Source organism: Strix aluco, chromosome 10, assembly GCF_031877795.1.
Source record: "Strix aluco isolate bStrAlu1 chromosome 10, bStrAlu1.hap1, whole genome shotgun sequence".
NCBI lineage: Eukaryota > Metazoa > Chordata > Aves > Strigiformes > Strigidae > Strix > Strix aluco.
The window spans coordinates 16,035,128-16,176,283 of record NC_133940.1 but is presented as its reverse complement, the minus strand read 5'-3'; the positions used below and the strand labels follow the sequence as shown (position 1 = coordinate 16,176,283).

Here is a 141,156-nt window from a genome sequence, read left to right as displayed (position 1 = left end):
AAATTCAATGCATTTAAGGAGTCAGTGTAAAGTCTAAGGAACGGTTAATTATTAATACCATCATTAAATTCTTGGCCTAAACAATTAGATCCAGCAAGCAATTCCTTCAGAGGATGCATCAGCAAGCAAACTATGAAAGGCCAATTTGCATTTGTCCCCCCCGCTCCCCCCCCAGTTGTTTTGCAATTCTCAGCTGGAAGTGTGATTTTGGAATAAAAACGGCTGAGGGCTTTTTAGGGAAAACCTATTGCAAGCTGCCGGAGAACAAAAGCACTGCAGTCTTTGGTAATTTTCACATTGCATCTCACTGAATAACATTGAATGTCTGTCCATGTGGGTGCCAGGTGCTCCAGTCCAGCTTTGATCCTCTCTACGTCCCCAGGGATGGACCAAGGTATTCACAAATTAATGGGAAGACACCTTAACACACGGGCTGCCCTGAGCTGTGGTCAGGAGCCGTATCACTCCATTGGTTACATGCTGGAAAGGCGGAAACTTGAGCCCCAAATCAACATCAGAAATGCTCCAATGTGGACTTCTGAGATAAGACTCAGTGATAAATAAAGAAGTTAGGTGCCTACAGCAGCATCATCTTAAATATTATGTATTGTAATTTATCCATGCTTCTTTCCTAGGCTGCAATAACTCCTTCTCTTTAGTCTGGTGGGATTAGGAAAGAAAAGAGTATGCTAATGCAGGCCACACAAATGTCCTCGCTGAGATGTACTTTATGCGGTGTATGGCAGGGGGGAGCGGAGCCTCCTGCATCATTAATGCCGGCTGCTCGGCTGCTGGCAGAGCCGCCCAGGGAAAGCACGGCTGGGTTTGCTGTGGTGCAGGAGCAAACCAGGAGCTTTGAAGCACATCTGCTCTAAAGGGCTCGTGTTGAGTTGTTTGTCTTCACTGCAGCTCTGAAGAGGAACCCAAGAGGGCTCCAGTGCCCAGGGACCATTCTCCCATTCTGCCTAGAAATAACCTCATTCCCAAAGGCTGAGATCAGCACTGAGTGTCATGCATACCAAAGGATGGCTGGGGAAGCCAGGAAGACCAGGAGTCATAGGGGCAGATGTGGTTATCACCCTTCTTGGATGGTCCTCTACTCTCCAGTAGCAGCAGGAGATCCTGCCTCGGGCTGGCCCCTCGCACAGGGTGCTGTGCTAACAGGGACCAGAGGAGTTCAAACCCTCTGAGTCCTGACAGAGATGGCTGAAATATTTATACCCATCACACACAGGGCTCATTCAACATCACAGAGCATTTCTAGCCAGCCAGGAACAGCTGGCAAAATGACTCACTCCTGTTTATCCTTCAATATTTGTCCTTCTTTATTCAAAATGCTGCTCTGTTCTGTTTGATTCAGGGAATTTATTTTCATTTATCTTCACGTCCCAGGAAATTCATATTTTTTGTGCATTCTCCTCCAAAGTCGATAGGTCATAAGGCCCATTTTCTCCCAGGTACGTCGGTCCTTGACATCAGTGAGAGCACTTTCAAGTTTACACATGCCGGGGCAGAGCCTGACTCACCCTGAGCAAAGCCCTGGGCACAGGGTGTGGAAATCAGGTCTTGTTTCTGCCCTTGACCTGCTGTGTGATGCTGGAAACATCAGGTGCTCACTGTTTGTGCAGTTATCCTCCGCGCCAGTGACCGCACATCGTGTTTGCTGCCAGCTGAAAGCATGTGAGTGGGTGCCTGACCGCTGCGAGGTCACCCAACACTTCTTGTCTGCAGCCGTGAGCGGTGTCGCCATCTTGGTGACAGTGTGGGAGAATCAGAGATCACTGGGACACAACGCTGTCTTCTGCCGAGGGAATAAACATCTCAGCTTCTCCTCTTTATTTATTTTCCACAAATGCCTTGGCTTTGCTTGAGCAGCAGGAAGCCATTAATTACGCAGTGACAGTGTTCCACAAGCATCCCTTAATTGAATGCCATTATCCCTTAATTAATTAAATACCAATTAATTACCAGGAACATTGCATGACATGTAACAAATGCCATCAGCTAGTTGAGACAGAATAATTTAAAACCTGGTGAGCATGGTCCAAATAATAATAATGATCAGGAATTGTCCAGCAAAAGAAGCAATAACAATCTTGGTGTCATTTCCCTCGAGGCAGGTTTGGACGTGCTTGTGGGGAAAGCCCTGCCTCAGACTCACGTCCCTCCAAGAAAGCTGGAAAAGCTTTTGCTTTTCAAGCAGGCAGAAGCCCGGGCAGACATGGCCTCAGCTGGTTTACTCTGCCACTGGATTCAAAGCCAGTCCAAAATGTCCCAGTAGCTCGGGTCTCCTGTCACTGATGCTGAGTTGAAGGAATTGAAACATTTCATGGGCACACAGTGGTGAAATAAGTGGATACCTCACTTGGTTGTGCAGTATTAGAGGAATTTTCATATGCAGGAAAATGCAAAATTTTGACTTTTCTTCCCAATCTGGAGCAAACAGAAATGTTAATTTTTTCCCTGTGGAGAAGAAACATTAACTATTCAGTTGTAACCTTGCGGCAGGTGTTTCTGCACACAGCAGCACTGGGGATAGCCCTGCCCCAGAGCATGCCCTGAGCATGGGGACACAGGACACAGGGTGTGAGGCACAGGTTATGGCAATTTCCAGGGTGAAGCCATCAAGGTTATGCTCCTTTCCCCAAGCCACACAGGGCAGGATCAGATCTGAGCCTCGAGCTCTGCCACCCAGTTTGTTGTCTTTGGGCAAGACATCCCCAGGCACCGTGGACTTGGGCCTCTGCTCCTTTTGGCAGCCCCAGTTTTATGGCTGGAGACATGCCCTGTGCAATGAAACCCACTTCTTTGCTTCTTTCTTGGCCATGTAGGGACAAAACCTCCCCAGTGCCGGAAGGCAAGCAGCCCTCATGGCATTCTCTGTGGGGGCACTGCAGATTTGCAGCCTCTCCGCTCATGGCAGCAATGGAACAAAGCCTGAAGAGGGGACAGAAGAAGTCCCCGAGGTCTTGCAGCTCTTGGCCACATAGAAAAGCAGCAAAGCTAGGCACGTGCCAGCTTCCCCCATCCCCAACAGCCTGGCAAGTGGGACACTCCTGCCCGCACAGCCACGCAGGAGTTAAAGCCTTACGCAGCTCTGAATCCTCTGCCAGCCGAGTGGAGATAATAGCCTTTCTCAGGCGAGCACTTAATGGCCATAAGGGAAGATTGTAAATGGATTATATTTTTATTTTAAACTAGCAGTAAAGCGAGGAGCAGATCCAGAGAAGGGAAACAAAGGCACATACATGGATGCAAAAGGCAGAAAATGGGATAACTAGCCTTCCAGAAGCACACACACACCCTCCCCCCTGTACAAGTATCTCTGTTTCTAAAGGTTACCATCAGACACCTTCCACTTGACCCAAGTGCCTGCGCTCTCTCCTGCACTCTTATCTTGCAAGGAGATCTTCGTTGTAGGACTGCTTATGAACTCACTCTGTCTCTTTCTTCAGGCATCAGAAAGCTCCTGCTGCCAGCAAGAAAATCAACCCATTTCAGTAAAAAGTTGGGGATGGGACTCAGGGAGAACTATTTCTAGTTTGCAGCATTTTATCCACCTCAGACACCTCCTCAAGGATGATTTTCTTGGGCAGGCTGGCATTAGCCCAAAGCAGCAGTTCCCTCCCAGGTTTGGGAAGGGAATTTAGCTGCACGAGCAACTTGCTTGCAGGTGACAGAGAGATTCACAAGTAAGAATTAGGTTCATTTTAGCACAGCAGTCTTGGGAATGCCCTTCAGAAAACATTGCAGTGAACCACTTGGCTTTGCAAAAGCGATGCAGAGGTTTTCCAGGCTGTCTCAGAAATGTAGGTATATCTTTCACTATTTTTCACAGCAGTCAGCCATGGGAGTCTTCCTAGGCTTCCCAATAAGCCTCATACACACCGAGGATGTAATAAATTATATGCATTGGCCACAGAGATGGGTATAACGAAACAAGCTGCCGAGCGCAGCCAGGGAACAGTGATGGGCAAACATGGTTGCAAACACTTGTATGACTGTACCATGAGTAAGTTCATGACAGCAACTTCCCAGATCTTTTTCCCACCCCAAAGGTACCAAAAAGGCGTGATCGATGCTCTCTCCAGCAGTGTTACCTGAGCCACCACCACAGCAGGCATGTTTTAAGGGGGAGTGGCTGAAATGTTTAGGACTTGGGAAACTTAAAACTGCTTATTTTCATTTCAAAAAACAGAGTATCTGATCAAAATAGTTCATTGTGCAGCCAGCAAGGAGAAAAGAAGCCTGCTCTGGTTTAACGCATACAGTGATTTAATTGACATAATGATTCTAATGTTCTACTAAAGGAACGTTGCAGCCTCAGCTACATCAGATAAACTTGGTTTTTCCTCTTCTGCAATTAATATGATTTATGTCTATTTTCCAAGCACTGGGAGATTAAAATTGGGATCAATGAACTTTCCAGAAACTATAAATCAGTCAGAGAAGAATCTGGTATTAAAAGGAAAAGCACAGATTTGACCCACTGGTGGGTGACATGGGCAGGCAGGGAGGCTGCTGAAGCTGTAACAGAGGGCCTTCAAGAAAACTCCTGCAAAACTGAAGAGTTCGGTGGAGGTCCTGGGCTTGGCCAAAGAGCACCAAGGAGGTGAAAGGGGAACAGAAGTTTCCTCCTCTTCCCATGCATAAAGTTTCCTTTGTTTTTGATGGCAGCTGTGGGCACCTTGCAGGCAGGAGGGGGAAGATCGTGCAGGAATGGGGGCCCGTGTCGCTGTGGGAAGCCTGCCTTCAGGAGTGATGGATGGGTCTCATAAGCAGAGAGGAAAGAGAGATATCATCTTCTGCTTGGAAGAGACTAAATCACTTAGTTCCTATTCTATTAACACCCAGAAAACCCAATGGGACTTTGCCTACATAAGGAAAACTTATTATAGCCTATAACTAACCACCATTAGTTACAGACAGCGCCAGTCTAAACACTGCAGGGAAATTAAGCTGTTTGTTTAATGCTTTTTCCACGCTCTCTTATTAGAGATAAACAGCTTTGATCTCCTGGGACTTGCCTCACCAGGCCAAGGCCAATGTTTTTATCTATTTCTACGGAGGGTTTTATTCTCACCACTTATTCTTGCTATTCTCCACTCTCACTATTCCCCCACTGAACAAGCATCACCAGAGAATGATACAGTGGTGCAACATGGAGGCACTGCTGGTTTTCAGCCTTGGAGGCTCAGCCTAAAGTTTTCCCTGAGGACATTGCTTGTGCCAGGTCCTTGGGAGTCCCCTTCCTACCTCTGCAAAGCAAAGTAGGCTTGGCCACAAACCTCATGGGTAGTGGCCACATTGCTGAGGACCGACGAAGATCCTGGCTCCTAGTTAATCTCATTATTTTACTAGCTAGCTATGTAATTTCATAGCAATTATATATTACCCACAGAAAAAAAAAAAAAAAAAAAAAAGAGGCAAATTACAATGAGGAGGTGCAGTGGGACCCACTTGCCGTTTAAAATGCAGGAACAGCTACACACTGTAGCTGCTGTGTAATTAAATAAAACTTGCTCAGTAGATGAGAAAGCATTTATTGAGCAGCTACTTGGTCCTCAGAAAAACTTGCCAAGAAGTTTTCAGCAGAACAGTTTTCCACTGGAGATGCAGGAAGGCACAAAAAATTAAAACATCTTGCAGAAATCCACTGAGAGAGATAAAAATCAAAACAAGTCTTCTAACACCCCCATTCTGGATGGCTGGTGCCAAATACAGCTTCCAACATGTAAAATTAAATAATTTTGTTTTGACCTTATTGTTTCATTTAATTTACTTGGAGTTTTATGTTGCAGTGAAACATGAAGTTTAATATTTATTGGCTAGGTATTAACATACATATAGCTTAATGCACCATTAACATATAGATACAGTAATATATAACACAGCTGGTTTGCAACTTTTATCATGCTTCCCCCTTCCTTGAGTGAAGCATCTTTACCTTACTGAAATTAAATCATTTGTGTTATCAAAAGGAAACCACTTGGGTCCTTTGAGCTGACCAGTACCCTGCCTATCCTCTTTTTCTCTGGCAAGTTCTGCCTGTATCCCTCTCTTGACTTGGGTGTCTTTATTGATGTTTACAGTGTTTCATGCCTTGGCATTGGAGAGATACTTTAGAAATGGCAGCATGTGGGTGGTGCTGATCACTTGTGTTTAATACTTTCCACCAAGGGGACTTCAAACACTTTCCAGACACTCCCGATTTCACCTTGGACCATGAGAAAGAGGAGCCAGGCTGAGGACCAGTGGGAAAAAGTGGTCTGGGAGCTGCCAGCCCTGTCCCCAACTTTAATCCCCAGCAGGTGTTGCGGCAGAAACAAACATAAAATTAGAGGCAGTAAAGCTGGGGTCTGCGTCTGGACTGTCACAGCCAGCAGCAAGGGGGGATAATGCAACAGCACGAAACCCCTTGCACAAAGTCAAGGCTGGCGGCAGTGCAAGGGCTCTCCAAGCATCCCAGAGAAAGATTTATAGCTAAAATTTACTGCATATTTCTCACACGCTGATGATGGTTCCTATAAAAGCCAGGCACAGTCTTCCTGGCAGGTATTATGGGCACAGAGTTTACTGCACATAAAAAGCAGATGTGTGTAGGTGGGGCCACAGTGGAGAAGGACTCTCAGCAATATTTGGTACTTTTCCTCTAGTGACAAGAGCTCTTCCAAAACATATAAGAGTATTTTTGGTGGTTTTCTGGCCAACCTGCAAGGTTATAAGGGGGAACTGCTTTAAGCTGAGAAAACCACAGACAAGTTGTGAAGTCATGAATAATTTTGTTTGGGGCCAACACAAAAGAGATTTAAAATGAAATGCTCTTTTAGGGCTGGGTGTCTGCTTGAGTGCTTCAGTCCCTCTCCAGACAACAGGCTTCTTCCAGATGCCTCCTGCCAAGGGAGGGAAGATGATCCCACGAGTGTTGCAATGAGGTTCCCAAAAACCGGGGGGTGGCTGTCCTTCAGGGACACCCTCCTCATGCACACCGTAACAGCACCTACCCATCACACAGAGTTTCCTAAGTAATCATCCACTGTAGGATTTATGGGAGCAAAATCCCTTTTCTATTAGGGGTCTGTCTATAGTATCCCAGTAAAAATACCTTCCCTCCTCTGCAGAGCAGACAAATGGGGACCTGCTAAGGTAGCTCTACACAACTTAGAGAGACACATCTCCTCCTCCCAGCACTGTTCTCGTCTAACCTCTGGCTGGGGCTTTATACTCCCCTCTTATGGTCATTGCATTACCCTGGCTATGGCCCATGGGCTTTCTCCCAGGTACTTAGAAGAAAGATGAGTGAAAAGCAGCAAAGCCTTTGGGTTTGTCTCCATGCAGCCCTAGCAATGGTCATTAGAGCCTGAAAAGGGGGGAGGGAGGTGGGGGGTGTTAAAAATTTATTGTGCAGGCGTTTTCTTCACTGAGCAGCCAGGAGAAAAGCAGGATCTTGTAAATCTCGGCAGACCAGCCTGCCTGTAAAATCAGATTAAAAAGGCAGAGCCCAGTGAGGGAGGGAGGAGGTAGTAGGTATGTGCAGAGGAGCTGGTAGGGGTTGTATGGCAGCTCAAACCCTTTTGCCTGACTTGTTTCATGATCCATCAAATACTGTGAAATCAAACAGTCCCCCTTGAAAGCAAGTTAAAAAAAAATGGGATCCCATCAATCCAAAGAGCATTGTCCCTTTAACATTTTAACAACTGGCCCAGAGAAGCACAGTGCGTGAGAGACATTAAATGTCTCCCCTGTTAATAAAGAGTATTTACGGGAATAATTTTATTGCCAGCTGACATTTTGGTTTTGAGCACAATGGGGTGCTTGCCACTGAACAGCATTTTTTCCTCCTTTTTTTACATAAGAAATGTTAACTTGATTTTCTCAAGTAAGCGACTGGGATTAAGGGACAATTCAAGGTCTGTAGGGAAAACCCATCTCAGGAGGTGGGGAGCTGGCCTAGTTTCTTTTCTTCTGTGAGAGAAGTGGGACTGGCAGGGCGTTTCTGCAGCAGGACTTGGTGTGGAGCAAGAGGTGTAGAGCAGGACACAAGGTCTCATGGAGCACCCAACACCCCCCATCCTCACGTTACCCAGCTTGTACACCTTCAGCTTGATGCTAGGTACTCTTCCAGAACCCCTAAAAAAAAATTAAAGACCAAAAGATATTTAACTCCTTATGGTCAGCAAGATTTCCAGGCTTTGGACGGGTCAGACATGGGCAGGTTAAACATCCTCCAGCCCAGACCACAGTCAGGTGTCCTTCCAAGCTTTGAGCCTGGTCAACAGGCTGAGAAACACCCAGTGCAAGAACAAAACAGTGGTGAACCAAGGGCTCTGAGTGTTTCCATGTGCCCTTGAGTGTGCTTGTCAGCCCACCACAGTGATGTGTCTGTCACTGCCAGCATGGAGAGCTGGTTGCCCCTTTGGCCTTTCTCCTGGGGAAGAAGCCCAACCCAAGACCAATGAACCAGAGCGCTCAGTCCCTCCTCTTCCAGACGTTAGCAGCAGAAGCCCTGGCCCTGGAGTTGGAGTGACACGATCCACTTCAAAACCTTATTATGGACAGAAGCTGCACTGAAATGAGTGTCCTGGGCATGACAGCTTGATCCTTGCAGGAAACAAGGGTATGATGAGAAACAACAGTATCTCCTGTGCCAAGTGTACATTTGGAGGCAAATATCTCTGGGGTCACTGAGTAGATTTTCCAGGCAGAGGATTACTGCAGTCAGATGGATTTGGGGTTTTACCTTCTCTGCACATTTTCTGCACTTTGGCACTGTTCTTTGAAAGTGCTACCAAGTAAGAGATGCAGAAAGAAAAGAGTCTAAGATGTACAGACTGACCATCAATCTGGTGAGTGAGGAGAGCATCTGTGCACCCCAGGGCTCTGTGCATCCTGACACGAGCTGGTGTCAGCCCTTGATTTACTGAAGCAGATGTGGCCAGCTGAAGCACTGGAGATGTGAACAGACCCACAAAATCAGCTCTGCTGGCCACCAGTGCCTCAGATTCAAGAGATGGTTTATGGACTCACCTCCCAGCAGCCAGCTATGGTGCAACCGTCCAGAAGAGGAATGCACAAATAAATTAAGCAGATGGTGGGAAAAGCTCTGCAGAATTCAAGTCTGCATCAACAGAGATAGAAAGGCTCTTCCACATCTGCCTGCTGGCCCTCATGCCAGCTCTCAAGCCAGGACAGGATGTGCTGGTAGGGAAGCAGGTCACAAACCACATGTATATTAGCTTCTTGTCTGCTGAAAGCAAATTTGTTTTTCTTACAAGTAAATATTGGCCATGGCTTCACCTCAATTAATATTTACTTCATGGGTCAGTAGATCATGATAATCACTTCAAGTGAAGACAGTGTCATTCAGCGTCTATTTATATTTCCTCCATTTTTCTTGGAGGAAAAGTTCCTAGTTACAGTGAGTTGTATGGTGATGAGTTAACAGACCCTCAAAATCTTCCTGAAATGCCTTAAAAGGACACTCTCAAATACTAATATCCAAATTTTATAAAAATGCAGGATCCGTGCATATATTCTCTTGAATATTTTTTTTTCAAGACAGATGAAAACTTCTTTTGAAATTTCGTGACCAGAGTATTTTGCTTCTAGCCCAGTGTTTGCTGGAGAGTGAGGGATGATGTTAGTTTCCAGAGATGAATGACTTGCAAAAAGTACTAAAGAGATCACACTGAGAATTTAGACCTATACAAAGTGTTTTCTTTTAGTCATTTAAAATGCCTCTAGACTTTGTTATAGCTCTATTTATTTATTAAGAATAGTAGGATTTATTCTTGTTTGTACCTCTGATTTCTGTTTTCAATCACTTGGGCACAAGCCTGGAGTTACTTCTTTGGCTTCGGTCTCCAGTTGTACACAGATGCTAATGGGAGAAGAACCCATAAAGGAACTCAAGCCTCCATTGCAACTTCTCAAGACAACAGCTCACCCCATTATCCAGAGAAACCAAAACACAGACAAAAGCGATCAAGAACTGTGTGCTTGACAGGAAAACTGAGACCAGGAGTCAAGTGTTTCCTGAAACAAATCCACAAAGTTCTGTATTATCCCTGAAACCACTGGACTCAAAGATGGGCAGAAAGATGGAATTTCTGTCTCCTGGGAAATCATGATATTTTTATTTGGTTTTTTTAAGATAAAAGACAAATTATCAAAACTTTTTGCAAAACAAACTGAACCTCTTTGGAAAATGTTGAAACAGAAAATTTCTGACCTCCAGTCCTGAACAAAGACTGTACTAAGAGAAACCCTGAGTGTGCCAGGGAGGTAGTCAGGAGCCAAAAGCCCTGGGTCTGCTTTCAGCTTTCTAGTGGGAAGATGCAATGGCAAAGGGACAGAGCAGATGGTGGAAGCAGGAAGAAAAGAGGACTCCCACAGAGAAACTTTTGGGCAGACAGGAAAAAGACACAGAGGGGTTTTTGTAGGAGAAGAGAGGTGGTTTTTCTGCAGGAGTGACCCAGACAGAAAAAAAGCTGATCAGGGTGGGGGCAAACTTGAGCTTCAGGAGGACTGATGTGGACAATTTCAGCAGATGCAATTGCAGAATCCCACCAACAGCAAACAGGCACCTGGGGGAGCAGAGCTGGCCAGGAGGGATACCCAGAGAGGATGGGTTGCTGCTGCAGTGGATCTAGGGGAATGAGGCAGCAATGGGGCAGTCTGGACCATACTACCACCCAGAGCAGCAGAGCCAGTGCACAGCAAGGATTGGGCTGAAAGAGCCAATGCTCCCACCACCAAGAGGTCCTGGGCATGGGAATGACCCAATGCACTTCCAGGAAAGGGGGACATTCAGCCCAGCTGGAAACTTCATCAGGAGAGATATAATTCCATTAAATTTCCATAGGTGCCCTTCAGCAACGGTCACACAGAGCAGACAAACAGCAGTGTTGTTAATCTTCACAAACCACACGTGGGAAATCACTCATGCAAATATTACTGATCTCTTTAGTGTGTGTTGGAAACTGCTCAGGTCTGCAATGTTGAGAATGGTGGAAGGACCTGCACAAGACACTGGGGAATATTGGGAGTCCAACAGATGGGAGAAGCCTCCCCACAGGGGAAGTATCAAATGATGTGAGTGTCTTATTTATGAGAGGATTGGTAGGAACACAGGTAGCAAATAGACCTGGCTGAGGAGAGAGATCAGACTATTTCCTGTATGGAAAAGGCTATGGGGGTATGGACTGGAGTGAATGAAGCCATTCAACTCAGGAAAACATCAAGCAAATGGCATCAGGAGCCCACATCCAGCACGGTGCCTTCTCCTGCCTGCCCCTGTCACATACACAGCTTCTTGTGGGCAGTGGGCTGAGATTGTGGGCCAGAAACATCTCTCCTCTCCTCTCCTCTCCTCTCCTCTCCTCTCCTCTCCTCTCCTCTCCTCTCCATTAGACCAGTATCTGCAAAGAGAAGGGCAAGTGGGGATGAAGGAATGATGTGGAAGACAATTTCAAGCTAGCACTCTGCACAGGCACAGCAGCTTTTTTCGAGTTAGGACACTAGACACCACCTGATCTACCCCTTGTTGGAGCCCCAGGGTGCTACAGCAGCAGCAGGACACACAGCCGTGGTGACAGCACTTCTGAGGTGGGCATGATGGACCAGTGGGTGAGACGTCTGGGAGCAAGGGACGTGCTGCTTATCACGTAGGCAACTGGAGGTAAGGCTTGTACGCTCCCCTGGGACTCTTTCAGCTGAGTATTTTAGACAGAATTTAACTCTTACTGCATGTGAGCAAGCAAGCAAGCAACTCCCAAGCAATGCTCAGCACAGCATTGCAGCACAAAATAATACAAACAGCTAGAAGCCCCATGCTACGCTAGCAAAACTGATGAGGAGAAGCATTAAAAAAAAATGCTGAAAAAGCAACACCATTGTTGGGGCTATGTCTGTCAGAGGCGCTTGCTGCTCTCTTTTCATGTTTCCACCGACTCCCTGGAGACCTCACGACGAAGGAGGCACAGAGAAATGCTAGCAAACGAGATGCAAGCATTCACAAACCAGAAGCATCTCATGTTTTTATAGTACTTCTGACCGCAGAGGAATGCCTTTGAAACCGAAACCTCCGGAAAAAGCAGCACTTGGGAAATTGTGTTGATATTATGTTTTTGAACTTGAGCATTCATGCTAATTGATGCCCTGCTGAGCAGTTGCAGCACAGAGTGGTGGAAGGTCTCTCCTTTCTGGCCGTTTAGACACTGACCACAACCCATGGGTAAAAGGAAAGTGAGGCATAGATGGCTTTGAGCAAATGATTGCTTAAATCATGATCTCAGCCCCAAATAAAGAGGATACATATAATCAAAGGAGACAGCTCTTTACTTTAGCTATGAACAGGAGCAGCAGGGAGAAACATGAAAAGGAAAAGAGCAGTGCAATTCATCACCAGATTAATATATGCAAACAGAAATGAGCAGTTTCCCACCTTGCAGCAAGGCAATAGGATCCATAAGACACCATGCTCAGGCAGACTCTCTCACCCCACCCTCAAGCCAAGCTCCACAGGGGAAATACAGGGCTTGGTGCTGGTGGAGATCTAAGCAGGGCCTGGCCCAAAGACCTAAGTAGGGCACAGTACAGGACCATGATTTTCAAGATGGACTGGGTTTTTCCAGAGCTGCGTTTTTAGGGACTCAACTTGGGATACTTGTTGGTGCTTCATTTTCCAGAAATGTGGAGACCCTGCTTTCCAGTGAACAAAAACAAGCCTTGTGTGAGAAGTCTTTATAAAAGCCATTGTGCATCACCCAGATGCTGCTGTGTCCAGGCTCAGGACAACATCTGGACCCCCAAGAAACCAGTGCACTCATTAAGACACAAACCCTTCCAACTTTTACCATGGGGGCTCCATGGGAGCAGCAAAGGGTCCTGGCACCCCCAAAAAATAGGGGCTGTGCTAAGCCAGGACGGTGTGCTGGCGCTTGGGCACCCTCACCATGGACCTTCTGCTCCCCATGCATTTTCTCCCAGAAACAAAGCCACCAGCAGCCAGGGAAAAAAACTCAAATGGCTGATGCTTTGCAGCCCTAGCTTCCTAAATAGTGTATGAAGAAGAGAGAAGCTTTCACGGCACATTTCTTCTGTCGGTTTAATCCAGCCGCTCCTGAAGATATAAATAGCACTTGTGTGCTGCTCCACTCCCTCCCACCCAGCAGGGAAAGGAGCTGATCCCACAGGCAGAGGCATTGTGCACAGTCAGAATAAAACCATTCTGAGTCTTTTGATTGCTGGTCTCTGCAAGTCTGATCTGAGCAGCAGCTGAGGTGGGCAATGTCACACTGCTCCAGAGACCCTCAAGAAGCTGGTCTAGGATCTCTTCTGCCACTGATCACACCTACAGCATGATCAGCTCCTGTGTGGTGTCACCTCTGGCCATGATATCGCTGTTGTGCCCTGTGCCAGAGATGTGTGAATTTCAGTGACGTTTCTTGGAAAAATCCATTTCTGGACAGAACAAGCAATTACTGCCAAATAACAGCAAGACCTCGGGACTCTTTGAGGCAAACAACATCTTGGGAAATCAAGCACTGATTGTATTTTGAAAGAGCTCCAGCCACAGATGACCAGTCTCTTTGGACTGGACACAGGTCAGGCCTTTGACACCCCATGGCAAGGGCTACAGTGTGAGGTGCAGACGTCCTGAAAGCTAATATTTGGGTTTGGGCCAGTTGAAGTCACCTACTGAGCAGAAGGACTACAGGCATGTCTGCAATGGCTCTTCAGGCCTCCTGGAAGAGAGGATATGTAGAGGGAGGGAGGGAGGGAGGGAGGGAAGTTGTTCCCTCCTGCTGCTGCATGTCAAGCTGCCACCTTGGATTTCACGCTTGCAAAAGCATGAGACAAACAGCTCCCCAGCAGGAGCTCCCCAGGACAGGCACTGCATGTCCCCACGCTGCTGCAGAGGAGTATCCTCCACTCTGCAGTGGCTGGAGAGGACAGAATGGTGGACGTCACACAAGCATCCCTCGCTCTCTGCTCCATCTTGGTCCGAAAACTGGCCCAAGTGCTGCAGCAGCAGCCAAAGTATGGGGAGGCACAGGGAGAAGATCAGTGTGTGAACACCTCTGCCATCTCAGGGAAGGATCTCTGAGCACATGTGAATGAATAACATTTGCAGAAGCAGCCTGTAAACTCTACCTTTTATTAATAAACATTAGTTAGTAATGAAGCGTCAATATGATCCCACATCCTGTAGCAATCTGTATCTGCTTCTCAGCCTGTGAACAAACCCTGACAGTCCTGCCGTAGGCAAAATTCCCATTCAAGTCAGCAGGACTGAGGCTTTGGGCTTTGCTCATGAATAACTCAGCTATCCCCAGCCCGCGCCAGAAACCTCTTATTCCAGTCCCCGCCTCCACAGGTATTTCTGTGCCAGCCACAGAGGGAAATGCCAGGAGCAGAAACAGGAGTCATTCGGGCTCTGCTGGAGATCTTTGCTGAGATGAACTGGGGCAACGTGTCTGGCTCTGACCTCTGGGTCCCTTCAGATTCTGCCCATATGGGTAGCTCTGCACGGCTGACCCCATCCGTGCCAGAAGGTGCTCCCCAGCAGGGGTTTCCTAAGAGGCAGGGTTGGGGTTACCATCGGTCTACAAGCTCTGTTGTCCTGTTTTAGCTGCTTTGGGGACTAAGCCTCTAAACAGGAGCCAGAAGCTGCTGGGACCACCCAAAATGGTCATTGCCTGGACTGTGGTGGGGCTGGAGACCAGCCCCAGCCACCAAGGTTTGAGCACAGGTCCTCTCCGTTCAGCTGGGTCACACGATTTCTCTAGGGTGCGTGAAGACTGGTGGTCCTGAAGCCATCCTTGATAACAATGGCAAAGGCACTCACCCATTAACATCCTAGTACCTAGGACAGGCCCTGATGCAAACTGCATCTGGGTTGCTCTGAGGTGGGGAGACACAAAATCACCAGCACATCCATCCCATGGGGCCCCATTCTCACCCCATCTGGTTGGGATCTTCTTGCTCCCTAGGGCATAAAGCAGAAATTAGGTAAATAATCATTATTTCCTCATGAGTGAGGAGCCTGCAGTCAAGCAGCAGCCCTGACACACGAGCTGCAGGAGGCACCCCCAAAGGTGACTCTTTCCCAGGCAGGCAGCTCCCCAGATGTCAGGAGGCTTGACCGTTCACAGCCTCGTGTCTTCCTGATTGCTTAACAGATTTGGATTTTTTTCTCATGCTTCCACTATATCAAGGACTTGCCAAGTCAGAAGGAAGATGGGGTTTGGGTTTTCCTGACACACACACACAAACAAGGAGATGTTGGGAGATGATTCCAGTTGTTCACCTTGGCTGGTTTTTTTGTGCTTTGCTAACTGAAACAACCAGCGAAGCCAAACTGAAAACACTGCTGTCAAACATAACAGCCCTGAGGACACCAACAACCCTTGATGGCCCTGAGCAGCCTCACCTGGAGCCTCCAGCCACACCCATGGGCCCAGGAAAGGTATTTAAGCTCCGCCCCAGGCCTTAACTCCCTTCCTAAACTGTGTTGGAGGAGTGCTGATCTCTAGCTCAGCCCCAGCTTGTGCTTGGCTATAGAGCCCCTGGATCTGGACCTCAGGCTGACCTCCTGGATTAATCTTGTCTCTGCTGTGTCACTATAGACTTGCCTGATACTCCTGACCTATGGGCTGACTTCCCAGCTTGACCTTGGACCTGCCTCATCAACCTGGTATTGCCTTCTGATTTAGATTCTTGGTTGGACCTGGCCACCATCTCTGTGTCTGTCCTGCTTGCCTTGCTTGGGTAATGTGGGACTAGGTCCTAGCTGGCCCATGCCCTGATGGTTGTGTGATCCACACTGGCTCTTGGCTCACCTTCCTGAAGGGAGCAGCCCTGCTTTTGCTGTTCCATTATGACTGGGAGCAAGTGGGAAGTTGCAAAGCTTCAGCTGCACACGAGTCCTCTGCCTAGAGCATAAAACAAGAAGAAAAATCCTCCAAAAAATAAGGTAGGCTTATGGATGAAGCATGTTCTTTCTTGAAAGTGCTTCACGTCTTTTGCAAAGACAAAAAATGTTTTGTTGAGTGAAATGAGGTTTTTGTCCAGAGTAAGGCAGGGAAAAAAAAGCAACCAGCCACACCTCCTACTTTCTCATTAACTTTCCAGCTACATCACAGCTCTCCCTCCTTGGCTAGATGCTTACCCATTAGTATGATTAGCTGGGTGGAAGGTAGCAGCTTGCAACCACTACCCAAGGAAATCTATTTGGGGATATTATAAACACTGTTGTTTTTCAGCTACGTGCTAAAATGCTTTGGTTTCTGGACAGCTGAAGTCCTCTTTTTTGTTGCAGAATAAGATATGACTTACTAAATTCATCAATGCTACTATGGCAGGGGCCTCTTCTCTCCTAAGAGGTAAGGCCTGGCCTCTTATGGACCATCTAGACTCTTACCTCTCACATGAAGGATATATTTTATGAACAGGTAATAACAGACAAAGCATTCAGTGTTATCCACTGCTCTCCTTTACCAATCATTTCTGACCTAGGGGAGGAACCAAAGACTTCAGAGTCCTTGCCAAATCCCTTGAGCTCTCTTCAGCAACTAGGGCGTATCAACCAATTAATGAATATAGATAGATTTTATGAAAAATGCATGGTGAATGTACATCTCAGAGAAGGAAACATACATCTCTCTCAAGCCTGGAAATGCACCAGAACCTTGAGGAAGGTATCTGAAGTTCACCTGAATGACCTTGTACATATGGAGAAATTATTCTGCCCCTACAGCTAAGGGTTTGAGTGCTCTTTGTTGCATCTGGCGCTCACAGTCAAGAAATAAAAAGGCATAGAGTTGTCTTGCTAACATCTCTAACGTCAGGGGCACATCTGAGCCCATCTATAATAAATATGGTAATGGGAAAGGCAGAAGTCACTTCCATTCAAGGGTGGAGCCACACTCTTGGTGTCTTACTGTCTATTCTGGAGACAGAGCCTCTGCACTTATGGGGAGGGACTCCTGGACATGAGCTTGAGAAACAGACTCTAGCTGGAGACCAACAGCAAGTGGAGTACTTCAAAGGTCTATCCTGGGACCTGTGCTGTTTAATGTTTTTAATGACCTGGAGGAGATGGAGTACTTGCTCAAGGTTTGCAGATGACATCAAATAGGGGGAAGCAGTCAATATGCTTGAGGGCAGCATTATAGTGACTGAATACCTCAATCTATTCCTTTCATGGAAGTTCCTGACCCCTGTAAATTAAAATAGTCAGGAAAGCCTAGCCTGCAGTCACAGACTGTGGAATAAAAACCTGTGTACATCCTGAGATGTGCACAAGTAGGTATTTCTCTCCTCTTTTCTGACTGATCAGAAAGTGTCGGGATCCTGTGTTTCTGGGAGAGAAGTGACACAGCCAGCTAGCACTGCTGGATGAGGAGAGCAGGATGGGGTTTTGTCATGAACCTGCTGAACAAAGCCAGCAGCACAAGCTGGGGAGATGGCACATCCAGGGCTGCAAACACCACGCTGAGTTCCTCTATTATATGCTTGTCAATGGCTTATTGCTTCATCGACCAAGCTGGTGACTGGGTGTGAATCACAAAGTCAAGCAGGCAGGGACAAATCAATGCACTGTAATTCCTCCCTTCCTGTCTCTCTGGAGAGCACATACCGAATTGTGCATTGGTACTGATGTTGACAGTGAGGGAAGTAAGCTAAAGGGACACTTGCTCGCCAGGAGGTCTCTGACTGCAGGTCTGTGGTGCCTCCACATCACAGCTACTGCATTGCTTACCTGACTGTGCTAAGAGCTATATATTGCCTCAACCCCTAAAGAATTTCATGCAACTGAACCTGGGCTTGATGACTTATGATTTTAAGGCAATGTTTTTTCCCCTTCAGATTTGATGGGGGGGGCGGGGGTGGTGGTGTAGTTTTCCTATAGCCAAAAATGTCATAAGTTGGGTTTGTTTTTCTGCAAAAGTTTAAGAAAAATTTTCCATTTCTGCACCAGCTCTAATAAATAACAAAGACTTAAAGCCTCAGACTTAGCTAGAAGTGTTTTTATAACTGGGAAATCTCAGGGTTTTTCCTGCTCACTTTTGCTGAGAGAAATGAATCTCGATCTCCAATGGAAAAGCAGCAAAGCTAATGCATATCCATTGCCAGCCCAAGCTAGAAAGGTAATTCTTTTTGGCTGTGAGACTTTGGGTGAAGCTGCCTCTGTGGTTCATGTCTCTGTGGAGATAAGTTTCATTCAGACCCTTCTGCAGGGGTCTGTTCCATTTCTTGGTTCTGTTTACCCTGAAAGTTGGAGTGGGTCTATAGTGCAAGAGATAAGGCAGGATGTTTTAATCATTTCTAACAGTTTGTGCAGTCTGGGATCCCAGAACAGGGGATTTATTGCTTTACTGTCACAAACTCAATACTACTGCCACAAAAACAGCAATACTACTGCTTACATCCTGAGAGGTAGGTGGACAGTGGGGGTGTCTTCATGACATCCACTTCGGGCTGTCAGACGCATAACACAGGATGCTGTGACACAATCTTGGCAGAGAACACCATCTTTCTACATGACCTTCATGGTGGCTTTGGCTGCCTGATTTGTGGAATGATGTGGATTTTGGTAATTCACTTCTCTCTGGTGATGGCAGGGCTCTTGCTGGCAGCCCCACTGCTGCTGGTCTTGTCTTAGGACAGCGGGTACCATCTCAGAAGTGCTACTGCCCTATGATGGCACACATACCCTCTGCAGCTTCAGCTGTATTTCCAAATTGTTCTGAAAGGGGAGTTTTCCAAGGAGTTTTTGTGCCAGGTCACCATTTTCCACTTTCATGGCTGTAAGAGGAGATGGGGTTTTTCATCCCTGATCTGGAGCTGAATAGAGAGGGATCCCTCTCGAGAAACTGGCTGCTGAGGAAATACAGCTCTCCGGTGACATTTTCATTCCTTGCAGTTTTCAAAGTGGATTAAGTTAAATTCCAGACTGATGTGGATTACTTCAGCCAAGAGAAGTGTGGAACAAGCTCCTTGTACATAGTGCATGGGATTGTTGTGCACAATGACTGCACCAATTATTTTGGGCTGGGGGAGGAAGCAGTTTCCTGCAGCTAACCTGCCTCTTGTTTTTTTCTGTTGGAGTGTAGGGAGAGAGAGGAAGGACATACAGAGAACTCTGGACAGGAAATCTTTTAATGTCATGCAACCAAGCAATATTTTGAAGGCTGACTGTACTAACCCAGCAGAAGGGGAAACTGGCTGAGGTTTAAGGACTCTTCCCTTGCTGATGCAGCCAAAACAGCCTTCACCTTTCTGCAGCCCTGTATGTAGTCCTGAGAAGCAGGGACCCTGCCTTGGAACCTGCCAGAATAACCTTTGTCTTTGGACAAAGTGCAAGCCAGCTGAGAAGGGCCAAACTGAAAGCTGGAGGTCACAAGTCAGCTTCAGTGGGATGGTTTTCCTGTTGGGCAGAAAAATAGAGTAAAACTATAGTAAAACACTAAGGAAAACAAAAAGCTCCATCAGGCTTCAAAGGTCTGGTTGCTTCCACCTATTTGTAAAATAGCATCACTAAAGTCAGCAGCCACCTCTGGCAGAGAAACGGGAAGATGACTTTATGAAATCAGGCTTTTGAGAGCCCCTCATTTGGGTGAAGTCTGTTCCCTGCCTGCTGCATGCATTAGCATTGAAAAGGCCCTCGCTGAAGTGGAGAGCAAACTTTGTGGCTGCTGATTGTGTTTATAGTTCACCAGGGCTGCAGAAACCCAGCAGTTTTCATCTCTGGCAGGGAAGCACAGCTCAGGCAAGGGAGCGCCCTGCCTGTACAGAGCTTCCACCTTGCTGCTGGCATCCCTGTTTGTGTTTTCAGGCCATGTGTCCTGGGAGTCAAAGGCTACACTCACATGAGCCATTTCCTCAGCTGCAGGACCAATGTACAAAACCAAAAGGCCTTTTTTAAAATATATGTAATTTTAATATGTCTGTCTTGCCATGTCTGCAAAAGCAGATGCTCTGTGACATAACTCTCTTGGTACTCCAGGGACATGCAGGTTAAAAATGTGCATGTCTGGGGTTTGGATTCTAAATTTCACTCATTTTGAGTGGAAGCTGGTGAATGTATATGCTGAGTGAACATGATTATTGGTGATCCGACTGGCTCAGGGCCCAGAGTTGAAGATGCTCTGGAAAATCACTATTAGGATGAGGGTTAATGAGGGAGGGAAAGGCAGGCTGGAGCAGACTCCTGTGCATATGATCCTCTGCAAGAGAGTTCTTGAGTGCTAATTTGTTTCACAGTCCATTGAAGGACCTTGTGCCAAGCAGCTATAACCCAGGACCAGATCTGCAGGAGCTTTAATTTGTTTTCTTCTGCTCTGGAGGAAGAGTTGGGTGATAAATTGCTGCTCATCACTGCATTAAATGATTGTCCCTCCTGCAGAATGTAGTTACAAATCAAGATAGTCTATGGAATGAAATTGTCAAGAACACTGGAAGTCCCCACCCAATTCCTGACCACCCAGGGAGGCTGGAGAAGAATCTGAGCTGGGATGACAACAGCTGGGATGTGCCTGGTGGACCTGGATATGTCAAAGAAACAGGAGATACAGTTTGTTGGGCCTAAAGAAGATTTAAAGAGAAACCAGAAAGCTCTACAAATGTGGAGGAAAAAAGTGAATGAGTGGAGACCCTTGGGATGAGGTGTTGGCTTCTCTTGCTTCAAAGAAACCCCACATCCAGTCACCTAGAGCCTCCAATCACAATTGTTTAATGTCAGGGAAGAGCAATCCATCCCTTCCAAAAGCCCTTAGACGATGAAGACAGAGGGCACTTGGGAGACTGCAGAAGAGGCATCTGCTCCCACCAACAGCTCTAGGTGTGGGTGAGACTGTGGTGTCCCCACTAGTACCTTTCACCATAAAAAATGGAGCTGAAAAAATCATTGAACTTTTGTAACCAATAGCCAGTGACTTGGTCTTCCAGAACATGAGCGTATGTGGCAAAGATTTAACTTGGTATTTGCAAAAGCACCACTAGAAGTGCCAGTAGCCCAGCCTGGGCCAGCAGATTGGGTACAGCAGCCTGGAGAACATGGGAACTGATCTGAAGACTCAGCATTGCCATCAACAACCCTTGAGGGTCTAGGGTCTCTTCTACTGACCACCATTTTCAGCAGGTTACAGCTCTTGGAGGAAAGGCTGTTGGTGAGACTCAGTAACACTTAATAAAAATTCTTGGTGATATAAGCCTACAGGACAGCCCCAGAACTTGTGGCATTTGAGGCCCGCCCCAACAGACAAGGAAGCCAAAGCAGGGAGAGCCCGGCTTGCTGGTGCCCACCATATCTTGCTCAATACTGCTTGCTGCAGCAGTAGAAGTTGCGGTCTCCAGTGTTAGCTTTGAGAGACAGGCTGCTACCCCTGCCATGAAAGCTTGGCAAATACCCAGATGGGGTTAATAGGAACCACAAACTGGGAAGAGAGGAGCTGCCAGTGCAGACTGCTCTGAGTGCTGAAATAAAACTGAAATTTTTTTTCAGTTTTATTTGTGATAGCCTGACCCAGGAGATGTGACAGAGCAGTGGCAGGCTGTGCCTGACATGACTGAAAGACAGGGGCACGAGTTGTGATTGACAACCCAAGTCTGATGAATCCATCTGGAGAAGTGCCTTGTACAGCTCTACCTTGACCCCCTTGTGTCTCATCTCATGCAGTGGGTTACGAGGGGAGTGAATCTTTTGAATTCTCCAAAAGCCTGCGTGCCAGTGGAAGAGCTGGTCTCTGCTCAGCAGAGCCACAGGGCAGGCCTAGTCACCTCAATGACTCAGAGGAACAATTGTGCTGGTGACTTTATTAATTCATGACTTTAGTGAATGAATGGAGACAATCTGGCAACAATCAACTGATAACTGTCCGGGGAATGAATAAAGGCACTTTGGCAATGGGGCTATTTTCCTAATAACTGGTCAATGATCAATTTGTGCAAAACTTCTATAACATGAATATATGTAAGAAAGAGAGCGGAAAGAGAAAAGAGAGGAGGAATAGGGGAATCACCACCCGTGGATCCTGCGTTGTCGCAGAGTAGCCAACTTGGTCTGTAGGTGGTGGGTCAACAAAGACACATGTGGGATGTTCCCTTTATATAGTCTTTCTTATGCATGTGCAATAGGTTGGTCCAGAAGGCTCTCATTTTCTCTGGCTTGTACCTGCACAGTTAGGCAAGTTCTGTCTCTGGGCAACAACAGGGGAAAGAAACAGCCCACCACCCCACCTCTGCAGAGCTTGCTCTGCTTCTCCCTCACAGGGCATCCCACTCGAGTTGTCTGACACATCTTCTTTATGAACAGTTTGTGACACCTTGCTGGAGATTGCCCGAGTAAGAGTTGCTGAGGAGCAGCTCTCCTATGGTCAGATGTTCAGGCAGCTTGCTCAGCCCAGTCCAAGCTTTTTCTTAGCTGCTGGAGGGGCAGATGACCACAGCACTGGGGTGAGCTGGAAAGAGTCACTGAGTGACCTCAGCTTATACAACATACTGAAATGTCTTCTTTCTTCCAAAGACTTCACTCACGTATAAAACAAAAAGCTGACCAAGATGTTTTTATGCTTATGAGGCTTTCAGGAGGGATGACTGGGAACCTGAGGTTGGGGATGAGAGAGGAAGGATGCAACCCAGGCTGGTAGCAGAGGTGGAAGAGTGGTGACAAGTCACAGCTCCGCAAGATGGGTTTCTGCCAGGGGTAAGAGTAACAGGGAATAATGTCTACGAGTTTTTCTTGGAGGGTCACTCAATAGCTTGTGTTAGTCTCTTCTATTTCTGCTTCAGTCAGTTTTGATTTTCTTTTCACTTAGAAAAGTGACTCTCCCCACCCTCGACTGCCCTGCTCAGGCAGTTGTCCCCTAGGAAGCTGAGGAAAATGGGTAAAAATAAGCATCAAAATTTCACCTCTGCTTCTGTAATCAAGCAATGCAGGCACCACTGTGACTGGGGGCAGCAGTGCTGGCTTGGAAAATTACAGCTGAGTCTCAGAGCAGTTAAAAACACCCTCCAGTAAACTCTGCTTCCTTCTTCCTTTCTGGCAGCAGAAAGGGTCCTCCCCTTCTCCTCCCAGTTTACTTGGACTCAGATTTAAGTCTGTGTTCTCATTTGTACCTCCTTGCTGCTTGCTAAGAGTTTTACTCCCCATCCTATCTAAAAAAGTTGAGGAATAAATTCAAGGAGTTTCTTTCCTGCTTTTTTTATCTCTGTGAAACTCCCCAGCTTGGTTGGTCTTGAGCTTCATTATGTCATTTTTGGCTTATGGAAAGATGAAAATAATGAAGTGATCAATCCCCCTGAGGAGACTAGAAGCCACTGTGCTCCCACCTTCGTAATGCCACGTGCAGTCTAGGCTCATAGGGATAACACTAAGATGAAGATTTTCCTTAGGGCTTCCCAGGAACATCTCTTTCATGTTATCTTTCTGGTCAAAGTTGTCAGACACCAGGAATAATGTGTGTTTGTGTGTGAGCAGGTAGAGGTACCTCTTGCAAGGCTTTCCTGCCCATCGATGCCTCTGAGACCACTCTGTGCATGCCATTAGGCCAAGCCTTGAAAGCAACTCTGTCTTCCTCAGGCTTTGCCCAAGAGGATGGGGAGTGTTAATGCGGTGCTGGAAACCTCATGTTCTTGTCAAACCCCCAGTGATTAGTGTTCCCAGATTAATAGATACAGCTCTACTTAAAACCAGATCAATAGTTTTCACTCGCTTTTTTGGTCCTGTTCCCTGGAGCTGAGGCATTAAGTGATCGCTCCTGGAGATATATTGCACAAGGTGCAGTTCTGTATGGAAATGAGCTTCCCGAGGAGAGCAAATGTTCGGATAATAGCTCATGCCTTTGACCATGCCTTTATGGATGGTGACTGCTTGATCAGGGATATGTATTTCAGGGCTGTGAATAATTACTAACCTTATTTGGCAACTGATGTAACTAGAAAAGTTTCTTTCTGGGGACTCAAACAAATGTTAGTGAATAAAGGAACTGTGTATCACTTGCCGTTCATAAATATGGGGAGTTTAATCATCCTGCCCAGAGATAAGCCTGGTGAATGTCAGGTGCCATCAGGGGTGTTCTGCTGTTGTCCATCCCCTCACATCCGTTATAGACTTAGATTTGTCTCCCTGTGATCCGCTTTGTCCAGACACCAGCTCCCTCTTTGTGAGCAAACTCGGAGCACTAGACATTTGGCTTTTCCTGCAGTTTGGTCATAAGCTGTTGGGCCACATGGCATCCTGTACATCTCAGAATCAAAGATTAAATATCTATTGCACAAGTGCATCTGGGTAGCAAAGAGGGTTCTTGTGTTTCTGGTTTTCTCTAGGCAGGAATGGTGCCAGTTAGAGACCATTGTCACAGGATAATGGGTCCCCCGCTGATGCATCAGCACCAAGGCAAGGCTGAGACACTTATTTTCCAAGCAGGAGATGCTCATCTTGTGACAGAGCTTCTTGTCTAATGACACTAAATGATTGATGCTGCAGATGCAATCATTTGCTTCGTTGGACATTGCGGGAGCTGTGGTGATACACACTAAAACCCATTACTGCACTGCTCTGTCCTCATTGTCTCCCTCACACTACAGGACTCTTGTCTTGAACAGACATCAGCCCATCTATAAAACAACTCCTCATCCAAAATGCATCTTAACTCAGTATCAAGAGGATCCCTGACTGACTAAGCTTTATCTTTTAAAATGTTTTCCTGTCTGCTTCCCTTCTTTTTGCAGGGTGACAGTGTGTCCCTTGGAAGATAATGCACTCAAAGCAAGATGGTGGGAACTCTGAAACAACAGGTTTGTGTGTGGGGACTGTTCCTTGTGCAGAGGCAATGCACAAAGTAGTAAAACCTTCCTGCCCCAGGGGAGGAAAAGCCCCCCAAACAATTTCTGTTATGTAAATGTTGACAGTTTTTTGTTTTTATCCTCTGGCTGTGAGGATCTCTTTTTGGAGGATGTAAACTTTGAATCTGAGTAGATTTGCATACGTTAAAGGGCTGAGTTTCTATAGGAAATGGCTTGGTCCTGACTGGACACCAGACCTGCCCCATCCCCACAGAGGAGCCTGATGTCATTGGCTGGGGGCTACCTACCCTGGAGAGAGTTAACAGGGTGTAATAATACTTGAGAAGCAAGCAGGGGACTGGTTATAAATCTGGTATGACAACATTGCAGCAGGGCAAGCTGATTTTAGACTTGCTTAAGCACTGTGTGTCAGGGAGCAGGGAGGAGTTTGGCAAATGATGGTTTTTTGAGTCCTTTCTCCCCATGGGTGCTGCTGTGATGGGAGACCTCAAGGGTTGAGTCTGCTGATTTGGACAAAGACCCTACAGGAGTCAGTGCTGGGTGTAGTGGAGTGCAAGGTGCTCCCTGGGTGCAGTTATGGGGATGCTGGCCTCAGTCCTATAAGATCTCTTCAGGTGTTCTTCCTTCCCCATGAACCTCTCTGCAGGGGATACATCAGCAGTGGAAAGGAGGAAGGGAAGCCAGGACAACTTCCATCCAAACCCATGTGCCCAGTCCTTGCCAAGAGGCTGTGCAGCCCTTCCCCTTGTCCTGAGGAGGTCTCTGTGCCCATAGAAAGAGACACAGACCCATGGCCAAAGCCTGGGACCCCTTTCTCTGGGTGCACCCTTCTCCTGGAGGTGACAGATCATAGTCTGTAACATAGGTATGAGCAAACAGCTGAGGCAACCCCTGGTCAAGGCTCAAAGCTCTGAGTTTCTGGAGAGCAGTAGGCAACAGGGTGACAGACCATCCAGCCCTCTGTTTCCCCTGTCCTTCTCCCTTCTCAGCACCCAGAGACATTTTCAGCTCTAATCCCCCAGCAGCTGACTGTCCTGACATCAGGAGCTGTACAACCTTGTGCCTTGCTTCCTTGATCCCTAATTTGGTAGCCCCAACCATGAGGTGACACTGGGTATGCTGAGCCCGCAGGAAGGAAAGGGCTATTGGGGGATGTCTGAGCACACAAAAAATGAAAGAAAACAATACTGTCCCCCTGAGCTAGCAAACCTTTGCATTAAGGCACATTGGGCTATTTGGTGTTTGCCCAAGGTCACAGGCTGAACGGGTCTGAGAGCTGACCATGGACCTCAGAGGCTTTGGCTTGGTCTCCAGCCCACAGCTGCTGAGGATGAGCTACAGTCTGTCCATGCAAACCCCACCAAGCACCTCTGACATGATTGCAGAGCTAGAGCAGAAGCAGGCAATAAATAAGATGTTTCACACAAGCCTGGCCCTGCTCTGAGATCCAGAAAGCCTCCATTCAGTTGCATTCCTCCTCCCATTTTCACTGCCAAGTCTGGAGAAGCATCAAACCATCACAAGGAAAGCTGCGAGTGTGTTACTGCTAGTCTGTGGCTTCATTTAGATGAGCATCACCTGCCATACAAAGCACAGAAACTGGATGATGGATTTGCTGATGGCAGAAGAGCTCCTGGTACTTTGTCTGACAGAGGGAGCACTGGGAAGAAGGGCATAGAGGGCTGTGACATCCTTGTTTCACATCCTCCCTTAGCCAGAGTCACTGGAAGTGCTGGGGTCTGGCTGGTGCAGACATCCCATTTACTGTGAAAAACCCTTGGAATCTAGTGCATTTCCACCAAGTATTTCTGGAATTGCCTTTTGTTATTTCCAGTAAGCACAAATTATATTTTTAATATAACACAAGCTATGTACTGTCATCAGCATAGCACCGCACTCCCATCAATATGAACTAATTGGGGAAGCAACTTCCCCTGATAAAACAGTGCAGAGTGGAGACACACTGCAGTTCTTATGCAATGGGCCAAACTTTTTGCATTGCCATTTAAAGTGATCAATGAGCCCGACACATCCTTGTAATTAGATTTTGTTGCTGATATCTAAGCTCATACTAAATTAGACTAATCTCCGGCTTTCAGAAGCAGATGCAAGTTATCTGCCATTGAGATGCTCCAAGCGCAGAATCAGCTAACGGTTCCCAAAATGTTGATTTTGCGGTGCTTGTTTTGATTCCCTGCAAGGAGACACCTCTCTGGGGTGTAGCAGTGTTTCTTCTCCCCTGAAAACTCACAGATTTACAATTCAATGTGGTTCAGGGGGAAGTGCCAAGTACTCTGGGGAAGTTGCTGGTGGACCTGGCCAGAGGTGGCACGACATGATGTTCTTCCCCTCCAACTTTCTCAGATGCGATCAAGTCCCTGGGTGTTCAGGGCTCAGGAAATTGCATTTTTGCTGTGGGCACAGGTGCAGCATCCTGGAGGCGCAGGTTAATAGCAGGTCAATGTTAGGGAGGGTTAACGGATTGCTGAGTGATCTTGGCATTGAGTTATTCTGAGAGTTTTACCCTACTTTGGGGCTTGGCCCTGCACCAGTGTGTGGGTGTTTTTCACCCACCAGCTCTCATCCATGTGCCTTCTGCTCTGTAGGAGATGTAATGATCTATTCTGTGAGGTTATTTCTGTCTGACTGCTCTTTTTGGTCTCTCTCTGCTCTAGCCACCTCTTTACAGCAGGCTCTGATAAACTGGGAACTCCAGGGAACATGAAACTCTGCCAGAAGCAGGAGGACCTGTGACCAGAGATGGGAAAGGTACAAGAGAAATAGTCTTCCAGGATGGAGTTCAGGGTGGCAGGTGGGAAGGACCCACCATGGAGGGTGGGCTCATAGCCTGCACCTCTGCTTCTAAGTAAAATCAGCCAAGGTTTGTCCCGGAGCCCTGGGGTCCTTGGTTGTGACAGCACTAATATCTTCTCTCCTGGCTTCCCCCCAGACAGGGCATCCTCAGCCACGCTGACGTTTGGGAACATACCCTGTTGGGATATGGGCTATCCTTTGGGAATGTATCCTGTTGGGATATCCTTTCAGGAAACAGTCCCCAGAAAGGCAGCACAGCTCTGCTCTGCCCTAGAGTGAACAAAACCAGCTCAGCCTCAAGGGGCAGTCAGGAAGGGATGGCCATCAGCAGCAACACTCATTGCTATGTTTCAAGGTGTGTTAAGTGATTTTCACAGACAAAAGCAGAACCAGAAATGGTTTAGAGAACAAAATAACATCTTCCTAGAGCAATCTGAATTTCCCCTGCTGTGTTGTGAAGCAAACAGTGTTTGGGTTGCAGCATTGATTCTCCACTTGCTTCATCTGTCAAAGGAAGGATCTTTTCTGAGCTGGAGGCAACAACATAAGGAAAAAGGCCTGGGGAGAGTTGACAAAATGTTTTGGAGTAGCAGGAGGAAGGGCTGAGCTGGAAGTCTTCCCCAAGCCCTGCCAGGCCCATCTGGAGATGGGAGCCTGGTGAAGGTGGCCAGAAGCTGGGTTGTGTTCCTACCCCAGGACCAGGAGGCGGGAACACAGCTGACTCCCCAGCTGGCTTTGCTGGTCCTCAGGAGTGGCTGACATCGCTGGCTGCTGGGAATTTTACCCAGAAAGAAAGGGAGGGGAGAAAGACCTCAGTAACTGCAAACTGAGGTCAAACCTGACAAATAGCTTTAGTCCAAAACATGAGGGGAACCTTTTTGAAAGCATCAGGACGTCTTTCATTGACATTTCTTTAAGTGTTTTCATTTGATCTTCTCTTACGATACTTCAGGATTTCCTGGCTTCAGGGCAACATTTTCTTCCTTTAAAATGACATCTGCTCTTTTTTTCATTTTAAAGGGCCCCATAAAGTGCAGAATTCCAGTAACCTCAACACAATGCTTTGCTGCAGGCCATGTGAAGGGCTCTGGGATGATGTAGTGGTTTCCTTCTGCTGTTTCCAAACAACCCCAGCCCCTAAATTCTGCTTGATCAGCCCAAACCTTCTGTCTTCTTGTGCCTTGGATGAGGGGTCATGCTGCTGCAACCTGAGGCTTCCCAGGGCAGTGGTGTGAGAAGCCAGACCACCCTCTCTCTGAAGTGATGCACTGCCTCCCATCACCGTGCAGCCAGGGCCTTTTCAGGCAGCTTTCTCTTCCCCTGATTTGCCAAGCCTGGGAATTTAATTATGAACTCGATGCTGCCTCCAAGCACAACTGGAGGCTTGCTTGATCCCAGTAGCTTGTCATCATTTGCATGGCCCATGGGGCTGAATGAACCCAGGCAGCTCCTCTCCTTTGGGATCCATGCAGCTGGTCTCCTCTGGCAGAGTATTGCCTGCTCAAAGCGTGTAGCTGGAGGAAAAAAGGGAGAGGGAAGGAAACGGGGGATGTGAACTGTAGGACCCTAGAGAGGCAGCATCATCCCAGCCTCCCTGCTGAAGGCAGGGTCAGGAGAAGCCGCAAACCATCTTGGTGTTTGCAATAAGGAGAATGGGAGAAGGGGAAACACCCCGGATAACGTTGCTTCCCTGGATACATCATCCTTCTGGGACAGAGTGGGTAAGTGCAAGCAGGAAAGGTGAAACACCACCAAAGCGACATATCCCCCTCCCATGGTCCTACTGTGGGCGCTGGGTTTCTCCCCATGGGCAGCTCTCCCTTTCTTCTTATTACCTGTTTAACTGAAAACAGATCACCAAATTTGACCCAAATATTCCTTCCCAGAAGTGCAGGAGTTTGTGCCCGGAAGCACTTTGCCCTCCTTGCTCCCTTCTACAGCCCCATTCTGCCTTTCAATCTGCCATGACTGCTCATTGCCAGGGTTCCCAGCGTCCTCGTTAGCACCCCAGTGCGTGCTGACGCACCTTCCCTGTGCACTGAGACCTTGAGAAACGCCGTGTTAATGATGCTGCTCCCGCTCTCCCCAGCAGACTCAGCCGCTGTGCTCAGGCTCTCTGGGGACCTCCCGCCTGCGGGTGCCCTCGGCGAGGTTAATTGCAGCAAGAGCCCCGGCAGCTTTCCAAGGAGGCCATTCCAGCAGGGTGCCAGCACAGTGGAAATCAAAACCTTCCCCTCTCTTGGTTGTTCTCCATAGAGCTCAATTATGCACAGAACAGCTGCCCTGCTGTTCCTGCAGCACGGATGGATGAGGTATCATGCAGCAGACACTGCTGCAAAAAAACACAGTTTATTGTTTAACCAAATTTACCGTTTCCAGCCTGGATGGGTTTGTGCAAAAAAGTTCAATTTCACAGCACGTCTTTTTACAAAGGAGCTCAGGACAGGCGACCCAGGCAGAGAGCACCTGCATCTCACAGGGGGACCACGGTGGGCACCCAGGTCCTCGGCAATGCTGGCATGTGCACAGCACGTGTGCTTCCCCACAGCCACACACGCCCAGGTGGAAAAGGCACATACAAGATACTGCAGTTGTTTCAAGGACTGATGCTATGGAAGGTGCTATCAGGCAGAAGTATTTTATATACCTGGATAATGCTAATGGACCAGGACAGGGGAGAGCCTTTTCTCCTGCCTCAGGTGATTCAGGTCACAGAAAACTGACTCATTTCAGCACATGCTACACGGATGGTCTTGGTCCTCAGAGATCATGTCCACCCCTCCCAGCTCAGCAAAACTGCATCAAACTGGGAGAGAAGAGTCTCCTAAACCTGAGCCTCCTGACCCCTGCTTGAACATTTCCGTCTCCAGGACATCTGCAGAGAGATACAGAGTTTGCTCAGATCTCTTGTCCTAAATTTCTCTTTTGTGGCCAGACATTCCCAGAGGAGCTGACAGCCTCCCTCACCCAGCTCTGTCTGAGTGATGGGAAGAACGCTGTTATTTTAGCAGAACATAGGTGATATCACGATAAGTTAGGGAAATATTGGCTGAGGGAAAGGCTTGCAATGTGTCCAATGCTGTCAAAGATCTAGGAAAGATACGGCCACCGCAGGTGTGGCCTGGGGTTAACTGGTATTCCTTGAAGTTATTAAATCTGAAAAAATACCTGTGGTTTGTTGTGATTAGAGCTCTGCCCTCTTGGGGAGATAAGGATCTGTCAAGTGCTTATAGACTTATAAATTCAAGAGCTGCTTCTGCTTCAGTTTAGAGAAATCATGTATAGATTCACCTGCAGGAGCTGTCTCCATCAGCCCTGCCAGAAGTGGAGGTGCAGGTGAGTGGGAAAGAGTGTTGGGCACGACTCCCTGTGCCAGGCAGAAGGTGAGGGCACAGCACAAGGTGGCATTTCCCCATTGAGAAATTGAGGTTTTGGATGAATAGCAGCAGCAGGTAGTGGACATGAGGTGCCGAAATGCTTCAGGAGCAGAGCTGAGCTGGCCAAGGGCTCTGCATCATTCCCTGGCAGCGCACCGGTGCTGGGGGAGCCGTAAATGCCACTCGTGTGATCCGCAGTCCCTGATTTATGAACCTCGCCTCCCTTCTTCCAAGCAACTTTTCTTTCTGCTCACGAAAGCAGCCACCCAACCACCCAGGAAGGCAGTGTCTCGGTGCCACTGCTCCCACTGGCTTGGCTCAGGGGATCCTCACCTGAAGCATTCCCCCAGCCAGGTCCTGCCTGCCCCTCACTGCTGCCAGGGTCCCTGAGCAGCAGGTCTGGCACTAGGCTGCATCCCAGATACATTGTCCAGCCACAGGGATTAAGCAGAGTCTCTCCAGCGGGTACCCAGATCAACCCCTCTCGCCTCCCAGCCTCAGGCACGCTGCTGGTGCAGCTGACCACCCCCCTGCCTCATCCCCAGTGAGGATGAGCCCTATTTACTGCTTCTATTGAAACATTTATTATTTATTATACTAGTAGCACAAGCAACACCTTGCAGCTCTGTTCTGGACCAAAAGCCAATTGAGATTGCACTGCAAAGCTCTTCTTTATGTAGAAATCTTCTCAGGCGTGTTTCTTCAGTGAGGCTGAATGCTATCTGCTCCTGGGGCATTTAATTTGTCCCTGTTTAATAGCGATCATCCTGGGCTCTTTCTTGCTTTCGGGGCCATTCTTGCTGAGTAACCCTGCCAGATAGGCTGGCTGAGCTCTGCAAATGCTCTCCTGCCTCGGCATTTTCTGGGTGAGTGCAGAGAGTAATGCAACAGTGAGCTGCAGTGCAGATAAGAGAAAGCTACCTGCAAGCTGGTGCAGAGGACTCTGCCCTTTATTTCCTACAGGCCAGCAAGTAGAGATGGACTTCTCTTCCTTTTTTTTTTTTTTTTTTTTTTTTTTTTTATATTCAGCCTGCAAGCTAGGTCTTGATAAATACCAGGCAAGTGACAGTGGCTGTGATTCAACTTAAAGAGAGGGAAGGTTCCCAAGTACTGTGGGGACACAATTGCTCTGCAGGGAGCTGCCCGAGTCCCAGTGCGATGCCAGCAGCCTCTCACGGCAGATGCAACACAGCCTCCTGTCAGCAGCTCAAGGGGAGGAGGGAGCTGGAGCCAGTGCAAGAGAAATACTGGGATGACGAATCAAAGTGTATTCCCAAGACTGCAGTCCCATTTGACCCAGAGACATGGTGCTCCCTTCCTGGGCACATGGGAGGAGAAATGCGTGGTCTTGCCCAGCAGCATGATAGATTGGGGACAATTCACAAGAAAACCTGTGAATCAGCCCAAGGTAAGGCTCCTTTAAAAACAGCACCTGCACCTTTGTCCTGCTCCAGTTAGCCAAGGAAGGAGACCACCTCTTCAGGTTTCCCATACAGTTAAACCCCACTGGACTCTTGTATCAGGTCTGCATGGGAAGCTGCACTGGGAGAGCGCATTGACTGGGGTGTGCGTGAAGGGGAGCAGATGCTGGATCACACAGACCCAAGAAGTCATGTCACTGCTCAGCTACCTTGGGAGAGCTCTAGCATGTCCCTGCAGCCAGTATCGTCACAAGGCAGGCTATGGCAGTAATCCTAGCGTCATTTCCTTGTGTTGGCTTCTGCCAGGTTACACCAACAGCTTAGACCAGCTGCAGGGACACCAGCCAACCTCCTCCCACTTTGCACAGCTGCAGCCAGGCAGGAGGGGGTATCAGCAGACGTGGAGCACAGGCAGAGTGAGTTGGAAAACCCACCACAAAGAGGAACCGTGCAGTCCCAGTGCCTCAGCTCCACCTACACTCCTCGCTTTAGCTGTCAGAGGGGCCAGGACACCAGTAATGCTACAGGCAGAGGCAGGATTGCTGGCCAGCATCAGAGTAGATACCCACATGGTGCCAGTCATGATGCAGCATGTCTTTCACAGGCTTACAATAAAAATGTCTCTTGCCAGCGAGGCTTGGTTGCATCTCTCTGGTCATCCCAGGCACATGCTTCTCCTTGCAGTTCAGTCACACAAAGCACAGGTCTTCCTGAGACCACTGCAAGAAGCTGCCTGTCCCTCCACCCTGCCACAGTGCTGCCAGGTAGCTCTCAGGGCTGGAAGAAAGGGGAGGGCAGGGCAGGACAGGGGGAACATGTGGGCCCCTTGCTCACCTTGTCCTCTCCATCTTGACCAACAGGTCCTTCATTTCAGCTGCTTTCTGAAGCACCATCCACAGAGCAGCACAGCTCCATGAAAAAGGGCTCCCCACCTAGCACAGCTGCCAAATACAAGGGTGTCTGATTTTAGCAGGACAAGATGAAGCAGGGGGGTGTTCGCTGACCCCACAGACCTTCTGTTCCCAAGGCTGAGCACAGTGAGTGATGGATGGCTTGCTGGGTGCTGCTGGGGAGAGGCAGGGGGTGGAGGAAGGGTGGAGATGATTTCCATCACCCTGCAGAGTTGGCAGTCTGCAAGGAGCTCGCCGGGAGCGGAGATGTTGGGGGTGGGGATGGGAGTTTATTTATTTATTTATTCTTTTCTGCCTCTCCACATATCTAAAAATAAATCAATTGAAACAAATAGCAGGAGCAGATCAAGGCCAGCACAGGCTCCCAGCGCCTCTGAAGAGCAGCAGGAGCGAGCAGCAGATCTGGATGCAAAGCAGCCTGATGGGGCTGGCATTTTACTTCCAACTTCTTTTCACCCAGGATGCAAAGGTCACCACATCTGCTGCCGCTTTGTCTGCCCATCCCTCTTCCCTCCTGCCTGCTGGGAAGAAGGCTTGCAGGCAGGCTTTGATCTTTAGCTATTGCAAGTTGAAATCTCAAGTGTCTCATCTCCAATATGAACCCCTCCAGGGGAAAGAGCTGCTGCGGGCACCCTTGTGCAGGAGATTGCAGCATCCCAACATTGCCATCACGTCCCCTGCAGGCACCTCAGCACTACCCCAGTCATGGGGAGGTGCCCGCATCATTCCCAGGCCTTTCCTAAATCTCACCCGTTCCTGGTGTTGTGGCCACCCCAGAAGCTGGAGCACTTCCTCAGGGAAAGCCCCCAGAGATAAACTCACCCATGAGTCATGGCCCATTACAGCAAGGCTTGTGATGATGGATCTGGAGCCCAGGGAAAGGAGAAAGTGAAAATATTGTCTTTTCTCTTTGCATTTCACACCATTCACTGAAAGCTGAACTTTTCTGGGACTTTGAAGAAGAATTTGCACTTTGGGGCTTGATGGGACACCTCTTGGCTGGTATGTCTGCCCTTGGCTCCTAAAAGGCTTTGCAAAGTGCATTGGCTCTACTGTCATTCCTCTTCCCCTGGTCAAACAGGGACCCAGGGGTGTGATCTTTTGAGCACAGATCTCTGGTATAGAGCTGACTCCAGACAGTGGTGTGACAAGCCTGGCATGGTGCCTCCTCCACCAAGGTCAAGGAGAAGAGTGTTAGGGGCAGCACAAGCCCTTGGAGACCAAAAATCCTGGGGTTTAGTCCAAGATCTGAGGCTGAACATCTTGCAAGCACGACTAAGAGTCCTTCTTTCACTTTCCCACTGATAAAGAAAGGGTCTTGCTCCCTTTGTAGAAGACCACTGCCACCTCTATAAATAGCACAGAATCTTCTGATGGGCTTGTGCTAAGTCTCCTCCTTATGCCAAAGCTCTGTGACATTTAAACACTGATTCACTACATGTCTTAAATACATCGTTAGGTTTTTGTAGGGGAATTCAGTCAGTTACGAGGCTCCTGTAAAATCCTCCTTCCCACAAGGTGATCTTGCAGCCGAGATGGTGGCGTAGATGCCCCAGAAGGATGGCAGGATGGCTGCACAGCCCTGTACCACCACCTCCCTGCAGGAACTCAGTGGGATGCTGAAGATACAACTGAAGAGGGCCAGGAGCCTATTTGCCAAATCAGAACAAACACCTAAAAGCAGACACAAGAGATTTAGACCGCTCATTCCCTTGGCAGATTTGGATGGCAGGAGCTTCAGACTCAGAAGCAAGTCAGCAGATTCAGATATTGTCTCCCTCCTCTACCCACAACAGCCCTAAACAATGCTCATTGCTGATGCCCATTTCCAGAAGTGATTTTGGCTTCTACCCATCCATGGCCAGCAGTCCCACAAAGCCCAGGGACTTGGGCCACAGCCAGGAGCCCCTCTGGGAAGAGAAACCAGTGTCTCTTTGGAGAGAGGCTCCCCTCCTTCTTCTGGAGTCTCAGAGATGCTGCCTTGCCTGAACCCCAAGGTTTCAACCACATTTCTTGCAGCCTCCAAATTTTTGCTGTGGATGAGATTTCCCAGCATGGTGATTTGTGCCATGGAGAAAAGTAAACTGAGACAAAGTGGGAAACTCTGCCTTTCGGTTGCCATTGCCAGCAGTCCCGGATTGAGACAATAGTCGAGCACAGAGGCTCCTCTGCCTTCCTGTGACATGGGGAGCAGGAGGCTCTCCCAGGGCAAATGCAGTGTGCTCAGCGCACCTGCTTGCTGGTGGTCACTGAGCGCCTGCTCTCCTGAATAACTCTCCCTGTCCTTGCCCAGCACTGTGATTTGTCCTGGGTGTCAGCACAGCACTCCCTGGGAGCCATTAAGATGAATCTAATAAATATAAATATGACCTTGATGATTCCTCCACCAGCAGAGGCTGGAAAGAAAAGAAAAAAATAAATTTATTTTACATTTCAGTAGCACGGAGGACATACAGCAAACAGCACTGCTGCCAGAAAGCCACATTTGCAGTGAGGGGTTTCAAGAGTAAAGGACTCTGCTGTCACTTGGCTGGCCACCACTGCCTGCGGTGAGAGTCACTTGCTCTGCTGCAGCCTGGGGGGGGGTCCCACGCACCCCTCGTTAGGATGGACTTCATTAAGCCCCCACAGGATCGGCAGCAACAGGGTGGAAGGGAGCAGGTTGTGGCCCTGGGATGCAAGCACAATGGAGCACCACCAGGACCATTCATCTTCATTCCCAGGGGACATTCAGCTAAAAGGGGGCTTATAAAAAGACCTCAGGCTTCTGCCAGCTCCCAGGAGCAAGATGGGTCTGTTGCTGCTGTGGAAAGAGCTGTCTGGACTGGGGATGTTGCTAACTACAGTTCTACCAAAAAAAAAAAAAAAAAACCACAAAAAAACCCCAAACCAAAGTCTAAATCCATTCAGGACACGTGAAATACTTGGCTTGTTTGTATGTTTTGACATCTACAACACTTAAAGCCAGCCTCTAAGCATCTCACATAGAAACACTGACATGTTTTCGTAAGAGTGCACTGAAGACTTTGAAGAGTTTTAGGGAGTTCTAGTGGGAGAAGTGTTGTTTCAGCCTCCTCTTGCCGACCAGAAATTGTCCCCACCCCAGCCTCTGTGCACAAATCCACAACCTGCCAGGCTGGTTTCAGTGGGACCACACAGCAGGGACATACTCTGAAAAATGTGCTGTTCTGGTCTGCACTGTAAAAATGGATGGATCAATGATGGATAGAGGATGGATGGATGGATGGATGGATGGATGGATGGATGGATGATGGAGAGAGAAAGCCCCAAAAATGTCCCTTCTACATAAAAAGCATACCTGGGCAGTATGAACATTGAGGAGATTATCTTCCTCTTGTTTGACCACATCTGGAATATTTTGTCCAGTTTTGGGCACCCAATACCAAGACAGACATTGATAAACAGCAGCAACTTCAGCAGAGAACCACAAAGACAGTCAGGAGCTGGAGCCCTTGCCATGTGAAGGCACTGCAGGACTGGGCCTTGCCAGGCTGGAGAGGAAATGGCTTTGGGGGACGTGACAGCAGCTTGCCAGCCCCTGGGAGAAGAGCTCAGGAAGATGGAGCCAGGCTACCACAGCAGCGCATGGCAGGAGGGCAAATGACAATGGACACAAAAGAAACAAGGATGGGAAATGCTGGATATAAAAGGTTTTTTCACAGCAAGGACAGTCAGGCAGTGGAGCACATCCCCAAACGGGCTGTGCCACCTCCTCCCTGGGATGTTTTCGGGACCCAACTGGATCAAGCCTTAAGCAACCTGGTCAGACCTCACAGCTGACTGTCAGGGCCTTGAAGGCACTAATTGGTTGTAACAGCCCTGAGCATCCTCACCTGGGCCACCCATGGGCCCAGAAGCCCATTTAAGCTCAGCTCGGGGCCCTCACTCCCTCCCTGAGCAGTGCTGTAGGGGTGTTGGTCTCCAGTTCACCTGCAGCCATGCCTCTCCTTGGCCACTGATACTCCTGATCTGGACATTGACCCATGGAGTGACTTCCCAGCTCAACCTTGGACCTGCCTCATCACCATGAGTTTGTGTGGTGATCTGTTTGGCTGACTCTAGCTGATAGCCCTGTGTCTGTGCTGCCTGCAGATGGTGGGACCAGGTCCCTGCCCTCCTGGCTGTGTCTTTGGGTGGATCTCCTGGGGGGCTCTGGAGGATTTAGTGCCCTAGGCTTCTCCTTCCTGTCCCTGCCGCAAGAGGTAGGACAGGTACCTGGGGCTGCTCAGCATCCTGGATCTGCCTCCAGAGACACAAACACAGGTGAGGAGAGGCACCAGCATGGACATTGCTTCTGCTGAACTTGTCTTGATAGTGTTATCCAAAGTGGAGTATATTTTTAGACTGGTGTTTGCAAGGTCTGTTTCTTCCTTGCTACAGTCATTGTGTGTGGGCAAAGCCACTGTAGAGGAGCAACAGGGTGAAGGGAGTTTCATGTTGGAGAGGGAAAGGCAGAGCCCACTCAAGTAAGTGTGGGTTCAGAGAGATGATGAGAACAGCCATACCTGGTGGCTGAAGCTTGTCTGGCAGTCCAGGACAGCTTAAAGCAGTCCCAGCACCTGCCAGGGAAGGGCTGAGTGCTGTACAGCCACCCTGTACCACTGGAGGGTCAGGGCTGGATTGCTCTCTACCCCCAGGGAGGTAGTACACAGATATTAGTACTTGATGGTGATTAATGGGTCTAATGGGATTCTACCAGCCAGTCATTTTTGTTTTTCACTGCGTCTTTCTGAGCTTGGCAAATGTAATAAAAACTCTGAAATAAAGACCATATTACTTTTTAATATTTCAGTGCTCTGTTATTGAAAACCATTATCTGAGGCTTCTTGCCACGGTGAACTCGTGCACTGATGCAGCTCACCACCCACACTTGAGGGATCAGTGTTTTCCCACCCTACAGAGCCAGGCGCTGCTCCCACGCATGCAAGGCCAAATCGCAGATTTGACACGAGCAGAGTTTGTCTCCCTGAGGTCAGAGGACCAAAGGGCGCCTATGAATCCAGGTCTACAAACCCCTCCTACTCCAAAAATTCCTTCTCCTTTAGAAACTCTAAAGATCTTCACTTCCTCCTCAAAGCATATGTTAATCTAATTTAATCATGCCTAGTAATACTGAACATTAAGTCCTCAGTGAATTCCCACAGTGATTCTCTTTAGCAGCAGAGCAGCAGGGCTGCTCTGCTGAGCAGCTCTAATTCCTCTGCTGGAGGCAGTCACCTGCTGCAAGTAAAACAGTTCATTTAATGCATCGCTCTGGGCAAGGACTGGTCTCTGGTAAACACCACAGACCAGAGCTGTGTGGAAGTTTGTGCCTGCACAGCAGCGTTGCATGCTAAATACCTCCTGCTGAAGCAGGTTCTGGAGATCACGTTGGTAAGTGGGAACTTGATGCTCTGTGCAGAAAGACCACCCTGGGTCAGCATTTCTGCAGTAAAAGGCTGCCCAGAGCTGTACCGGCCCTTTGGGCTGTCTCACTGCAGACTGATGCCCACCTCTTCCCAAGCGACTCCTTGTTCTTGCTGATTCCACCTTCAGTTCCTGCTGCAGTCTGGGTTTTGCATTGCTTGTCCCTAAATGCATTAGCTAGCTCCTCCTGAGCTATTCAAGAGGAATGGGGATGCATCAGGTCCAAAACTGACCTTCCCAAACTTGGACTGGGGGCTTCTGCAGGCAATGCCCATGTCTCCTCCACCATTGCAGCTTGCTGCAGAAGGGGTTAACAGTAATCAGCTGCTGCCAGCAACTGCTTGCCCATATTTCACAGCTGTCCATGTCCTCCCCTAAATGCCATCCAGCTAAGATGCAGCCTAATTGATTCCTTCCCTAGTCCCTGTTTTGCTCCTTGCTGATGAGTGTTATTAATTGTAGTCTGCCCTCCCTGTGGGTATAATCCAGTGAGGACAGCTGTGCCCTTCACTCCATGGCAGAGCTCATGAATCTTCTTAGAGGAGGAATGGGAAAGCCCTGGAGGACCATGAGACCAAATGAGCTTCAAAGAAAAGTTCAGGATGTTTTGCAAAACCTCCTATAGCCTTGGCGTAACCTTAAAGCAGCAGGATTAGACTGGGACGGGAATGCAAGCTTTGCATGCGCAAAGGAGACTTTAAAGCATCTGAAAGGTGCCATGTATGTGGAGTCCTTTTCCCCATCATGCTGTGGAGAGTGAGTTTATCTCCTGTTGCTTTCTCCTAGTGCTGGTCTTGACAGGACTGTTAGTGTTACTTGTTTTAAAAGAGAAGTAAAATGCATCTCTTAACCCAAGAGGGATGATCTGCCAAGAACTCCCCAATGTCTGCTGACCCCATGCCCATGCAGAGTGACCCTGCTCAACCCCACAGCCATGCAGAGCTTGCTGGGTTTGCCATCCTGAGTCTGCACTGAGTGATGGCTTGGGAATGGCTGAGGATCAGGCACTGGAGTCACCCAGGCACCTCTCACAAGTATGGCAATCTACCTGATTCATCTCTTTTCTGTTCAGCTTTGAGTGCTGCGCACCCAGCTGGCTCAGAGCAGAGCTTTGCTGGACCCTCTGCATGTCCAGGCTGACACATATCTGAGACCCTCCCATCATATTAAGGTGGGCTCTGAATCTGCTTGTGGGATAATGGTGCTGGTGCAGGTGATGTGGGGAGGTCTCTGAGAGCTCTTCTCCAAGCAAAATATATCTCCATTTCTCTTCCGGCAAATGTGTGAAAGCTCTGGAGAGATCAATCAGCTCTGAAAGGATTATCCATGGAGCTTAGTGTTCAATTAATGCCCCAGATCTAAAGATGGGGCTATTTTTCAAAAGGGACACCCCCCACTTAGGAGTAATGCAACAGCTAGTACAACCTAATCACACTTCCCCACGAGCCCTGTCACTGCTCATGATGGATAGTGTTAATTACAGTATGCTACAGGAGCCACGGTCCAGCCCAGAAGAAGGGTCGTCCCAGCACTCAGCAAGCCACTGAGCAAGGATATAGATGTTTCTTGCCAAAAAAAATGAAGCCACCAGCCCCAGGAAGAGTTGCCCTCACAGCAGCCATGTGTGGTCTTTTTGGCAAAACTCTTGTTTGATGAGCAACTTTGGGATGTTCCATACTGCAGCTCTGAAGCTTCCAGTGTGAGGAACGTTCCTTCATGTGAAATGGGGACATTTGCCGTGTCTCTGCAGCAAATGTCTGATAATGTGGTGGAAGAGGCTAGAGACTCATCTTTTGCCCAGATGCCTGCTACTTGACACAGTTGCTAATGTCTAAGAAAGTTTAGCCATCCTTGTGACATCTCACTGAAATGAAGCATTTTGAGTGGCAGCATCTCACTTTTTGATGAAATCTCACAACAGACTTTTTCTTCTTGCTTTTAAAGTGACTCCTCAAAGCCAGACTCTATCTGCTGTAGATAAGAAAACCAATAAATGAGCTTTTCCTTCCAAAGGAACGCAAGACCTCCCTCCAGCTGAAATCCAGCAAGGAGTCACAGCTCCCCAACCTGGGCCAGAGTCCTCCTGCACTACTTTTTTCCTTCAAAGGCCCCAGGTTTGCTTGTCTGGATATACCCAAACATTTTTGCCCTGGGGAGAGGGGATGAGAAGCATGCTGTGCCCTGGCACTTGCTGCTGGTGTCTGGCTGGCAGTGGCAGCTCTGCTTTGGTTCTCGGTGGTGGAGGGATGCACGGAGGCTGTTTTCTGGTGGTGCATGCAGCAAACGCAGACCTTTCAAGTGGACTCTGAAAGCAGATTCAATTAGTGAGAGAGCAATGATGTTCCCTTATTAAGTGTTGCTCTCCAGGCAGCTTCTGGAAGCAGCCAAGCAATGGTATTAGAGGCTTTTAATTTGTTTTCCTGGCCCTCCTGGGTGAATACACATACCCAGTGCCAGCACAGGATGGGGAGGGCTGGACTGGCAGTGTCCTGTCTAGCCCTGCCAGAGGGGACCTGACCTGGTGTCCCCTTCCCCCAGCTGGAAAGGGCTGTGGGGTAGAAAATGCCAGAAGATAAGTGGGGTTATTCTGCCGCTGTCCTGGGATATGTAAAATCAGGGTCTTGCTGGGGTATTGCAAGGGGCTGTGTTGGTGTCCCCAGCTCCAGAGGGATTTTCGCACTCTGAGAGCAGGGCCAGCATCCCACTAGATGGCACAGCAGGACAGCCGGGGCCACCGCCTCCTCACAGCTGCCAGTCCCAGGCAGCACTGGGGGTGCAAGGTCTGGGCAGACTCCAGACGCCCCTAACTGCCCCGGCCTCCAGTTTCCCTAGCTGGGAAACAGCGAAGGAAAAGGTCCCAACACTGCTGCATAAAGCTCTGAGCTCTGCCAGGAGCCTGAGCAAACCTGCTGGTGTGGACGTGCACTGCTGGTGCCATCCATCGCCTAGGTGACACTTTAAATGACAGCTTCAACCATGATCTGAGCCCCTGGCACAGCCAGGACCTCTCTCCACTTCATATTCCTCCTCTTCCAGTATTGCATATTTATGCAATTTATACTTCTGACTGCTCTCTCACCCGGAGCAGCCGTGGACCTATGGGCTTTGAATGTGGGGCTGAGTCCTTGATCTTCCTCAGGGTCTTCCTGCTCAGCCTGCAACTCTTGCTGCAACGCTGCTGCTCTGGCACTTGTCCGAGCATCCTCCTGCAGAGCTCCACTGCGAACGGATGCAAGTGGAAAACACTGCCTGCCTTCCTGCAGCTTTCCTCACCCTCTCTCAGAGCTGGGCAGAGAGGAAGAGGGGCTCCTCGGGCGGGTGTCGCCTCTGCTGTCCCCACTGTCAAAATTCACCCTGGGCTGGCCCAGCTCCCAGGACGTGTGTGGCTGAAGCTCCAACCATGAGCAGGGCTCTGCTGCCCCAAGTGCTGCGCAGGCGAATGGCATCAGCAGCCTGAGCCGGGAGAGCCGACAGAAAAAGCAGATGAGTTTGGGGTAAGCGAAGGAGCCAGGGGTGAAGATCTAGCTTCTGGCTCATCCTTGCCCTGGGATGGCTGGAGATGTGGGAGGAAAGCAGATTGCCTCTGCTCCTCTTCACACCTGGCAGATGCATTGCCTCCTCCTGAGCATGGAAACCTGACCTGGGCGAAGGGGGTGACATCACCCCCAAGGAACGGGATCTGCCTCCCGAAATGCACAGCCATCGAGCGAGGATGTCAGCCCTTCCTCCTGCATCACAAAACCACAGTACCCGGGCTCAGTCGCGCTGGGACGGGCTGGAGGACGTGGAGGCTGGTTTGTTTGATCAGGGCATATTTGGCTCCGCGTCCCCTCCCGCAAGGCGAGGCGTGCTGGCACTGACACAACGCCTGTTTGCATAGGCCTCCCACTCCGGGGCAGCTCCCCGGCACTGCTGTGCCTGGGCACTCCACGTTTCAGTTGACCCGGCTGTTGTCTCTTTTTCAGGTTCTTTCCCCAAACATCAGCTTGGGTGATCTGGAGCCCTGCTACAGAAGGAGGGACCAGCAGAGACAGAGATGAATGTAACCACTGTAAAAATTCAATTCACCAGTGCAATGAGTTGCAAGGTCTCTGCGCTGGCTCAGCTAAACTGGTGTCCAGTGGGAGGTGGTGGGAGCTTCAGTGGACATCCCTGTGGGTGCCCAGGGTGGGTTGCAAGGGGCTGAAGTGCCCTACAGCCCTGGCGAGTCAGGGGAGATAGTGGGAGCAAAAAGGAGGTTCCCATGCGGGGTCAGATGAATCCTTTCTCATCTAAACTGTCTATCTAAACTATCTTTCTTCGGGTTGCCAGCAGGATTTTTTTCACCAAAATCTTACCCAGTTTGATTGCACCCAGCCATGTCTTGCTTCAACCCACCCACAATGGGGTTATGGGACAGAGCAGACCCCTGCCCCAGCAGTTCAAGGTCCCTATTTTCTTCAAACCAAAGCCAGTCCTGGGGGACACCTCCCACCCTCACTGTGCCACGTAAGACGCCCTGTAGAAAGGCACTTTGGGAAGTGGGGATGGTTAAACACCAGTGATGCCCGGACCGGGGGAATCAGTATGGGAATGGGTTGCAAGGAGGGTGCTGGAGCTGTTTGCTGAAGCAGCTCCTCCTTGGAGTTGCAGAGCAGAGCAGCCATCTCTCCAGTCCTTCCCCTGACCCTGCTGTGTCCAGGGGTGAGCCAAAAAACAATGGGACTTGGCAGGGGTGTCAGGAACTAATTATCCCACTCTAGGGCCCCTCTGCTTCCCACAGTGCCAGGTAATGCTCAGGTCTCCTTGGTGATGGATTACAGGATTAGAGGGTTCAGGTGAACCCTCCTGCACATGATTTGGTTACTCCCGGGAACAGCATCGTTTTGACATGCTGTGGGAAGCATCCCCGCTGCTGCCACGTGCCCAGGAAGGACCATGCATCGGCTGAGGGAAGGACCAGGAGGGCGAAGGATCCGTCCCACAGTCTGATGCTGTGGTCACGGGTGCCAGTGGTATTTGGGTCATGTTGGGCCCTGGCACTGAAAAGCATGGGGATGTCCCTGCCCTTCCCCACCTCTCCCACCTGGGAGCACACAGACGTGCCCCTGTGGAGGGCAGAGACTGATGGGATGTACTCGTGGGGCTGCAAAAACCACCAGGGGCTTCCCAGTCACTCCTTTCCCACTGCACCGGCTGCTCACAGCAAGACAAAATCAGTGTGAAATCAGTGCTCCCAGCACTTCCCCACACTGGAGCTATTGCTCCCATCCAGGCCAAGCACCTGCAGGGATGCATCTCCGACGCCGTGGGTGGCAGCCCCCAGCTGCTTTTGCAACCCCAAACTCACTGTTTGGGGGGTTTGTCCAGCTGGTGACTCCCGATGGGGCTGTGGGTCTATGGGCAGGGAAAGGGCACTCCACGCCCTGGGTCACACACACCGGCCGAGCTCAGTGCCTTCGGTGCCTTCCCACTGCCCCCGCATGGCTCTTCCAGTCGGCCTCTGTCCCACAACACCTTCATGCTGGTCCTGCAGCCCAGGTGTTGCTGCTTTCCCACTGCCTATGCCTTGCATCCTGTCAAAAGTCACCTGCTTCACCACATCCGCATCCCTTACAAGGCTTTCACAGACTGCCTCCATCCTTCTGCATCCCATCACCATTCTTTGCCACCCTTCCTGAAGCCTTGGACACATTCCTTGCTCTTTTGCTCTCCACCCTTTCCCCAAGGTCCTCGCAGAGCTGCCCGTGGGCTCCCTATTGGGATCCTCCTCCAAACGTCCCCCCAGGGCTCAGGCTGTGCAGCCTGCCCTGTCTCCTTGCAAAGTCCCCACCAGTCTGTAAAGCCACCGCCACAGCAATGACACTGAGACCTCAGCATCTCAGTGCACGATTAGAATTTCAGCAGGGGGACCTGGGATCATTTTTATCCCAAACCAATTGGCTGTAGCAGCTGTGGGAAGGTTCCTTTTCTTGTCTCAGCTAGCAGGTCCCCTGCCCTACAGCAGCAACTGGCATGGGGTACCCTCCAGGAAGAGGGGAGAGGAAGAAATGGTCTTGGGAGTGGAGAAAAAGGACTTAGATTCTAGGGTGGTGATTTGTCTGGGGCAGGATTGGGCCTGGGGATCCCTCTACTTTGGGGATGTTCAGCTTCAGAGTTGAAGATGGGTGATGCCCATACAACCCAAAGAATGGGCTGGATGTGGACGTTCCCTACCCTGGCTCCTTCTTCTGCCTGATATCTGCATGGCTGAGGGAGGTAGGGAGTGGGATGAGCAGCCATCTGGGTGGAGATACAATGTGGTCGGAGATACACCATGGGTGTGCAAGTGGAAGGAGAAAAAATATGGAAAGGGAGGATTTCTCTCCAAAGTTGCTAAATGACAAAAAGCCAGGGGAAAGCTTGTAGGGACCTTTCCTCCCACCGGTACAAGACAAAACCCCCTGTACAGGGCTCCCCATGGGCAGGGGGGACACCGAGGTAGCCCAGCCATTTGGCTGCGGCTCAGCGGCCAGCAGTGGCCAGGGCTCTCCCATCCCACCTCCCGGCAGCGCTGTTTGCCATCTGTTATTTAAGCATTCATCTTGTTTAAGCACCACTTTAGCGCTGCGGGGCTGGAGATATCTTGTAGAAAAGAAACAAGAGCCTTCCTCCTCCCCTCCCTCACTTTCCCCGGGGCCTATATTACCCCAAATAAACACTCACTTTGGGTAATAGTTAACTTTAATGGCTCAGTCCTGGCTTCGGCTGCATGATAGGGCACCACGGGGAGACTCGAGGGGTTGATAGTCCTCAGGATAAAGGAGATAAGGTCTGGGTTTGAAGGGCAGCACTCGCGGCAGCTGTCACGGCAAGCATGGACGTTCCCACAGGGGTGGGAGCAGCCACTGGCACATGCACCTCTCTGTCACCCACCCCAAAATTTAGCCTGCCTTGGCACTCCCTTCCCAGCCCTTCTGTTTTCCAGGTGAACAGATGGTGGGAGCTGACAGCACCACCACTGGAGCTGGTCCCCCTGTCCCCCACTGCCAGGCATCATCCCAGCCCTGGGGTCCCATCCGAGGCTTTGCTGTATACACCAACAGCCACATCTCTGGCCCACACCACACTCCTTTGCTGAGCTGCAGAGATACCTGAATAACCCGCCCAGCAGCTCTTTCTCTCTTAATTGTGCTTTCCCGAGTCAATGGATAACTTTACAGCCCAGGCCATGAAAACATCAAACAGAATAACCTTGGGGAGACAGCTATCTGCCGGGGGGGAGATGCACTGGGTTAGTCACTTGGAGGGAAAGGGACAATTAAGTTCAAAAATAAATCCATTCTGAAAGTCACTGCCATGTCCAGCAGGCGCCTGTGGGCAGAGATCAGCACTGGGCTCAGTGCAACGCCAGTGCCACTCGGACAGGCTGGGGATGCAGAGTGGGCACCCATGGCATCTTCTCCAGATCCCAGGGGAAGCTGGGTTAGGTTTTCTCCCACTCTGTCCCACCAGACCTTGCGCACAGAGTGCTGCTGTGCAGGCACTTCACTGTCCTGGAGTGGTGGGACCTTCCTGCCTTCCCCTCCAAAATCACCCCAGGGCAGCTGAGGGAGACAAAAGCCTTGTTGAGCCTCCCCCACTGACCTGCCCATGTCCACTAAGCCCACCAGACCCTCCTGCCAGGGTGACTCCCATTGCTTTCCAGGTGCTAGACACGGCACGGTGACATCAGTGTTGCTTCCTCCTGGATGCCAAGCAAAAAACCCGAGAGGACCCAGTTGGTGCCTTTGCCTCCTGGCCATGCCATGCAAGATCATGTGGCAGGACCCCCTCCTCCAGGCTGTCACCTCTGTTTTTTATCCCCCACTTCCACCTCCTCCTTCCTTCCCTGTCCTTGACCAGCCACACTCTTAGCATTCCTGCAGCTTTAACAGCCCCATAACTGTGCAGGAACAGTCAATGCAATCGAACCACGGTTTTACAGCAGTGTTGCTTCATTGCCGGAGCACAAACAAGGCAAAGATGGTACCGGCAGCTGGGGGGACACTGCAGGCAGTGAAAGTCACGGGGTGGGTAAGGGGGGTCCTCTCGCTGGCTGGGTCTGAAGGGTGAAGGGCTTTCAGCAGAATGAGGTCCTGCCCTGCTGAGGAGCCTCTGGGGGATGAGCCTGAACTTCTAGCTCTACTTTGAGTCGTATCCCAGATTTGCCATTGTTTGGAGAAAGAGGATTTTTTTTTTTTAATTGCAGCCTTCTCCTCTGTTTCAGGGAGAAAGCTGACCCAAAGGGACCTGAGCAGGGTCTTGCATCTCTCCCTTGGGGATGCCCAACACAGAACAGCTCCCCAGCACCCAAAGGGACTGTGTCCTCCCAGGACATCTCAGCCTGACTTGGAGAAGGACTCTCCACCCCTGGGTCAGCAGCTGACCCTCAGACCAGAACAGGGCCTTCTCAGGTCTGTGATGCCATATGGGTAAAGCAGAGCATCACCACCCCAGGGCAAAGGACCAGGGTTGGGGCCCTGGGCAGGGAAAGGGCCAGGGTGGGGAACCAGGGGCTACACAGCCCTGTGCTCCAACAGGGACAGTCTGTGGCCACCTTGATGCCTGCCTGCTGTCCTCAGCCCCACTGACACGCTCCAGTCAGTCCTGTCCCTCCAAACTATGGATGGTACAATCATTTTTGGCTATGGAGGTAGAGATGAGTGAGCAGAGACAGCTGTGGGTGGGCTTGACAGGCTATTTTCTAAAAAGGATGGTTTGGAAACCTGACTGGGGCTTTTCTGGAGGGGCATTTTAACTTGAGTGACCCAAAAGGTGAGCCCCTCTTACCACCTCCTGAGTTGTGTCCCCCCCAGCTGTGGCCTATGGCTACGGGAAGCCTTTCTGGGGCAGAAGGTCCCCATCCCACATGACAGCAGTGCCACAGAGGAGAAGAAGCCATGGCAGCGCCATCCACACTCTCTTCTGATGCCCTCTCCAGGGTTTTTCCTGCTGCAGCTCCATCAAGGAAGGACACTTCAGTTCCGCATGCAATAAAATAGCCACTCTCTGGACTTTCCTGACGTCATGGCAGATCTTCCCCATTATTCACTACTTTGGTGATCTTGCCAGGAACAGCTTGGTTGAGCAGCCAGAGAAAAGTCCAGAGCACAGCAGCATGCCGAAGGACATGCAGGGTGGAAGGATGGGGCGGGTCGAGGATGTGTTTGGGCATGTAATGCCTCTTGCCATGGGAATGTATTTAGCAAAAATGAACAGCATCCCAGCTCCATCCATACTGGCCAGCATGAGATCATACATCAAAAAACGAGTTTCCACAAATACTTGTAGAGCAGGAGATGGCTTCAAAGGAGGCGTGTTGTACCCAGCAGTCAGTCCGTGACGAGTCCATGGCGATCTCCACAAGGCTCTCTTTGGCCTTCAGACATCCCCAGAGGCTTCAGCCGCTGGCCCATGTCTTCCTAACACCTCGCTCTGCAGAAACTCCCATCTCCTTTCCAGCCCCAAACCTCCCTCCCTGGGCCAGAGGTGTCTCTGACATCCCCATGCTCAAGGATGGGGTCCCTGACAGCATCCCCTTCCTCCTCCCCCACTTCTGTCATTATCTGCAGGCAGAAGAAATTGGAAAGGTAAAAACCAAGGCTGTTGAGGAGTTGAAGTCAGCAAATAACTACAGGTTTCTTCTCCCCTTTGCTAGCCATGCAGCAAAAGAGCGGTTCACAGTGCTGGTTTCTCCCCCCGCTTCCCCTGCCTATGGGCTGCACAGGTTTGCTGTAGCACCCAGCATCAAACACACCTTGGAGGGCTGCGGCCAGCTCCTTCCCAGGCAGGGAGCACTGCCCAGCGCTCCCTCCAGCTCTGCGCAGGCAATAGCTGCAGCAAAACTTTTCAACTGCAGGGAAGTGACAACAGGAGAAGGTGGGTGGCTCAATGTCCTGCTCTCCCTGCCCCCCTAATCTTCGTTAGATCTCGGTCCCCAAGTTATTTGGCAAGTGATGGTGGAATCTGGAAACAACTGAGGGAGGAGAAGGACTTGGAAAGTAAAACAGTACAATAGGAGAAGGATGTAAAACAACTTGTCTCAGCATTGTAATGAAGTTCAAGATGAGGAAACCTAACCAGTAGGGAAAGAGGATTTTATCATGAAAAATGTAGCTGAAATGCAAGACCTTTGGAAAGCAATAGGGAGTTGTTGATTCTACCATGGAATAAGACTCATGATCCGGCAAGCGTAGCCAGGCCAGGAGGCAACCGCGGGAAGCGATCACAAAGAAGATGCTGGAGAAAGCAGATGGGATCCTGCCAGGAACGGCTTATAAAGAGCTTTTTAGTTCAGCCTATATATAGGTATGTGTGCGTGTGTGTATTTGTAGGTGTTTGCGTATGTGTGTGCAGGTGCGTGCATGCAAAAGGCATGAGCTCAGAAGCCCTTGCTGAACCCGTGCTGCCTGTTTGCATATGTACAAATGTGTGTATATATACACACAAAAGTACACAGACGGGGATTTTGAATACCATGTCCCCAGCCCAGCACTTCCTCGTGTGTCCCCCGTCTCTTCTCTCTTCCCCTCTGCCTGGCCTGGGGACGGAAGAGGCTCCCACTCTGCTCCAGCTCCCTCTGACCCACTTGGCCTGTGGATGCCCCCCTCTCCCCTCACAGAGCAAAAAAATGGGAGCACGTAGTAAAGGCAAAGGGGATTTTAAAAAATAGTGCCCTGCTCCTCCATTTTCTTTGCACAGCATTGCAACATCGGTTTGAGAAGAAAGGGCTTGCCATACCTCCAAAACGTCAGCTTAGGTCGCGTAACAACACTAATAGCGTTGCCTGGTGCCCCAGGCTTATACCATGCACAGATCTTTCCCTTGCTCACATACCCATTTTTCCTAATACAACTTAAAAAAGCTTTTTTTCCTTTTCTTAAGCTTGTAATCAACATACACACAAGCATCAGTGCATAAAGGCAAAAAGAGCATTTGCAGTGGGAGGGAACAGAAGAAAGACCATGTCTCCATGTGATAAAATTTTATTACAAAATATGAGATAGATTAATAGTTGTAGGGGAGTTTCAGGAGGGAGAGGGGTTATGTAACAAACAAAAGCATCACCGGAAAAATAAACCTTCCACCCAAGTTTTCCAGGTCCCAATTTTTTTTTCACATTGTGTTCATCTTGGACAGTAAACAATCACTTTCAATCCACGCAGATCCGCGAAGCAATGCAGTGCTCTTTTCCTATTTACAGTGATTTTATTTTTTTTCCCCGCTATGATACAGGCGCAGCAGAGACGAGCCGCCTGCCTCCTGGCCGGACTGGCATTTGTTCTCCACCCAGCACAGGCTTGCAAAGCCTTCCAGGCTTGGAAACCAATGTCCCTGTCACCTACATGCCCCAGGGATGGAGGGACCTTCGTTCAGCTGGGGTTCACACACTCCCAGCTACCCGACTTGGCTCCAAGCCATCCCTCCCACAGCAAAGAGGGGCTTTGCTCCATCAGCATCACTCCCCATCTCCCCCAGCTTTCTCCCAAGGAATAGCTGCTCTCAGCCACCAACAGCTGCAATGAAATGCAAGGCTAGAGGCTGTCCACTTCTGTACACACAAAAATAGAGAAATAAAAGCCGAGGCTTGCTGTGGTTTTCCTTCCAACTTTTTCGGTTTTTTTTAAACTGTTGCCTTTGCACTAGTAAAACATTTGCATGTCAGCATTTTGTACACAGACCAGTGGTACTGCTTGGGAAGCAGTACTTGATTGGGGTGGGTTTTTATTAAAACACTTCTTCCTCTGCCCTCCCCTCAAATTAAAAAACAAATAAAAAATAAAAAATACATATATACACACACATAGTCTATGTGAGGATAAGCAGATGCATTTTTTCTGTAGTGAAAAAACCCCAAGATCATCAGGAAAATTATTCAAAATTCCCCTAAGATTTAAAGCTGCCTGTTGGTTGTTTTGGTTTTGTACTGTTTTTCAGCAAACAGGTTTTGGGCCCCATCAGCACAGCAAGGGAGGGAGAGATGGAAATGGAGGGCGGGGAGTGGAGGTTTCCTTCTCCAAAAATAAGAGGAGTGGCAATGAGACCCCTCTGAGAGGGCCACGGGTGTGAGGACTAATCCCATGCCCAGCCTGATGTCATGGTGGCTGGGTCAACCCTGTACCCTGCAGTTTGGCCAACACATTTATGAGGTTCAACCACAACAGACACACTGAAAAAAAGGTCTTCCCACATGGAGGTTGCACATATAGCCATGGGAGCTGCTGGCTCCTGGGGGGGAGACATGGGGACTGCTGTGCCAGGGCTCACCCGCCAAGGAGCTGAACGGGTGCCAGCAGAGCAGGGTGGAGCCCAGCAGGTCCCAGCACAGCTGCAGTGGGTCCCCACCAGCCCCATTAAGCCCCACTGAGCTTCCTGGAGACACCAGCAGGGACCGGCTGAGGCATCTCCACGCTACCCTGAAATTCCTTTAGCATGAGCTCAATCCTCACGCGCCAGCAGACACACACGTTCCTACACCCTGCACTACCCCCATTCTCTGAGGGGTTTTTCCATAATCAGCCCTTCCCTGAGGCTCTCCAGACCCATCATCTCTAAGCAGGAGCAAGAGGTAAAACTGCTCCCTGCATGGAGGCTTCAGGACATGCACCACTCCCATCCCCAATTTTTGGGGGGGGAGATGGCACTGCAACACCCTACTCGCTCATATGGCTCAACCTAACCTCCAAGGTGAGGTGGGAAAAAGAAAGAGCTCAGGTCACAGTGGTGGCACTGGCAAGGTCCTGCTTTGTGCTCTGAAGAGGAGCCAGACCCTACAGCCAGCAAGGTAAATGGCAAATGAGCCCATTTGCTCCAGCACCTGCTGATCCCCAGCGAGCTGCGATGACAAGCAATGAAAGAGTTGGAAAAAGGACATGGAGGACATACACGTGGTCAGAGAAAGCTGATTTATGAGCCAGACTCTCCAATCCTCACTTGAACACGGTATCAAGAAGGTGCCATCATCAAACCCTCCAGCCAGACAAAGTGCTGAGGTCTGGAAAGCCCTTCCCACACACCATCAGGGAAAGTCACCCAAGCCAGCTCCCAGCAACAAGGTGTCCTGACTTCACCCCTCCATTACCACCCTCCCTGGTGGTATGGAGAAAGGAGGAGGCTTATTGCCAAACAGCCACACGAAGGGCTCACTGGAGCGCTGCACCACCAGCCCCAGGCACACCATCCATCCCAAAGCCTACACCACACTGTGCACCCCCCCCAGATCCTTCCTGCCCTCACCTGTCATGCCAGACCAGCCACGTGTGCCGCAGGTGTGATTGGTTTTATTTATCCAAGGCAAAGGACAACCAGGAACCCAGCTGCGGTTTTCAGCTAATGTGCTGTTGGGCAATAGCGGAGAGGGGTGGCCTTCAAATTTCCACCACCTGAAGATGCCATGGTTCAGCATGGCCTTTCAGTTCACGCTGCAGACACTCATCAGTCTGCGCATTACTTAAATTTGTTCAAGGAAGAACAAAAGAGGAGGATGGCATGGGGGAAATCAATATTCTGTTGAACGCACCAGACCCATTATTTGTTCCTGATTTATTTATTACCTGCATGGCTGCTGTTTAAACTGGCATGGCCTGGTTCTTGTTCTGCCTAAGTTTAACCCCCGGTAGACTTTGAATAATGGCTGATGTACCCCACACGTCACAGCACCCCACAGAAGAAGAGGGAAGGTGCCTTACGGAGCCCGAGGCGGTGAACCTGTGAGGTAGGTAACATGATTACAATCTGAACAGCAGGATTTATTGGAATTTGTTTCAAAGATGCTTTCTTCTTCTTTTCTGTCTGAACGTGATGAAATGGCAACAGCAAAAGACCAGTGTGATTGGCGATGACTGATTCCTTGTGTACATGTTCAAGGCACGAGCAGACCCTGCCCAGTGCTTTTTGGAGAAAGGCACAGTGTATTCTGGAGACCAGAGCTTTATCGGCAGCTTTTTCTGCAGTCCCCTGGGTGGCTTCAAGACTCCTGCTGGTCCTCCCAGAGACACCTGAAGTAAAAATTCGTATTGGAAGCAGAAATGCTAAGGACACAACCAAACAACCTGACCAAGCAGGGCAGATATTCGCAGCCCCAAGTGAGCTGGCTGCCAGGAAACCACAGGTGGGCTCAATGGGACACAGATGATGGCTCTTGTCATCTGCTTTTGTGCTGTCCCTTGCTTGAAGGCACATCAGGTGAGTATGTCATAGGCCCTTTCTTCTATGCCCCCATAGAGACTGGGATTGTCAGCCCAAACAGCCCTGGGCATGTGTTCTCACACATCAGAGGTGCCACATCCACAGCCACACCATGGGGCAGTCCAAGAGGATTGCACCGGCAGTTTGAAGTGAGACCTCTCACGCACAGCCAGGCTACCAATCCATCACAACCCGCCTTGGGCTCACCAAAGGCACCACCCTGGAAGGGGTAAAAAAATACCAAAGAGCTTGAGACATGAAGGACAGTTGCTCCTGAGTGTCAAATAAATAGCAGGTTTGCTGAAGAAAGCCCTTTGGAATCCAAGGTCCATTGCTCCAGTGCCACCGGGAGCCTCATCATGAGATCAATCTATAATTATAACTCTTTTTTAATGAGATTTCTTTTAAAACCAGAAACAGTTGGGGACAGGGTTTGCAGAGGGGGTTTTCCCACCACCCCTGCCCTGCCGGTTGATCACAGTATGGGTTTGTTCCTATGTATGAGAAGAGGGGAGGCTCCTCAGAAAAGAAGAGTTTCAGCTGCTCTTGGAGAAGTGGCGAATGTAGGTGGCTCCTAGTTCTGGTGCCGCTTCATGTGGAGAGCCAGATGGTCAGAGCGGGAGAAGCACCGGCCGCAGGCTACACACTTGAAGGGCTTGGCGCCCGTGTGCTTCCGGTAGTGCCGGGTCAGCTCGTCGGAGCGGGCAAAGCGCCAGTCACAGCCTTCCCATGTGCACTTATAGGGCTTCTCACCTGCGGGGAAGAGCCACAGGTCACAGGCACAGCCTACATGGACACACATCTGCCCAGCCTCCCAGACACCCACCTCATCTTCTCAGAGGTGCCCGTCCTCCTTGGGAGGCCCTGGGGTCACCCAGGGCTGCCCTGCTGCAGAACAGGGCTTGTGGTCGTGCTGGTGCTTTACACTACCAGGGCTCACTTGCTGTACAGTCCATAGCCATCAAGGGACCACAAATTTTTGAGCTGCAGTAGCCAGGTCTTGTCCATGTGCCCCCCCACACCTTTGCTTTCTAGGCTCAGTTCCTAATGCTGTTCAAGTTCTGGTTGGATTTTGGAGTTTCTGGCTAAAAATTTTCTTTTTTTTTTTAACTAAAAAGCCAAAAATTCCTATGAAAGGTGTTGCTGCTCATACAGGTGTGGAGGGCAACAGGAGGAAGAAGGGGGTTATGCCATATAAATTTTCTCAAAGCCTCACATCTTTGAAACCACCATGTAACACTCTTTGCCTCAAAGTTCAGCCCTGCAGCAGCTCTCTGTACACAAAACATTATGTTTTCTTCAGAGCATTTGGGTGATGTAATGCCTCAGGTCTCTCCCCCCTCCTGCCCATACACACCTATTCCCAAACTGAAATCAATTAAATTGTGCAACTTCTCAGCCAGCTGGGAACTGGGCTGGAAAAGCCCGTGCTGGCTTCCAACTCCCTGCGTGCCCAGGTTGTAGAGCTGAACCCTGGCTGCAGCCCTCTCCACGCATGGGTGTGGTGCTCTCAAATATTAGCCCTCGCTCTTAACAGCCTGAACAAGCAGGCAGAGTTCAGGGAATGTGCTGACTTTCCCGACCTCAAATATTTACCGTTTCATCGGCCAATTGCTGAGCGCACCACCGCAGCATGAATGCACGTACACATGCAGCATGCATGCACAGGCATGTGTGTCGTGCTCTGACATGTTCCCCAGTGAAAGGCCGTTCCTCCCCACAGCCTGTTTACTAGGCAGGCGGTGCATTTGGCCAGGAAACAGAACACGTTCAGCCACAGCAAGATCTACAGTGTCTTTGCACACACCGGACAAAATATGAAAGACAGGGCACCAAGACCACATCCTGCTCCTCAAAAAGCCCCTGGGATCTGCACCACGGGGAGGAGAGAGGTGCATTTTTTATGGCTCAGGTAAATACAGAACTTAAAGTCAATTTATGAGCAGCACGCTGGATGTTTTATGGCACGCTGGGGATCTCGGGGTTTGCGTTAGCATGCTAAGACAAAGGCGGGATTTGCACTGTGCAGCTACAGACATTGTCCCAGCCAGGTCACCTGGCTGGGTCAACCCTACCAAGGCCCTTTAGTTTCAAACAATAACAGGTTGATCTCCAGGATAGAAACAAAATGCTTTCCATTGTCCCACGAGCTGGCTCCATCTCCCAGGACAGCACGGCAGGGCAAGCTCAAACAAAGGACCCAAACTGGCATTCCCAGCCCCTGGGAGGCGGGTGAGCAGCCACTGGGTTATATATTTAATCTCACAATGGCACCCAGGAAATGAATGGTGTCTCCAGGAGATGAATACAGCCCAGCCCATAGCAACGGACAAACCACAAGAAAAGATCTTAGAGATCATGTACTTCTTAGCCCAGCTGCCATCAGGCGAGGAATTGAGAGAAAAAGCTTTATTAACCCTTCTCTGTTTTGCATTCCCTTCTTTTTACCCACCCCACAACACTACTGGTTTTCTTGACTACTCAGGTCACATCCTCCTTCGTCCCTCTGCCCTTCCTTCTTACAGCAAGTGAGGTGAAAGGAGGCAAACAGACTTGGATTTCCAGCCCAATTACTGAGAAACCTGGAAAAATTACTGCATTTTATTAGGTTGAAAAACTGCCCAAGTTTGCCTGGATTCATCTTTACATTGTGACTTGTAAGGACGGTGCCTGTCTCAGACAGGTCACATCTCTGGGCAGAGAGCTAAGACCCGTGCTTCAAACAGAAACGGAAAAAAGATACTTCAATTTTAAAGCAAGAGCCCTACCATAGCCCTGAATACAGATTGCTGTTGTGACAAATGCTTATCACCACCCAGCTCGCAGAGCTGGGACAATGTCCTTCCTGTTCCTTTCTTCCACCCCTTCCGTGTTGTTCTCCAGCCCGCTCCTACCCAGGCCCTGCCAAAAAAATATTGTACCTCATGCACAAAGAAAAATTCTTTGCTGGCTTGTTTGAAGGACTGATAAGACAAAAACGGAACAGAGCCAAGTGCAAGAACTGATTCCCAGCCTCAGGATGGGTTTTGTTCGTTTTTAATAAAAAAGAAAAGTGAACTCTGGGCCAGCTTAATTGCTTTCAGTAAAGATCAGCCCTTCTATAAAAGAGATTTATGAGGGCACTGATGGTTCCTGGACTACCTGAGGATCTGATAAAGTTTCAGGTATAATAAATGCCTTAGTGAGACCTGTGCTTGAATGCACAAATGCCACTGAGCTAGATTTACCCCAGGGAAGTTGGTTGTGGTGGGAGCTCCTCTGTGCTAATGACCCTGTTTACACCAGCAAGAGCAGCCCATGGCACCTTTGCCCTCAGGAGTGAGGGCACAGCCCTTCCGTACCTGTATTTGGAGCCCTTCTGTACCTGTATTCGGCAGCTCCAGTGACACACCACTGGCAGCTACTAAGGGGACTGGGCGTGAGTGGTCTGTGTGGCTGGTACACAAGGAATCCCTCCTTGGGAACCTCAGAAGCACTTGACACAAAAGACAGCCCTTGCCTCCTCAGAGGTCATAGATATGCACCACACACCTTTACGCAATCTTTCTGTAGGCTGAGCAGGATCAGACCTGGCTAGGATTTGCAAGATCTCAAAGGAAGAGCTCAGAGTGGTAGAGGTTTTGGGGGCACCTCCTTCTCCCAATCCATCAACTCAAGAGGCTCCAAGAGTTCTCCTAAATTCTAGACCATCCCTCCAGAAGGCAAGCAAGTGCACACAGCAGTGCACAGTCGCTATAAACCAGTGCAACCATTGGATTTTCTTTACCATTAACATCAATAGACTTAATTGTGCTCCTTACCCCAATAACCACCAATTAATCAACTCAGCTACATTATCACTGCCATTAACAGACACAGGGTAAGAAATGTGGGCTGGAAGAGTTTCCTGAAGATGTGGTGTTCTTACCTGTGTGAGTCCTCTGATGTGCCTTCAGGTGGGAGCTCTTGGTATAAACTTTTGAGCAACCTGCAAGAACAGAAAAGACACAACTTCCCTGTGAGAAAGGGGCCCTTGCTCAAACAAATCCAGAACATTTGTATTTGAGGTTAGGGACAGAGCAGGCCTGAAAAGCACTCTGGGTAACAGTATGCAAATAAGCCCAGCTATACCCATTTTGTTTCAGCAGTAATGAAGAAACGTTTGTTCTCCAAGACAGATAGACCTTTACAACATTCCATCTTTTGCCACACAGTCCTGACACCCATGGGCATTGTGCTGGGAATTGGGAGCAGGGGGAAGTCAGGCACAGACTTTCAAATCCCCCCTTCCTCAACCAGGTCTTCAAGGCAGGATGAAAACATTAAATTCACCCCTGTTAGCTGCTGGCTTTGTGCTGCTGTTTGTCTTTCTGGATTCCAGATGTAACCAATATCACTACTACAAGGCTGGAGGGAAGACAGATTTTGTAAAAGTTCCAGCCCCAGCAGATGTGGTAAAAATGTTCCAGGAAGCAGGAAACACCAGGTACACTGTGGAGCCACAGCCTGGCTTTCAGGATGCAGAATAAAGCCAATGGGAAGTTTTTTGCAGAACATCAGCAACAACAGGTTTAATCAAAGAAAGGCTCTTAACAGAAATACCATGACTTTGGCAAAAATTCCAACAATGGGCCTCTCAAATCATTGCTAGTTCCTCATTTCAGTTAGATAAAGCTTAGAAAAGCTTCTCATGCTGCCTTTATGGCCCTGCTTCATTCTGTTTTGACAAGTATATTAAAATACAAATTTGAATTTTTATGACCTGCATAAGCAACATAGTCATATCTTTTGTGCCACACAGCCTAAAGAAACCTCTTGCAGGAGATCTGCTCTCCATCCTGCCCTGCTCAGGGCATGCAGGAACAGCTAGCTGCCTTACCCCTCCCCATGGTAGAGTACTTGGTGACCTAGTTCAATTTTGCTTCTGATGCTCTGAAGCCTCGGAGGTCCCTCACACTCGAGAGGGACATGAGTATGCATGAGACCAAGGACTGCCTCCCTGCTGAGCATGGAAACAAAGCCAGCTGAGCACCCAGAGCAGTTTCCAAACCCAGAGGGAGCAGCACAGAGAAGCCAGAGCAGGGCATGGCCGAGCTTCATTTCCCCATGAGCACACGGAGGAAAAAGCGCTGGGGCCACCACCTAGAAACCTGAATTGGGGCTTTGCAAACAGGTCTCCCCTGTTCATCCAGTTACCGGTGTGAATTCGGCATGCCTCCTGTCACTTCCTCACGCAGACCACGTCAGTAAGACCTCCTGCCCCTGCCATCAGTCCTGACTGGTTTCACCTCTAGCTGAACCTCAGTGTGAAGGATTAGAAGAAGCCCTCCTCTGTCTCTGCACGTACACACTACCAAGAAACCCAGTGTTTATACAGCGCAGGTTGGGGGGTTTTTTGCACCACAGATGTGTTCCTGCCTTCCTATGCAGGCCAAAATCCTGCTGAAAACAGGCAAACTTTGCCTTCGTAATGCATCCTGCAGGATGAGACTCTTGCTCGGACCAGTTCTGACATGAGTGGAGGTGTCTGTCTCAGAGCAGTGGGCCACTTACACCCTTAATCTGTCTCCCACTGTGACCAGCAGAAGGTAAAAAGTTCAGTACAAGATGTTAACCACAAGAACATGGGTGCAGCTTCTGGATCAGAAAGTCCCTTATCTGCAGGCTGCCAGAGGGTAGGAAGGTATAAGCACAGAAAGATCTCTCTAAACATGTCCTATTCTTATATACTTCCTCTGGTCACTGCTGGAGACAGGATCTGGGCTAGACAGACCTCTGGGCTGACCTACTACAGCCCCTCTTGTGCCACGGAAAGAGCACATAAATCTTGCAGGAGGCAGTTAGGAAATTACTTTCCTCAGTTCACACACCCCCATGGGAAAACTGTTTGCTAATCCCCAATAACTCGATGGCTGTGGCTCGGCCCAGGAAGTGGGAGGTGTGTGTCCCTGCACAAGGACTGGTGATTTTCAAGCCCTGACACCGGTTTCGCCGGGCTTTCTCACTAGTGACACAATTGCTTCTCTCCTGTGCAGCATGAATGAGATTTTGCAGCTGTGGGTCCCATAAGCTCTCTGTGCACAGTGCAGAAAACTCTGCCAAGATGGACAAGCTCATGAAATGAGGTGACACGGGGAACAGCTGCAGCTCTGGGCTGATCATTACCCTGAAATGCCTTTCCACACCATCCTGATGCAGTACATGAAGCCACTGAAGGGAATGACACAGAGATATTCAGCTCATTGCCTCTTTGGAAGAAGAGAACTGGGGCTACAGAAAAAACACTGTAAAGACTGCTTATGGACATTATTTGATGGTTTGCCACACATTATGGGAGAGTGGGAAAGGTCGGTGAGAAAGCCAGCGTGGTTTCACCTGTGGAGAGCATGTGGCTGCTCAGGGTTAGGCAAGACCAAAGCAAAACAGGCAGCTAAGGCACTAGATTTCCAGAAATGTCCCTGTGCTTGGCAGGAGCTCTCTGCCTCTCAGAGTCAGGCTTGCTTTTGCCAGAGTGCAAAGGGGAAAGAAGGGAAGAAAAAGGCATCAGCTCTTCTACTCCCTTGGTGGTGGTAGGAACCCCACTTCCCTGGGGCTCGCTACCCAGCTCCATAGCTCCCTTCATTATGCAGATAAAGTTACTTCAGATTAAACCCTTGCAGAGGCCCAAGGCAGCCGCCAGCCTCAGTGTGTCAAGAAGAAACACACACACCCCCACCAAAGCCAAGCCAGTACATCAACCGTGAGCATACCTGGGTAATCGCAGTGATGGATTCTCCTTTTCTCCAGCTCAGGGTTGTTGCGTCTGTTGTATTTGGGGGGCTGCATGACAATGTGCCCTTGGGAGAGGGTCCCAAGGCCATTGGGGACTGGGGGGACCTGGGATGACTGGACCAACTTCAGTCCAAAAGTGGCTTCATAGGATGGTGGGGGAGAGATGGTATTGATGAGCTCTGGTTGATTTTCTGGGCTGCCAGGCTGTGAGTTGGGGGGTGAAGGGGGCAGGTTCACCCCTGGAGCATGGTAGAACTGCCCTGAGATGCTGAAGTTTCCCTGTCCCTGGGAGACATGTGGGTACTGCTTAACTGGCCCTCCTGGCTGGACAGGTCTGTGGAGCACACTGGACATGGTGTTACCTGTGGACATGGTAACACCACTGAGACTGTTGATGGCCGTGGTGCTGTTGGAGGAGGATGTCAGAGTGGTAATGTCAGCACTTCCATTGCCAAGAGGCATCTGGTAAAGCTGGGATTGCTGTGGATTGGTGGATAAGGGGATCTCAGAGGGCATCTCCTGCTTGATGAAGATGTTGTTCACTGCCACTGACTGAGGCATGCTGAAGACACTGGTGAAGTCAGGCAGGGTCTGTGTGGAGCCAGAAGCAGAAGAGCAGGGCTGGGAGAAGCTGGTGCCAGGCTCTGTTTTGATCTGTGGGAATGGCGTCATGGGTTTGGGTGGCCGGTAAAGTCCAGTGCGCAGGTGCGTGGTGTCTGGCAGAATCACGTTGATGTTCACGCTGTACGGCGTAGAGGTGGGCTTCTCTGTGGAGAAGAACTCATCCACCACTGAGGCACTCTCCCGGCGGTACTTCTTGTCTGGTATCATTGGGATGGGTGGCACCTCATTTGAAAGGTACTTATCCATTTCGGACCGCGCCTATGGCAAAAAATACAGACAAGAAAACTCGTGAAGAGTGACCTTGACACACTGGTGGTGGGAGTCCAAGGTTCAACAAGTACTTAAGCTAGCAGGAAATGGAGAGAGCAGCAAGAACGGCCCAGGAGTCATCACAGGCTGTGGTGATTTAGCTTCAGTCTCTGACTCAGCCAGACTCTCCAGGAGTGAATCACTGTCCTCTGTCCCACTTCCCTCCTACCTATCTGCACTGATAACAAAGGGTAAACGAGGCAGAGGATGCAGTTATGAGAGAAATATAGCCTGATAATGAAGAGCCAAGCTTTAGGTACAAAGCTTTGGTCACACAAACAAGAGAATTTAACACTAGAAATGGGATAAAATCAGAAACTCTGCTCCACTCAGCCTCATGCCTTTGGGCATGTTGGATTTGCAGCCCACCTTAGACATGCTGACTCTGGTCTCTAAACTCAACAGCCTGAGATGCATTGCATTTTATTCTAGGACAATATCTTTAATTAACTGAGAATATTCTAGGACAATATCTTTAATTAATTGAGAATAATTTGGGCTATAGTCCTAGAAATCTAAGTGATGTTGCCACTAATTCAGTGAACTGTGAGCCTAAAATGGAAACTGCCAGGCATACTATTGCTGTCTTGACTTGGTAAAGTGACTCAGCCCTCACCTAACCTTTGGTTTAGTTCTAGTTTTGTTGAGCTGTTCTTACAAGTCTGGGTTCTCCAAGCTAACAGGACCTCTAGCTCAGACAATCACCACTTGCCAGGTTTCTTCCCCTCCTGGTTCATGTCTGATGCAGCATCACACTGGATCCAGGCCCAATAATTCAGCAACCTGATGGAGCAATCCACTAGGAAATTCATCCCCTGGCATTTGATGACTCAAGTTCTGCTCTTTGTGGTTAAAGATACCAGCCCTAATGCTCTTCTATAAAGCTACAGCCTTTAATTATGTGGTTATCCATGTGTCAAGCTCATTGCAAAGCCCTCGTAGACTCATTCATATGTAGAGGAGCTGGCAAAACCACCAGGTTTCCCTGGCAGTGCCTACAGCGCACTTCAGGAGAGCAAGCTGATCTCACCCCACACCCTGCACGCTTGAGCCGAGAGTTTTACAGCTCTGAACTATGTCACTGGAGTGCAATGGGCCAAAGTCATCCCTGCTGCAACTTCATTGCTCTTAACAAAGCTGGATGGGACCCAAGAGATTTCCTCGCCCTTTCCAGTGAAACATATCACTTTGTGCTTCCAGCTAATTCAAAGAGCCTTTGCACCTCTGCAAGCCATACTGGCAACGCATGGGTAAGCTGGCTTCCACCCAAATACAGGTACGTGCCACAGATACACCCTCTTCTACACAGGTAGAAGCTCAGAGCAACTGGACTTGGAAGTGCTACACTGACTGGAACTGAACACACTGCACTGGGACTGTGTTTTCTACGATGTGCTCAAGGCACTAGTGTGTGTACACACTGTGCTGTAAATCCTATCTGTCCTCACCGAATGTGCAGGCCCTGAAAAGTCCCTGCTCTCATTAAAGGAAGCTACATGTTGGCACTACAAGCTCACTTTATGTCACGTCCTCACCTAACCACCTCTGCTCAAGGCAGCGCTGCCCCCAGCAACACCCCCCCACTCCATGCTCCAGTGAGGAAACCCTTGCTCAGGCATACCTTAAATGGGAAGCAAGGAAGAGAACCAGAGACCCCCAACTCAGTCCAAAACCCTGATTTCCTCTCTGCTCCCCCCTGCAGTGTCCAGCTTGGACTCCTGCCCAAGGGAGAATGATGCCAAAGCTTTGGTGCTGAACCCTGCCTATTCTTGCCCTGTGCACCCACACTGGCATATTGCTGTTACCCTTGGGAGTCAGCTTGCTCTAGGCACTACCGGAGGCTACAAATGCCGGACATACCTGAGCAATGAAATGACCCACTTGCCAGGAGTGGGGGCAGGGGGAAGGTGTTGGATGCCTTTTACTTCTACACTTTCCTTATCTCTGGCATTTAACTTTCTCACCTTCAGTTCCCAAAGGAAGGTCTCCCCTGCCACAACTACAGTAGGTCCTTATATGGCAGGTGACCAGGCAGGTATATTAAATGTAGAAAGGTATGGAGGACCCTAATTTCAGATCTAAAACCTGCATTCTCAGCCAGACTCCCCTTGTCTGCTGCCTGCCCCGCTGTTTGGTGTCTCCCAGCCTCCTTTTCTCTTATAACCACCCCTACCTGCAAAAAAAGTCTTCTTCCTGTCTGTTAAAGCCTGATAAATCCACTTCTGATCCTGAGCAGCCCCAGGGTCCTGGGGAAAGGGGGTGTCAAAAGAAATGGGCTTTCACTGGACAGGAGAGGACACCAGCCCTGTCCGCAGCTGCAGCCCCACTGGTGTGTGCAGGACGATGAGGGCCCCACTCCACTGGAATCCAGACTGCTACAACACTGCTGATTGTGACATAGGTCCCACATGACCCTGAGGGCCCCAGCATCCTTCGAAGAGGGAGAAAGGGGCTCTTTGTTTGTTTGTGGCCCAGAAACATCTAGCAACCCTAGTCTGCTCCAGCACAGCTTGTGCTGGGTGCTGACACCTAATACCACACCATTTCCGTAGGCACCTGCCAACTAATGTTCTATCCAAAACCAACTCTTCAGCCCACGGTCAGCACAACTGGGATGACTAAGTGCTGATGTGTCTGGGTGGGATCCAACTCAAGCGTCCTGAATGCCGGTGTCTCTATCTGGCTGTCACTCATGGCTCCTTTCACAGTCTGTGGGGACACACAAGCCATGAAGGAGATAGCTACACAGGCACCCGGGGGGCTTACACAGATGGAGACACCACGAGTGGGAGGAACACACCATGGCTGGTGATCGGAGGCAGAAGGAGGGAGCAGAGGCACTGCCATGTCCTTGCCACCTTGTGGGTGGCCTGTACTGGGGCTAGGTGGGTAGGGGGAAGTCCCAGCTCGATCTCTTAGGGGCTTTAGCAGGACCTGTCACCAATGGGGGCAGAAGCATGCAGATGGAGGAATAAGGAAAGCATTTCACCTCAAGAATGAGCGGCGGCATCCGCTGTTCCATCCTCATAGGGTGCAGCTGTGGGGCAGACAGGGCTGGGTTAGTGGGGTGACCTCCCCCAGAGCCCAGCCACTCCCCCGCAGGCCTCCCCAACCGCCCCAGGCCATGGAGGGCCTCACCCCTTTCCTCCCTAGCCCCTCACAGCCCCCAGGGCCTCAAGCTCCTCACCCTGTCATCAAGCAGGTCCCCACCACCATCACCAGCACCTCCTCCTGCCCAGCACCCCCCAACATGGAAGCAGACAGCAGTTGCCAACCAGCGGTTGCTGGGAGACAACACAAAGCCAGAGCCCCCTCTGTCGTGGTGTATGCCTGTGTGTCTGTGTGTGTCTGTGTGTCTGTGTGTGTGTGTGGAGGACCAGCAGTGAGGGGAAGGGTGGAGCCAGCCCTGAAGTGGGTGGGGTGATGCCCCTTGTGGGCGGGGCCAGCCCCTCTGTGGGCGGGGCTGGGCGTCAGCCATCTTTGCCCTGGGCATGTGCCCTGGCTGCCCCGGCCTGGTGGGGGGACACCCTCAGCCCCCGCCCCGGGGCCATGGCACAGGAGGACGCTGCCCACCTCCCACTGGCTCAGTGGAAGCCCAGGCAAGGGCTCTCCCTGCCCAGCCTGTGCAGGGATGACCTCCATTTTCCTCTTGCTCGGAGGTGGGAGCAGAGCTGGCTGTGCCTTGACATCACCTTTTGTCTGTTCACTAACAGGGATTATTTTTTTTTTTTTTTGATCTTTCTTTCCTGTTTAGCATCACCTGTCCCGGAGGGGGGTGGCAGGAGGGACAGAGCAGCCCGCTGCGGGGATGAGCGGGGACTCGGTTCCCAGCCCACACAGCCAGTCTCTGGTTTTATGTCTCAATCCTCACCAAGGGGCAGAGCAGGATCTGACGCAGCATTTGGTGAATCTGGGCAGCAGCTCAGCCTAACTGCAAGGTTTGATGAACTCTGGGCTTCTCACAGGGAAAGAAAAGATAGCTGAGAAATACAGAGCTTTCCAGAGGAGGCTTTGAGGCATGGCGCAGACCATCAGAGATTTCCAGCCCAGTCAAACCAGTAAGTTCTCCCAGTTTCCATGGAGCTCCCATCTACAAAGGCTCTAACTTAGGGTAGGCAGAAACGTTCATGCTGTGTCCTGGGAACTGGCTGGAAATCACCAGAGCAGGCATCAAGTGCTGAGCCTGCAACACTCACTCACTCAAGTCATCCATAAGGGGTTTTTTTGGTGCAGACCCAGCACCCCCCACCTGGAACGGGCACCCACCATGAGGTGCTGTGATAGACAGGACACACCATACTCAGCTGCACACCCAGGGCCTCAGACACCACTCCTCTCCTCTGCCCAACGTCTAACAATCTCCTCGTGCCATGGGCTGTGGCATCTGCAAGAGCAAGGATATGAGAATCTTTCCCTAGGAAGACCCTCAGCCATACCACAAGGGCTCAGACAGACCGTGCTTCCTGGCAGAAGTGTGGCAGCACCACAAGCTAGATTCAGCCCCTCTGAGGTGAAGCTCTCAGCGTCACACCACTGCCAGGCTCCTACAGACAGAGGACTTGGGGGAATTCCACCTCCTCAGTCCCAGAAGCAGGTACCCCAGCAGCAGGGTCCCCAGGGATCTTCTCTGCAGTTTAGCTTCAGCTAGCCCACTCCTGTTCTTAGCAAGCTCCAAGGTGGAAAGACTTTGCCAGAACTTAAATCTCTTTTATCATTCCCTGTATGCACTACAGCATGCTTGCAAATGTCCTGCATGCCTCTATTCTCCTGCCTCAATTCCCCCCAGCTTTCCACAGAGCACTGAGGGCTCTTCTCAGATCTGTCACCCAGATCCTTTCTCCAAGGTCAGTGCTCAAAATAGGCCACAGTCCTCCAGCACCAAGTAAAGGGGAAAAGTTACCTCCAAAACCCAAACCAGTATTTATCTGCCTTCTGTGGGTTCAGCACCAGCCTGTGCCCCATTGTCATTCCACATCCCTCTTGTGAAGCTGCTGCTGCCTGCTTGCTTCCAGTGTGCCCATTTTCTCCTGCACAACCACAAGGTTTCACCCTAACCTCTACCCCTTCTCCAGTTCAACAAGAGTGTGGTAAAGCCTTTTCTCAGCCTCCCACTTTGGGGTCATGCACACATTGTCAGGCTGGTCAGTCAGATCATCAAGGGCTAGAAACCAACCCAGGCTTCCCTCCCTCTCACAGAAAATCAGCAAAACCAACTCAGTGGACTCCATTTTCCCATTTTGGGAGTGTTCAATTCAATTCTGGGAGTTGCATTTAAATGGAGGATGTTCCTTGCAAGGCCACAATAGACCACAGAGCTACATGGCCTTGAGCAAACAAGTGCCAAACAGGCTGGGGATGCTGAGAGCTACCATCCCTGGACATCCGCTGGTCTCCGTGTGGTCTTCATGCCTGAAAGCATGAGGAGATGTTTAAACATTAAATATCCAGGTCAGAGCTACAAGGTTTTGGGGTTGAAAGCTGCATCCCATCACCCCCATCAACTGGAAGAAACAGCTTCAGAAGCACCTGCATACATCAGGCTCCTTCACAGGTAGTGCTTGAGCCTGCAAGTGGTGGTCCAGCTTCTATATCCCTCATTTTGGGGTCAACCACACTAGGAGACCAACAAAACCCTCTGCTCTGCCAGCCATCTGCATTTAAGACCTGCCATGGTAAGCAGCACAAATGCAAAGGGAGCAATTGCGGACAAAGCAGGCCCCACCAGGAGGAAGCTCCATAGACACTGGGTCTCTGCAGACTCCTTGGCCAGCCCCAAATGAGTCCTGGCAGCAGGCTGCAGCCCTGCCTGAGGCAGATGAGGGCAGCTGAGGACACTTCGGTGGGCTCACATGAGACAGCAATGACCCGGAACAATCAGCCCATCCCTTCCTCCCTGTCTGCCAGCCATAGGCAGGGAATTAACCATTTTCTTGCCTTTTTGAGAAGGACTAAATGTATCACATAGCCTGGGAGGTCAGTTCATCTCAATACTCTAAGAGAGATACACACCATGACTTGATGGACAAAGCCTCCAGGGCCTTCTAGCTGAAGAGCACTAGGTCTTTAGTGGGTTCAGTGGTTTATTTTCCCCTATAGTCACTAGCAATGCCATCATTGCAATCACCAGAGATGAGGGTGAGAGACAAGGTCTGGAGGTGGGCATGCCCCAGACTCCACCAGCTGCATCGACAAGGGCTCCAGCAGCCATCATAGGTCAGTAGCTCAGGCAAAAAGTGATCAAAGGGGAAATACATGCAAAGCAGACATTAGCAAAACTTCTGTGAGTTTAGAGGTGTCCAAACTGGAATCTTTGGTCTGGCCAGGAAAGGAAAGGCAATAAGGATAGCCCTTCATACAATAAAAGCACTGAACTCCTGTGATATTTTCCCCACAAAGTCATAGTATCTATTTCTGACCACAGAGGAGGGTCTTTTGAACATGCCAGAGAAAAGAAAGCCAAAAAAAGTCAAACAGGAAAAGGAAAGGGGTTAGAACAAGCACTCTGTCCACTCCAGACAAGGCCATTGGACACCAGTTTGTATCACTGGACCAGCAGGACCGTGTTACACTCAGCACTGGCACATCCAAACCTGGGACCTGGAGACCAAATTTCCCTGGAGGACAAGATAACCTCAACAGCCTCTGAAAGAGCTGTATGTTGTGAAGTACCCAGCACTGTGAAATCAGTAAAAACCCAGCCTTTCAAGCCAGTTACTCGATGAAGAAGGCAGACAATGAAGCCATGCTTCCCCAAGAGTGGATTCTCCTATGGCTAATAGGTGCTGACATGAGTCTTCCCCCTCTACCATCTGCCAATTTTCACAAATCCTGAAGGAACCTCCTGCCTTGGAGACCACTATCCCTCGTTCAGATATTGTCAAAAGCAGGGTGAGGCATTATCAGGACATCGATCAATACACGCAGAGTCCAAGACAAACATTTCTTGGGAGGACACAGAAAAAAACAGCGCTTGAGCCAACCATGCCATTTTGCCAGCGATTAACCACGAGCATCGTTAGAACAGCGCTAGGCACTGCAAACTGTCAAAGCAGGAGGTGGGACATGTCTTTCTCATGATTAAACTCTTTCTAATCTGAAGTTGATAAATAACAAACTGCCATAGAAACATCAGATGTTGTCACCACACGGGCAGCAGCAGAGAACAAGGAGAGAAATCAATGTTTGCTAAACAGGCAATGAGCCTGTAAAATTGGCAGAGGGAGCGGTTGAGGGGGAATGGCCTGGGGGGGGTGGCGGTGGGGAGGAGTTTCTTCAGTACTTGGCAGCTTCGAGCTTTGTGCTAGTCCCTGCCTGGCCGCACCCCCCTCCCCCAATCCTGCTCTGCAACGCTGGGAGGCATCAAGCCCACTCCCCCCCTTCCCAGCTGGGTCTTAGGCTCTTGCTCATAGCCAGCCCCTACCGCCGTGCTGTGCTGGTCACTGATGCAAAGAGCTTTCGGGAGGGGGGCGCAAGCAAAATGCCAGCTTCACCCATGCAGGTCAGCCAGCAGCACAACCCTGAGATGTAGGGGTTCAAGAGATGGGTGAACGGCAGGACACACGCTCCAGGTGCAAGGGGGGACCCCTCCTCAGGACGAGGGACCCTCCCCGAGCACAGGCATGTGGGGGACAATGGTTGTGCCAGTTGCCCAGGCCCTGGGATTATGCAGTACAGCCTTTTTCTCATACATGCACCTGCATGAAACTCCAGCCTCCAAGGGAATCAGCAAACAATGGGAAGGATAATCATCAATCAAAACCCATGGCAAGTACCTGGCAGTACCCCTTTAAAGGCACACATTATAAATAGACTGTATTTATATACAGATTTGGTTCAATATCAGCATTTATTGTCTCCTAGTTAAATATTGACCTGAGTAAATATTTGTTTCTCTGATCATTTGGTTTTGATATTGACCTCGATCGACATTATTTTCTGTTTGTTCCTCAAGTCTTCTGGAACTCTCTGCAAAACGGGATTAGCAAGGAAACCCCCAGGACTCTTCCTTTCAAGTACACATAGGGCCAAATGTTTAGCCACTGTTAATAACAAAGCACCGTTGCAGGCAACAGAGCCAGACTCTGTGCTTATGTAGGTGGGTGCTGGGCTGCAGAAGGCCCTGGATGGACTCCTCTGCTTGCTCTATCTCAAAGAGGCTAGGAGCAACTCCAGAAAACTAGTGCTACCCTCAAAGCATTCAGCTGTGTCTGCATTACATGCAGTGGGGCAAGATTCATTTTCACTAGCTTTGGCCACCTGGAAAGTGAGCATCTAAGGTGAAGTCTCTGTGCAAGCTCTCTCTGGAGTCCATGGAGAAGACTATCTATCCCACCAGCTTTCCATCTTGAAGCTGTCACACCTTTCCACCTACAAGAGCAGCTCCCGGAGCAGGACAAAGATATACCCTTTCTCCAGGTTTCTGCCAGGAGATGGCCCAGGAGCTGAGCCACACTGCTCTGGAGGGTTATTCTGGTACTCTTTTCTGCCCTTGTGTTTGAACTACCCAAGGTAATTATCACCTCTCAGAAACAAGGAATTTCCTTGAGGCCAAGAGTCACCATCAAGGCAGATGTGGGCAGCTGGGAGGTTGGCTGGCCTCCGGCTGAGCCAGTAGGCAGCAACATTTCCAGCAGACTTGCTGACTCTGTTTGCTATTCCTTTCCTCCGACAACTGATAAAGACTCACTCAGAGGCAATCTACCTTGGTTATTTATCACAGAAATCATGCCACTACAGTCAGCAATCCCAAAGGCCAAAGAAACCAGGAAAAACACCCTCATCCAATTCCAAGGTCAAGTGCCTGGAAGAGGAGCAATTTGGAGTAGCCAGGCTCCAGCAGGCTTCAAGAGAGCAAGAAGAAACCTTTAAAAAAATAAAGCCATAAATGGACTGAAAAATAACTAGCAGGGTAGACCTTGGAGACACTGAGCTTGGAGGAAACTCTGGCCCAGCTGCACCATCTTTAGGCCTTACTGAACACAGTGGCCATTCAGCCCACCTGGCCTTAGGCAGGTCTAGATGAGGGTGGGGGGTCCCAGGTTGACATTAGAGTAGCTCCACACTGGTTTCCCCTTTTGCAGAACTACCAAGTGCAACCTCAGCACTGGATGGAGCCCAAAGGCAGGTGGGGAAACAGGGACAGCCATGTCTCCTCGCCCAATTGCTCCCTGCTCTGCCCTGGAAGGAGGGCAGCTCTCTTAAAGTGTGGGAGGGGAGGTACATGAGGTCTTAAGGGAGTCATGCATTCGTACACAACTTTCTGTTTCTGGGGTCAAGCACATCAAAGCCAACTGGAGGTTTTCTGTCAGGCTAAGTGGGCACCCATTGTTGGAGGCAGGAGGCTGAGCTGGGTAGACTTTTGGTGTGAGCTGGTCCAGCCATTTGGATGTTTTTTCTGGAAAGATGAAATGATCTAATGTTATTTCAACTCCCGAAAGATCAGGAGGCTTGGAGTTACTTCAGCCCCAGCCAAAGCATGCAGGAACTCAAGCATTCCCCCAGTTTATGCATGAATACTATCAAAAGTTGAATTTGGATAGCTGTGCAGCTCCTGCTGGTACCATCGTGTAGAAGCAGGTCCACCTGCAGCTCCACTTCTCGGTTTCAGACTCAGCCCCAGCACACCCTCTCCCCTGAATCTGAGAAGATGGAGGCTCTCAGATGCCACCATTCCCCAGAATGACCTAGACAAATTTATCCACCTGTTTCTAGCTGTTGAATGGCCACAGGACACTGGGCTTGTCCTTGAGCCTTCGAGCTCCCCTCTGGTTACACATCCATGCCATGGGTCCTGAACCAAGTGTGACATGGGAGAGGCTGTTAGAGCTTACAGGGAGCTTCCCCAGCTGGGTTATGGGTGGGATTTGTTTCACCTCAGTCAAACCATCTAAAAGCTCACACTCATCACCTTGTCTCCTCCAATCAGAAGAAAAGAAAAGCAGCACATTCCCAGGGCAGGGTCTGACAAAGGCAGAGTGAGTCATCCACTGCTTGCTGGGGCTTGTGAAGTCCTCCTGGCATTCAGCAAGCGATAAAACAGGGCAAAAAGCCTGTTCTTTCCAGTACAATGCTCAAGGCAGACCCAATACCCCATGCACGTCTGGGAAAAGCAAGGTCAGGTTTCACGTGTGGACAGCAAATCCCACTGTCCTTGTGGCCCTCAACTTCCTCTACCAAACCAGTTGCCAAAACAAAACAAAACAAACCCTAAGGCAGGTGAAAACATTGTCTTTGAAGGAATAGGTCTTTGGGCCAACTTCTTTCCTCCAAGCTTGCACAGCACCTAGCACAGTACAAGGCCAAGAAGATACTGCCAGAATGAGGGACCAAGGAGGACACTGGAGCAGGTCCACCTGCTGCAGCCCCTCCTGCCATGTATGCTACCCTGTGTATTTCCTAGCATCTGTACTGCTAGGAGGGCCATTCTGTTAGCCTGAGAGCAGAAAGCCTCAAAGAGTTTCCTCAAGATCCATCCTTTCAGCTTAAACTGCCTTTTTCCACATTTTCCCTGTATATAAATGAAGTGCCAATTGCTGTTAGTTAAGGCAGACTGATTATGGCACAGGCAATTGACAGTTCCCGTGGAGAAAGCACCGAGCCTTGGAGAAGCTCTAGCCAGAGCATTTTGGAGCCTGGGGTTTGCGAGCCCCTAGGAAATGCGAGGGCTGTGTCCCAGAGGTGATGTCAAACAGTCAGCCAAGCTGATGAATTTGAGTTCTCCCAAAAGCATGACACAGAGCCTCAAAAACACCAAACACTGAAAAGTGCTCAGAATGAAACGTTACATTCTAAAAGAACAGCATTTTGAATGATCAGTTGGGAAGGGGAGATGCCCTAATTTTTCCATTCAATTTAACAAACTTGGGTCATTTCCACATTTTAGAGAACATCAAACCTTCTATTCATTGCAAGAAAGATTTTCATTTTAATATATTCAGCTATCCCTGGGTTCAGCTCCCTAAACTGTCCTTGAGTAGCAGGAAAATGGAAAATGGTAATGTTCTATAGGCAGCATGAAAATGATGGGCTGTATTGGCTGGTGAGTAGGTACCCACATATCTCTGCCCTCTCCGGGATGGGTTCAGATTCATAAAACAAATGACCTTAGATGTGACAGATGTGATACAGATGGGTAATATTCTTTTCTCCTGCAAGGGATAAGTACCTGCATTTTCAGACTAGCTATACTGGGACCAATTTCTTGCCATTCTCTTCCCCTGCTTGTACTGGAAATACTACAAAGAGCAAGGTCATTAAATGCATTTTAATACTTGCCAATCCCGTCCTTGGTGGAAACTTGAAGGTCCCCGTCACATTAAAAAAAAGATTTAAAAATAATAATTTTCAAAGAATTCTCTAAGCATTTCTGAACTTAATGAAAGATTCTTTGTTTGAGTTTCAATCTGAGCTTGGAAGGGGCTGAACCTCTTTGATGTGGTAAACAGCCCATGGGGTTTTTTTGAGAGTTTTCGTGCTAGCTCAAGTTCTGAGAACATCTGAATTATAAACATTAGTTATCCAATCCCCAAACACCAACTGTACCCTGTGACTCATGTAATTCACCAATGGAGCACAAGAAAAGCAAATATTCTAATCAAGGGGCTCAGCTAACAAGACGCTCGTAAGTGTGATTATTTGCAGTGGATGGGTTAGATAAAAGAACTCACTGGACCAGGGAATGAGAACAAAATAGCGTAGGTAGCTGACCAAACAGGTTTGAGAGGGGAAAATTCACAGTTGATGATGCACCGGCCAGAAATGCATTACCCTAGACCTTCGTGAGTAATTTCAGATGACTGTGTTTGCTTCCCACACACCGTTCAGGAAGAGCGATAAAGGGAAATCCGTTGCATTTATTATGGAGTCGGAGTCCCCTGCTCATTTCCTCCCATACATACCTGCGTTTTCAGTGTTCCCCACAACATACTTTTCTAGCTAATTTGCAACCTCTCCCGTGTTGGCAAGTGGAAAACAGGTTCCAGCGAGGACTGCACAGGAGGACAAGGAACAGCACACCTGTAATCTTTCTTTCTCAGCGCTGTCCCTTTCTCTCGCTCCCCACCTTGCCGAGCCAAACTTCCCCCAAGCAGAACAATCAGCCTTTGTACCACCCAGACAAAGCCATTGTACTCCAGCGAGCTCAAAGTTCGGCCAAGCCGTTTCATCCTACACCTTGTCTGCTTCCAGCAGCACTTGCGTGCACACATGCACACACACAGGGAAGTCTGTGGGTTTGGGGGATTAAGAAAAATAAAATAACAAATGCTGTGGCTGAGATCCCCCAAATTTCCCGGTCTTTGGCTCACCGGTAGCACCAATTTTGTCCAAAGCCTGCTGAGCAGTAGCAAGCTCCCCGCTGACTTTGGACCTGCTCCCACAATAGGATCTGATCTGCAGTGAGACCACCACCCTGACACAGGGCTGCGGCAGGCGGGCGTCCTGCCTGGGGACTCTCCCTGAGGCTGTCCTGCAGGAGTAGAGGGACAAATTCATCCTTTGTGGGGACTTCATTTCTCATGGCCCTGCTGACACCTGCCAGACAGAAAGCCCATCAGACTTGCAAATCTATGGGCTGGTCTTGAAAGCATCAGGCTTCAGCTGATACCAAAGCAAAACAGCCTGAAAGGATCCCTCCCTCCTGAGATCCCTCTAGCCAGAGGCCATGCAGCGCTCAGCCCCTCTGGCTGCCAACCCACCATCTTGACTTGTGCTGAGAGGGATCAAGTAAACCCATTCCTCCTTGTCCAGGGTTTAACTTGACATGTCTGTATCACCAATCTCAAGCCTGCCCAGGCTGATGGCACCCTTTGAAAATAAATTTTTCACAGCATTTTGCACATTCTGTGGAATGCATGGACATTGTTGAACCCTTTTGCAAGGCCAGGAGGATCCCAGAGGGCAGAACATCCCAGCCACCCAAGAGGGAGTGAAGATCCATGACTTCACACTGCTCATAGAAACACATTACATGGACCAAGCAGCTCAGAAAGAGGAAGAAGGAACTGAGTCACTGAATCCTCAGCAGATCACACCAGCCTGCTCCATTTCCATGCCTGTTTGCACAGTTTTAAGTGTGGGATCCTGGCAGAGGCCTGAGCTCAGCTCCCTGCTCAGCTGGTGGAGTAAAGAATGGGTGAGAACTGAAGGCAGCACATGGCTCCTGCCAGTGTTGTGAGTCGCGGCTTGTCTGACACGTGGCAGTGCAAAGCCTGCATAGTCCCCTTGCACCGTCATGATCCAGCAGAGATAGGCAGGGGAATACCTTCGCATTGCAACACCATGAGCTCAAAGCCTGTCCTCAAACACAGGCACAACCTTGAAAACCAGCACTACCCCTTTGAGCTCGTGTCTGTGGTGTCCCCGTACATGGGGCCACATCCAGCAGCGTGACTTTCTTCTCCTGAGTGTGCTGGGCCTAAGGAGGACGCTGGGAGAGGGCACAATATTTTCAGTCCCCTGTGAACACCCAAGGAGTGACATTAAGCTGCAGAAAGATGCCCAGGCTCAGCTACCCCCAGCCACAACAAGATGTCAACATCTCATTACAGACCCAGAACTACCATTTCCCCTTTCTCTGCAGAAAAGCTGAATTCGTTCATTGCATGCAATTCCTGACAGCCCAATGAAATTAATCACTCCTTGACAGCTGTGCTGTGGACTTCTGCATCTCTACTAATAAATAAAGTGGAGCCGGAGTCCTTCCTGGCCCTGATGCAAACCACATCTATATGAGCAAGACCCATCACCCTGGTTCCAACTGGGCTGTGCAAGATGCTGGACCACCAGAGAGCAGGAAAACCCATCCCTGGTCCAAGAGAGAGTCACCATCTAGTTATCACACCAGCACAGCCACATTCATGACAAGGATGTGGCCAAAGGGGCTCAGACCCATGAGATGCAGGACACAGCACACCAGACCTCATGGGGACAGAGCAGGATTGAAATGACTCCTGCATTGTCCAGAAAGCTGGAGCACATCTAAAAATGCTTGGCCCAGCTTCTCCTGTGATACCAGAAGCAAAATCTCTGCCAGAATAAAGTTAGAGGAACACCACGGCACCTACGTCCACTCCATTGAAAGGATCCGGGAAACGCGGTTCACAGTACTGAGGATCTGAAGTGCCAGGAAAAGTTCTCTGGGAACACCACCATCGCGATACCATCTAATCTGTTTAAGCACCTCCCAGATGCTGGAGCTCTTTTCTTCCTGTGTGAGCCCCCCACCCAGCCCTCGGGCGGGGCAGAAGGGAGGTGCACTAAGCACAGGGGTGAGAAACTGCCTGTGGGGTAGGAACTCGGCTTAGAGGACACCAGGGGAGCCATTTGCTACCGTTTCTCAGTTTACAGCAGCATAGCCCACCCAAGGAAAGCAAGGCAATGAAGGACAAGCTGGCTTGGGGTTATCCCCAGCCACACTCACAGGACCTTCCTCATCACCCATGGCAGCCTCTGTCCCCTCTGGTTGCTCACCAGCCTCAACACAACTGCCCTTGGGGCTCCTGATACAGGTAGGCAAGGGGTTAAACCAGGGGACAGATTGTGAGTTTTGTCCATCTCTCTTCCTAGCAGCTCCTTCACCAGATCCTGACCTCACTCAATGCTGCTGCAAACCCGGGTGTCCCTCCAACATCAGACAGCAGCTCTGAATTCATGGCCGATACAACCCATTGAGACAAGAAATCCTTGAGGACAGGCAATTGCACCTGGCAGGCGATGGCAGGGCCAACACCCCCGATAGCTGCCATTCTCCCCACCCCTTAATTGTAGCAAACCCAACCATGGAGAGAAGCGCTAACCCCTTCCACCTCACCAGCACTTTGTGCTCCTCACAACTGCAGCAAAGCTCATTAGGAGCCAGCTCCTGTCCTGCACATGTTGGGCAGGGAGCAAGGGATGTGCCACCTCCTTCCCAACTATGCAGGCAACCTTCCTTCTAGAAACAGCTCCCAAATCATGGAAACCTGGGTCTGTTTTCACCATCTCACTTTCCACCACCACAGCTATCTGCCCAGGGACAGCTCTCACAAGAAGGCAGGAATCAGGCTTGCACCACTGAGGACCACACTTACACCCAAGGGAGACCATGGCATAAGGCCACAGGTGGCTCCGGGAGGCTCAGGAGGGATGGGGTGGCTTAGAGGACTTGTCAGTCCTGGGGTAGCTCATCTACCATGAGGTCAAGCCCAGCCCAGATGGACACAGTCACCCATCTGACAAGCAGCAGATGATCCCAGGAGGGTTCCCCAGCCCCAGGTAACAACAACGTGCCCAGGAGGTGCTTTGGCTCATCAGACCTGGAGAGCAAAGGGCAGCAAAGTGGGAGCAGCAGATGAGCCCCAGTGCCCCCCACCCCCCCCCGCCTTGCTCATCAGGGGGTATCTGGCAGCCACACAAAGGGACCATCTCTTCCTCTTCTGAAATGCTTCCCTGGACATGCCTTGCTTTTGGTTTAATTTATTATTATTTTTACCTTCCGTCTAGCATCAGCCTCTTGAGATTTAGAAGGGAAAATCCTGTTTCTGGCCAATCTGACTCAAATCAGAAAGGAAAAGTGCTTTTCTCTCAGAAGGCTTTTTGTCTCCTCTTTTCTCTTTTTGTTTGTTTTTTAATTTGGGGCAGAACAGCTGGAAAGGCAGAGAAAAGGGAAAAACTGATCATAAACTCCACAAAGGATCTCTTTCCACCTGACTTGGATCGAATAAAATTTTCAACAGCAAATAGCTCCTACCTCCCACTCTCGTTTGAAAAGCAATTTGTGGAGGGGGGGTGGGGGGGAGGTGGGGGGAACGACGACGACGACTTTGCAGCCAGCAAGATAAAGAGATTAGCTGTGAGTTTGCTCCTTTCTTTGCCTGAGATCAGTGAGACAGAAGTCAGGAGAGTTGGAGCAGCAGGAAATGCCCTGTGGGTGAGAGCCAGTGCCAGAGCTCTGACAGGTCATAGCCTTTTCCATAAGTCTTGTCAAACTGCTCTTATAAACACCCTCCTGACTGCAGCCATCCAGCTTTTCCACCCTCCAGCTATGACAGTTTCTTCAGCATCTCTTCTACAATGACCACAGCCTTTGGCATTTGTTAAGAGAAAAGGGGCCAACACATGAAAAACTCCTCCCCGGGAGATCTGGGGTCCAGTCCTGGGCTGTGAGGGTTTTGCCACCCATAACGCTTCACCCCGGGTGGGTTTGCAAAGGAGTCCTGACACGGCTGTGGGGGGCTGAGCGGGTGATGCACGGAGCATGGGTGTGCTGGTACTCAGCTCCAGCCCTGCAGCTTTCCAGCCCCTGTCCCAGGGACCCCAGTGTCCGTAAAGGAACACAGGATAGTCTTATGGCAAAGGGATGATATCTCTGATCGCCCACCCCCGAGGCCCCCACCTCAGCTGCCTCCACCCTGGAGCAAACCAGCAGTGGGGTGGCATTGCCCCAGGGACTAAACCGGGGTGGGAAACTCCTCTTCCCTTTGAAGGGCAGTGAGGATGGTGTTGTGGAATGAAGGTGTTTCCAACCGTGGGTGGGCTCTGCATCCCCACATCCCCCACAAGGAGGATGAGAGGTGGCACAGAAGGCACCACTGGCCGTCTGCCCCCACGATCATGGCCGAGGTGTGGGGCGAGCACCAGCCCTACTGCCTAATCCCACTCAGCAGCCGGGACTACAGAGGCAGAGAGAAAGCAAACCTCGCCCTCCCCCCAGACCAAACAGGGAGCCGCCGCCCTTTCCCACCGGGGACAGGCCCCAGAGATAACCCACACCTTTCTGAAGAGCTACCACCCGACCCTCCGACTTCAGATAACCCACCCGAACCCGGCGCAGAGAGGCAGGGGCTTTGGGGTTATGGGGAGACGCACTGAGCCGGGACCACTGCAGAGGAAGGAGGAGTGGGCTCCACAGCCCTCTCTCCCCATTTTGACCCTCACATTTGTGACCACTGCTCGTGTGGCTGCTGCGGATGCCAGATCGCCAGGGTGTCATATGGAAGCACGGCAATGGAGACGCTGCCTTCATCTCCCCACGTCCCTCTGAAGGACGGAGCCCCAAAACTGGCCCTTGGGGCATCAGTGCCGCCGGGAGAGGGGAAGCAGGCAGTGGATACACAACCCCAACCCCTGCCCCATGCCATACCGCAGCCACCCACCACGGGGATGCCCTCCCAGGGGTCCCCAGAGGAATGGTGACCAGGACGAGGGGGTCCCTGCAGGGCAGCCATGGAGAGAGCGGCTGGAGCCGCCCTCCCATCCTGATCAAAATGGCGCTGGGGACGTGGGGCGCGAGGTTAATCATTAGCCGCTGGCAGAGCTGGGCACCCCATGCCCCAGCTCGCCCCATTCCTCCAGGGGGAAAAAGAGGCCAAAACTGCAGCAGAAGGGTGGGAGCAGGCCTGACTCACCCCCTTTCCCACCAGGAAGAGCAGCTGAAGGCTCTTCATGGTGGAACGAGGGGTCCGGCGCCCAAAACACCGTCAAGGAGCCTTGCCCCCTTGCCTAGGATGGGCAGCAGGGCTTGAACGTGCTTCTGCCATGGCTCAGGACAGGAAGGGTGCACGTACAAGAGGGACACACGTTCAGCAACACCCCAAAGCAGCTTATCTGGGTCTTTATCTACAGTGCGCATAGGGGGGATGCCGCCAGGGAGTTTCAAGGAGCATTCCTTCCCCGCCATGGCGGCGGAAAAAATAAATATAATAAAATAAAATAGAAAATAACCTCCTGTTCCCCCCCCACATCACGCACAGATACAGTGATCCTGTTGCCCGTGTCCTTCCTAGGGATCTGGCTGTGGCACCGAGCCCCTCTGCACCCCCTCACCTGTCAGCCCTGGGGGAGAGGGACCAAGCCCCAACTGTGGAGAGTGAGCAAAACCCAGACTCTCCTCCAAAACGGGAGACAGGGCGTTTCGAAGAAAGGCAAGAGGAAAAAAAAAAAATGAAACCCAACACGCCCAAGAGAAAATCCAGCGGAGGGGGAAGCACGAGCGTACAAAGCAACAGAGGTGTTTTAGCAAGGAGCGGAAAAACAAAGCAGAATTAAGTCAAAACCCACGCTTGCGTTTGTAGGAGGCATTAGCAGCCTCCGTGCACCTGAGCGGGCGAAGCTGGCCTCTTCCTGCTGCCCCACGGCAAACCGCTGGCCTCCGCCTTACCTGCGCCAGGTCGGGCGGGTTTTCCAGGGGCCGGGCAGGGGCTTTGATGTCCTCAAAGACAGGGGCGTCTTCGCCGGGTTCCCCCGACATGGTGACGGGCTTCAGTGGCGTAAACGCCGAGGCGTCCTCGGGGAGCGGGGTGCGCAGCACCAGCCCGCTGCTCATTCCTCCCGTACCCCGTGTGCCCGCTCCCCCAGGGGGAAAACAAATCTTATTTAAAAAAAAATATTAAAAAAAAGGAAAAAAAAAAAGGGAGGGGGGGGGAAAGGAAGGGGAGGGGAAAAGGGAAAAAAAAACCTGAAGGCAGAGACGAGCTGGAGCGAGTTGCTAATCCTGGGAGGCCAGGTGCCGGGTCGCGGGAAGGCTTTACCTGGGCTGCGGGAGGAGGAACGCCAACCTGGAAGCAGCGGCGAGGCCGTGCCGAGCCAATCAGGCTCCCGCCGATAGCCCCACCGGCAGCTCCACCGGGCCACCAGCACATAAAAGGCTGTTGGGAGCAAGTGGGTGTCCGGGAGCCTCGCCATCAGCCATGCTCTGCCACAGCACCCTGGCAGCACTGCCACGGTACAGCAGCTCTCACCGGGACAGAGGGACTCGGTCCCACCAGTGCCGCCCCAATCCCAGACCCCCAGCTGGGGCTGGGGCAACCTGCGAGGCTAGGGAAGGGCCGAAACAACCCACGTCAGGGAAACTTTCTCCCAGATTGAGTCCCCTGCTCTGAAACAAGGGATTTATTTTAGTTTTTAAAAGAAATGGCTTTTTTTAAGGAGAAAATGCCTTTTTCTAATGAATGGTTGGATTTTGCACGAAAACTGATTTTTAGAGACAAGGAGATTCCTGCTTGCTCACACTTCTCATTCCCAGGGGACAAAAAAAGGAAGGATCAAAAATAAATTAAGTAAAAGGAAAAAAAGGATAAACCTTGAGGAGAAATAAAAAAAAAAACAACAAAGGAAAAGTTTAAAAGAAACAGATATGAGGGCACAGTGCTTTCCAGCACAGCTCCTATGGAGAAACCAAGCAACTACGTTTGGGTTTCTCTTTTGAGAACAGGGGCAAAAAAGAAGCGTAAAAAGCCAGAGCAATAAGGGAATAAAAACCATCTTTTCTGGGGGAAAAAAAAAAAAAAAGCGCCATTTCTCCTTCAGATGTGTCCAGCCCCAACTGTGCTCAACACCTTCCCAAGGAGCTGTACCATGTCAGGCTAAGCAAGAGCCCAGTCTCCCCCTCCATGCTCATCCACCCCAAATCAGCCCTGAGAACTCCCTTCCCCACCTTCTGGTGCCTCCTGGGCAGGATCCCACATAGGCTGCGCCCTCGCAGGGAGGCTGCAAATATCACCCCATCCTGGGACATCCCTGGGACCTTCCGGGGACTCGGGGGCCACAGAAAATGGAGGGGGGGGGAACTAAGGCTGCTCTACCCCCCCAGCTAAAGGGAAGGAAGCTGGGCTCCTGCCAGGGAAGGGGAAATCCTATTCCCATGGGGCTGCTGCCACCCTGGCGAGTGCAGGGTGGCCAAAAGGACTTTACACCAACCACACACATGATCAAGGCCCATGATCGTTCAAAAGATGGCAGGAGCCATGGCAGGTGAGTTTTGGTGTCTCGCAGCTGGCATCCCCCCATGCTTCATCCAAGCCAGGGTCCAAAAAGCATCAGCTGTGGGGGCTGAGCATCCCTGAGAGTGGGGCGAGGGGTGATGGCTCCAAAACACTCTTGGGGAACACCTTCCCCGAGGGCATCAGGTCTACAGAGTTGCCATAAAACATCCTCCAGTGGTGAGAAAACTTTGCCCTGAGCAGGATGAGACCCTTAATAAACACAGGGAAAGCAATGTGGGATAGGGATCAGCCGGGTTTTAACAACGGCCAGCTTCCAGCAGCGTAAACGCACAACAAATACAAACGGTTTCTATCGATGCGAGACTTTGGACCGACGTCCAGGTCCTCCCGAGGGGCCGCTCGTGCTGAACAAGGGAGAGTTCAGCTCTCGCAGCAAGGGGACAGGACAGTCAGAAATGTTGAGCCCTTGGAAAAGCAAATGAGGGGAAACAGCTCAGGCCTTGTCAGGAGCATCTACCCTGCCTGGCTTTTCTTCCCAGGGAGGCTGTGCTGCTGCTGAAGCCAATACCAAGGACATGGTGGGCTCCTAAGTGATGCCAGGGAGATGGGTGATGTCTCCACCAAGCCTTGCAGAACCGTGCATGGAAATTGAAACCCACCACACAACAAAAGATTGATGCTCAGAGCTGAGGGGGGCAGTCCTGGGGTGCCAAGGGCACAGGCAGCAGGGTTGCACTGTGCAAACACGCGTGTGGGACTGGCTCTGTAGCACCATCTCTCCATCTTTGGAGGAGTTGGTATCAACAACTGAAGCCCGTCTTGGAAAGCAGCTAGATGGTGATCAACATCACACTCCTCATCATACAGCCTTGAGGAACGCTCTCGTATGTTATTATGAATATAAGAACATTGGGCAGTAAATACTAGAGTTAATACCTGATGAAAGTGTAGCTGCTGCACTTATTCGATATTCAGATTCAAATTTAGGTATTAGGGTCAGAAGACAATTTTGTGTCCATTTATCTTTCTTATAATTTGGGGACAGTTGTGTTACTGAATTTATAATATCCTATGGAACCTGGATAAGAACTCCTGCTGCATGTAGACCACCAAATGCATCCATTCCTCCATCCTTTCCTGAGCATTTCACAGACCAAGGAGAAGATCAAGAACTCCATCTAGATCTCCTAGAAGAAGCAGTTGTTCAAAGACTCTGTGCAGAGGATCTCAATCTCCCCAAGAGTGATCACCCCACCTTACACATCCTTAAGGACTTTGGAGGACTATATCACAACCTCGAATCAAAATTTAATAAGGACTGGAAAATTCCTCAACTTCCTTCTTGTCATCTAGAAGAAAATCATAAACTACCCACACCAGATAGCAGCTTATTTGCCATTATTTTGTGCCATCAAAAAGAAACATGAGGCATCATTACTTCATCTGGTCATGTGTGCTGACTACCTATACAATCATTTAGAGTCTTGTATTGTTTATAGAAAAGGCAGTAATAAGTCCCAGGAGTGCTGGGGAAAACTCTACGCTTTGGAGTGTAGCTTCCACAGATGGAAGGCATAATAGAGCTATTAGCCCCTCAATTTCAAACACCAAAAAATTGGTATCAACATTAACAAAGATACCAAGGAACTATCCCTGAGATCCCATCTCAAGAATGGGAACAAGACAGAAGATGATATCTCAGGGATCATGGGTACCTGATAAATCTTGGACTTGACTGGGACAAGGACCCAACTGATACAAGAACCATCAAAGGTCCTTAACAGACTAAAGAAGAAGAAACCTCCTCCAGCACCACCTCAACCTCATGCACCTCCAGGGCAACTACTCCCATCTGCAGGGAATTGCCCAGGAATGGGGTGGACGTGCTAATCCAAACCCACTAGGATGCTGTGGCACAAGGAGTGGGGTTGGGGTCTCAAGATTTTTTACAGGTGCTGGATGTGGTAGCATTCCAGAAACTGAAGCAAGAAATGGGAGATGCAAGAAATGGGCGATGTAAGAAACAAGGAAGAATTACCAGCAGCGATCAACAGAGCAAATGTAGCATGGGTAAAGGTAAAACAGACACCCCCAAGGAGCTTCCAGTCACAAACCATAATTGTAAGGCCTGTTGTACCATCCAGGAGTGGTTTATCCTTACCAGCCTCTGGAACAGCATCCCATAGGGGCATCCTTAGCAGTATCACAACAGGAGGGAGGACCAGCACATACAGATCATACATCTATCATAACAAAATCAGAAGTGTCCCTGTGGCTGGTCATATTGTTAACAGGGTTACCAGGGGCTGCATTCTTGTGGAAAAAAATCCTAAAAATACTACAGAACGTAGATTGGTGGTGGACTTGGAACTATCAGTTTTCAAGGAATCCTGGCCTAACTTTCAAGAGTCCTGGCCTAACTTTGCCCAGACCTTGGAGCATTGTCCCAGTTATTGCTCCAAGGATTCTCCTGGACATTGTTGGATGTCTCTGCAGCTTTTTATCATGTTCCTTTTAATCCTAATGTCAGTCACTTTGTTACTGTTGGGGTACCTGGATTACAAGGGTTATACACCTGTATGTCCCCCTCTACTAGATGGGGATTGTCCACAGAATTGCATCTCAAATCAGCAAGAAAACAGACTTGTACAAACAGCAAACCTTGCTGCTGTTATGAAACTACAAACGGGACTAACTCACATTGTTGTTGCACCCCAAAACCATGTGCTTCAGGAATATTCCTTTGGGGACTGGCCTTAATCCATTTCTCTTGTCTTTATTATCTACATTACTTGTTCAGTATTATAGGAAGCAATTTGACCATATTTTTATTTTTGCTTACATGGATTATTTGGTGGTGGGTTGTAAAAACCCTGTTCGTCCTCATGCAGTGGTCCATCATATTATTAATCATTTATTGTCACTGAGAGTATAAATAAAGATAAAAGAAAGTTTTCAGGAAAATATTTAAATTTTCTTGGTTACCAACTGGGAAGTTTTGGTATTTTCCCTAGTGATGATAAAACTTGTAAGTCAGAAGAATTACTTTTCTCTCCATCCCATCACCAGAGCGTGGGCTTGCAGCAAGGGGGCCGGATGAACCCCGCTCCTGGAAGTGGGGCACATGCCAGGCTGCGCCTGCCCAGCGGAGATCAACCTGGCAATGATTTCCCAAGGCAGAGCAGCTTTTTGTTTCAGGGACGGGCCAAAGCCATCCGCAGCGCCCTTATCTGCCGCCAGCCCCGCGGGAAGGGAAATGGCCTTGAGTCTATCAACATTGCCAGGCACTTTGCTCCTTACACCCCCGCCACAGCCTCCAAGGAGGCCCCACCACGCTGCACCCACAGAGCCAGGCACACCCCGACCGGTGTTGGTCTAAGGTCCCATTTTGTCCCCACATGCCACGCAATACCGAGGACAGCATGTCTTGCTTGAGTGAGGTACAGTGATAACGGCAGCTCTCCTGTGACCCAGCTACGCAATCTGCTTCCCTCCTGTCATTCCCTGGGTACAGAAACCCCTTCTGCAGGGGCAAACTGATGCTGAGATGCTGAAGGGGGTTGGGGAAGGGAGATGCTGTGAAGAGGGTGGAGGGTCCATGGTAGAGCTGAAAGGGGCTCTCAAACCAAGGGTCGTAGTTGAAGTCTCCCCTTTGCAATACAAAGGAGAGGATGGGGCTTGCTGGTTGTTGGAGGGGTGGAAATGGGGGAGCCAGACCCTGATCCCCCCACCCAGCACTGGGTAGGGATCGAGCACTTGGGGTTCATGGGAATGGTGAGGAAGGACACCCAGGTCCTTCACCGGTGAGCAGAGGGTGCAGGAGTCAGGAAGTGAAGCCCTGGGCTGAGTTACAGAGACTTGAGCTAAAAGACAAGAAAGGCTCCGAGCTTTGAGGAAATCTGGATCAGGTTGAGAAATAAACCTCAGCTCCCACCTCCCAAAGCATCCCAGGCACTGCTGGCAGCCAGAGGCACCCCCAGCCAGCCCCCAGCCATGCTGGCTGAGCCCCAGGGGCTCACACCCATCCTCAGACCTCACCAGTTGGTGGTCACAAGGGAGCCCCAGGAGCTACTCCTCATGGGTGCCAGCCCAGCATCACAGCCCCGGTCCCATCCCTGCCCGAAGTCCCACAGCACATCCCACCAAGCAGGTTGTGGCAGGTATGTGGGGGAGGGGAAGGGGGGCCAGACCCTGGCTGGGGGTCACCAAGACTGGCTTTCCTCCTGCAGCAGCTTTTTCTCACCATGCTGCAGCCCCCAAACTCATCCATCCACCCCCAAAGCGGTGGCTGGAGCACCCACCTCTCGCTGCGCCGTGATGGACATCCCCAAGTCCTCTCTGAATCTGCCTCCCTGGGGCGAGGCCACAGCAGATTTGGGCCAGGAGCTCCTGGTTTAGCCTCGGTGCTGGTTGGGAGCCTTACGCTGGCCAGGGAAGGGGGACACACACCCCCCCCCGCAGCTTGCCTTTCACCATGAGCAAGAGACAAAGGTCTGCAAAGCTGCCAGAGCAACCTGCCACCTCGGCCCCCCGCTCCCCCACCGAAACCCAAAACCACCTATTTTTGTCTTTGCCTTTCTCCTCCTCGGGAGGTTTCCAGCCATCAAATCCTTCCTGGGAGCCCTTCAAAGGAAAAGCGGCCGCCCCATCCACTTGCTAAACCAGTCTGAGCAGTGCCGGGCTGGCAGGCAAGAGAGGCCCCCTGCACCCCCCTGCCTGGCCAAGCTGGGACTGGGAAATGGCCGAGAAACCAGTCAGAGGGACCTCGGGTGACCCCAGAGCAAGGAGACAGATGAGCATTGCACCCCACGGGATGAAGGCATCACCACCCCATTGCACACCCCAGGGAGGTGGAGATGCCACCAGCCAAGTGGGACCCCCCCCAGCAGGCTGCAATCCCCCACGCAGCCATTGCTCATCCACAGAAGAAAAGTAATTTTAGGCTTGCTAAATTTTTTAGCCTGGCTGTGACGTAAAGAGAGGCCAGAGAAAAGGGCAGCCAAGTGATGGGGAAAGAGCCCCGAGGAGCTGGGGAGGCCCCTGTGTTCCCAGCCAAGCGGAGCTGGAGCATGGGGAGGTATCGCAGCCCCGGGCAGGGAAATTCAACAGCTACCCCAGGTTTTCCTGGGAGAGGAGGAGGGTGCTGAGGAAGCAGGAGGACCTGAGGCAGAAGTATGTTTCCAGGACAAATGGCAGGGTGGAAGTAAGGGGAAGGTACCTGCCTTCCTCCCCCCAAAAATCCAGCTTTGGTCCTTCCCCAAACCCAGAAAACAAGGGGGGTTTGCCTGTGCTCTCACCTGGGCTGCAGGGATGGACCTGAGGGTCCTGCAAGAGGGTCTATCTCATCAGCCCTGCAGAAAGCTTGAGTAAACCCAGCACAAGGGAGACACAATATATAGAGAGTGAGTTTAAGTATCTGCCCTCCCCGAGCCCCACCTGGAGGAGTGATGCCCAAAGAATAAAAGCAAGAGCTGTAGCAAAGCCCAGGCCTGCCCCAACAGCACATGGAAACCCCTCCAATAGCCACCAAGGGAAAAGCCAAGCTACAAGCACAACCCCACCCAGTCACTGGAGAATCCACCCAGCAGATGTGATGCTGGATATTCCCTTTGTGCCACAGAATCTGGTGGCCCTGGGGCCCCTGAGGGGCTTTGCTAAAGCTCAGACACCACTTTCCCCAAGAAAGCGGGTGGCACAGACTTCCCTGGGGTTCACCTTGCTCTTGGCCCGGGCACAAGCAGAGGCTGAAGGAGACTTCTTGGTGTTGGATGTTGAGAAGGTATTGGAGGCTCTCAGACACATGGAAATGTCACCTGGGGCTGTCACAGGATCAAGATTCAGCTCTGCTGTCTCCAAGACAGGTCCTGGACAGCTTCAGAGTCAAGAAGCTTTGCCAAGAGCTGCCTGCAGCCTCACTGTGGAGGTCATGAGATGCACATCCCCACATGTGGGGCACAGTGAGGGCCAGCAGCTCCCACTGGAGTGACAACCCAGCCGGCAGGCCCAGGTTCACAGGGTGAGGCAGGTCCAAGGTCAAGGTGGGGAGCCAGCAGCATCCATGGCTGTGGTGGAACTGAAACAGCTACAGCACAGCTCAGGGAAGAGCTAGAGGCCCCAGGCTGAGCTTAAATGGGCTCCTGGGCCCATGGGTGTGGGGTGGAGGTCTCAGGTGAGGCTGCTTAGAGCAATTAAGGTCAATTAGTGCCCTCAGGGTTTTACATAGGAGAGCAGGCTGGGAGGAAGCAGAGCCTGGACTTCATGAGATGATGGTATCAACCCTGGGGAGGGGTTACCACCCTGCTGCCTTTTGGGCAGGACCTCAGCATCTGCTTCCACCACAGGGTGATGCTCATGCTGGAGAGAGGACTGATGTCCCTTTGCCGTATGTGTTTGACACAGGACCCTGTGTGACCTCCACAGCTCTGTGCCTCCTCCCAAGACCTGGGGGCTTCACCCCACCTTCCCACCACCCACCCAGCCTACGCTGACAGCTCACCCACCCGTACGGCCGTGCCCTGCTGTGGGACCGGGGGATGCTGAGGTCCAGTGCCACAAAAGGTCTCCCAGAGGCAGGAGAAAGGATGAAGGGGGTGAAATCGGAGCTGGACGGGGGTCCCACAGAGGGGTGCAGCGTGGGGGGGTGGTCCGAGGGCTTCCTGAACTCATCCGTCAGCAGAGGCAAGGCGAGCGGGGCCGGGCAGGAGGGATGTTTGCGCAGGGGCTGGAGTGTTTGCCTTGCCTTGATAATGACACGCATGCCGTCACGCTCCAGCCAACGGCCTGGCCCTGGCCACACGCCGGAGAGGCAAAGTAGGACAGACGGACGGACAGACAGACAGAGATGGCTTATTCGGCAGCGCTGCAAGCCCAGGACAAGGCTGGCTTGGCAAGGTCAAGGACCATCACCCCTTATACTGAGGGTTATCCCCACACCATGATGGGCTGGGGGGAGCAACTCTGCACAAACTGGGGGGCAGCAGAGGGCGCTGCCTGCAGAGACACACTGGGCACCCCCATGCCATCCCGTTTCCGCCCCCCCGCGTCACCAGGGTAAATATTTACGGCTGCCGGGGCCCGGAGGCAGCGGCTCCTCGGCACAGGGACATTGCAAAACCCAGAGCACGTTCACACGGAGCTGCGGCAGGTCTAGGCCCCCCCTCCTCCTCCTCCTAGCCCCCAGCAAGCATCCATCACCCCACAGGGCCCCCAGCATCACACCTGCTGTGGGGAAAACGGGGAATGGGGCCGGATGGGGGAAAACCAGGGAAAAGACACTTTGCCCCAAAACCGTGTTCCCGCCAGCGTGAGCTCAGCTGGAAAAAAGCAGCTGACAGAGTTTTCCCATCTGAGGGTACAACAAAGCCGTGGTCGGCACCTGGGAGGGGTGACATGGGGACACAGGGGTGCTACATGCCACCTGTTTGCAGCCAGAGGTGTCTCTGTCATCGATGCAGCAAGTTTCTCCCCCAGCAGGTCTCAGCACCCTTCTGGGTGCAACCCCAGCTCTGTCCCAGCCACCATCACCGCTAGCGTCCCCACTTGGGGACACACTGGTTTCACTTGTTAATTTGGGGGACAAAACAAGCACTTTTGTGGGTGGGTTTGGGGGACGCCAAGGCTGAGCCCTGCAGGGCTGGGGGCCAGTGCCACGCTCCCCAGCAGCTGCAGATCTCACCACACAGGACGCTGCAGGGCCAAAGCCAAACGGTTCCAGGCTGCGTTGGCGGCGGAGGGTTCCACACCCACGGGAGTGCTTTCCCGGGGGAGCAGCACCTCGGCACCACCAGCCCTCTGCCACCCGCGTCCCAGGATTTCTGGGTGCCAGCAGTCTCCACCCGGGGTCCAGTTCAAAGTGTGGGCACAAATAGCTTAGGGTTTGATATGCAACAGCCAAAACCTCACGCAACGCCATCGCTTTGGGTTTTCTGCCCTTGGCAGAGAAAACACCTCTTCTTGTTGCCGTTCGCAATCTGCTCCTCCAAAGGCAACTTGCCCTCGCCCGCCCCGGCGCTGGCCCAGCGCGGTCCATGGGCGCCACCGGCTGCACGGGCGCTGTTCTGGTCACGCAGCACCGCGCCCACGCCACCAGCAACACCCGAGACGGTATTTTGGGGTGCACCCCCCACCTGCAGCATTGCCCGGGCACCCCCGTGCACAGGTGGGAGAGGGGTGCCCTCCCCCGGGAACCATGTGACCGCGGGGGCAGCACCCACCCACTGTTCCCCCCGGCGCCTGCTGCAGTGGCACATGGGGACACCGGGAGACCCCCCCAGCAGAGGAGTGGTGAGGAGGGGGGAGCTCAGGCCACCCGAGGGAGCACCCCATAAATAGACCTGGGGGCAGGAGGGTCCCCGGGGCATGGCCTGGGGTACCAGCACCCCCGAAAGGCCAGCACAGAGCCCAAGCCCCCCCCAACGCCCAAAAATCACCCCTGCACCACAGGGACAACCTGCTCCTGCAGCACCCCGAATGCTGCTCCACCCCAAAAAAATAAAATCAAACTGAGGAGATGGAGAAGCCTCCCATGCCGTGGGGCACAGAGATATGGGGGCGCATGATGGGGGGGGGGGGGGGCACCCCTTTCGGCTGCCTGCCTGGAGAAGGGGAGATCCAGGCCCCCCCACCCCAGATAAGGTGGGAAGCCGGGAACATCCTGGGGAAGGGGACAAGGGGGGGAACCACTGGATGGCAGCAGGAGCCCCCAGTGGGATGGGGGGACGTCGGGGCGGGGTTTAGCACCTCTCTCTGCCTGGGGTGTGGTGGGGGGCCCCTTCACTGCCCACTCAGAGGGGTTTTTGCTCCCCATTCTCTGCCTCGGGAGTGTAGGGAGGTGGTTTTTGGGTGCTGCAGTGGTGGATGAGGGTCTCGCCTCGAGGGGAGCCCCCCTCCATCACACGGGTCACTGCTGAAGCACAAGGCAGGCCAAGATGCCAGTAAGTGTCCCACGGGAGATGTTTAAAAGGAAGGAAAAGCCACATTTTTCCACAGCTCTGAAATCTCTTCAGTTCCTGGGAAAGGGAAGATTATTAAACCAAAAACTGTCATTTCGCCCAGCTCAGCCCCTCTCCTCCTGGCACTGAGGATGCAGGAGAGCTCCTGCTGCCCGCGCTCTGCCCTGGTCCTGGACCCTCTCCCTGCCCCGCCGCTGCGGCAAAGCAAGACACAGACGGAGGAAATTCATCTACTTTCAATATTATTCCTGTGTAGAAAAAACGTCAAACAGTTTTGTATAAATATCACAGCTCAAGAGTTTAAAATTGCATGTTGGGTTTGTTGTTTTTTTTTTTTTTAAACAACAAAATAGAAAACAGAAACACACGCCACACCCTCCCTGCCCCGGGGCTTGGAAAACAGCAGAGGCGCAAGATGGAGTCCCTGGATGGGGGGGTCCCATGGGGCTGCCAGCAGTGGTGACCCCAAAATCTCAGAGGAACAGATCAGCCCCCAAACCCCAAGGGTTTTCACAGCCTGCCCTTCGGGGTTTCTCACCTTCTTTAGGCCAACGCTTCCCAGGAGGATTTGGGGCCATGCCGGGTGAAGGAAGGACACGGGGGTGCAGCCCCAGGAGAAGCCAAATCAGCCGGCGAGCAGGGCTTTGGGAGCGGGGACACGCGGCAGGATGGGGACACGCACACACACAGACCTTGCCAAAATCACAGAATCACTTCGGTTGGAAAAGACCCTTGAGATCACTAAGCCCAACCATTAACCTCGCACTGCCAAGTCCGCCACTAAACCGTGTCCCCAAGCGCCACGTCTACACGTCTTTTAAGTACCCCCAGGGATGGCGACTCCAGGATTTCCCTGGGCGGGCAGCCTGTTCCAGTGCTTGACAACCCTTTTGGTGAAGAAATTTTTCCTAATATCCAATCTAAACCTCCCCTGGCACAACATGAAGCCGTTTCCTCTTGTCCTATCACTTACGAAAACACCCCCAGTTCCCTCAGCTGCTCCTCACAGGACTTGTGCTCCAGACCCTTCACCAGCTTCGCTGCCCCTCTGGACGCGCTCCAGCCCCTCAAGGTCTTTCTTGTAGTGAGGGGCCCAAAACTGAATCCGGTACTCGAGGTGCGGCCTCACCAGTGCTGAGTACAGGGGGATGATCCCTTCCCTGTCCCTGCTGGCCACGCTATTTCTGATACAAGCCAGGATGCCATTGGCCTTCTTGGCCACCTGGGCACACTGCCGGCTCATACTCAGCCGGCTCTCGATCACCACCCCCAGGTCCTTTTCCGCCCGGCAGCTCTCCAGCCTCTCCTCCCCACATCTGCCGTGCACCAGTTCCCCCTCCCCAGGCAGCCTCCCCCCAGCTGAAGGCATGGGCTCACAGAGAGCTTTCAGCACCGCCCCCCCCCCAACCAGCCCCACAGGTACTGGTTGGAGGGGATAGGGGGGTGTCACAGCCCCCCACCATGCTTCCCACCAAGGCTGCAACCCCGAATCCTGCCACCCTCCCAGCACAAGAATGGGGCTGCTCCCACAGCAACTGGGACGGGGCTTTGGCTGGAGAAAATGTGGGGGCACCCCACAAAAATAATAATTACAATTAAAAAGGGTGTGGCCACAGTCTGCCTTTTTTAACTTAGAAACAGTTCAACTGTCCCATAGTCTTCAAAAAAGAAAACAACCAACAGCTGGCAGCCCCCACCCTCCCCGTCCCCCCCTTAAAACTCCATAAAATCACAGTTCCACGTTCCGCAGTTTCCCTTTTTTTTGGTGGTGGTGCTCTTGTTTGTGGGTTGTTGTTGGGTTCCCCCGCCACCCTTCTTGCTTTTTCTTTTCCTCCTGGCCCTCCTGCGTGTCCCTGGCAGCTCCCATGAAGTCCAGCACATGCCAAGGGATGCAGAGAGGTGACGTGCCAGGGTCCCTTCTCCTGTGGGGACAGGGACACGCAGTGGCTGGGGATGGAGAGGCAGCGGCTTTCTGGAGAGGAAGGAGGCCGACAGCTATTGCACAGGGGCGACGGCAGAGCCCCACCCCCCCCCACGCCTTTGTCCTTGCCCTGGTTCCCAGATTTTGCCCACAGGGACTGCGAGGGGGGCAGGAGACAGCAAGCACACGAGATGGAGACGGGCAAGAGGCTGAAGAGGCAGACGTGCAGGTCTGGAGGCCAGTGCTGGGTGAATCCTGGGTGAGGAGTTAAGGAGGAGCCTCCGGATGTCGCGAGTGGGGAGGAGAAGCCCAGAAAAATCAAGAAACGGGAGCAAGGGAGGAGGAGGACCAGTCCGGAAACCATCTTTTTACATCTTGCACCGGTGGGGCTCCCGGAGCAGCCACAGTTCACTTGCCGCTGGGCAGAGCTCAGCCTCTCTGCTCCCAGTCCCTCCGCTGCAGCCAGAGGAGCAGGGGCGGGGGGATGCACCCCCATTTTCCGCTGCTGTCCCCCCCCATCCCAGCCAGGTGCCCCAGGGACTTTGGCTCCTCACATCATGATGTGCCGCCGGCGGTGAAGTGCCAGGTGGTCGGAGCGGGAGAAGCTGCGGTCGCAGTCCGAGCAGCGGAAGGGCTTGATGCCCGTGTGCTTGCGGAAGTGCCGCGTCAGCTCGTCGGAGCGGGCAAACTTCCAGGTGCAGCCTTCCCAGGTGCATTTGTAGGGCTTCTCGCCTGCGCGAGGGGAGCAGAGAGGGGTCAGCATGGCAAAAATTACCCCCACCCGCTAACAGAATAAAGCAAAAAGCAGAGTTTCTTGGCTGCAGCAGGGTTGCCATGGCCACGCAAACCCCTCAGCATCGGCGCTGGCCCAGCGCGGTCCATGGGCGCCACCAGCTGCACGGGCGCTGCTCTGGTCACGCAGCACTGTGCCCATGCTGCCAGCAACACCCGAGATGGTATTTTGGGGTGCACCCCTCCACCTGCAGCATTGCCCAAGCACCCCCGTGCACAGGTGGGAGAGGGGTGCCCTCCCCTGGGCACCGTGTGACCGCGGGGGCAGCACCCACTGTCCCCCCCGGGACCTGCTGCAGTGGCAGATGGGGACACCAGGAGCACCCCCGGCAGAGGAGTAGTGAGGAGGGGGGAGCTGGGGCCACCCGAGGGAGCGCCCCATAACAAGGCTGGAAGTACCAGCACCCCCAAAGGGCCAGCACAGAGCATAAGTGCCCCCCAAGGCCTGCAGTGCTCCCAAAGTGACCCCCAGCCCCCAAGGGCCTCTTCAAACTCTGGCAGAGGGTGCCAGCACCCCCAAAGGGCCACCCTGAACCCCCAAAGGGCCTATTAGAGCCTCCAAAGGACCCCCCAGCCACTAGCAGAGGATGATGGTACCCCCAAAGGGCCCCTCTGAACCCCCAAAGGACCCCCAACCCCTGACACAGGCTGCCAGCACCCCTAAAGACTCATGAGCCCCCAAAGGCTGCTCCCCCAGCCCCTGGCAGCATCCCCAAAGAGCCTCCCCAAGCCCTCAAAATGACTCCCAGCCCTGGCACAGGGTGCCAGCACCCCCAAAGAGCCCCCTGAGCTCAGGGATGGGCCACCATTGCTCTCCCAACCCATCCCCAGGCACCCCCAGCCATCAGGAGCCAGGGGCGCTGATCCTGACACTCCCAGTCAGGGGGGGTGTGTGGTGCTCGCCCCTACCTGTGTGTATCCGCCGGTGAGCTTTGAGGTGGGAGCTTTTGGTGTAGACCTTATTGCAGCCCTCGAAGTCACACTGGTGGATGCGCCGCTTCTTCAGGTCGGGAGAATCGGCTCGCTGCCCCCGTGCTGCTGGCCTGCAAGGAGGAGGGAGGGATGGAGGGCACAATCCCTGCACCCACAGACCCCGCAGGGTGCCCAGGGACACAGCTCAGGGGGGACAACAAGGAGGGGGACACCCATATGAAAAGACTCACTCTCTCTGGAGGTCCTGGAAAGGGGCTGGGCCGCTCTCAGAGGCGCTGTCCTCACTGTCGCTGTTCATGTCCATGGGGTATATGGAGCCTGGGTCAATTTTCACTGGTGGGGGGCGGGAAAGAAAAGCTGTTGAGAAACAAGGAGGGAGGGGGTGAGGTTTGTGAGCAGAAAACAGAGACACCCCCCAAAAAACCCACCCCCACACACACACCAAAGGGACCAACCCTCCCCCTGCTCCCACAGCACCCCAAGCACTGTTCCACCCACAGAAACATAAAACCAAGCTGGGGAGAAGCCCCCCACACCATGGGGCACAGAGGTATGGAGGGACATGACTTCAGGGGGTCACCCCTTTCGGCTGTCTGCCTGGAGGATGGGAGATCCAGGCCCCCCCACCCCGGATAAGGTGGGAAGCCGGGAACATCCTGGGGAAGGGGACAGGGAGGCACAGGGGGAGGGCAGCTGAACTGAAACTAGAGCCCTGGCAGCAGGCAGCCAGTGGGAAGGGCAGGCAGGCTGCCAGCAGTGGGACGGGTGGCAGGCAAGCAGGGCAGGCAGCACCATGCCCCGTGTGTCCCCTGCCCTTCCCGTGTCCCCTTGGGGGCACAGGCTGGGGGCGACTTTGGATGAAGGTGGCAGGTGTGGGGAAGCAGATGGCGGGTGGGGGGGACACCTCAGCGTGGAAAAATTAGATCCCCTTCAGGGGTGCTGCTCCATGAAACGGGACATCCGCCCTCTCACCCCCCAAAAAATTTCAGGGTTTCCCCCCACGCACCCTTACCAGATCCAGCGTTCTTGCCGTCCCCCCCGATGAGGGGTACAGTGATGGCAGTGACGCCGTCAGTGGGCATGGTGGTGTAGACGACGGGGAGGGACTGGACCACCACAGGGATGGTCTGGAGGTTGCCCATCTTGCTGGGCAGGTTGACGGAGGGGATGGTGTGGATGACGTGGAGGATCTGCTGCCCACCGCTGCCCTGCGTGGAGGCCAGGATGGAGCCGGGCGAGAGAACGGCCGGGATGGCCGAGGTGGAGCTGAGGCCAGAGGGTGAGATGGAGACGGTGGTGGGAGCAGGGAGGGGGGGAGCCACCAGCAAGGGGGAGGACTGGACCGAGGTGGGGGGTGGCGGTGGGGGGGCTGAGGCCGCCGCTGCCACCTTGGACTTGTTGAGGGAGAGATCAACGGGCTCAGCCTGGGGCTGGCCACAGTCACTGGCCAGCAGCTCCTCAGGGGGCTCCGTCTTGATGTCAGTCAGCAGCACCGGGGGGTCGAGGGGGCCCTCGGCCAACAGCGCCGACGAGCTCATGGCGGGTGTCGCCTTCCCCTGGCCCTGCAAGAGACCCACAGCCCGTGAGGGGACGGGTAAATCGAGGCACGGGGCTGAAGGGCTTTTGCCTCGGGCCTTGGCCCCCGCTGGGTGAGGGGACACCAAGAGGCCCCCGGGCCGCGTGTAGCGGCAGCAGCCGGGCGGCCGAGGACGCGTCCCCCACCCCGCCCCCAGGCCCGGGCCCGGGCCCGGGCTCGGGCTCAGGCCCAGGCCCAGGCCCAGGCCCAGGCCCACCGGTCCCTCACGACGGCAGCGGCGCGAGCCGAAGGCGGGAAGGGGAGAACCCGCCCCCCCCCCGCCCGCGCGCCTTTGTGCCGCTGCCCGGCCCCGCCCCTGCCTCCCTCAGGGCCGGGCGGGGCGGGGGGAGTGGGCGTGGCTCCCGCGGGGCGGTGCCGGGCCCCGCCACGCTCCCCTCCCCCGCGTCTTAAAGGGGCCGCGCCGCCGCTGCGCGAAACCCGCCCCCCCCACCCCCCGTGCGGCGCAAGGCGGCGGCGGGTCACTCACCGGCCAGGCGGCGCGGGGGGGGCTCCTCCGCGGGTGCGCGGCGCTCATCCCCTCCGCGGGCAGGATCATGCTCCCCGCCGCGCTTCACCGGCCGGGCCGGGCCGGGCGAGAGGTGTGAACGGCCCCGCGGCTCCACCCTGGCTCGGCCCGGGGTGGAGCTCCTTAAAAGGGCCCGGCCGCGGCAGGGAGGGGCTGCGGGGCCGGCCCCCGCGGGAGGCACCCGGGCAGGGCCCCACCCGCGACAACCCACCCTACCCCCCCCCCCCCCCACAAAACCCCCCCACGCGCGGAACACCCCAGGACCACACACCCCTCCCGCCCCCCCGCCGGGGGTCCCTCCGGTACGAGGGCACGCGTGGGGGTGCCCAGCACGCAGACGCCGCGAGGGACACCCCGCCCCCCCCCAGCAGGACTTCCATCACCCCGGCACTGACACCCCCCTGAGCACCCCCCACACCCCCCCGCACGGCCAGGGACCCCCAGCACGTACCTGGCTGCAAGCAGAGACCTTCCCCCCCGAGACAGGCACCCGGAGCCCCCCACGCACACTCACACACACTCACACACACACAGACACCCGCGCGGCCCCTCCCCGGGGCACACCCAGCGCACACACCCCGCGCACACACCCACCCCCTGCGCACACACACACAGCCGGGACCCCCCCAAACACCCCCACTCCCAGCCAAGAACACCCCCCCCAATACCCCCACACAAAGCCAGGGACCCCCAAAACACACTCACCCCCCCTCACAAATTACTAGTACCCCCAAAACACCTCCCCTACAAGCAGGGACCCCCCCCAAACACCCCCACTCTCAATCAGGGACACTCCTAAGACCCACACACACTCACACATCACCGGGACCCCCAAAACAACACCCCCCAGCCAGCCCCCCCCAAACACACTCACATCCAGGTACCCTCTCCCTCCCCAGGGACACCCCCACAGACGGCCACACAACTGCCCCCCCCCTGCAGCTGGCGGCCCCCAACCCAGCACACCCCCCAAGAGCACCCCCAGGACTCTCAGACCCACTCCCACCCTCTCACACCCGAGGGGGACCCCACAACCAGATCCCATTTGGGGGGGGGGCACAAAGGGGCGATTCCTCCCCCCCTCGGGGACCCTCCCCACCCCAACTTTGGATGGGGACTTGCACCCCAAAACCCTGTGGGACTGGGGGGTGAGAGAAGTGGCAGCCAGGTGGGTAGGGGGCTTTACTGCCCCCCCAAATCCAGCCTTGCTGCCCCTTCGGGGACCCCCACAACCCATCGAGATTTCATCAGTGAGCTGAATTCCTCCGTCCTCAGCCTGGGCTCACCTGAAACCCACCCAGGTTGGGGGGGGGGGGGGGTGAGGGGACCCACGAGCTCCCCCCCAAGCCCCATGTCGAGGGGTCCCCTCCCTACTCCCCTATTTTGCCTCCCCCGGGAATAGTCACACACACCCCCTTTTTGTCCTAAAATAGCTCAGGGAGGGATGTGGGGTGCCCCCAAACCATGGGGTGACCTTGGGGGCGGGGGGCAGGCGTGGGAAAATACAGGCAGCTGCCTTCCATCCCTCCCTGCCTGGTCCCTGTGTGTCCTCCCCCCCGGTCCGTGTCCCCCACCCGTGGGCGTGGGGGGGCACACCCCGCCGCCGTCACACCTCCCCGAGGAATTTCCTCCCCGCTCCACCCTCTGGCAGCGGCCGCCCGGGATGCTGGGGGGGAGGAGGGGGGGGAGGAGGAGAGGATGGGAGGGGTGCTCGTGGGGACCGAGTACGGGGGGATCCCCCCCCGCCCCCGTGGGGCAGTGGGGGGCTCAGCCCCACTTCCCACGGCTGGGAGGTGACGGCTGGATAGGCTTCAGTACAAACACGGCCCCCCCCCCCCCCCAAAAAAAAAGCACTGCCCTGCACGGCCTCACCCCCCGTGGGCCACCCCCTCGCCCCACATTTTGGGGGTGCGGGGCGGCTCTCCCAAAGCCAGCCCCCCCCGGGAGGGGAGGAGGGAGGGAATTTGCGAGCGTGTCTGTTCCCGACGGCTCGGCCCTGGCCGCAGGCAGGGCGCAGGCAGGGCGCGGGCAGGCAGGCAGCCTGAGGGCAGGGCGCTGCGGGCAGCCGGCTGGCAGCTGCCCCCCCGGTCCGGGCGATGATGTGGGGACCGGGGGACGCGGCGGTGTCCCCTCGATACCGTCTTTTTATAGCCCGGGTAGCGGGGGAGGGGGGAAGGGGGGGAAGGGCACCGAGTCCCGCCAACGCCATCTGCTCCGGGGCCACCCCGCCCGGCCACCGCCCGCCAGCGCGGGGAGGCCCTGCCCTGCCTGCTGCCCTGCCTGCTTCTGCCCTGCCTGCTTCTGCCCTGCCTGCCCCTCCACACCCTTCCCTGCCGCCCTGCCCCGCGGAGCAGCCCGGGCTGGTGGGGGGGGAAGGGGGGGGCACACACACACACGACACGCAGAAGGAGGGTCGGGCCCTTTAAGAGCAAAGGGCGTGGGAGGGGGGGAGGGGAGGGCGGGGCGCGCCGCGACGTCGCCCCTCGCCCCCCCCTTCCCCTCCGTCCCCCCCCCGCGGTGACCTCCCAAGCGCGCGGCAGCGCCCGCCCCGGAAGCGGCCACGGCGGGGGGGGCCCACGCGGGGCCCGGCGGGGGGGGGAAGGGAAGGGAAGGGCGGGGGGGGCGGTTCCCACCCCCCCGCCCTTCCCTCCCCCCCCCCCCCCTCCCAGGCCCCGTGCTGCTAAACACCCCCCAGCAGGTCCGTTCCCACCCGTGGGCGCTGCCCCTTTAAGAACCCACGCAAAATGGAAGCGGCCGCGCCCGCGGGTCTCCCCACCCCGGCCCGTCCCGGTCGAGGCCCCACTCACTTTCCCCCGCGCCTCCTCCGAGCGCATCCCCTCCGCCGCCGCCGCCGCCGCCGCCGCTGCCCCGGGGCGGTGCCGGGTGGGGCGGGTGGGGCCCCACGGGCGGGGAGGGGCGGGGCCGCGTTGGGCGGAGCTCCCCTCCCCCACCCATTTTTGGGTGGGGGCACCCCCGCCCCCCCCCAAAAAAATAAAAAAGGGGTGCCCCGCCCTGCGGTGACATCACCAGCAGCCAATGGGCGGCTCCCCTCGCATCCGGCGTTGCCGTGGAAACAGATGCAGGCTTTGGGGAGGAGGGGATCCCCCACCTGCTCCCATCCCCCCCCAAACCCCACCCCACGCAGGGCCCCCCCCCCAGTCGCGGGGGAGGGGCATGCTGCTGGAGGGGCTGAGACCGGGCGAACTCGTGTCAGCGGTGGCTGGGCAGTGGGCAGGGGCAGAGCCCCCCCCCATTTAGGGGGGCCATGTCTCCCCACCCACACGTGACAGGAGGGGGAGCATCCCCCTGCACCCACACACCGCCCCACCCTCTGGGGCCATGGAGCACCCCCAAAACCCCAGGACCAGCACCCATGGGTGCCTCAGGAGGGTGGAGGCAGGACGTGGCCCCTGGGAGGACGTTCCCATGGGGGGGGCCGGGCTCTGCCTGCAGCCCTGCCTGCAGCCCTGCCTGCTGCCTGCCCACACGGCCCTGCCGGCTCTCTACCTCCCGAGGCCCCCACCACCCAGGTAACCCCCCCCCAAAATATTTGGGCTGTCTGGAGCACCCCCTCAGCACCCCGCTCTGCCCCAACACCCCAGCTGGGGGGCACCGGCACGGCTCAGGGGGCAGGTTGGGTCCCCCGGGGAGGTCAGAGCTGGGGGAGCCTCTCCCAGGGGTTCGCTGGGGCTGCAGCTGCAGGGGGGGTGTCTGGGGGTCTCCCAGCCTCGGGGTGCCCCTCCCTGTGGGTCCCCGGCCTTGCCTGGGGGCAGCTCCTGCCCTGAGTTTGCCAGCCCGGCAGGAGCCGGTCACGGTCACAGCTGCCTCGGCAGTGACCTTGGCCAACGAGGAGAAGCTGCAGCTGCTCAGCGTGGAGGTGCCCGTTGATACGGGGACCCCCGGTGACACCCCGCTCTCACCCAGCTGCCGCAGCTCAGCTGGGAGTGGGAGCAGACCTACCCCTTTTTTTTTTGCAAAAAAAATGCAACTCCCCCTCCCAGAAAAGATGCAGGGGGGAAGCACCTGCCTGAGCCCATGTGGACCCCCCCTCGCCCCCATGGGTACAGACCCCCCTTGGCCAACCCCCGCCTCTCGCCTTCTCCAGAGCTGTGAAACTTTTGGGGATCGGAAAAGCTTTTTGGGGTGAGAGCCAGGTGGTGAGAGTGGGCACTGCGCCTGGAGGGCCCCATCCTGACCCCCACGCCGATATCGAGCTGCAGGACCAGCTGCAAGGCCCGAAATGCCAGGGAACTCCCCAAAAAAAGACAGGAAAAAGGCAGCGGGTCGCCCTTCCTGTCCCCAGAGCTCGCTGCGGAAACATGGCCCTAGGGAAAACGCCAGCCCAGCGTGGGGTGGGGTGCAGGCAGCTGCCCGCGTCAGTGTCAGTTGAGGGGGGACGTCAAGGACGCCTTCAGGCAGGAGGGGTGGGACAAGGAGCCCTGGGCAGGGGGTTGTGCTGGTGCTGGGGGGGGCTCTGCAGCTCCTGGGGGGTCCCAGCCCCGCAGCATTGGTGCCTCCTCCAGCAGCTCTGCTGGAACTGGGGGAGGGTGGACTGAGGTCGACCTGCTGTTTATTTATTGAGTTTCCTTTGAATAAAAAGGCAGCAAAATGAACTCGTGCTTTTGCTGCACCCACAAGACACAGGGCGCTGGCTTGTCCTTTTCTTCATCAAAGAGGAAGGGCGTTGTATCCCAAACTCATTTATCTGCCTTGAGAAGAGCCAAAGTCTTCATCCACGCTCACCCCGGCTCGGACAAGGTGTCCCGGGCCGGAGGGCAGGGGAGGTTCATGCATCACTTTTAGCAGAGGAGAGAAGGACAATGGGGACAGTCCCCCCAAGAAAGGGGCCACACATGTCTGTGCTCCGAGTGGTCCCTTGAGCACATCGAGCCCCAAGGGGAAGGTCCAACACCACCACCCCTTTGGCTCCAAAAAGCAGCACTGTTGGTTTCAGCATCAAGATTGAATCCAGGTCCATGGGGACAGCCACCACGGCCAGGCTGAAGGTGAGGGACACGGCCCTCTGCTGCTGAGCTCGTCTCGATGCTTTAAGACTGTGGTCTGCAACCCCCCAGGAAGGAAAAGGGCTGGTCGCAAAGAGGGAATAGCAAAAGGACAAGTGAGGAGGTGTGATGGACGTGCTGATGGGTGCTGACGGCTTCCAGCAGCCTTCAAGCTTTTTAAGCAGCAGAACACAGGCCAGAAACATCTGCTCGGCTACAAAAGTGCTGCATGTTGTTCTTGCCCACCCTGGGAGCAGACAAAAAAAATCAAAGCACCCCAGAAATGGGTGTGTTTTGCTGTTCACCCACCCCCCTGAGGTGAGGAGCTCTATGTTGAATAAGACCAGATCCCTCCACCATCAAACCAAGTGCAGTAGCTCCATGCCTCTGCTTTCAAGATTAACCACAGATGTGATCATTGATCCCACAAAGGGAAACCCACAGGCTCTTGGCAGGGCACCATCCTGCCTCTCTCCTCCCTGATGAGCCTGATCCACCACCATCAGCATCTTGAGGTCCGACTGTACTGAGATGTTTACGCAAACCCCTCTGCAGGGAGCTGGTCCCTTCCCACCGCTCTGCCGAGGGAGCCAGGTCCCTCCAGCACAGCCACAGCCCCAGCGCCTGCTTCTTGCAGCTGGGGTTTGATCAAATGCTTCAGGTGGGCTCAGCTGCATCCCTCCCATTGCAGGTCTCGCCCCCTTCCAGCCCAACTCAGTGCCCGCCCCTTTGTTCTTGAGGTGCTGAACATGTAAGCAAGCCCAAACATCCACACAGTCTTCTTGAGAAACGTCTAGAAAAATGGATAAGATGGAAATTGAAGGAACTATCAGATTCAGAGGGTTGTGATGAGCACTAGGAAGTTCCAATGGTCACTGGTTATGGAGATGACTATTCCTCTCTGTTCAGCACTTTTGAGACCATAGCTGGACCCTGTGACCAGTCTGGGGCTCACCAGTACAAGAAAAGCAGACAGGAGATAGTGGAGCTTGACTGGGAGGTACAAGGAGAGACTGAGGACACTGGGTCAGCACAGGGGCTCTCACTGCTGCCTGCAAGTGCTTACAGGAGGGTACAGGAAAGAGCCAGGCTTCTCCTTGTGATGACAGACAAGAGGCAACAGCTCAAAATGCAATGGGAAGCTCCGATACATGGATTTTTATTGCTCAGTTTAAAATCATGAGGATGATCACCCCTTGCACCAGGGCTCTTAGACAGAAACCCCATTCTTGCACGTGTCTCAGCTAGGCCAGGCCCTGAGGTGTCTACCTGGAGGAGGACAATGGACATGGAGATGAGGCCTTGCCTACATAAGTCTGACATACAGACTGTACAATCTTAACCACCCAAAATTACCCTTTCCCCAGCTCACATAGGGTGAAGATCCCTCATCTGGCCAAACGCTATTCCCCAGAGGGTCACAGTGGCTGTACGTGACTTGGACACGAGACCTTCTGCACTCCAGGATGGTGCTGATGCTAATAAGGAGGTACCTACAAGCCATGACTGAGCAGAGCAAGGCTCTTGTCAGGGAACTTGACTTCACCTTGCAGAATCCATGTGACCCACTGGATGGTTGGAGGAGCTCGGTCCCAGCTGCAGAGCAGTACCTGGCAGCTGCTGGGCACCGCAGACCTGTGTCCATCCCACCCAGCTCCTTCTCATCTCCTGGAGACTTTGACACCACCGCTACTACTGCTACAGAGGCGGAAGGGAAGTACCCCGTGGGAGAGCTCCAAAAGGTCAGTTGATCTCAACACAGCTCATCATGGGGGTAACAGCTGCTTGTTCACCCTCAAGTCAACCCTACTCAAGTCATCCAGGCTTGGTCCAATGCAGGTAGCAGGAAGGAAATTGTTAGAACCCCCCCGAGCAGAGAGGCACAGTACTAAGACATACACAGCAAAGCGCAACTTTTTTTGTTTTTCTTCGATAGCAAGAGCTGCCAGAACAAAGGGGAAGAGTCTTCCAGAAGGTCAGGCGAGGGTGCAGAGCCTGATCCACTGAGCCTTGCTGCTCGCTGATGCCACGGGACCGTGGCTGGTCACTGGAAGGACCCTGCCCGGCACAGTCACACACTGGCAGCGACCCACCCCGGCCTCCAAAAAGGCCCCCAGGTTCACTTTTGGGAAAGAGACAAAATATACAACAGTACTATCAAAAAAGGTAAGTCTTGAAATAAAGCCATCCACATATTTTCATCCATACTGCAGGTGGTCGCTTGACAGTGCAGAGCGGCACCAGCAGCATCTCTGCCAGAGAGCAAAAGGAAAATGTTGACTTCAAAAAAGCCCCCAAAACACATGTCCTATTTGCAGTAAGAGAGAACAGCAGAACTTTAGCTATCACCATCACATTGCTGGCCCTGGAGAGGCTTCAGCAAGGCAGGGTACCTTCACAGTGGTTTGTTACCTGCTCCCTCACCCCACATTTCCCCCCCCTTAACATTATCCCACTCTCATGTACTAAAGTTTATCCCTAAGGAAACCCAACAGCAACTCTCTGTAACCATGGAAATAAGGCAGCATTTCCCACTGTCTTTTCCTCCGTCTCTGGCAGGAACAGCTGCCTGCTATGAAAACACACTCGCAGCAGGAGGTGCTTCAATCTGTGCTAGAACTGCGGCCATAAGCCATCTTCTGCTCTCCTGAAGCTGTGAAAGCTGCCCATCTCCTGCAAATAATCCCTTGGAGGTGACGTTCCTGAGGCTTCCATCGGCAGCGAGTCATCCTCTCACTCCACTCTACAGCGCTGAGGGCAGGGTTGGGGTGCAGAAAGCTATGAAGTTTCTCCACTGACTGGAGCAGAAGCAGGGATGGCTGTGTCCAAGCAGTGGGGCAGCACCTGCAAGTGGCAACTAGTCCCATTTCGGCTTGCTCCGGCCCGATGTCACAGACTTGCTGTTCCCACTCCAGCACCAGCACTATTCCACACCTGCAAGCACCGAAGCAAATGGAAACCCTCCACTGCATCTCCGGCTCATTCTGAAGTTCTCCTGAAACTCCAGCACCTGAATTGTTAACAGACATCTCTGTAAGTTCCTCTCCCACAGGGATGCCGACTTGCAGATCCTCACTGAAAACACACCCAGCCTGACAGAGCAACAACACATCTGCTGAGTAGGTGGTGCAAGACACGGGTGTTTAATACTATAAAGATTGAGAATCGATGGAAGGTTTGGTGGGGAGCCCATCCTCAGCCCTCCAGCCGAGATGTGCCCTTTAGCTCCCCCTTCTCACATAACAGACTCACCCTGTTGGATTTCCCCCCTGCCCAGTGTGTGTGTGGGCAGGGATACAGGGGGAAAGCATGATTTTGAGAAAACAACGCGGAGAGCCAGGCTCAGAGTCACCACACCCTTTTTTATATAGTAATTTGATGGAGCAAGAGAGAAAAAAGGAAAAAAGATGCTGACAAGCATCAGCTCCCACCCAGCAAACCAGAGATTCCCCTAACTCACGGTGCTTTTGTTGTTCCTACGTTTAATGGAAATGTACACAATAAAATTCATTAAAAAATAGACAGCCACGTCAAGTAACATTGGTGCCAAACACTGCCCAACTGGCTCGTTGCAAACATAGCTAATGTAGCTCATGCACACACCCTCCTCAACATATTCTAGGTCTCCTCTGTGCCCACACCAGCCCCTCCTGGCTCACCAGGACTATCTTGATGCTTGGTCAATTAGGATCTTTGGCCCCTTTTATTTACTGTGGTCTTTCCATTGCTTTGGCAAGTGTAAAGAGGCCACTGCCAGCCTGACTGCTTCACCTGCTGAGTGAATTTTTGCCTCCACACGGGGAAAAAAAAAAAATTATCTCAAATGAAACTCTGGAATGGCCTTCCCAATAACATGAAAGGAGAAATGCAGCTACTACACATCTGCTTGCCAAAGCTGCCCTAGGTTTTAGAAGAAAGAAAACCCACTTTCCAAAGCTCTAGGATCTGAAATCCCTGGTAGCAAAAATTTATTTTCATGACCGAAGACAAGGAGAAATTTATAAACATATTCTAGCAACCAACCAATAAAACAGTAAATATTCCATTCCTGTGACTTATATGATCACCTGGGAGCAAAACATCCAAACCAGCTCTGCCATGTGGCACTATGACAACCAGGAGCATGAGACCACGTGCACGTCACCCGTCCTTACTTCTTCCCAACCCCACATATGCCAGGGAAGTCTCTTTTGAAGGTCCACAGTGTATCCAGACATCCGAGTGACTAGTGTCCAACGTTAAAAGGAGAAAAAATAAAGCAGCACACTCATTTCAAAGCCCAAAGACATCAACATTGTTAGATTCTCCTAAAAATAAGTAGTTCCAATTCATTTTTTCTCCCCCCGAAGACCATGTGCCTTGGCCAATGTTCAGCGCATGAGCAGGCTGTGCTTTGGACCATCCACTCTCTCCAGCTTCTCAAAGTGTTTTCTGGCATTGCGGATGTTGATCAGCGTAGCCGCAGAAGCTAGGACGGAAAAGGGACGGGGGAGATAAAAAAATGTTAAAAGCGATGCAAGTAAACAAGTCCTCAGATGTTAAGTGCTGCCTAAAACCAACATCCCAGTCAACAAGCTCTCTTATTTCAAGACCACTGCTCCCTAGCTGTACAAAATTTAACACTGGAAGGTCTGGGCTGTTTGCTGATCCCAGTGCAACACCAAGAAAGAGTCAGAGTGAACTACAGTCAGGGATAGCTGCACAAGTCACCACAGCTGCTCATTCGCTGCTCCTCAAGCACAGTATCACCACAGCTGGTAATTCAGTCACAGGGTTTACACAGGTTCTCCCTAATTCAGTAAACTAGTCAAAAAGTTACAGGCAGCACCAACACTGTAAGCCACAAGGCTGTCCTGGACAGTGTCTCTTAAGCACCTCAAACCCTAACAGAAGTAGTTTCAGTTGGAGTTCTGCAAACAGTTAAATAGTCACACTGTGCCTGTGAGAGCCGACACTGCTGGCTACAGTTTCTTCTTTAAGATAAATAGATGCTACTATAATTAGAGTCCTTGCCCACCAAGACAGTTCAGGCAGCAAGAGCAAAAACTCAAATACGATCCATCTCTGCTTCCTCTCCAAAACTCACTGGGGCTGCCAGATCAGAACAGCCCAAAATAGGTTATTAGATACAACCTACTAAATCAGGTCACATCTGTTATAGTGGTTCCCCACCGCTGTTACGATCCTCCACTTGACAGCAACAAATAGCTCAGCTGTCAAAGGCACACATCTCTCGCCTTCTGCAAGGTACGTCACTTTTTAACCACCTTCCCCCACACTCTGCTCAGACAGGGCAAGTCAGCAGGACAGCAGATCCCTCTCCATCTTTTAATTACAATCAGTTTTACTGCATTGCCTGGTGTTTGTCATTTTCCAAGAGAAACACAGTTCAAACCAGACTCATTCAGCTTTTTGTCCCTGCAAACAAAAAACAGGCCAGAGGCTTATCTCTGCTTCAACTTACGTATTGAAGGGTCTGACATAACCACCATCACATATGTATTTGATGTAAAGATGTCAATGAAAGCAGCAAAGTTAGAGTTCCTGACCTCCATGCTCTGGAAAGAAGCTGCCAGCTTACTAAGAGAGTAGAGGAAAAAAAAAAAAAAAAAGAGTAAATGAACCATTACTGTAACATTGCTCAAACAGCTTTTGCGCCAACATCCCATTACTTGAGTTGTTGGTAACAAAGACATGTTTGAGTACTCATTTGGCAAGCAACACCAGGTGTGACTACAAGTGTGTTTTGTTTTTTTTTAAAGAAAGAAATCTTTAGCTTGAGGCCAAATGAGAACAATACAAAGTGATTTGCGCATTGAACGGTAAAGGTAACTCAAGATCTACAATCCCAGTGAGTCTGCTATGACCACGCTGTCAGTGGCACTTGCCCCACAGATGTAACAGCTCAGCCATTCAGAAGGACAGCTGAACACGCTGTGGATATCGAGCAGAAATAAGTATAAAACTGAAACATCTGGAACCAGCTCTGTAAACCATGCAGCCACTTCTCCATCCTATTCAGACTCCAAACACTTGTAGATATTACTAAGAGACTGTGAAAACCGAGACCGTTCAAAAGCCAAGCTACTCCAAAGCCAGCTTCCCACTTTTCCATTCAAAATATTGATAAATAGGGTCTGGAAGCCTCTTCCTCCCAAAGCAACTGTGTGGTACAGGGTCTGAAGCAAAGCTCTCCGTCTGACTTCCTGCAGCACTGTTGACTGTCACCAATTTATCAATTCAGTCCTGGAACTTCCCTACCTCGCCCAGGAGAACGAGGTCTAGAAGAAAATGGTTGTTTCAAAACAAACCTCTTTCAACCATCAGCAAAGGAGGAAGTTACAAAAGATAACAATTAACTCGGTTGTGTTTAAGGATGGTGCAATTTAACTACAGCATCTCAGCTTGCTGAGGAGTCAGAGAACTAGTACCACTTTGGCGAGCCTTCATGCCTCTGGATGAAGCTGAAACACCTGCTGCAGTATCTTCCCCACCTAATGATTAAACCAGCTCACCTGCAACTTAGCTTGAACTGTTTAATAATGTTGCTGATTTTCTCAAATCTGTGGACATCCCGCTGTTCTTTGCATTGATAGTGAGAAATGACCTGGAAGGCAGAAAGAGAGAGAGCACAGAGTTAGTAATTTATTTCAGCAGAGGTTTCTCAGGCTTGACAGCAATTATGGGAAACAGGTGGTGACCAGAACAGGGATTTCCTTTGCCTTTTGCTGATTGAATCTTGGAAACTATTTGCAACAATACTTGCGGTGTTTTCATGGTAAAACAAGACTCAATAATACAGTCACCAGGAAGCCTTTCACAAGCGCAGATGCAAGTATGTAAGATATACAAGAGACACTATCGTCCATCTGAGGTCTGAAAACTCCAACTTAGCAGCAATTTAAATCTTGATTCAAAGGAGAAAGGGTAAGGAGAGGAAAAAAAATGCAAGACCACCACCTCAGGTAGAGGAAACAGACACTTGAGAAATACTGGAATAGCTTTTCCTTCCTAAATTTATCATGCTGCAGATTCTCAAGGACTGAACCTGAGAAATTTCCCATTCTGCAACAGGTAGGATGCACAAGCACTGCTCTCAAAGCCACAGCAAGCTGTTCCTCCCTAAGAAAAGCAGAACAAAGGCAGCTGGTTTCCTAGGGAGTTCTCTCTCCATCAGTTCACTGAGTCAGACCAAGACTGTGCTAAGCTGCCTGCATTCAGAGCAGTTCCCCTCCTCTTCCTCCCACACAGTGATCCAGCAGCAACATGCAGACCTCAGTGGCTGGCTGCAAAGATTCAGAGGATCAAAAGTTTTTTGGAATCCTTGCAGTGTGATCCACAGCTATTTCTCCCTGATCACTTTCCCACTTTCCTGGTAGCCTACAGACCTTTACTCCTCAGCCAAATTAGCTAACGGGCTGAGAACTACATTTACTGCATAAGGTGAATGGCACACAATCAAACAGTTACATCATCTTTGTTCCCACAGCAAATCAGAAAGGAGTATTTTAAAAACCTTATGCAAAGGAATATTTTAAAAACATTATGCTGTGTGCTTTAAGCTCTTAAGAATCATAAAACCAACTGCTACTGGAAGAGCCAGACACCCTCTCGCAAGGATGTTAAACTATTCCTTTTCCACCTATGGAGCCACGTTTAACAGACTTGCAAGAACTAAGTTTTTTGTGTGTTTTTTTTTTTCCTTAAGCACTTTAAAACAATCATATACTTCCTACTTTTTAAACCTGCCCAATTACTCATACAAGTACAGGTTTAGCCAGATTCAAGGATGGCATCCATACCAAAGCCTTCATTGTATGCAAGTTCGTTCCTTAAATTTCCAGATAAGTTTTGCTGTTACTGCGATTTCAATACAATTTCAGGGTAAGATTTCACTTCAGGAGAAAAGAGTCCTGGGGGAAGTTTAAATATATGAAGAAAGTGAGAAGAAAGAGTCTTTTAAAAAGTCACCATTACACTGAAAATAAGCATTGAATTTTTGTAGCAGAGATTATTCTTTTTCAGTAAAAAAATGTATTATAACAAAGTTCTGTTACATACCATCAAGGTGAACTATTTATTATCTACAAAAGGTCAAAAAGCAGAACTTGCCAGAAATGGCAGGAGTTTACTTCTGATAGTTTAAGAAGTGATAGAAGTAATGGCTCCTTTTCCACATTCCCTCCATCATTTCAAAATCAGACATTTGGCCATCAAGGAAAGCACTCAAAAAAATTCAAAACCATTCCTCCAGGTCAGCAAGAGTTTTGGTGCAAAGTCTGAAAAGACCAATCCAGAAACCAAGAGTATGGACGAACAAGCAGCAGCGGTGATTTTAACCAACACATTTTACCTTGCAGAGACAACAGCTTGGAAGCACAGTTACCATGCAGCCAGTAACTTTGAAAGCCACAGCAATCCAATTGCTTGTGATCCTCTACCCATACTCTGGGTTTGGAGAGCATCAGACAAAATAAAAAATAGAAATCAAGACCTGTTAAAATGCCAGGCCAGGGGAACTGAAGAGGCTTATTTCAAGCTAAAGAAGGTTCTTGCCCTGGGCAGAAAGGAATTCTCAAAAAAGTCCTACGGCCAACAACAGAATGGGGATATGAAACCCCCTCATAGCTTGGAATAGGGAAATACCGATCAAGCCCTCAGCTCAGCTGCCAGAAGTGGAAATTTTGAGAAGGTCCCATGAGCCATGGAGTCACATCAGCTACTTTCAATATCACAAGGCCTGGATCAATGCATTCTGCCATCTGGCACCTCTCTTTGGGCTACCGCCACAACAGCACTTTCCATCCAGGGAACTCCATCCTAGGCTGGGCAGAGGAACCTGAAGGGCAGAACTGCTGTATTCACCAGGAAAGTGGCTCTTTCAAACAGAAGCACTTCATCTGCCTCGATGATCTGAGCAAAGTTCCTCAGGTTCATTTCCAGCTGCTGGACATTGGGGATCAGCTGATAGACTATACTGGACCAAGCCTGTCAATAAAGAAAAACACAACGTAAGGGCTGCATTAGCACTTTTCTGCCTCACCCTCTTGTTATGCAATGTGCTCAGAAACTGATTATTTGTAGTTCTGGGTGTTGATAGCCTGGGCAAGACTAAGAAGCTTCTCCCACCTCCATTTCTCTACTACAGTGAAGACTACCAGTGCTACCCTAGACCTGAGTAAACTCTTCACTAGGCCAAGTTCTTTTCCACATCAGTCACAGAGAAACTAGAATACTATTAAACAGGCTTAAATCATCCTAATTTTAAGCTGGCAATGCTTCTATCTACTGCTCCCAGATAAACTCGCTGAAGTTTTCAGACTTTTTTCTAATCTTGAGCAAGGTCAACATGCAGAAGGACACTTGGCAGCTCGTCACTGATCCAAACAGAAAGCTCTACTCTAACCCAGTGAATCAGGAACAAGTCCAGAAGGGACTGGGGGTGCTGTAATTGTCATATGTCCTCATTCAGACTCCAGTCCTCCAAGCTCAGTTTCACCTCACTGCCAACCTAGTGACCCAGGTTTGTGTCAGTGCCTGACCACACGCTTCCCCCCCAGGAGTCAGGGTAGATATTTGTGTCTCCTATTTACCAAACACTCCTCCCATCCCACTTGCCAAACACAAAGTTAAAAGTCCAAACCAAGGGCATGCGCTCTGAAGAGTGTTGGCAGGGCTGTGTCTAGAATAGCACAGGTCTGCTGCTGCGTAAGCGGCTCAAACAGAGTAACCAGCGTGACTGATGGACGTCAGGGATGGCTGAAGGAACCCAGGGTGTGCCCCTGCTTGGGGAGGGTGATTTCTAGAGGGAGCCGGGCACATGTTTTGTCAAGAGTGATGTCTGGCGTAGGGTGCTGCATCAGCCTCAAGCACATCATACACTGAAGGCAGGGGAATTTGCTACAGCTTTAAATGGATTTGCCAGGATGGTGAAATTTGCTGTCCCAAGTCCTGATAAAGTCAACAAAAAGAGCCAAATGGTCCTCACCTTCAGACAAGCAACCAGCCACTATGCTACCACCACTGCTTATTAGCGTGAGCTGGCAATTATAATGATCATTTGCTCTCAGCGTAGCCCAGGTAGGACTCACCACTCCAACACCTGGAAGACCTCTGACACTGCAGTCAAGACTGACTAATAGCAAAAATCCCCACCCACAAAAAACCACACCCACTCCTGAAAGCAAAGCAAATTCCCAGAAAGGTAAATGTTTGTGTTTTAACAGTGCTGCAGAGAAACACAGGAAACAATTCCATGCTGGATAAACGTGACTAAAAGATGCGAAAGCTCCTTGTAAAGTAGCCAGGCAAAGTGTTTAAGCAGTATTAACATAGTGACACCATGACTCCAGCACGTGGAGGGCTTTTACATTTTCTAATTAAAACCAGGATGCTCAGGTGCTGTTTACAACAGCTAACCCCCAGAAGTAGTTGCTGCAGAACCAAAAAGGGCCAGTCACTAATAAACCAGTAGCAACTAACCACTCGCCTTCCTCATGCTCTTGTTTTCAATAAGGAAGGGGAGGGGGAAAAGCCAGATACAGAGAGGAAGCTGTACAAACCTTGTAAAGTGTTTCATCCCAGATGGAAGTTCTAAAACAAACACATTCCAAGGGCCGGGAAAGGCGCTTCAAGTCTTCTTCACGCTCTTTAAAAATCTGGGAAATAAAAAGAGATTAGCAGTTGAGTGCAAATATTTCTGCCTTTGGTGTAGTTGCTGTATTGCATTTACAGCACGCATTTCAAACAAACCTTGAGTACCCACAGCACCTGAGAAAAGACAACAGCAGAGCACACCAGCCAGGACAGGCTGGCAGAAACCCCTTCCACTGGAGCAGCATGAAAAAGCAGACCATGGCTGTCTCGCAATAGATTTGACCAGGACTCAAAGCTGGAATAACTATGGGTGTCATGGAGTGGGAATGGAAGCGGACACACATGAGTGTCTCTGAGGACCTAAATTTTGAGAGGACCCTGGTCATAGGCAGAAAGCTCCATCACTGAGAACAGGATTGGAAGAAAGCACTTGAGGTTCATCAGTATGAGCAGCTCTGAGGCATGTACCTATACAGCCTTCTGTTCTCACACCATACTCTGCCCTTAGAAGTTATGGTTACAAAAAAAGGGAAGCAGGGTGAACAGCAAAGATCAGACAGCCTTATGCCAGGCTCCTACAGAACTGCTAAAAAAGCAGCAGGACAGCCAGCAATGTGCCTCTGCAGGGGAAGATACAACAACTGCCTTCACCTCAGCTTACTGTTTTCAGGAACATGACAGAACATTAACCAATCCCCATGAAATGCTGCGTAGGCCAACACTTACTATTTGGGTCCTGGGATACCAAAGGCTTCAGTAAGATTTACACAGATAGTGATTTGGCTCAGTATTTGCATGTTCTGAGTAGCAGACACCTTAACACAGATCTTGATGGGTATGCAATGGTACACATTGAAAGCATATCTGAAGTAAGGCTCCTCTTCTGTCGACCCCTCACTTCAGGGCCTCACTAGAGTCCACACAACTATGTAAAACCACCATTTTTCCACCAGTCCCAAAACAAACCTGGACAGGACAGCACCAAGACTCATCCTTCTGTCTGGAGGGAAGGCAGATGGAAGTGAGGAAAAGCTCCCTGAATCAACCCTATGAACAAGCTATTTCTGCACTGAGCTGGAGGGCAGAACTAAAACTGGAAGAGGAGGATCTCCACTCTCAGGCAGCACGAGTGATCTGAAGCCAACCTGCTATGTGGAAGTCTGTCTGTGCAGGGAGGTCAGGGTGTGGTTTCAGCCACAGCACCTTGCATGGCCTCCTTTGCAGCTGCCCAGGCACATACTCACCAGGAATCAGAAGAAAGTTTAATAAGACACCTTACTTCAGACAAAAGCCAACCGCCTAAAGGGGCCTCCAAACTTGCTGCAAGCCAGGGAGGGGCCAAGCAGCTAGGGATGTGCTCAACTAACCCACAAAGATAATTCCTCCTTTGGTATCAGGAGCTGGTTGCTTTTCAGTCCAAGCTGAAAAAGCAAGGTTGGTAGGAACTTGACATCTTCCAATCTCCCTGCAACCTTTCAAAAGCTCAAAAAAAGAACAGAAAACACCAAATATCTCTGAAAGGTTGATCCCCAGCCTTTGCAGGATGCCTCCTGGGGCAGAAGAGTGCTTAAGAGGTGACCGATCTCTGGGCAGGCAGGCCAAACTGACAGAGAACAGAATCAACTGACAGAAACCACCTTCTAGTTAACTGGGAAAGTTTCAACTCTGTGAAAGAAAAGGCTTAGAGTAGTTGTTACTAAAAATCATTAGTTCTGTTCTCCCCTAGATTACATGCAAAAGATAGCGATGACACACAATTTAGCAAAGGCAGAAAAAGCTTAGAGGGCTTTGACAATTCTTAACATCTGAGAAACCCTTCTCGGAACAGTGCTGATGGGGCTGTATTTGAAGTATGAAATCGCAATGCATTAGCACAGTCAAAAGATGTTCTGTTTGAAAGCGTTTCTATGACAGCTATCGGCTTCTCACCAAATCCCGCTGATCCTCCTGCACCAAGTCCATCTTGTGCACTAGACAAAAGATCTTTGCATCAGGAGAGTTCTGAAGAATTGCCTCCAAGCACGACTGGTAGTAGTGCATGTCCTTCTCCAGTTCGCGGCTCTCTACATCAAAGACATAGATGAGGACTTCTACATTGCGGAAGATGTTGTCCCGCTGACTGGTGAAGTAGTTCTCCATAAAGGTGTCCTGTCTGCGAAGGAGCAGAGCAACAAAGCAAAGAGACTTCCATTAGAGCAACCAGGTCTTGCTTTGCATTGTCAGGAAAGGTGCTACGTGTAAAACACCTCCGGCTAGAAAGGCAAGGCTCGCATGTTGAGCTAGAGACCCCATCACAGGAGTCTAGACAAGAGACCTGCGAGTGGCGATATTCCCCATGACGTGAGGCTTCCCAAGCATTTCCAACCAAAGTTGGATGCTCCTGAAGAGTATCTGCTCGCCAGTCTCACAGGAAGCTGAAGCTTCCTTCACATCCTAGCTGGCTGGTCAGTGTCCTGTGCAAACAGTTACATTGCTTCTGGACCCAGACTGGCTTTTAGAGAGCTGCATATAAAAAAGCCACAGCAGAAGCTAAAATATAAACAAAACCATCAGCGTAGCCTGCTATGACAGGATTTAAATCTCCTTTAACTTTTGCTGAATATGGCTCAGACAGTGCATGAGGACATGAGAGCTGCTGAAGCCTGGAAAAGTTGGACAGCTCTGCTGAGGCTCTGTCAGCAGGAGAACATTCTTTGAAAAGCTGCTTCCAGGAGCCACAGGGTCACTATCAACCTTCAGCAATTCTGAAACCAGTGTCACCTCCCACCACCTCAGGAGAAAGGTGAAGGACTCAGGCTTTTCACCAGGAGAAGCAAGCAGGCAGCAAGGGAAGGGTGGACCTACACACTGCACCTTTTATGTAGGGATAACTCCAGAGACAGCATAATTGTGCCAACCTCTTCCACCCACCTCCACGCACAAGCCTAAGATGTGGCATCTGCTCTTTCCAGAGTTGTCTCACCAGTTTTACAGCGCACCCATGAAGCTTGTTCTATTCCCTTCGTGCATAAGCAGCACACTGGTCCCCCTGGGGCAGGACGACCTCTGTTTTATACATCCCCAGTCTTATTCCCCAGAGCTACCCCCCCCAATGGTTTCAAAAGCAAGAGAATAAACAGTACCTACCCTCCGCAGTCCCAGAGATTTAATACCAGGTTTCCTAGAAATCTAACATGGGAGTGCTCCACATCAACTGGAAAGAGACAACAGAAGTTTAATGACTGTACCACATACCCATATCCACTCCTCGGGCAGTCAAAAATGCCAGTTCTTCACAACACAGCCCACAGTTTGTAAAGTCCCATCTAAACAACATTGTTGAACACAGATCTGTAGCTGAAGGCACTATGGAAAAAGTTCCCAGAGTAATTCAAGCCTTCCTACTCTCTACCCAGGACACTATTCTCCTGAGAAGCACAGGAGGTGGTTCCCCTTTAGCATGTTCTCTGATCTTTGTGATATTTTAAGAATGACAGTTCCAGCACACTCTGCAAGGCCTTAAGCTAGCCTTAAAAGAATAAATCAGTAACACAGAGAATGTAAACTTTATGAACAAAGAGGAAATGTACACCAATCTGTGACATTAAGTCCTCACAGGTGCTTCTCAGTGAGGAGCACTGGAGCCTGACAATTCACACCCCTGTTTCAGAGGAATCACCGCTTTTTCAGATCAGTGGCTTTGGAGGAAAAAAAAAAAAAAGCAGAAGACAATAATTAAGTCTAGTGCAGTACCTTGCCAAAGCCACAGGTGCAAAGCAAGATCACTGTGCCTCCAGGTGTGCTAGCTATCAGCTGGCTAACAACAGGAAAGCTTCACCAAGGAGGACCATGAGGACACTCTGAAGACTCCTCCAGTAATAGGTGTAGTTGCAGCAAAGGCTGCTTCGTGATCAAAAAAAAAAAAAAGTTAAGGCTAAAAGTTCAACAATAAAGCAGCAAAACTGAAGCCAGTGCTGCGTTCCCTTTCATTCCAGCTTCCTACCTGCCTTCAGCTGAAGTCAAGAGTGAAGCTCCCTGTGAGGTGTGGCAGCTGAGAGGATCAGCAGACACCCACCTACTCCAGAGCAGAGGAGAGGCAGGGATTGCTGGAGGGAACAGCCTCACCCCTTTAATGAAGGGGGTTTGAGCTCTGAGAACTTGTGGTTCAAACAAGAGAAGTCTTACTTGTGGCACCCAGGCGCCGTGTGTCCCTGGCGATGTAGTTTGCAAAGATAATGGACCTCATGCTGGTCTTCCCAGACCCACTTTTACCCATCAGCAGCACCTGGGAAGAAAAAAAAAAAAAGAAAGAATTAGCTACCACAGAGCACTGAGTCCTTCATGGCTCCCTCGGAGTTATCATCTTACTGCCAAAGCCACCAAAACACAGGACCAACATACTTCAGGTGTGAATGCATCAGAAGAGAGAGGCAAAGAAGAGTACCATGCCTGGGAAAGCAGGAGGCAGACATCCTTACCTCCCTGCTATCCACAGTCACTGAATCATTGTCAGACTGAAAACCTTTCCATCTTGTCTGTGTTCTTGAACTATGCCCCCTCCGCCCTCAAGAATCTCTGCCCCTCCAGGCACTGCACTCCTGTTCCTTCCACGGCTGCCTACCACCCTGAAGGAAGTGCCACCAGCCCACCATCCACCAGACCCCCTTACCCAGCGCCCACTGGCAGAGGACTCGTAACCAGTACTCAGGGAAGAGCAGGAGCTGCTCCCAAAGCTGCCACAGCCTCCCCATCCCCAGCCCCTTGCACCCGCACACTTTTCAAATGCACTCTGGAACCACAGGTGAAGGCTTGATGGTTTTGATGACAGCAAAAGAACAGCTTTATCTCAAGCCTTTAAGATCAGGCTGGAAACAATCCCTTGTCCATTCAGCGCTGGTATTCTCTAACCATCACTTCTCTCCTAATCATGCTCTTTTCCTTCTCGTAATGTGACTTGTTTTCTCTTTCCTGACAAAAGTGAAATACAAGTTCATTTCAAGTTTCACGTGTCAGAAGATCAGCAAAAGGTTAAAAGCAGAGGGGACAGCCCAGTTCAAGTGCACCAGGCTATCACACAGGGGAGACACTTGACTCCAGAGTCCTGTTTGCGGATCACCAGGCCCAAGGAGGGTTAGCACCTTTGGTAGCCAAAAACTAGGGGATGATTGCGGGGGGAAGAGGGGAGGCAGTCACACAAGGCAAGACTCTATATTGTGATCTAAAAATAAAAATTAAGAAGCCCTGACAGTGACAGCCAACACAGACTTGCTCGCAAAAACAGCTGTTAGACAAGTTCCAGTTACAAAGTCAAATTGAGCCTTTGGCAACAGCTCTGCAAATCTATCATCAAGGATAGGTTTAACGAGAGTGCAAGCGGCCCAAGTCTGCCTGCCCAGCCCACACCACTGCCAAAAGCTAACTGGGAAGGCACTCGCTTGACTCCCAGCCTCACTCTGCGACTGCACAGCAACCACTGCCAGAATCTCAGTGCAAACCAAGAGAGGCAGAATCACACCATCCTGTTTGCACAAGTTATCCTTCTGAGAGTGACTGCAACATTTCACAGGCTGGCAAGCAGCCTTTCCAAAAAGAAGCTGACCACACACCTCGATGATTTGGTAACGACTTTTTCCTTGGAGAGGCAGGCTGGTCAGGTCACACCTGCCAGCCTTTCTGGAGCAAACCCCCAGAAAGCTACACCGCCTTCTCCCCTGAGCTACAGACAGAGCAGAAAGACTGTCAACATCTCTTATTTCATACCACCTGCAGAAAAAGCACATGCAGAAACTCAATACAGCTCCAAGGCACAGCCCAAGTCAACCTACAGGCAAAATCCAATTTCCAAGTTTTAGCCAGCAGAGGCCTTTCAAAGGGGTCAGACACCAGCACGTAGGGCCAGGCAGGGAACCCAATCCTAACACTCCATGGACAGACAGCCAGCCATATATTCTCTACACAGCTGCTTTAACAGCTTTGAATATGTTTACTGCTGGAATATACCCCCCCCCCCATTCTCAGAAGAAGTGCTACTCCTTCCCCACGTGTTAAGTTCCATCCTCCCAGGACCCCTCAGTGAATTATAGGCTCCCCACACAAGTAATGCATCACAAGGGTCTCCCCCCAGGGCCAGCGAGGTGGGTTAGAGCATATCCTCTTCCCTGACTCTGCGGGAGGTACGCAACAAGCAGGGGGTTTTGCAACACGTACCAGAAACACTCACACAGCAGTTATCATGGATGGCTCTGCAGCAAGCCTGCCCTATCACTCGCACCAGTGAATAAGCTCAAACCTCGTTTTAATTTCTAGTGCTTTAATCAAAGGATGCCTCTGCTGACTCTGAGAGTCTTAAGAGGTACCTGACAGCCAAAGAACACACTGAGGTAACTGAGGTACAGATGCAAACACATAACGATATTAGCAAATGCAGATGGGGAAGGAAAACCCAACTGCAAAGAATTCTCCTTTCAGTTCTTACCTTTTTCTTCATGGCTGTGCTTGGCATCACCCACCTACAGAGAGAAGACCATCTTCTTACATTGCTCTACTTTCCTGGCTTACAGGCTTCACTTCAACATCCAAATCCCACCCACGTAAGTACCATGCAAAAGGGGAAGCACTCCTATACCGACATAATTCCCCCCAACCTCCACCTCACCAGGCATTTGACAGCTTCTTCTCCAGATGGCATGGGGAAACTTTAGCAAAAGCCTCCTACAGCCAGAAAACCCTCCAACACGCCCATGATGAACAACGTTCCCGTAATTACACGGCCGAAACAGGCCTAAGCAGGATAAATGCGGCCAGCGCTGGAAGGCAGCGGGCGGCAGCCGCACAGCCGTCACACTGCGCGGGTCCCCCGGCACACGGCAGCCAGGGCCGGCCTCACCCGCAGTCGCTACTCCCACTCCTTCCCCCCGGGATGCTCCCGAGTCCGCACCAAGCAACCCATGACCGCGGCGTCACATGTCCCCACGCCCCGCTCCCGCCCGCACCGGCACCCCGCACCGACCACCGCCCGGCTGCCGCCGCCGAGACCTGCCCGCCCCCAACCCCCAGGCCGCTGCCTCCGGTCCCCGACCCCGCTCACCCCGCAACCTCCCAGCTGTCCCCAGCCCCACCGGGCCCGACAGTGGCTTCGCCCCCCGGCTCAGCCAGTGCCGCCGGGCCCCCCCGACTCCCGCTACCTCTAGCCGCGATAGGCGCCTCCCGGGCCGGCTCGGCAGTGCCCGCGGGCGCCGGCGGGGGTGCCTGCCGGCCTGCCCGCCGGAGGCGGCGGAGCTCAGCGGGACCGAGCGCCCCCCGCTCCGGGGTAGGCCTCAAAGCCGCGGCCTCGCGTAAGCCCGCCGCGCCGCCGGGGTCTCGCCCGCTCCCGTCGCGGCGCCCGGGACCCCCCGCCCCCCCCCCCAGCGGCGCTCACGAGACCCAGCGCTCGGCGGCCGCCGCCGGTCACGTGAGCGCTCACCCCGCCCTCTCCCGCTCGCCCGCGCCCCCTCCCGTCATGTGATGCGGCGCCGCCAACGGCGACGCGGGCGGGGCGAGCAGAGGGACGGGGGCGGGGCCGGGCGGCGGCGAAGCCCCGGCAGCCATCTTAGGTGTGGGCAGCCCCTTTCTGGCGGGGCGGGGGGAGCTTTATGGAGGAGAGAGCGGGGCGCGGCGGCCGGCAGGGGCTCCCGGCGGCGCGTGCGGGGCGGTCGAGCGCGCCCCGGCGGAGTCTCGACTCGTGTGGAGCAGCGGAGCTGAGGGCGGGCAGCGCCATGGGGCGCGCGGAGAAGAACAGTTTCAGCGCCTCCCATATGGTCTAGCGGTTAGGATTCCTGGTTTTCACCCAGGCGGCCCGGGTTCGACTCCCGGTATGGGAAGCATCTCTTTTTCGCCTGCCTGGCAAGGGAAAGCGCCGGTGCTTCCCGCCCTCCTTTTTCCGCATTTTTACATTTTGCGGCCAAATATCTCTCAATTTCTCTCAAATTGCAGGGGTCTCCGGAAGCTGTACGAAGCACTCTACCACTGCAAACCCTGTCTCCCGCCTCAGTTTAAAATGTTCAAGTAAATTAGACAACAGAGGACCTCACTAAATGTCCATTTTTATTTAATGCAGGCGAGAAAATTGCTGCTTGTGTCGCACAGTGTGTTTTAAACCGCCCTGGCTATTGTCCAAGGCCAACAGTATTGTACTGCACCTCTAGCAGCAACAATCTGCTACAGCTAGACATACATACAAATACATATATATAATATATATATATAAATGAGCATGTAGGGCTAGTAATTTATGAAGGGAAATTCCTTAGCAAAGCCTCAACATCTCTCACGCCCTCCCCCCCCTCAGAGCCTCAGCCTCTCACATACCCTCCCCACCCCGAGCCTCGTCACCTCACTTATACCCCCCTCAGAGCCTTGGCATCTCACACACCCCCCCTCAGAACCTCAGCACCCCATGTACCCCCCTCCTCAGAGCCCCATCACCTCACATACCCCCCCATCAGAGACTCAGCACCTCACACACCCCCCCATCAGAGCCTCAGCACCTCACATAAACCCCCAGCCTGCTCAGCCTTAGCACCCAGCACATTTCAGCTTTAAGCAAATCCCAGCCAGGCAAGAGCTTGGGGCATGGCCCCTCAGAGCTGCCTCTCCTCCGGAGGAAGCCCCTCGCCAGCACGGCTTTATGCCAGGGGTCCCCAACAGCGCTGGGGATCCACAGGCAGTAGTGGGGGGACTGAAGGCAGGCGGTGGGCTGCGCCTCAGCGGGGCTGAAGATGACAGTGGAGAGGGGCTCATCCTCTGGCAGTAGTGGGGCTTGGCCAGGAGCCCTTAGTCCTGCCCAGCTCCTCTCAGCCCGGCCAGGCCTCTTCCAGGGTCATTACTGGGCACCAGCAGTGGGTGCCTGCGGGGTGTCCCTGCACAGCCTGCCTGAAGCCCCATGGTAAAGGGGGTTCCTGTGCCCTCCTTGAGGAGTGTGGAGAACGTGTGGGTGTGATGGTAGGTGCTGCCCAGGGAATGTCTGTGAGCATGGTAAGTTTGCTGATGCTACTGAAATGGCAGTCAAGAATCATACAGGGTTACAGATGGAGTTCTTGGTCTTCAACAGCAAGCAGTAAGCAACACTAAAACCAGCAGCTTTTGTTTAAACATTTTGTTTTAACATTTGTCTAAACTACGAAGAACTAAATACTTCAGTCACTACCAAATAAATTTTGCATGTTACACACCTCTGTCTATGAACGTGGAACATTCACAGACAATATTTCTCTTGCTAAAGAAATACAGAACCAAGAAAGGAAGTGTCAATCTGTAGTCCGTATCAATCTCAGTACAAGTACAAACATGGGTAGTTTTGTAGGCTCAGGATGGATATGAGCTAAAACCAGTTCTGTGTCAATTTTAAGTCAATACAGGTTGAGTAGCCTGATCACGATCCAGGTACAAACCCTTCTGTGCCCCCATAAAGGCTGACAGAGAACAAACCAAAGAATGATCCCATAATCAGTCAATATTCGAGTCTCCTCAGTTTCTGTGGTGCATTTGTCTTACTCCCACATGCTATTCAAATAGCAACGCATGACATGCCAATGCTCTGTAAGAACTGAATTAAAATCAACTAGTTGGTAGCTTCTTAAGAAGTCATGCAACAGAACTGCTGTCCTAAAGATAACCAGTAATGCAGCAATGGGATCTGCTCCCAAGTTCACGATATTTGTTGCCTTTTGAAGCAATTTAAAAGGAGCTTCACAATCAGAGCCATCAGGTTTTCAGATGAAGAGGCAAGCTGACTCAAGGAATGGTAGAGATGCACAAGTTAATCAGGCTGGGCTTCTGGGTACTGTCAGCTGAAGTAAACTTGGAGCTCTGCATCTGACAACGTACCTAGGGGCAGAGTGTGGGTCACCTACCAGGAGAGGGGTCACAGCATATTGCTATACTGAAAGGGTTTAGAAGGGGAGAACTAGCTTGGCCAGAGCTTCAGCACTGCAGGAGGAGCCCTCTCCCAGTGGAGATGAAGATAACAGGAATTTACCTTGGATAACTCAGGACAGGACCTGTAACAAGTGTCTCATTTGGTGTCTATACATCAAGCAGGATACAGAGAACTAACATCAGACCAGAGGAGACAGCTAGCAGAGCAGTCTGAACTTCTGAGAGGGAAGAATGCCTGCAGCAGCTCAAAAGATGAATCTCATAACCAAGAGAAGAGGTGCAGTCTGTGGCAGTCTCGTCTTAGACATTTTCAGGGGCAGGATTGTTGCTGCTAGATTAAATGTCTATTTAAAAGCTTACATTAGACAATTCTATATATTTAAATCAGCTACTTTTTTGAAAATAATCGATAAAAGTTACCTAGCTTATTCTTCATCACCTAAAGCTTTTAGATCAAGGCTTGATGTCCTAAAAAATAATAAAAAAAAAATAATCCAACAGTAAGGGAAGAAAAGTTGCCCCATCAAAAACAGAATCTGTGATCTTTGCCAAGAATCAACTCCTGTCTTTAAAATTTATGCAGGATCGGATCTCTGAATATTCGAGAGTATCAGAAAGGGGAGGCATGGAGTAGGTTGTTTTTTTCTCTCTGCATACTGAAATTTTTATTTTCTCCAAACAGGCAAGCCTACATGAAGCCCTCCACCAATGCTAACACTGTAGCTCTACTGTTCCTTTTGCACCAGAAGTGTGTAGTCAGGCTGAAGAAGCTCCCCCAGCTGACGAAAGAGCTGCTGAAAAGGATGGCTCAAATGCAAAAGGAACAACTCAGTCCCAGAATCAAGATAATTCTTTTAAGATCTCAAAACAGAAAAGGGGTATGTGATAAATCTTAAGAGAACAGAAGTATTTCAGCCTACCAGGACAAACACAGTATCAATAATATTTAGTGTACGATCTCCCAGGAGGACTCTGTACTCTGTAGGGAGGGTCAGTGCTAGTCCTCCTCCTCCTGCCCCAATGTATCTGGAACACTTCGGCTATTTACTGCTCTCGCATGCCTCCTTGTGACAGTATATCAGCCTCAGAAGTACGTTCACAGCAAAGGCGTTTCCTTTCTCTTGTAATTAAAGGAAAGGTGGTCCTGGCAAGAGTCTCTGTGAATGGAAGCTCCACATTGTCACATGCAGCCAGAATGTTCTTTCTAGACCCCATTATGAGGATTGGGGTAATTGCACACTCCCTGCAACAGCTTGAATGGATGTGAGCAGTCACTTTCTCAGATGAAAGAACAGATTGCCCTCTGCTTGAGAAATGCTTTTCTCAAGAGACACAAGGCTCTTGGGAGCACCCAACAACTACAGGCTCTTCTCTATATTGCTTAAAGCCGTTATTCTAACAGGTTCAGTGGAAACAGATATGTAAGTAAGGAAAACCATTCTAGAAAACTGGAGAAAAGAATATGCAGCTACTAAGCACGTAAGGGCAGAGAGGAAAGACAGGTCTGATCAACTGTCAGAAAGACAATCTGCACTGGTAGGCTAAAGCCATATGTCCTTATGGTTTTAAAAGCTACAACAGACAGAGCAGTTGTTGCAGTCAGTTTCAGTTGAATGGACTCTGCAGGGAAGACATTAGCAGATACACTATTGGGAAGAAAAGCACACTGCTCCTAAATTAGTGAATGTCAGCTAGGGCAATTGAGGCAGAAAGCAATCCCTTTATAATCAAGGATGACTTCCACATACATGCAGTGCATGCAATATAATGGAAGTTTAGCCAGTAAACAAAGACTAGTTTCTTGGATGTTGGATAAAAAGTGTCCACACAGCAATGAAAATGTTTTCCAAAGATGGCAAATAACAGCTGTAAAGACCAGTGTCTCAGACACACAACACCCAACTACCCTGTGCTTATTGCAATATTGTTGAGGTTGGAAGGGACCTTGAGACTGTCTAGTCTACCCTGCGCACACCAAGGGCACCTGGAGCAGGTTGTCCAGGACTGTGTCCACTTGGGTTTTGAGTATCTCCAAGGATGTTCCACAATCTTTCTGGGCATCCTGTTGCAGTGCCTGATCACCCTCACTATGGTTTGGGTTTTGGCTTTTTTTTTTTTTTTTTTTAAGTGGCAATTTCTGTATTGCAGTTTGTGTCCACTACTTTTCGTTTTACTAGGCACCACCCTGAAGAGTCTGGATTCATCTTTAGTCTGAACAGCAGGTATTTATACACATTGAGATTCCTCCCTGAGCTGTTTCTTCTCCAGGCTAAGCAGTCCCAGCACTCAGACTCCGCTAGTATGACAGTCCTGCCACCTGATACCTTAGCAGCCCTTCACCGGACTCTCACCAGTCTATCCCACTGGGGAGCTCAGACCCAGACAGAGCACTCCAGGCATTTCACCAGCACTGATCACCTCCCCGGCCCACAGCTGGTGTCTAACAGGACCCTAGGTCCTCTGCAAAACTGCCTTCCAGCTGGTCAGCCACAGCAGGTAGTGGTGCATGGGGTTATCTTAATTTACAAACCTGAAAGATACACAGTCAGTAACAGGCTGGTAGACTGCTAGGAAATTCCTCTCCCTTCTCCTTAGGCAAGTAAGCTAAATTACTATTAGTTTAATTTACTAAGCAAAAACTGTACAGTCAAAATTCTTCTATGTTTTTCACTCTGGCAAAATGACCCTTAACTATTTAATGGTGTTGGAATGAAAGTGATTGCCCTAGAGGATTTGAGGCTTTCAAGCTTTAAGCCTTTTTTTTCCTCCCATTACTTAAAGCTTTTAAGAGCCAACACAGACATGAAAAATGGTTTTATGTGTCTCCTTTTAAGAACAGGAAAGATGTCAAGAAAACATCCACCCCACTTCCTTTTTCTATTTGCTCACGTCAAACATCTCATACAACATCCTTGTCAAACCTTGAACCTGAAACTGTAGGGCTCTGTAGTTTTGTCTGACCCTGTGGTATATTCATTTTACATTCATGCAAAATAGTTTCAGTAGCAGCTGTAATAATGTCTTTGTGTTCTATAACAACATGCCAAGGTCCACCTTTGCCATGGGAATTTAGAAGCTCTTCATTTCTCTTGCTGAACTCTTAGCTGTCCCAATTAAGCAGAAAAAATTAAAGGTGTGATTAGCTGTGAAACAGCACACAAGCAAGTCTCTTTGTCAAATCTATGTTTTGAAAAGTACTATGCTGTTTAGCAGTTGGTGGGAAGTCATAATACATTATTTTGCATAATCACTATTACAAGCTGCTGCTACTAGATAGCTGTTCTCTCCATTTTTGAAGGGGGAGTAAAATAAATGTTTTATTTCTCCCACCCTCCTTCCTTCTGTACACTTCCCCTATTTTTAAAGCGCATTGTCAAAGTAAAATGTAGAGAGTCCAATTACTCTGATAAAATCCTTCTAATTCCCTGATATTCTTATAGGAAACTTGTCTCAAATTTTGGAACTAAGTTTATAATTCAACGGCACAATACCAGCATTCAATTACTGCTAGCACCTAATCTGAGCCTTCTGCTACACAGATTCTGCACATTGTATACTCAAGTTGTTAATGCTATCAGTTTTATTGGCAAAACTTTCACCTGAACAATCCAAAAGGCTCAAACTATAAAAACTGCAGCTCAGGGACTGTATAGAAACAACACTACTTCACAAGACAACAAGCAATCATACTTTTTTGCACTTTCAAACTCTTGCTTTTACAATCGTTACACACAGTAAATTGCCAGAAGAGATCTAGCTGCACCATTTCCTTGACAGAGTGTTCTGGCTTTTGTATTAAGCTGTAAAGGGGTATTTGCACAGAGACAACACCATGAACATACCAGTACTCTGATCAGTAGTACAGGAAACAAGCTAGGAAAATGTGCTCAGTTCCAAAAATATCTGGACTTTTCTAACTGTGATCACAGCCCAAGTGCTGTTATCATTAGGAAAAAACCAATAGCTTCAGCACCTATGTATTGTTTATTTGGCTTGATTACTGCACTAAAATCAATCACAATGACTCCACAGAACTGTCATTGTTGATCAGTACCCACCTTCCTCAAACTGAGCTGCCAAAACTTTAGACAAAATGTCTTTTTCTTAAAAGTGAGAACTTCCTGCTCCCCGGGGTAAAAAAGCAGCCTGTGATTCATTGTCTGATAAAACTTGTACTAAGCACTCAAGCAAATTATAAGATACTTTCTTCACTGCCTTCACTGCAGGTTTTTCTTAGCACACTAAACATTTTCATTTGCTTTAAATGCTTTTATGTAAGAGAGAGACAGCAAAATAAGATAATACAAGATACAGTCTTCACATGCTACCCTGGCACCACGGGCTTACATCAGTAACATATGCTTTCTGCAATGTCTACAGAATGAATATACACTTGTGCTCAAGTCTGGTTGTTTGTAGAAGGCTATGTGAGTGTCACCAGGTGACCCACAGGCAAGCAGGTATTCACTCTTGTCCTTGGCTGCAGGTACTTCAGTGGATGCAGTCAAAGCTGTTGTCTTCACATCCTCCTGGAAGGCCCTTCCCAGCATCTCCTGCAAGTCCGTTATAAGCAAGATTTAAAAGGTAGAAGTTTGGTACCACCCTGAGCTGCCAAGATAAAGACAAACTGCTCTAAGTAGAACGGATCTGCGCAGAAACCACAGATGTTTTCATACAGGCACAAAGGAATTCAAGTATTAATAACTATCCATGCTGAAGGAAATAAGATACCTCATTACCTTTGGAGCTATATGCAATTTTAAAATAAGAGAAATAGACAGCCAGCCCTCCCTTCTCCCCCTGCCCCCAACCTAACTGAAGGACAGCAATAAATCTTGTTTAAAAGAGTGGGAAAACAGTGCACTGCACGCAGCACTCAGTCTTTAAAAAGACCAAATCTGCAGGTTAACAGCAAAACCCTCCAAAGTAAATACGAGGTAGGCTGAAGAGGCGATTTCTTTGTGCAAGTGCTTGCTGTAGGTAAGAAGGGCGAACAGGCTGCCTCTCCTTGCTCCAGCAGCACCCAGTGTCAGTCAGGAGACAGTGAAAAATTTCAGTGAACTACAGTATTATCAGAACCATTTCCAATACATTGAGAGAGCAATTTAAGAAGAGGATCGCACAGAGAATGCAACTAGAAAAAAATACCCTGCACAAAGGCATGAACTGACCCGTCACACCCAGGGGGTAGCTCAGAGGCATGTTGATTGTGAAGCTCATTTCCGCAGTGTGAATTCTTATGTTCTTATTGAATATATCACCACTCATGAAATACAGTACACTGCAGTCATACTTTTCTCCACGGGGTGAGTCTGGAATGAGAGAGAATAAAAAAAATACACGGAAGACAAATATGAATAGAAGTCATTTGGAATTCAGTCACCCAGCCATTCTTCTCAATTTACTGCCCGTGAAGTGCACAGATTCAGAATTCTGTACATTCATTTTCCCAGAAGCCTGAGACTAGGCTGCAACACATATCAACGGAAAGTACCACACAAGTGCCTTGGCCTATGAATTACTGGCATTCAACCAGTGGCTACGGGGCTAGCAGGCCTGCTCAGAGCTCACACTGAAGCATCAGAGCAGTGTGATGAAGCAGCTCATCGTTCTGGAAGAGGACGTAAAGGAGCCTGTTTTGTAGCTGGGAGCTGAGATACGGCATTCTCACTAACAACCCACTGCAGAGATCAGCAGCTGTACTAGGGCTTCCCTACAGCACAAAGGGGCTGTGTACTGATTAAATACCGTGTTCTGTGCGTGGGAAGAGACACCTGAATGCACATCTTCAGCCAAATGCTTGTGATGTAGTGGAGATCTAGTGTACTTGTCAGGTTTGGTGTGGATAGGCTGTTTCATCTTCTTTATCTGGCAGGTGACAGACACCCTATGAGGAAGCAGATAAAGCAAAAAATACAAAATTTGAGATAAACAGATTCGAGACTGTCTCGCAGAGTTCCATTGACCTCTCCCCCACTTTGCTTTTTGAAGTGTGTGTCTCTAAATACTTGTAGTTCTGTGACCACATGCAGTCTTTGAGAGGCTGATAACAGATGGTGCTCGTTAAACTGGAATGAAATTACAAGTTTAACAACCTCAAAGGGATCTGCTACATGGACATTATGCTAAACCAAAAAGGAGAAGCAAAATACTTTTGAAAGGTCCTAAAAGCTTTCAACAACAGCATGCTAACGTGGCTCATCTGCACCTTAATTCTGTCCCTTGGACCAAGTGCAGGGCTGCATTCAGCTAGTTCCTGCAATCCACCTCTGTTAGGGTCAGCTTATCTCTGACTCGGGGCGTTGATCCCAAGTCTGCCTGGAGGGCAAAGTTAATGCCCCGGCAAAGAGTTTAGTTCAGTATTTTCTAAGAATATCTGGTCCTCAAGCTGACAGAAAAGGCAGGCTCTTTCTTGAGAACTCTGTCGCTTTTCATATCAAATGGCTTTGTAGTCTTTGTGTAATCCACTTTTCAGCTTTGTTGTTTTACATTTCATCTGTAATCACCTAAAACGATCATGCAGTATGTGGAGGGAAAAAAAAAAAAGGAGACAAATCAATGAATGATTAGACGTGTTTGCACAGGAGAGAGTCTTGTAAAATGTATCCTCCAGCTTCATGCTGAGATTTCCCCTTCTATTCTTAGCTTTATTTTGAAAGCTAGATGTTGCCTTTGCTTTTTAAGTTATGCAGCCTGTCTCCCAGGCTAAGGCTTTGCTCTTCTCAGATTCTCGGCTGTAATCACACTTCTGTTTTCTGCAACATTCCTTTCTTATCTTCCGCTTTGAAGACAACGATTACAAAATCCTTTCTAAAACCTGTCAGGATTACACAGAGCAAACGGTCAAACTGTTAATGACCTTGTAGGGCTCCGAATGCAAACTGGGATGCCAAGTGTCTCTACTTTAGCTCACAGATGTGCATTTAGCTTAAAATCAATAAAATATTCACACACTAACTCACAGGTAAGAATAAGAATTATTCCTCCTCTCACTATGTGACTGTCCTGGGAAATGTGATGAGTCTAACAGCATGTGCCAGACAGCAGGCAAAAACCTGTAAGAGCACAGACGGCAGAAATTCAGGGAACCTCATCTAACGGGCACCCCCATGGATAAATCACAGCTTGAAGCAACTCTTCATTTACCCAGCTAAGCCAGGGAGGCTTCCCCAGTGAGTGATCCCAGGATTATGACAGTCCTGTAGGTTACTCCACCTCCAACTTGTGCACGTTAAAGGCGATTTTGGCCAGGGTTACACTGCGGCCACTTAAGTTACTCCCCTCCGCCTACTGCTGCCTCCGAGCTCTGGAACACAAACCACATCACAGTCCGAGACACCTAAGCAGCTGCCTCTCCCACAATTCTCAACAAGATCTGTTCTGGCAAAGTTGTAACTGCCCTCAGCACAACTTTAGTCTCTTTTATGTGCTTTCCCTCAACTGAGATTTTTAACACAGAAGTGGTGACGCTTTCACTTACCCCTCCTAAAGGCCAAGACATCTATCGTGTAATTCCCACTCAGACAGCCCCGCAAGCTAAGCTGGGGAAGACAAATTCACTTCAAATCATTTCAGCTCTTCTTTCAAGTGAAAAAGAAGACACCACATGCTCTAGCAATCTCTTTCACCTTGGGAGACCAAAGATTTTTAAGCATTTATACCTGCCAAAACGTTAGCTTAATCTAATACTTTTATTCTTTAGTAGGAATCCATATGGCAAAGCCTTTTGGTTCATGGTCCTCCAGGACCACCCCTCCAAGGGATTTCATAAAGCCACTACTGCGACCAGTGGAACTCATCACTCCCCATTTCCACTCACTGTTGCTTATGGTTTTACTTCTCCGTTAGAACTGGCTTTCACTCAGCCTGCAAGGCCAGCATAGCTGTGGCCTGTAAAGAAAACTCTTCAGTGAAGCAAGGCAACACACAAGCCACATGCTTCAAAAAATAAAAGCAGTGCTGTGAGCAAGGGACCTAACAAAACGCAATGCCAGAACTCGTTGCGCTCACCAGACACCTCCCGTATTCTGTATTACAACCTGAGCATACCAGTGTATCCTCTATCCCCACTCTGCAACAAAATCCACAGGAAAGGAGAAAAAAAATATATTAAACATTATACCAAAACAAGGTGAAGATGCACCTGAAATCAGAAATCATGTTGTTCTGTCCTAAACATCATGATACTACTGGGGGGGCACGCAGGCAGGAAATGTGGGCTGAAGAAATGTTGTAGTGCCAAGCTTCTGGGGAAGTACAGGCAAAATAGAGAAAGGGACAACACTGTCATGACTCTGAAGTCAGTGAGATTTAACTATAAAATACACAGGAACAACTAAAGAAATACCTGTAGATTTTCTAGCACTGAAATCTTTACAAAAGTAATTCATTAGGCAGCGCACCCCCTCCAAAACCACACAAATAACCAAAACTCTGACTGTCTAAGCAACACATTTTGTCTACATTCTAACTTCTTTCATGAGATGTAGCCCCCCCCACACATCCCCAGCCTCCAAAAAAACCCACTTGCCATGAATTCTATTTCATGTTTTGGCAGCAGCTGTGATTACACAGGCCTTTTCTTCAGTTGTTCTATAACATGATGCAAAAATTTTGACTAGGCACAGTGACAGCACCAAAAAAAAGGAAATAATATTACTTTACAAATAACAAGAATCTTACTTGTTTACCAAATAAGGGCTCACATATGTACTGTACGTTGCTGTAAGTATATATTTCTACATAAACTATGATTGAGGGAAAGGATTACGACAGCTGTGAGAAAAACTAACAAGTTTACAGATGTGAAACCATACACACATTTTTCCACTGAACCTGCTCTCAGCTTGTTCATTAGAAATGACAGAAGTTTTTTCTTAGTCTGAAGCTGAGCTTTCAAAATAACTAATTTGTAGGAACAACGTGAAAAATGTGAGATTCCATTAGGACTTCCTCAGTCATCCTGGAAAGGTTACAAACCACTTTACAGTGTTTGTTTCTCTTCTAAAGGGCCACAGCCACACAATGAAATATTTAGTTTTACTGTAATTGCTGGTTTACTCAGTTGTTTGTTGCAATTAGAGGTTGTAATATTATACAAAATTGGGAGCAAGGGGGAAGCGAGAGGAAGGATAAGAGAAAATATACATAATATCACTGCAAAAAGAACAAAACATAAAATACACACAGAGAAGTGACTGCAACGCTTTAAACTGAACACACTGATCCCAGAGAACAGACTACCATTACCAGGACAAAATAAAACGTAAGAAGCTACAACGGTAGCCTGAGATGACATCATTTAAGCACATGCACCCTTCTGGAATCAAGGCACAGTACCAACACGAAGACACATACTTGTTGGGAAGAGCTGGGTGAGAAACTCAGGATGTGTCAGGAGAAAATCCATCCTGCTGCTTGTCTCTGTGCCTAGAGAAGTCACAGAAAGAAAATCCCTCTGGGTGAGCCCTGCTGCATGTTTTAACACAACAGTTAAAGTCAAGCTTTTAGTCTGAACTCTGGTACAAGTCACCAGCTCAGCACTGACAGATGTTCACACACCCAGTTCTTACAAGTGTACTTTTGTCGTAGAAACCCATCAGTGGCTATCCAAGCTTTAGGAAAAACTGTTTTTTCAGTAGAAACAACACCTTCCCCTCAAACAAAAAGATTGAGCATCACCCTGCATCTCAGAAGCCACTCAAAAACTTCCTACTACGCTTTGCAGTGAGGAAGTATAGGTGCTCTGAAAATAAAGCAAAAATTCATACTACTCTTCAGAGAGGAAAAAGTATTTGTGAGCACTTCACCCCTGCAGCAGCCAGCCGAGCTAACACTCAAACAGAGGGCAGGATTCCAGGGAGACACCGCGGAGCCACGCAAACCGTTCCCAGCCCCCAGAGACGCCGAGACACCCCGCACCCCACTGCCCCCAAGCAAACACAGCAAATCCTCAGCCTCTCTCAGAGCTGCCGCGGGCCGCAGCAACACAACGCGGCACCAGCCGCCTGCGAAGCCGAGCTGCCCCTCCGGCCAGCCCCTGGACTCCCGGTGCTTAGCGGCTCCCACCGCTACAGCTCCCCACAGGCCCACCTGCCAGACCCGAGCTCTTGGGCCGAGCCCTCCCCACCACCTCCCGCTCACTCACCTCAACACCCCGCTGACAGGCGAACGAGCCTCCAGCCGGAAATGGCGGCGCAGCGCTTCCGCTGGTGACGTCACAAGCGCGCCGCCGGCTGCAGGGCGCATGCCTGACGTAGCCGCGCGTGGCGGCACTGCGGCCGTGATTGGCCGCTTCTGCCACGGCGCATGCGCACTGCTGCCAGCTGCGGCCGCGGCTGCTTCCGAGTCCCTCAGGGCCGGGTAAGGCTGCGCCGTTCCCGGTGCTCGCGGGCCGGCAGCGCAGCCTCTGCGAGCCTTGGGCGCCCCGCAGTGTCTCCGAGGTGTCCTGCGGGGCCTCGCCGGGGTCGGTGCCGTGCGTGAAGGCCCGGGGACAGCAGAGCGCGACCCCAAGGACAGAGCACGCACGGCGCATGCGTGACCCGCGCAGCTCCCTGCCGCCGCCTGCCGGCCGCTACCCCGCCCCGCAGCCCGTCCTCACGCATGCGCCGTGGGGCGCGGCCTGGACGCCGGCCTCGCCTAGGCTCGTTGCGACCCGGGCACCAAACCAACGGCCCCTCTCTGAGGGTCCCCACGACCCCCGAACCCTGCCCCGGCAGCACCTCAGGCCTCCCCACAGCCTCTCCTCATCCATCTCCACAGTCTGCTTTCAGCTGCCCCCCCCATCTCCACCGCACTGGTGAACTACCCTGATAATGGTAACAGCTCTATGATGTTAGATTAATTTCTGAAAGGTGCTTAAGAAATGTGTTACGAGATGGATCTCCTTTTGTTACAGAAAAAGGATTTTTTTGCATCTGTTGATGAAAGGGATGAGGGGAGGCAGGGAATTGATACAGGGAAATGATCACCTGCTTTGCAACTTACTTATAGCAACTTACAATGATTCCTGAATATTGCTTAATAATCCTGCTTGCCTTGACTGTTCTGTGGAAGCTTACCAAGGACTACTGTGTTCGTCAAAAACAAGAGACATGTCCTTGGGAAGCAGATGTGTTCTAACAAGCTAAGTCCTTACAGAGTACAGATAGCCATGTATGGACAGTAGAAACTAGTATGCTAGTGCTTTTACATAAGATAGAGGGAGTAAACCGGTTAGGACCACTCTTGTGGTTCAAGAAGTTATTTAGGAGGATTTGCGCATGCTCCGAGGAACGGGGTGAAAAGTACAAGGTGAGGAAGACTATGAGCCTTCCTCCAAAAGACCCCCGAGGACGACCACCAGGAGGCAATGTGTAGGCGCAAAGATAACAAACTGCTGACACCAGCCTTTTGAACTAACTCCACCTTACTAATACATATGTATATTTGTATTATATGACGCTATGAATATGTATATCTACACTTTATAATTTATGGTAAAATGCGCTGTTGGTATGCAAGCTTTGTGGAGAAATCCCCTTGCACCCCAGTGCTGGAATAAACATACCTGCTTTACAACTCTCTCCGAGTTGTAGAGTCTGTTTCCGTGCATCAATGGGAACCATCTGGTGCAGGTGGAAGACGCAGCTCTTCCTGTGGCAGGTCCAGCACAAGAGCACCCTGTCCAACGCTTAAATGGGGCACAATGGAAAAATTTCAGCCTGAAAAAAGAAAAGCATCAGAAAAAGGCAGAGGACAGTGAGGGCTGCAGGGCCCATAGGAGAACAGGTGCTTTTATCACCACCTTCATTACCACAGCTGATGTAAAGGCAGAAGAGACTAGAGGTGTCTACATAGCACAGCACACTATAGATCATATGTAAAGTTAAAAAAAGAACCTACAAAAATTTGAACAACAATAAAATGAAAATGAATGTAAAGGAAAGTAGGCTTCGGTAAGCGTGATGTGGCTCTGAGTAAGGTGAAGCAGCACCATCGGTCACAGTTAAAGTTTGGAAATGTGCTCTCCAAACAGAGCAGCCTCAGCACTCCTGGCTGGTTTCGCAGGGTAAATCTCTGAGGAAGGACAACTTGCTGAGAAGCTGCCTGACCCCACAGTACAGTTGGGTTCGTTTCAGTTGTTTGAGGCAAGCACCCAAGTACAGAAGGAGTCTATGAGAGGTATCAAAAAGCAATGGGTTGGAAACAGAGGGAAGTTGAAGTGCTGTCCCTCTTCTAGGTAGTGAGAGATTGAGAGATAAGTAGGATAAGTGTGTGTATAATATGCCTTGTAAGATGAACTACCATGGCTGAACTTAAACAGCAAGTTCTCAACAAATGAAGTGATAAGCAGCAAGACATGGATCTAACTCAAAGCTGCCTCCAACTCCAAATGAGAGAAATCCTGTTTCTCTTACTAAGGATAAATGTCTTTCCTCTTATTATTGTCTACGGTGGTTAACAGATCACCAGCATCTCTGTATGTAACATAGAAAATTATATATAGAGAAGTAACTTTATGTACCTACAAAACATATTTTTGAGATCTAGGAGAAGCTCAGACAAATCACTTAAGTCTGCAAACACTTTCCACAGCACACTGTACTATATCTCCCTAGGTGTAGCTTTTCAACAGAGGGACCGGGAGGATGGCACCCGCATCCATCCTTGCCTTGGAAGAGCAGAAAATTACCCTCAGTGGAAGCCAGGGGTCCCTCAGTTATAGGCATTGCAGAGTGCTATGCGTAATCTACGTACTCACACATCAAGTTGATGACAAAGAGATTTTTGTTACTGAGGCAATGACGAGTAAATGGCAGAAATGTGCAACCACAGTGATCCTGTCTTGGGGAAACCACAGCAGCTATCGGTCCTTGCGAGGAAGTTGGTTGATCTGAGAAGCATTTTTATAAGTCAGGGAAAAGCACAGGCAGCAGCTTCACAGAAAGGACATGCTTTGAAGCTGAAAACCCTGCTCTACAAAAAGGAGCTTGCTGTTCTGCACAGCTGGTCAGAACTGGGCTCAGGCGTGTAACAGCAGCATATTGAAAGTGGCATTTAGCAATTTTTAAGGAAAACATCTTTCGGTAACACATCAGGTGTCTTATGACTGTTTTTGTCCAATTACTGTGCTACGAGCACTGCAGACTGTGGTATTATTGTCTGCTACCACATCATTGCTGGTGTAGGTGTAGCCCCAAGTCTCTGCTATCACACAGCTATTTTTCTAGCTGGGTAAGTAGCAACTCACGAGAGCATAACAACCACATAACACATCAGCTGTGATGGTCCTTTGCCCTGAGAGTACAAATAATACTGGAACCTGCTGACTTCACGGAAGCCTCTGGAATGACCTACAGCTTAATATTGGAGGCAGAAAGTGTTTGGAGGGACCAGAACAACAGAAGAGGAAGGTGTTCCAGGAAAAGGAGTGTGGGTGATCTGTTACCCTGCTCACTATCTCTAGCAGTATGAATAACAACACCCCTTCTCACCACCAGAAACAGGGTTTCTCTTGTTTGGAAAGATTTGATTTTACTACTTCAGTCAGTTTACCTTTCTGTCTTCTCTTGAACTAATAAATATTATCTCTTTTCCTTTTCACACATGCAATCTGATAACAAAACAAAACAGAAACACTGAAAGCAATGCTAAGCCAGGAACTGTTAACAATATCCATGTGGTTGGAAGGGCTGATTTATTCCTCTGTGCTAGCCTAAGGAGAGAGAAGTAACAAAAAATTGTTATCCACGTAACTCAGGATTGTTACCCAGGCTGGGATACCTCCTTCTGGAGGAGTTTCTGGTGGTATCAAGGGTCCCCTGAACTGCATTTTTGCTCCATTGTTTTATCCAGTTCATTAGGTATTAGTCGGAAAAACCCATTCACCCATACTCTCTCGTGTTATCTGTCACCATTTGTTATTGTTGGTTCCATCTCTATAGCAAACAGATAAACTTTGCATTTAATTCAGATGAGCAACTATAACATTCAAGCATCAATTTTTACCACCTGTTTTTTCCTTTCCTTAAAGGAAAGATCTTAGTACACCACTTGCTGTAATGCACTGTAGTTAAAACTTTTTGGAAACAGTAAATTCAGTGTTTAAGCTTTGGTTGTTAGATAGGGAGTTCCCTAATACCTCACTATACCATCTTGTGTGGGAGTTATTTTTGTTCTGGGTCAATCATATTGTTGCTTACAATAATTCTAATAGGAAGAAAGGGAAATCTGTGTGTGATTCACTACTATGCATTATTCAGCACTTGGTAAACATCCAGCACACAGCTCTTTCCTAGCTCCTCAAGAGCACTGGCATGAGGCACTGCAAATCAACGTTCTGGGGATGAGAATTTCATTCATTCAGCCCGCCCCCGGTCATCAAAACATGCTTCATGCAAGGCAGAGCAGCTTGAGAGCCAGAGCTTCAGAACCTGCCCAGCTGCTGGGTATGTTCATTTGGAAACAATTAGTCTAAATCAGTCTCCACAGAGGAGAAAAGCAGTGCTGAGATCTACCCCTGTTCTGCGTTGCCATGCCAAGGTATCAGGCTCCCTCCAAACAAACAACTGGAGGAGACCCAGCCCCTTAGCAATAGCCTGGTGACAGCTGACAGGAATCCAGGATTTTGGTTCCAGACTAGCAGCAGAGGGAAGTGGTGTAAGAGTGAGGATGCTGAAAACATGCAGGACATACAGTGGCACCACACCCATACAACGCAGCTTCTTAATGATATCCTTAGGTGTCATTCAGACAAACCCCTCAACAAGGGCTTGCTGGCATTGGTTGTGTCATTTTATAACAAAAGTAGGTCAAATCTATTGTGACTCATGTTTGTTTCTAAAAAATACAGACTTGGTTATTGAGGGTCCAAGTTCCACCTTTTTTGCTGAGGAACAAAAGACTATCAGACAAATCCATAAGGTTTAACTGGCTGAAAAATGCCAGTAAACACTCATGTAAGTGCTAGTACTGTACCATGGTGAACCCTGGGAAAATCTGACATAAATATCAAGCAAATGTCTGTAAAATATTCTCTGACATGCTGACATGCATGTTGGCATGCATCACCTGACACAGGCCACGATTCTAGCATCACATTACCAGTGTATGAAGACAGCTTTGTCCAAGCAAGCTTTCAAGCTAAAAAGCCCCTTTGGTGTTTCTCCTCCCATCAGAAAAAACAAAGAAACAAACCCCAAACAAATAGGATTAGTTGCATAAATCAGGATTACTCTTTGAAAATCACATTCAGGGCATTTGTGTCTTAACAAGTCTGGGTGAAATCAGAAATTAATGAATTCAGGAGTTTTGCTACTGGCATTCCCCCCCACGTCGTCCCCCCCCCAATTCCCCTGAAGGAAAAGTACTGTATAGGAAATGGATTCCATAGAGACACAGTGCTGTAGTTAAGTCCCCATGCTCAGCAGCTGTCACTCCTCTTTTTATATATGCACATGTATTTGGAGCCGAAAGGGGCGACTGAACTTGCACAAAGAGAAAGCTTCTCTGGCTTTTCTGTTTTCTTGCACTGACACACACATCCGTAGACCCTGCAGGAAGCACTCTGAGCATTTTTAGGCTCTTGCTCATTACAGCAAATATTAAAAAGAAAAAAAAAAAAACAAAACCCAACCCAAACTGTCAGACACAAGAAATATTTGCCTCGGCCCAGTATCAGCTTTCCGGCAGGGGTGGATGGGATTAATGGCTGCTGGCAGGCTGCACGGCTTACTGAAGCAAGTGCTTCAGGAAGACAGAGAGCTCCAGCAGGCTCAGAGACATAATTCACACCAGATGCCTTTGCTCTGGGTTCTCTTTCTCTCCCCTGGTGTGATAATGATCCTGATTTATTAGTGAAGATACAGCAGCACCCTCTTCCCAAGCGGTGTGCTGTCTTTACAGCCTGCCTGGGTTCTTATTAATACTCTTTATCCCTCCCATTTCAGAAGGAGCAACAGTACAAGGCAGAGGAGAAGCTGTTGCCTAGAGATCAGACCATGATGTTGATACCCAGGCCATGCTGTTTGCCAAGCATTATTAACCAAACCTGTGCAATTTCTGCACGGATTATTTGGTTGTAAACAGGTTTATAGGGCAGCAGTATTAACACAGGCAGGGAGGACACACAGCATCGGTATTCTTTCGCACACAGTGGCAGCACACAATCAGTCCAGGTTTGCAATCTGCACGCTTTAAGGGACGGCAATTTTCAAATCCCAGGCTCATCATAAAGGTGGGAAATATTTTGCAGAATCAGATTCAGATTTTAAATATTGGCTTTCTTAGCACTATTTCTTCTTCCATCCCTTGATGAATCCCGTCCGGCTGTGGTCTGCTGTCTGGAACTGAAGTGATGCATGACATTCAGGACCAGTGACAAACCCTGCCAGCCAGCCGGCTCGCTCGGCTTTCGGCATGCTGCAGCACATACACCAACAGTACCCGGTTTCTAAATCGCACTATTTGCATCCAGCACTTCACACATACAGGATGAGCCTGTAACATAAATAACACTACCCCATCTCCCACTCATTTATGTAATCTCTGCCTCCACACAAACACATGGTTAAATAGACTCCAAAGGAAAGCCCCAGTCGCTCAGGACTTGCATCTTGCTATCTGGCCCATCAGCTAAACCAAATCCTGATGCACAGAATGCTTGTCAGGTCATGCAGACTGACTCCCTCTTGTCTGGTGCAAAATTAATCTTGTTAATTTGCTGGGCAGGATCCTTGGAACCCCTCTGGTCTATCACTGATCATCAGGCCCAGGCCAGTAAACAAGTCAAGCTTTCAGCATTGTGAAGTTACCAAAGGATAACCCAAAGCATCACCTAAAATGCCTGTTCTATTGGACAAATCCCATTCTATATCCATATACCCTGTTCTTAATGCGGGAAGGACCTTGGGCCAACTTTAGGCTGGTGGAACCTTTCTTGAGGAAAACAGGGTGACAGCTGGCCTCTGACAGGGGACATAAAGCCTGAGAGCATCCAAGCTGCAAAGCAACTTGATCCCCACTTGCTGAAACTCCTTCCCAGCCATGAACCACTCGGGATTCATTCATGTCACTGGGTGAGATTTTGGTTTCAGGTAAATTTAAGCTAATTGCTTCCACTGGCAGTTTGTTTCTCTCACTAAGCTCAGGTTGTTAAAGGTCTGGGATGAAATTTAAGATACAGCTTTTGTAGACAGCTCATTATGAGAAAACAAGAAGTACAAGCATGCTGAGCCATTTGAAAGTTGGGAACAGCAGGCACATTTTTACCAAATTATTAATTATAATTACTGAACATGCACACTGTCCTAAGTGCAGGGCACTAGCCCAGACTTTTGTTCAAGAAAGGCTACTTGGGTGGGACAGCAGGATGGAAGCCACACAGCAAAACCCACCTGCAATGCTAGCACACACCTGAAAACTTTTCTGGAACAACTACAAAAGGCTTCACAAGCTGCAAGTATCCTGCAGACATGTGTTGGGACCCCCTGCCTATGCAGGAATCTTGCTGCAACCATCTATTTTTGTCACCTCAGGATTAGATTTCTACAATGCTTTCTTTGTGGCATTGCACCTTAAAACTACTGAGGAGCAAAAGGTTATGTGAGATCCTGCTTACCAAGTCACGTGTCACTGTGAGAAAACACCACGTAACTCTGGTGCTCTGGGCCCTGCATTCGCTGCCAGCAGGCTCCAGGTGGAATTCAAGATGTTTGGTTTTCACCCATAAAGCACCGAGTTCTTTGGCAGCAGTGGGTGCCCTTTTCCTGTGCCAAAATGCTGCAGCTGAGCCCAGAGAGAGAAATTCGTTTGGGGTATTGTTCATGTGAGGAGGAGTGAACTGATGGCAGAGAAGTCTTTATGGAGCTGCCACAGCCCTCAAATTCTTAGCTAAGTCAGCTAAAGCCAAAAGTTAATAGTGTCTTCACATGCTGAAATACTCATCAATATTTCATTGGTTGTACGAAAGTATGGTCTAAGGAAAAAATAAAGTATTTCAACATCGACAGCTCTGTTATGTATTTTAATGTATGGCATAGGCCCTTCAACACTTTCATAACTTACACTGCCACTAGTTAAATCACAGCTACATTGGCATTGTTGTTAAAGTTGGACCAGAACCCTACCTCTGAGCCTTAAATTGTGTCACATCCAAACTGTTCAGGGTGTAAACATGGTCTAGAGCACTTCCCAGCCTAGAAAATTTCTAGCACTGAACAGACTCTGTAGTGACTGACACATTGGGAATCTGCCTGGATGCAGAGTGAACAGGTATGTAATGATTTTCCTTAGCTCCAAATGTCTATTTAAAGACTCCACCCTCCTGTCCCTGTTTGTGAGCTTTTTGGGCTTTTCTGTACTTTTTCCTCCTCCACCCTTTTCTCTCTGTCTAACCATCCCCCACCTCTAAAGGCAAAAAATCTTCTCTGCTGTCAAAGTCTCTTCTTTTGTCCTTGTGCTAAACCTTCATTATTGCATCATTCTGTGCCAGTGCACTTGTCTCCAGACCCACAGCTCTGCCAGCCATCCACATCACCCAGGGACTAATCCCCACTGGTCCTGACTCACCGTCCCACTCGTTACTGTGCTCTGGGCGCCCATTGCACGCTGCGTGGTGCCAGTCAGACCAGGCGTGATGCAGAGCCTCAGCGTTTCTGATGCAGGGCAGGTGTGGGTATCGCATGGTCCTGGAGGAGTGGGAAATGTCAGGGAGCTCCGCAGCACTCCCGCATCTAGCGGCTCTCACAGCCTCACTCTCCCAGCTGTCAGAAAGGGAAGCAGAAGGCAACTAGAGATTTGGGGGGATGGAAAGGAGGGAAAAGAACCTGAACCCAGTAGAAGGCAGAATCTTCTCCGTGCTCTCAGACTCAGCTATTAAAAAAAAGGGGGAGTCATTACATTACCCAGTGCCCAGACTCCTCAAGCAGCAAGACACCTGCTTCAGAGGGACACCACCCCTGGGACTAGTCCCATAAGACAACTGCTGCCTACGCCACCTGTGGTCAAAAGTATATTTTTAAACAAATTGCAGGAAACAGTTTTTCATTCACAATTTCTTTTTGTTGTCATTAACAGGCAGGAGAAAATAGTGGTCACCTGTCTAAGGAGAAGAAAAGCTGGTAATAAACTGTCCTATTAAAACAAATACCCTAGATCTCCTCTCCAAAGCTGGCAGCCGGCAGTGTTAAGTCTACTATCTGCCCATGCTTGGCTTGTTATTTAATTATGACAGAGATAGGGGTGACAATCTAATTACACTGAAATGTGAATCTGGGCTTAGCACAGCACATCCCATATATGACCCAGGAGATACTGAGAGAAGGAAGAGTTTCCAGGATGGAAACTTTCATTTATTAATGTTTTTTCAAACAAGGGCCATCTTGGAACCTGCTGAAGGGAGGCCCCAGCAGAGATACACCATAACCTTAAGGACTGTGTCTCAGGCAGTTTAACAGAGTTGTGCGTAAACCATCTCTGCTGACCACCAAGGAGAGAACCAAAGGTTTGCCTTTCTGCAGTCCAGCCACCTGCCTAACTCATGTTCTTGTTCCTGAGCAGATGGAGAGGAAGACACAACATCTCCTAACTACCTTGTGACTGAGAAAAGGTGCCTTTTTCTCTTCACTATCATTATCCGTCAATGCCTCAAAAACAGTAAAGCCTTAAACAAAATGTTTAGTTAAAGTAAAATCCCCTTGTTATTGAAATGGAGGCAGACACAGAGCACTGACCAGTCAGTGGGTACAGCAGCAATCCTGTACCACCCCTCTTCTCCCCCCATCCTCCTTTCCACATTTAGATCACAGTTACTGCTGTTAGAAGTGCAAGAACAATGAAAGTCTACAGGGAGCTTTCTGCATAGTCCAATTAAGTGCAGCTGCTCCAAAATATCAGTCCATTTTATGGCTGCAGTGTTAGCGTCCCTACCTCCAGCATCCCTGCTGCTTGCAGAACACAGGACGGAGCAGATCTCTCTGCCAGCCCTTAGCTGGGCAGTACTTATGCTGCCCAAGTGCCACCTCACTGGCAGAAGTGTGCTGCTTACCTTCTGTCCTGTCCTCATCATCCCTCTCCTCAATTCGAGTACTGCACAGGTTTTACTCCATGCTCGGTCTATGTTAGTTAAGGAGAGGGTGCTACTTCAGACGAGTGCTGGTGCTGCCAAGAGCTGGAAAGGATAAACATGATCTATGTGCTCCAGAACTGAAGTGAGACAAAGACAGCTAAGGCTGAGGATACTGGAAGTTATGTTTAAAAATAAGAAATAAAAGCAAAGCCTTTCCTGTCAGCTCTTACAGTGCTTCAGGAGAACCAAATATTTCATTGGGCATTAGGAAATGAACAGGTATTTCTTACAGCAGTACTCACATGTCAGCATGGGACAGCCCTGTAACTGGCTCTTGGTATTGATGTTAAGGACTGAGGGAGTTGTACAGCTTAAAAGTCACTTTCTGATTCTTTTGCCCCATCAGATTTCTCTCCAACTCAGGGCTGAGGTACACTGAGAGAGATCACAGAAGGAAGTTTGATTTCCTGAAGCTATTGGTGAGCCTGCCCTATTGATTAATGGAGTTGCAATATCCCAGACTGCAAAACTGGTTCAGTTTTCCAGCATTAAATTTCCCCTGTTTTTTTTAAAAAAAGAGAAAA

General features: G+C 50.6%; 4 protein-coding genes and 1 non-coding gene across 12 annotated transcripts; 1 reads left to right on the top strand and 4 right to left on the bottom strand.

Moving 5' to 3' along the window:
• Nucleotides 1–53,513: 53,513 nt before the first annotated feature.
• LOC141927946 (Krueppel-like factor 5) lies at nucleotides 53,514–80,030 on the bottom strand. Its single transcript, XM_074835407.1, has 5 exons — nucleotides 78,770–80,030; nucleotides 63,623–63,670; nucleotides 59,679–60,582; nucleotides 56,858–56,917; nucleotides 53,514–53,703 (listed from the first exon to the last, which is right to left on the bottom strand). The coding sequence occupies exons 1-5, from the start codon at nucleotides 78,932–78,934 to the stop codon at nucleotides 53,525–53,527; spliced, it is 1,356 nt and encodes a 451-aa protein (XP_074691508.1). The 5' UTR covers nucleotides 78,935–80,030; the 3' UTR covers nucleotides 53,514–53,524.
• Nucleotides 80,031–89,509: 9,479 nt separating this feature from the next.
• Nucleotides 89,510–97,924, bottom strand: LOC141927945 (Krueppel-like factor 8). 7 transcript variants are annotated; one of them, XM_074835399.1, is made up of 7 exons: nucleotides 97,840–97,891; nucleotides 94,994–95,130; nucleotides 93,937–94,492; nucleotides 93,161–93,287; nucleotides 92,907–93,040; nucleotides 91,760–91,937; nucleotides 89,510–91,256 (listed from the first exon to the last, which is right to left on the bottom strand). In XM_074835399.1, the coding sequence occupies exons 2-7, from the start codon at nucleotides 95,060–95,062 to the stop codon at nucleotides 90,998–91,000; spliced, it is 1,323 nt and encodes a 440-aa protein (XP_074691500.1). In that variant the 5' UTR covers nucleotides 95,063–95,130; nucleotides 97,840–97,891; the 3' UTR covers nucleotides 89,510–90,997. The 7 variants fall into 7 exon arrangements, with proteins under 7 accessions (XP_074691500.1, XP_074691502.1, XP_074691503.1 ...); XM_074835401.1 differs by having other exon boundaries at nucleotides 93,943–94,492; XM_074835402.1 differs by having other exon boundaries at nucleotides 93,161–93,263; nucleotides 93,943–94,492.
• A 6,050-nt stretch (nucleotides 97,925–103,974) lies between these two features.
• Nucleotides 103,975–117,997, bottom strand: LOC141927944 (ras-related GTP-binding protein A). Of its 2 annotated transcripts, XM_074835397.1 has the most exons (10): nucleotides 117,795–117,997; nucleotides 117,086–117,119; nucleotides 114,796–114,895; nucleotides 113,758–113,824; nucleotides 112,561–112,783; nucleotides 110,598–110,693; nucleotides 108,901–109,023; nucleotides 106,551–106,642; nucleotides 105,500–105,615; nucleotides 103,975–104,503 (listed from the first exon to the last, which is right to left on the bottom strand). In XM_074835397.1, the coding sequence occupies exons 2-10, from the start codon at nucleotides 117,110–117,112 to the stop codon at nucleotides 104,406–104,408; spliced, it is 942 nt and encodes a 313-aa protein (XP_074691498.1). In that variant the 5' UTR covers nucleotides 117,113–117,119; nucleotides 117,795–117,997; the 3' UTR covers nucleotides 103,975–104,405. The 2 variants fall into 2 exon arrangements, with proteins under 2 accessions (XP_074691498.1, XP_074691499.1); XM_074835398.1 differs by lacking the exon at nucleotides 117,795–117,997 and having other exon boundaries at nucleotides 117,086–117,592.
• Nucleotides 117,998–118,397: 400 nt separating this feature from the next.
• Nucleotides 118,398–118,469, top strand: TRNAE-UUC (transfer RNA glutamic acid (anticodon UUC)). The gene has a single exon. It is a non-coding gene; the product is annotated as a tRNA-Glu (tRNA).
• Nucleotides 118,470–124,087: 5,618 nt separating this feature from the next.
• Nucleotides 124,088–134,338, bottom strand: LOC141927701 (uncharacterized). The gene is made up of 7 exons (XM_074834953.1): nucleotides 134,290–134,338; nucleotides 133,757–133,859; nucleotides 132,129–132,196; nucleotides 130,673–131,120; nucleotides 126,274–126,412; nucleotides 125,697–125,837; nucleotides 124,088–125,078 (listed from the first exon to the last, which is right to left on the bottom strand). The coding sequence occupies exons 1-6, from the start codon at nucleotides 134,336–134,338 to the stop codon at nucleotides 125,790–125,792; spliced, it is 855 nt and encodes a 284-aa protein (XP_074691054.1). The 3' UTR covers nucleotides 124,088–125,078; nucleotides 125,697–125,789.
• Between the last annotated feature and the right edge of the window lie 6,818 nt (nucleotides 134,339–141,156).

Coding starts and splice junctions, on each gene's coding strand:
- LOC141927946 (XM_074835407.1), bottom strand. CDS start 78,934: ATGAGCAGCGGGCTGGTGCTGCGCACCCCGCTCCCCGAGGACGCCTCG. Junction 60,583..63,622: donor TGCCGCCGCTCATTCTTGAG/GTGAAATGCTTT, acceptor TTTTTGCCATAG/GCGCGGTCCGAAATGGATAA. Junction 53,704..56,857: donor ACATCAGAGGACTCACACAG/GTAAGAACACCA, acceptor TCTTCCCCGCAG/GTGAGAAGCCCTATAAGTGC.
- LOC141927945 (XM_074835399.1), bottom strand. CDS start 95,062: ATGATCCTGCCCGCGGAGGGGATGAGCGCCGCGCACCCGCGGAGGAGC. Junction 93,041..93,160: donor TTCCAGGACCTCCAGAGAGA/GTGAGTCTTTTC, acceptor TCCTCCTTGCAG/GCCAGCAGCACGGGGGCAGC. Junction 91,938..92,906: donor TCACCGGCGGATACACACAG/GTAGGGGCGAGC, acceptor CCCCTCGCGCAG/GCGAGAAGCCCTACAAATGC.
- LOC141927944 (XM_074835397.1), bottom strand. CDS start 117,112: ATGCCAAGCACAGCCATGAAGAAAAAG. Junction 114,896..117,085: donor GCACAGCCATGAAGAAAAAG/GTAAGAACTGAA, acceptor TTTTCTTCCCAG/GTGCTGCTGATGGGTAAAAG. Junction 110,694..112,560: donor AGGAGGATCAGCGGGATTTG/GTGAGAAGCCGA, acceptor TTTATTTCCCAG/ATTTTTAAAGAGCGTGAAGA.
- LOC141927701 (XM_074834953.1), bottom strand. CDS start 134,338: ATGCAGTTCAGGGGACCCTTGATACCACCAGAAACTCCTCCAGAAGGA. Junction 131,121..132,128: donor TCTTCCACCTGCACCAGATG/GTTCCCATTGAT, acceptor CGCATGCGTGAG/GACGGGCTGCGGGGCGGGGT. Junction 125,838..126,273: donor CTTCCCACGCACAGAACACG/GTATTTAATCAG, acceptor CTCTCATTCCAG/ACTCACCCCGTGGAGAAAAG.